Here is a 113,110-nt window from a genome sequence, read left to right as displayed (position 1 = left end):
AGCCTCAAATCATCCTCGATTTGTGCACGATTGCGGTATTTAGTTTTGAGTGCAGTCATTTTTGAGAATCCTGCCTCACACAAATATGTCGACGCAAAAGGAAGGAGAATCTTAAAGGCGACGTCACAGAGTTCAGGATATTCCTGCATCAATGCTGCCCAGAATGACGAAAGAGGGCAGGAGCTAAAGAGTTCCTGCATATCAATTGATACCTCGTTTGCTGTGCACACAAACGGATCTCGAACCCACGCAAAAGAGCGATAATCCTCTTTAAAGTACGTCGCAAATTGTTTTCACCACAAAAGTCTCCAAAAACACCAGTAAAAGTCACTGGATTTGTCGCTTTTGACAAAAAAAAAAAGTGGTCAGGAGGATGATTTGTTTGTGCTATAATCAGTGCTTGAAGTGGGGGAAAAAGGTGGCGGTACTCACTTTGCATTGGCAAATCATTACATTTTTACAGTGAAAAACAAAACTTGGAGATATTGCTGTTACAACAATTTATTGTTGTTAATTTATTAACATAAATGTATTTAAACATGTTTGGGTGTGCGTGGCTGCGTGCGTGCGTGTATTTCACGAAAACTAAAGGAAAACTTTAACTGTAGCCTATATTCTGACTAGTTTATTCGTTTTTTATATATACACACACACACACACACACACATATATATATGTGTAAAACTAAATACGACCTCACGTTTTATACGTTTGCAGCCTCTGCAACTTCCGTGCGTCATAAAAATTAATTCGGATGGTTCGATTTTCTGCAATTTTCGTATCTGTAGCAAATATTTTGAGGGGTGTTTTTGACAATTGAGAGCCACCAAATGACGAATATGAAAAACGAATACGACAGTTTCGGACTCAGTCAGGGTGCAAGGACCTTAAACTTTAGAGGATTGCGCAGCTTCTCGCAGTTAATCATGTTTTAAAAAATGGCTTTCTGAAACACAGATTAAGTACAGATTACTAACACCTGAACTATGGAGTCCTCAACTAAAATACACTCGATTAATTTAATGCCACCTGTGCAAATCAGGATTAGCTGGATTGAGGTTGCCTATAAAACATGGAATGAACCAAGAAAAGGTTAAAATTGTATGCAACTGAGAAGCAAATGGCAATGGAAGTTGAAAAGAGAGTACGATCAAAGAACTTTTCTGAACATGAGAAAAGTCTTTTAAAGCAAATAGTTTCGAGACATCCTGTTATCGAAGATAAACTACACACATCAGCTGTTGAATCAAAGAAAAGGAATGCCTGGACATCTATTTGTAATGAATTTAATGCAAATGAACCCACATCTACAAGAACAATACAACAACTTCAGGTAAGAATCATTAGTTTTATTATGGCTTTTTAAAATCACTGTTGTATTTATAATAGTTATTTAATACAGGTGTTGTGGAAAAATATCAAAATAAACCTCAAAAAAACTGTTGCTGAAGCTCGAAGAGAGAGGTTTAAGACTGGAGGAGGACCTGCAAATAAAGACTGTGATGTGTTGGATGAGTTACTGACAGGAATACTGGAGAATCAGCAACCTTTGGAGAACATACTGTACCAGATGATGACCATCTGGACAGTTCAGATGATGGATCACATGCACCTATATTAAGTATTTGAATTTGATTTTGGCTTTTGTTTCTCTCCTCTCAAACTTCTATTTGCTTCTGTCATATGATGTGAAACATTTTCCCATTTAATCTGTATTTATTTGACTATATATGAACTGTTCATGTTTCAAGGAGAAGGTCAAAACAGAACTGAAGAATTGGAAAGCAGCTTACCCTCCACATCCTCAGAAGCAAGGGTGGCAATGTCTGCCAGTACTGGTAACCAGAAGAAAAGACTCAGTGTTCATGAAAAGTTGGCTAATGATTTTCATGAACATAAATTGAAGTATCTTAAGGAGGAGCATGAAGATGAAGATACTACAAGTAGAACTGGAGATAAAGATGAAGGAGAGAGAAATGCAACAGGCTCAAATGTCACATCAGTACATGAATCTGTGAAATAAATATTGTTTTATTAAGAAAAGATGGATGTTGTGGTGGTTTCAGTAACATACCAGGCCAAAAAGTTGTACACTTTTAAAAAATATTTGGTTTTATTATTACATGTATCAGATCTGAACAGAGGGTTGAAAGTTAAATAATGTAAACAGATCTATTTAAAGTGGCACAATGCAAAAGCATCCCTGTATGCAAGTCCTTCACTGTGGTTTGTTATAAATGGTGGCACATCTGGATTGTCATCCTCTTCTATTGGGGGATCTGGGCATCCATGCTTTTTTAGGTAGTTGTGAAGAACAGCTGTTGCAATGATGACAGTGCAGCATCTACTTGGTTTGAATCTGAGTGTTTTCCTAAGGCACTGAAAACAACTCTTTCAAACACCAAACATGCGCTCGACTAAACCCCTTGTGCGCATATGAGCCTGGTTGTAGCGCAGTTGTTCAGCTGTTGTTGGGTGCAAGTATGGCGTAAACAAGAAATCCTTCTGAGCATACCTACTGTCACCAAGCAAAATTCCATTATGATCTCTTCTTTCAAATTGAGTATACAGAGATGAGTTGAGGAAAATTCGGGAATCATGAGTTGCACCTTTCCACCGTGCAACAATGTTTGAAAACTCTAACTGGGGAGTGCATACACCTTGGACATTTATGGAAAACCAGTTCTTTCGGTTCCTGTATTCCTCAGCATCTGGAGCAGAGGGATGCTTAATGGGAATATGGGTTCCATCTATGCAACCTATGACTCCTGGGAAATTTCCATATTCATAGAATAGTACAGTACCTTGTAGTTAGCCTGGGTTCTAGCATCAGGGAAGTTTATGTAATGTGCTTTTAATTCACAAATGGCCCTGCACACTCTGTGAATGACTTTACATACTGTTGTTTCACTGACACCACATAAATCCCCAGTTTCACGATGAAAGGTGCCACATGCCAAAAACCTTAAAGTTATGAGCTCCTGGAGACAAACTGGAATAGGCTGTCCTCTTTGGGTCACAGATGAAAGCCTGGGTTCTAAGAGTGAAATTATCTCCACTGCATTTACTTTATGCATGCGGAAACGATCTCGAAAACTTATTTCATCAAAACGTTGCAATGGGTCACTTCTGTCTGCAAGGACTTCCCTGGTTGGTGGAAAGCGCTGATCATCATTGACATAGTCCAATTAATCCATGTGTCCTCCAAATGAAATTAATCTGAAGTTAAACCTGCCTCCTGGTAGGTTTAATTTAAGCCTCGATTTAGTCCTGAAGTTGCTCTAGTCTTCCTCCAGGAAATTAGCCTATTAAATTCTGGACTAGACTAAGTCTTAGACTTTTTAAAACCATGACAGAGAAAGCACATTTCTGTTAGTCTGATTTAAATGGCCATTTTAGTCTAGGACTAGGCTTAATCTTGGTCCGGGAAACCACCCCTATGAGCGCAGCACACACAAATAAACTAAATTGACATACTGCAGTTAAATTTCAAAATGTGGTGTTTTTATATTTATAACATTTTAATAGTTCAGCAACATACATCACACGACCTGACGACCAAGAGAGCTGACAATTGACCATCACTTAATTTACCATCACCTCACCTCAAATGTGACACTGATTTCATATAACAGTTCAACAAACAAGTTAATAATATTAAGTCACTTACATTTTTGATGAAATAATGACCGTTTTGGTCTATTTTAGCAGCGAAAATAGATCAGATGAATCCAAACAGATCACAAATTTGCAATTTTTTTTTTCAGTTTTTTTCCCTCCCATCCTGTAGCCTACTTGCGCCCCCCCGCGAGAGTGTCCACGCCCCCCCGGGGGGGCGCGCCCCACCGGTTGAGAACCACTGCCTTATGCAATGCAGTATATACATGGAGGAGCATCCGGAGCAGTTCAGGCACCCGGGTTCGGAGGTACGTTTCACCATCTCCTTGTTAACCGGCCGGGCGCTTGAATGGGCCACGGCTTTGTGGGCTGATGACAGCCCGCTCCTGGAGTCCGGAAGGGAGTTCCATCGGGCTTTAATGGAGGTCTTCGACCATCCAGCGGTTGGCAGAAGACCAGGTTTTCGGCTGTTGGAGTGCCGTCAGGGGAATCGGTCGGCCGCTGACTTTTCCCTGGAGTTCCGGACCATAGCCGCCAATCTGCGATGGCCGGATGACTGTCTTCAGACCATTTTCCTGAAAGCGTTGACTCCAGACTTACAGGACGAGCTGTCTCATAAAGGAGAGGCCCCTTCTTTTGACGACCTTGTCCGACAAGCGGTTCGGAGGCCCCTCTGAGGCCCCTCGGGAAACGCCCCACTTAGCGATCGAGGTGCCGGAACCGATGCAAGTCGGCCGTTCGCCACTTACCTCAGAAGAACGAAGACGACGTCTTCAAGCAGGTCTCTGCCTGTATTGTGGGGGAGCCGGGCATACCATCTCAACCTGTCCCATCCGACCGGACCAGGACAAAGCCCTCCTTCCGGTAGGTGTGTCTTCCTTGCCCCCCGTGTCGGTCTCTCAATTCAGTGTGTCAGTGTTCTTGGAATATGGGGAGAAGCGTCGTTCTGTTAGAGCACTTATCGACAGCGGGGCGGCGGGTAACTTTATCAATGCCAGCCTAGCTGTCCAAATGGGTTTACTCATGCAGACGCTCTCTCACCCTATCTCCATGCAAGGCGTTACCGGAGAACGGATGGTGGGAGGGACTATCCTCTGTCGGGCTGGTCCGTTTAGGATGCAAGTAGGGGTCCTTCATAGAGAGGACATCGAGGTGTTTGTTCTTCCTCAAGCAAAGGACCTGTTGATACTAGGACTCCCATGGCTGCGAAAATATAACCCGCACCTCGAGTGGCGGACTGGGGAGATAGTGGCATGGTCGGACCTGTGCCGTCGTAACTGCATAGCCCTTACATGTAAAGCCACCGGAGTAGAGAGTCCGGAGCCTGAGAACCTAGAAGTAGTACCGATAGAGTATAAGGAGTACACTGACGTATTCAGTAAAGAAAGGGCATTCAGTCTGCCGCCTCACCGGGAGTGCGATTGTGCTATTGAGCTCTTAAACGACGCTACCTTACCTCGCGGCAGGTTGTACCCTGTTTCCCTGCAGGAAGAGGAGTCACTGGAGTCCTACATTCAGGAGGGTTTGAAACAGGGTATTATCCAACCATCCACTTCACCCGTGACGGCCGGGTTTTTCTTCATTAACCCCTTGGGACCGGCGATCCCGCCGGCGGGATCTGACAGAAATTTCGCAAAACCGTTTAAATAACTCCGCGAGTTTTTGTCATATACACATTTTAAAAATACTCTCAGAAACCTTGGACGGTCTACTTTTCAAATATATATAGGTAGAAACTAAATATATTTTTACAGCTTCGTGATACGAATTGAAAGAACAAGAGTGACTGACTTAAGCGTCTGCGTCTCGAAGCGGCTCTGATCGCCCACCCACTTGCAAATCGCGCTATTCGCATGATAATAACATGATAATCCGACAGTTAGTATTGGGTAAAGAAATATGTGAATACGCCCATTGTGACCGAAATAAACAAGAGCACATGTCTTGGTAGTGTTTACACTGATCGGCTACAATATAGCACACGGATACGTCTCTGCCGCTGAAGCTTTGCGCCAGAGTTGCCACTTTCAGCAGCGAAGCTCATAACTGTGTTCATAGCTCAGTGGGCTAAGCCTGTGTGCCTGCAATCACGTGGTCGCCGATTCAAACGCAGCGTATTTAGAACGTGAATAGCGATCTTCCGCTGAGAGCGGTCCTAAACGCTCCCGACGCAAGTAAAACCAAGAAAGGTGACACGATTTGCTTTTTTGCCTATTTAACCTAATTTTAAAAACTTTAATACTTCTGACAATGGAAGTTTTGAAAAGAAGACAGATAACGGATTTAGTCAGTGTTTTTTTCATGATTCTACATAATGATTTCAGCGAGATATAAACTGAAATACACGAGAAAGATACGCGGTCGATGATGCCCTCGTCCCCAGAGCGTCAATAATAGTCACTGCATCATATTTATCGCTTTCTATATTTATATAGTCACAGTTTTTCATTTTTCATTCCATCTATCAATAAACTGTGAAAGGGATTTTATTGTTGCTACTTTTCTTGCGTTTCAAACTGCCTTTCCAAAGTGATGGGTGTGGGGTGCAGTGACATTCCAGACTGATGGGCCATTGACAGTATGCAAACTACTACAGGTGTGAGGACACCTATCTCATCAATATTCATTGTGAAGACCACTGACTTTGAGAAAAAGAGTGTCACTCCAAAGTTCTAACACTTTAGTAATCAAACCATATAAAATTTCTGAATGTCACTTTCACCTATGTGTAGCCAACCCCTGTGTCTATAAGCTTCAGAGCTCAAAAGTCTTACCTAGAAATGTCTATAATGTGATTTTTTACAATTTCTCAGCATGTCTGAAAATAGGTTTTTGAAAAGTATATGTTTAAAGTTGATTTTAACAAAAAATAGAATAATAACATTCTAAGAGGTCTCAGATTATTGGTGCTGAGTTTGTGCTGAATAAAAGCAAATGTATCACTTTGGGATAAATGTTTTTTAGATAGGTGAAATATTTTAAAATGTCAAGGCATGTCAGACTACCTCGAAAGTGGAAAAAAGGCCTCAGGGCCCAGGGGGTTAAGAAGAAGGATGGAGGATTACGTCCGGTGGTGGACTATCGAGCACTGAATGCGATCACCGTTAAAAGAAGGGAACCACTGCCGCTAATCCCTTCCGCCCTAGAACAGCTTCGGGAGGTGGTGATTTTCACTAAGCTGGACCTGCGCAGCGCATACAATCTAGTGAGAATCCGAGCTGGAGACGAATGGAAGACGTCCTTTATCACCAGTAGGGGGCAGTACGAGTATCTAGTTATGCTGTACGGGTTGGCGAATAGCCCTTCCATTTTTCAAGCCTTTATGAATAAAGTGTTTCATGATATGTTAAACAAATTTCTAGTGGTTTACATTGATGACATTCTGATTTACTCGCCGTCGAAACAGGATCACGTACGTCATGTACGGCAGGTATTACAACGGCTTAGGGACCATCATCTCTTTGTCAAAGGGGAAAAATGTGAGTTTCATCAGAGCTCCGTGAAGTTCCTAGGATACGTCATTCAGCCCGGAGCGGTAGCGATGGACGACCAGAAGATCTCGGCCATACAAGAATGGCCACGACCCAAAACCCTTAACCCTATGGAGTGAACCAGGGGCCCCTTGCATGGGGGGGCATTTCTTCCCTCTTTGGAATAATTACCTTATAACTTCAGATATAAAAGTCACAGACACATGCCTGATACCTAAAAGCAAAGTTGACCCCTTTACAATTGATTGTAGGAAGTTCAATAACGAAATGAATAACCTGTGTATAATTTATGGACATGCGAATATAACAAAAACAGCTGGAAAAATACAAAAACCTGTCTTTGTGTCTTGGATTTTTGTAAATATTTCAAAAACTACATGATGGAATAGGTCCAATTTTAAAAATCTGGTTCCCAAACTTGTTTTCTACATGTGTGCCCAATTTCATATCATTTGATGCAGCCCAACAGGTTTTACGGAGGAAAGAGCAAATGGTGCAACTGGGAGCCTTTCCTATCCAAAACCTAACCTAAACTAATCTGAAACTTATCCAAAATGGCAATAGTGTAACTAGCAGTGTTTTTTGGGGTAGCAACTTTCTTTCTAAATGCATTACCACTTATAGGTCATAAGTAACAATTTGTCACACATCATCACCACACATTTGTAGGAAAATCTATATTTTATTCACACGACTTGTGCCAAACTTATCCAAAACCTATCTAAAACCTATCCAAACTGGCCACAGTGTAACTAGCAGTGTTTACATAAGAACATAAGAAATATACAAACGAGAGGAGGCCATTCGGCCCATCGAGCTCGCTTGGGGAGAACTTAACTAATAGCTCAGAGTTGTTAAAATCTTATCTAGCTCTGATTTAAAGGAACCCAAGGATTCAGCTTGCACTACGTTATCAGGAAGACTATTCCATACTCTGACTACACGCTGTGTAAAGAAGTGCTTCCTTAAATCCAGTTTGAAATGTTCTCCCGCTAATTTCCACTTATGGCCACGAGTTCTTGTATTTGAACTAATGCTGAAGTAACTATTCGGTTGAACAGCATCCAAACCTGTTAGAATCTTATAGACCTGGATCATGTCCCCCCTCAGTCTCCTTTGCTTGAGGCTGAACAGATTTAGCTCAAATAACCTTTCCTCGTATGACATTCCTCTAAGACCAGGAATCAATCTTGTGGCCCTACGCTGCACCTTTTCTAAGGCCGCTATGTCCTTTTTAAGATATGGTGACCAAACCTGTACACAATATTCTAGGTGAGGTCTCACCAAGGAATTGTATAATCAACCCCGCTCCGGCAGTAGCCTGCTTTGAGAGGGTTTTTGTGGTTTTTTGGCCTCCCTAGAGCAACTTCGCTTTAGTTTAGCTAAACGTGGTTCAGCAGGAAGTTAATCACGGGTAAGTAATTGTAAATTTGGTTATTTTAAAAGTTAAATTTAAAGGTTGTTATCGCTGACGCTGCCGGATAATTTATAATAAAGTACCGATTTAACGCAAGTGTTAATTTAGTGTTTTAGTGTACTTGGCACTTTGTTTTAACTATACGTTAATTAGATCAACTAAAAGTTTAAATATTCTCTTAATATACTGGGCTGGGAGTAAAGGACGGGGACATAGTGAGTTAGGTAATTATGGGGCCAGCTCAGTGTTGTGTTTGCAAGATGTTTGCCCTTCTGGATGCTTGCGTCCAGTCGGACTTCGTCTGCGAGCGATGTGGGTTAGTTGACTCACTCATGGTCCAGGTTCGTGACCTAGAGGAGCGACTGGCTTTCATCCAGCATAGCAATGACTTAAAGGAGAGAGTTAATACGCCTTCTAGGGAGACTATGTGTACGTCACAAGCGGGGAGGGGGAAGAATGATGAACAGGTAGGTCGAGAGAGCTGGGTGAACGTAGGTCGTAGACGTAGAAAAGGGCGTACACAGTTCACAGAGGCGGCATCACCTGAAGTAACGGATTCTAACCGCTTTCAGGTGCTTCCGGCTTTAGAGCCGGAAGAGACTGGGGAGGCAGGTGAGCCCTTGGGCACCAAGGAGCCACCTAACCCCAGTAGGAGGGAGGTTGTGGTAGTAGGGGATTCAATTATAAGAGGTGTAGATAGTTATGTGTGCACCCGTGATAGAGGGTCCTGTACGGTGTCTTGCCTGCCTGGTGCCCAGGTAGGGGACCTTCCAGATCGAGTGGACAGGCTTTTGGCCCCAGCCGGGGTGGATCCAGTGGTCGTGGTGCATGTTGGCACCAATGACATAGGAAAGGGCAGAAGGGCTGTTCTGCAAGATAAATTTATAGAAGTCGCGGATAAGCTTAGAAGCAGAACATCCACGGTGGTATTCTCTGGAATACTTCCCGTGCCACGTGCAAGTCAGGCAAAATTAGCTGAGATAAGGGGATTAAATGCGTGGCTAAAATGGTGGTGTAGGAAAGAGGGGTTCAGGTTTATGGGGCACTGGAAGACCTTCTGGAACAGGTGGGACCTGTTCAAGCCGGACGGGTTGCATCTGAACCATAGGGGAACCAGTGTATTGGGGAGGCGTATGTGCAGAATAGTTGAGGAATGTTTAAACTAGGGACTGGGGGGGCAGGGAGGTCAGTTAAGAATTTATGTGGGGAGAGACGGAAAGCCCAAATAAATATTAAAAGTAGACACTGTAAAAGGCCTACCATTAGTGGTCTGTATTTGAATGCTAGGAGTATTAGAAACAAAATTAATGACTTAGAGGCTTTAATTTCTTCAGACAATTACGACATTATAGGAATAACTGAAACATGGATGAGTGACAATGATGGTGATGAATATAATATGGATGGTTATACGTTGTTCCGTAGAGACCGGATAGGCAAGAAGGGAGGTGGTGTTGCAGTATACGTAAAAGAAAACTTGCAGGCAAGGGATCTCACTGATAAAAATAAAAATTCAGAAGCTGTATGGATCAAACTCGATGCTAAAGATTCAAATAGCCTTATTGTCGGGGTTTGTTATAGGGCACCTAATGTAGCTGTAGAGGAAAGCAGAATATTATATGATGATATCAGGATTATGAGTAATAAAAATGATGTGGTGGTTATGGGTGATTTTAATTTACCTGGGATACAGTGGGACACAGTCTCTTCTGTAAATGAACTTGAGATGGTGGAATTAGTACAGGATTGTTTTTTTACTCAGTTTGTTAATACTCCTACCAGGGGAGAAGCCCTTCTTGATCTCGTTTTTTGTAATAACCAGGATAGGATTGGAAAATTAGAGGTTTTAGACCCATTGTACGGTAGTGATCATAACATGGTTAAATTCGAGGTTAATTTTAGTGTCCGAAGAGCAAAGTCTAAATTAAAAGTATACAATGTTAGGAAGGCTAACTTTAATGGTATGAGACGGAAATTAGAAACTGTAAACTGGACAGAGTTAAATAGCAAAACAGTTGAAGAGGCATGGGAATTTTTCAAAAGCACATTGTTGCAAGTGCAAGAGGACTTCATACCTGTTTCCAGCAAAACTAAATCTAGGAAACGACAACCAAGGTGGTTTACTAAGGAAATTAAGAATAAAGTCAGGAGGAAAAGGGCTCTGTTCCACAACTGGAAAATAACTAATGATTTCAAAATCAAGCAGGAGTATCTAAGTCTACAGGCAGAGTTAAAAAATGACATTAGGCTATCAAAGAAGGATGTAGAAAGAAAAATTGAACACCCATATTCAAAAAAGGGGATAGAAGTAATCCAGCAAACTATAGGCCAATCAGTTTAACTAGCATTACTGGAAAAATAATGGAAGCTATAATTCAAGTGAAAATGGTAGATTACCTAGATGCAAATAACATTATAAAGGATAGCCAACATGGATTTAGGAGAGGTAGATCCTGCTTAACGAATCTGCTTGAGTTCTTTGAGGAAGCTACAAGTGAAATTGATCACAAAAAGGCCTATGATGTGATTTACTTAGATTTCCAGAAAGCCTTTGATGTTGTCCCCCACAAATGGCTCTTGTTAAAGCTTAAAGCTGCAGGAATTTTAGGAACTGTGGCAGCTTGGATCAAAAACTGGCTAACTGATAGGAAGCAGCGAGTAGTTATTAGAGGCACTATGTCACAGTGGGCCTCCGTTTATAGTGGGGTACCGCAGGGTTCAATTTTAGGACCACTATTGTTCCTAATTTACATTAATGATATTGACACGAATACATACAGTAAACTGGTTAAATTTGCAGACGACACTAAGGTGGGCGGGGTAGCAGATACTAATCTAGCAGCAGAGAGGCTTCAACGGGATCTGGATTTAATTAGCGAATGGGCTGATACCTGGCAGATGAAATTTAACACAGATAAATGTAAGGTAATCCATGCAGGGAGCAGAAATATACAGTACAGATATTTTATGGGTTCCACTGAAATAAAGGTAGCTGATTACGAGAAAGATCTCGGTATGTATGTTGATGCTTCCATGTCCCACTCTCGCCAATGTGGGGAAGCAATAAAAAAGGCAAACAGAATGTTGGGTTATATCTCTAGATGTGTGGAGTTTAAGTCAAGGGAGGTGATGTTACACTTATATAATTCCTTGGTAAGACCCCACCTAGAATACTGTGTGCAGGTTTGGTCACCATACCTCAAGAAGGACATTGCTGCCTTAGAAAAGGTGCAACGAAGAGCTAGGAGAATGATTCCTGGTCTTAGAGGAATGTCTTACGAGGAGAGGTTAACGGAACTGAATCTGTTCAGCCTTGAGCAAAGGAGACTAAGGGGGGATATGATTCAGGTCTATAAGATTCTAACGGGTCTGGATGCTGTTCAGCCAAATGACTATTTCAATATTAGTCTAAATACTAGAACTCGTGGCCATAAGTGGAAATTAGCGGGAGAACATTTTAAAACAAATTTGAGGAAGCACTTCTTTACACAGCGTGTAGTATGGAATAGTCTTCCTGCTATTGTAGTGGAAGCTAAAACCATGGGTTCCTTTAAATCAGAGCTAGATAAGATTTTAACAACTCTGAGCTATTAGCTAAGTTCTCCCCAAACGAGCTTGATGGGCCGAATGGCCTCCTCTCGTTTGTAAATTTCTTATGTTCTTATGTTCTAATAACTTTGCCCAAACAAAGCCCCGCGTAACTTTGCCCAAGTGAAAGCCAAAAGCACTGCATTACTTTGCACACTTCAAAGCTTGACAAAGGCGATGCGGAACTTTTCCCAATGTACCACAATACAAGTGTTACCAAAGCAAATGTTAATTGTAATTTGCTGAATCACAGAATTATAAAAATCTATAGAATAAAAGAGTAAAATGTAAACTGTAAATAAATGTACTTATGTCGAGCGTTCCATCCTCTCCGCGCAAAAAAGCGTCCTCCTCCATCGAATCAATGGATAAAACCGACACTTTCTTCCCCCGAACCACTCTTCAAAATCATCTTCTGTGCTTTCTCAACAGTGAAAGTCATCCGAGCCATTTTTCTTCAGTCAAAAAAGTTGTTGTCCGAAAATAACTGGGTAAACTCACGGAGACTACGTGCGCAATGCGTACTCGAGACACTCCCACAAATACTGCACCTGCAGAGAATAATTTGCGCATTCATGTCCCCAGCGCGAAAAACAATGCCCAATCAGCACATCCCATACCATTTTGCAAACCTTAGACACACCTCTATTGGATGAAGCAAATGACACTGTAATTTGATGTTCATGTAAAAAGTTTATTATGGTGAAACATAACCATGGGCAAAGGTTCAGTGCGTAAAAAATAATGTGCTAGCAGGGAAGCAGAGCATATATCTGAAAAAATACTTGACAATGAAGGATTACAGTGATTGATTTATGTACATAAGAGATCAAGCTTTCAAACGAGGGTAACTTTGTCATTTTATTCATTGGTTTTCTTCTAAAACTCCGAAGATAAAAAACATTGCACGAATGTACAGAATGCCGACTGACATTTTTCCGCGATGAGTGAGCAAGCTATTTGAGAGCATTACAGTCATATTTATGGAAAAATGCGTGTTTTGTCTTAATACTGTGACGGTTTATGAATTATTGGCCGTGAAAGAAATAGTTTGAAGTGCTTAGTTTTCATTTTATTAACACTTATATTTTGCTTCCTGACACTCGACCCGTTTAAAGATGGCTACCATGGTCATTTTATTTTTACTTGTTACAAAAAAACCATGGCACAAAAATTGCGCAACTTTCTACAGATATTATCTGAAAGGTTTTTTGTAGTGTAACAAGCCGTTTTTGGTTGATTTGATACATTTGTTTCTTTTATTGAACGTCATTTTTTTCTGTTATTGAAAGTTCGGACGTATGCGTCCGAACCACTAGGCGGCGACAGTGAAAGAGTTAAAGAGCTGCAGCGCTTTCTTGGTTTTGCAAACTTTTACCGAAGGTTCGTTCGTAACTATAGTACGATCGCGGCTCCTCTCACCTCGCTCACTCGTGGAAAACCTGCTCAGCTTAGCTGGACCGCGGCAGCGGAACTTGCCTTTGTTCGGTTAAAGCAAGTGTTCTGCACAGCCCCGGTGCTGAAGCAACCGCGGCTGGAACTTCCTTTTGAAGTAGAGGTGGATGCTTCCGAGGCTGGTGTGGGAGCCGTCTTGATTCAACGCGATCCTGAGACAGGAAGAAGACATCCTTGTGCATACATGTCTAAGAAGCTGACGTCCGCTGAGCGGAACTATGCTGTGGGTGATCGCGAACTACTCGCCATGAAGTTAGCCTTAGAGGAGTGGCGCCATTGGCTAGAAGGAGCCCGGCACCCCTTCGTCATGTTGACCGACCACCGTAACTTGGAGTATCTGCGATCAGCCAAACGACTCACCTCCCGTCAGGCTCGCTGGGCGCTGTGGTTTGCTCGCTTCTCGTTTCACGTCAATTACTTGCCAGGAAGTAAGAATGTAAAAGCCGACGCCCTGTCCCGACAGTTCGACCCCCCCGACAATACGGAGTACACATACCCGATCCTACCTCCCTCCTGCTTCATATCATCCATCACCTGGGGCTTGGAAGAAACCATCAGGTTAGTAAACGAGAACCGAGCCCCCCCCCGCTGGTTGCCCTCCTGGGTTGCTTTATGTATCACCTTCACATCGCCAGGAGTTGCTTCGTTGGATCCATGCACAACCGGGAACAGGGCACCCCGGGGTGTCCGCCACCCAGCGTCTTGTTGCCCGACGGTATTGGTGGCCCGGTTGGCGTCGACAAATCCAGGCTTTCGTAGAAAGCTGCGCTGACTGTGCTAGATGCAAATCACCTACCTCCAGCCCCCTGGTCTCCTTCAACCCTTACCTGTTCCCTCCCGGCCTTGGTCACATGTCGCTATGGATTTTATCACGGACCTACCCCGGTCCTCTGGTAAGACCACTATACTTACCATCGTAGACCGCTTTTCAAAGATGTGTCGGTTAGTTGCTCTCCCGAAATTACCTTCCGCTATAGAACTAGCCGAGGTCCTAGTTAATGAACTATTTCGTATCACAGGCATCCCTGAGGATCTGGTTTCTGATCGAGGACCGCAGTTCACCTCCCGGGTATTTCAAGCTTTCTGCTCCAAGTTAAAGGTGTCACTCAGTTTAACCACTGCTTATCACCCCCAGGCTAATGGACTAGCCGAGCGCACAAACCAAGAGGTGTCCAAGGCTCTCCGCTTGCTCAGCCGGGTCGACCCAACTAGTTGGGCCTCTCATTTGATTTGGGTGGAATATTCCCTGAATTCTCGAGTGAGTCCCGTTACTAAATTAACTCCTTTCCAATGTGTGTTAGGCTTCCAACCGCCCCTATTCCCCTGGGATTCGCCACCTGGGCCAGTGCCTCTCGTGGACGCCTGGTATCAGGGCAGTCGGCGTGCGTGGCGCCAAGTCCAGAGGACCCTCCACAAGCAGGCTGGTCGACAGAAGAGACAAGCAGACCGTCACCGCCGGCCTGGATTCCCCTACAGAGCGGGGCAACAAGTGTGGTTATCCACCAAGAACCTTCGGATCCCGTGGTGTCGAAAGCTCACGAGCCGGTATATAGGGCCATTCCGGATCCTGAACAGAGTGGGACCGGTCACGGTCAGGTTACAACTGCCACGCATGTACAGGATCTGTCCCACCTTTCACGTCTCCCTCCTGAAACCTGTCAGGTATAGCCCGCTACAGCCGCCCGTCGACGGCGCCAAAGAGAGTTTTTTTTTTTTTATATATTCCCTCCTCCACCCCCCCTCTGCGGGGAACTACTTTATCTGTATCTATTTATTTATTTATTAATTTATTTTATTATTATTATTATTTTAATTATTATTTATTTATTTTTTATTTTATTTTATATTTTTATTTACTTCCTCAAAAGAAGGAGAGGGAGGGGGGGACAAAGGAGAAGGAGGGAAGAGAGAGAGAGGGAGAGAGAGGAATGGAAAGAAAACAGAAAAAAAACAAAAGAAAGAAAAAAAAAAAAACAAGAAAAAAACAAAACAGATAATCTGCTTCCATGTCTGTTGAAAAGAGAAATACAACATACAACATCTGTACTAATCACAACGACCATCAAACGTTAAATGTTGTTGAACAGCACACACACAACCAGTATTACAACACATGCCCAGAAGCAACAGCCGATCAAGACAGTGTGTGTCCGTGAGCATGTGTCCGTGAGCACCTGTGTGTACACCTGTGTGTCAGCGCGCTGGTGTTCCTAAGGTTTCTCCATGTAATTGTCTAGTAGTGTGTGTGGGGAGCCACAGCCCCGCCCACCCAGGACATGAAGTCGACACGGAGGAGACCCGGGCCCCAGACATCTAGAGGCCCCCCAGGGCACGGGAACCCCCGGAGGACCACCGCAGGGACAATTGCAGCCCCCACCGAGAAAAGGGCAGAGGAGCGCTCCGGAGGGGGGCCATCCGGCAGCCACATCACAGGAGCCCCAGGGGGCCGTGGCGACGAGCACGCAGGCCCCGCCGGCGGCCGGCCACACCAGGGCAGACCGGACCACGGGCCCAGAGATCCAAGGGCCCCCCCACCCCCCAGCCATGGCCCCGACAGAGCCGGAAGGGCCAGGCCCCGGCAGGCAACCGCCTAGAGTGAGCCAGCACACACCAGAGCATCCAGCCCCGGACAACGAGAACCACCAACGCATTGGCGGCCGGGGGCCTCATCCACCAGCAGGGAGTGTGGCGGGGGGGAATAGAGCCTGAGATGTTATTTCAGGTGGAGTCTAAGACCCAACCTGACACATACGTATAGACAAACAGGCGTACACATACACAAGCATACGTTCCCACCCTCATGCACACATAAACAAATATTCACCCATTCGCCCAACATGAAGACACAGAAATGAACGCCGTACGCACATTCACACTCCCCATATATACTCTATACTCCGAGATCTAGGCACCACCGCCCCCAGAGGGGCAATCCGCAACTAGACCTCGGAGATGGATCCCTTTTTTCCTCTGGCATGGGGACAAGAAGACCACCCCGGACCCCACAGCAGCCGAGAAGCCCACCAGCCCAGACCCCGACCGGACGGCCAGCTCCTCCCAGCCCCCGGCCCCAGATGGTGAACAGAGAACGGGGGTGTGAAAAGACCCCATGCTTCCCTCCGCCCGCTCATATGTGGTGTTGGTGCGTGTTGTTCTAAAGTGCTTTAAAACAGGGGAAGGGCATGGTGCTAACCACCCTCTGCCAATCAGCAGCTGCTGTCAGCTCGGCCCCTCCCCAGAACCCTCAATGTCTATGTGCAACTTAAAATTGAGAAGTGGGCACTGGCACCAGAGGTAAGGCTGAATGAACAGACCGCCCTCTGGACGCCATTCCTTGTGCCCACCCCCAAGGCCCTAAATATATGTGTCATGAGAGAGTAAGTAATGAGAGTGTCTAAGTTGTGATGTGTGATTGAGACACAGGTGGTCACGGGGGGACAGAGGAGGAATACCTCCCCTGCATCCCAGCGACGCACCTGCACCTCAAAGCCCTACAGTATATGTGTGTTGGGGTGACGGAGCGGGAGGATGGAAGCATTTAGGGATGGGGAGGAAAGGATCGGGGGGGGCAAAGTACCCCCCCTCTGGAGCCACCCCCCCCGTGACCCCCATAAGCACCCCCGTTCCCCGAAAATCACCCAGGGCGGGAGAGAAGAGGCCCATCCAGTCCGGGGGCCCAGAGCAGCGACACCACCGGGCACCACAGAGCCCGGGGCAGCCAACCAGACCCCACCACAGAGGGAAAAACTACACCCACCCCACCATTCAGTCAACTCCCAGACTACATAAGACAACAGACACCCAGGTTGGGTCCATTCTCCTACTCTATTGGATTCCCCCCCACCCCCGCAGAGTGGATACTCCTAAGGCAGGGACCACCTGCGGGCAGATGGTAACAACCTCCCCACCAGCTAAAGAGGCCCCCAGCCCCTCCAATGCGCCGAAGGTCCCCGTGCCGGGGCCGGGCCCCAGTGCACGCGCCAGCCCACACCCCGGCGACCCACCCACCAGGACCCAAGCCCCCCCAGCCCAACCGGAACCCCAGCCCGGAGGCAGAGCGCCCCCAGAACCCCAAGCCCGCCCCGGACCCACCCAGGAGCAGCACGGCCGGCAGGCTGGTACCCTACGTCCGCCGGCACAGGCTACCCCAGCAGCGCTGCATGCAGCCGCCAGAAAGACGCCACCCAAGAGCCACCAAAGCCCCATCCAGGCCAGGACCGCAGTCCCAGCGCCGAACTCCCCCATAACCCCCCCCCCCCCCCCCCCCAGGGAACCCCCAGACACCCCAAGCCCATAGGCCCCCCCCACACCAACAACAAAGACCGAAGCGGGACAAACCTGCGACCCCCCACCGCCACTAGGTGATGGAGCTGATCAAAGGAGCCCAGAGAGATTGGTCTAATGCATGCATGGTCCAGCAAACTCTCTCTATATTGGTTGATATTAAGATTATTTTTATTTTTCCAGTTCATGAGGACAAGTCTTCTTAGCAATGCATAAAGCGGTGAAAGCCATGTGGGTTGTGTTAATCTCGGTAGTGACACCATCTAAGTCACCCAACAAGCAGACTGAAGGAGAGGCTGGAATGGTACATTTCAGACACTTTGATAAGTCCTCACAAATCCTGCGCCAAAACATCTGAACAGGTGGACAGAACCAAAGAGCATGGATGTAATTGTCAGGTGTATCCCCTTGACAGTGTGAGCAGGTGTTAGAAGACGTAAAACCCATCCTGAACATCCGATGCCCTGTATAGTGCACTCTATGCAGGATTTTGTATTGTATTAATTGTAAATTGGGACTTCTAATCAGTTCAAAGGTTTTTAAGCATGTCTTAGACCAGAAATTGTGGTTCCAGCTGATTGATAAATCTGCCTCCCATTTTGCAATAGGAAGAGATATTGAATCATCCATTTTGGAAAGTGTCCTGTATATTTTAGACAGTAATTTGGGGGTTTTGAGATTAAGGAATTCTGCCACCCTTGGTGGTATTTGTAATTTGATTTGATTAGACTTGAATTTCCTTTTTACTATAGATTTAACTTGTTGATATTCTAAAAATCTATTCTTGTTAATCCCATGTCTTTTAACTAATAAGTCAAAGGGGATAAAGTCTATTTCTTCGAATATATGTTCCAAGTATTTAATACCTTTACAACTCCAATCCGGGAAATTTATCGTATTATTGTTTAGTAGTATGTCAGGGTTGTTCCAGATGGGAGTACGTTTGCATGGGATTAATGAAGACTCAGTCATTTTAAGAAACTCCCACCATGCTGTCAGAGAAGAGCTGATACTGATGCTTTTGAAGCATTCATGTCGTTTAATGTTTGAGCTAATGAATGGTAGATCCGAAATGTCTATGTTATTGCATAGAGCCTGTTCTACGTCTAGCCAAGGTTCATCTAAGAGGGTATGTTTTAGCCATCCTGAGATGTTTTGAAGCCTGTTGGCTAAGAAGTAGTGGTGAAAGTTAGGCAGATCTAGTCCTCCTTTGTCCTTGGTCCTTTGCAGCGTTTTTAAGCTAATACGCGGTGGTTTATCTTTCCAAAGGAATTTAGAGATGGCGGAGTCCAGAGATCTAAACCAGTCAGGTGATGGTTTACTTGGAATCATTGCAAATAAATAATTAATTCTTGGTAACACCATCATTTTTATTGATGCAACCCTTTCCATGAGTGATATGGGCAGGGACTTCCATCTAACCAGCTCATCCTCTACCTTCTTTAAAAGTGGGATGTGGTTTAATTTAGTTAAGTCTGCCAGCCTAGGTGAAACATTAATACCTAAATATTTAATATCCCCAGATTGCAGTGGAGTGGAGGAAGAGTTCTGAAAGGAGCAGTTAATTGGAAGAACTGTAGATTTTAACCAGTTTATTGAATAATCTGAGACTCTTGAGAAAGAGTTTATTAATGTAATTACCTCAGAGAGAGTGGTTTGTGAATGCTGGAGAAAAAGTAACACATCATCCGCATAAAGACTGACCTTATGTTCCACATTCTTGCATTTGATGCCTTTAATCACTATAGCCTGTCTAATTGCTGCTGCTAGTGGTTCAATAAAAATTGCAAACAGTGAGGGGGAGAGAGGGCATCTTGCAAACAGTGAGGGGGAGAGAGGGCACCTGAGGGGGAGAGAGGGCCAAAGAGAGTTTGCCGTCCGTGGCTGAGGAGGGACCCTCCTCCCGGATCTGCAGCCTCCAGGATCCGCGGAGACGTCGGGGGCAGCTCCAGTATCTCGTGGACTGGGTCGGTGATGACCCGGAAGATCGGAGTTGGGTGTCAGCCTCCGCAGTCGCGGATCCAGCTCTGAGGGCTGCTTTCCACCAGTCCCATCCCGGTAAACCGGCCCCACGTCCCAGGGGGCGCCCCTGCAAACGTCGTCGGCCTCCGGGAGGCGGCCGTCAGGGGGGGGGTTCTGTCACGCCCACGGGGGCGGGACCCGACGGGTGCAACCCTTCTGCCTCCAATCAACCTTCCTTATAAGCTGAGCGGTCACAGATCGTTCTTTGCGAAGTATTGAGCCGATGAATAGAAGCCGTACTGAGCGTTACTCCTGTCTCTCGTTTACCCGTTTAGCCCCGTCCTGCCTGTTTGCCCTGTGTCCAATCCTTACCTGCTTTCCTTCCTCCTTCAGACCCATTCCCGTCCTTAGCCTCCCTGCCCTGCTGAGCCCGGCGTTCGCTGTCTCCCCATCCGCTTGTGCCCCGGTCTTGTGCCTCTCTGTCAGACGGAATCCCCTGTTAACGAACCCTGCTACCGGACCTCGACCACGACTTCAGCGCGCCCCCTTTGTTCCTCGACATCGGCTGTCCTCGACCAGGATCGGAGCTCTCCCCACGACTGTCCACCTCTGCACCCCCTCGGGGGAGAGAGTGCTCCGGTTCTGGGCAGGGACCTCGCTCACCAGAAAGGGTCCTCCGCTAGTTTCATTAAAGTTTCCATTTCCCTGCACCTCTGGATCTCCGTTTCCCTTCTTACCCGAGCGTGACAATACTGGTAATGCAGTTACTGTACATGTATGAAATATAAACACAAACAAAAAACAAGAAAAATTATATCTAGCCTACAGTAGGGCTTACAGTAAATAAAGTTTCACAACCACAGTAACACTTTCAACTGGTTGCTGTCGTCACACTCCCTCTCCTGGCCACCATCCTCATCCTCCTGGCCATCCATGTGCTGCTCTCTGTTTGGCCATAGATTTTCATCCACATCGCAGCAGATATTTTCCCTTGCGATGCAGCAAGGGAAGAAACGGCGCGAATGTCTCAACCATCCCCTACACTGATCCCCTGTGATGTCCTCGCACGCAGCATCCATTGCATGGAGCAGGGATCTCTGGTCTTGAGCCTGATGTTCATACACTTTCCACCTCCAAGCGGAAAAAAAATCCTCAATGAGATTGAGGAAAGGAGAGTATGGTGGTAGTAGCTCCATGAGCATCCTTGGATGGGTGGTGAACCAGGCCCTGATGAGCGGCCCACGGTGGAAATTTACATTGTCCCACACGATCACATAGTGTGGTAGGTGAGGCCCTTCGAGACCTCTCTCATTTTCTGGGACCAGATGTGTATAAAGACGGTCCAAGAAAATGAGGAGTTTTTGAGTGTTACAGTTTTTCTCAATTGCTTTGGCACATTTTTCGAAACAGTCTTAACATTCTCTAAACTGTGAGTGCAAATGTCACAACTGTTTTCAGGAACTTCAAAACTTTATAGTTTGTCTGCAAAATGTACACTCACCTAAAGGATTATTAGGAACACCTGTTGAATTTCTCATTAATGCAATTATCTAATCAACCAATCACATGGCAGTTGCTTAATTGCATTTAGGGGTGTGGTCCTGGTCAAGACAATCTCCTGAACTCCAAACTGAATGTCAGAATGGGAAAGAAAGGTGATTTAAGCAATTTTGAGCGTGGCATGGTTGTTGGTGCCAGATGGGCCGGTCTGAGTATTTCACAATCTGCTCAGTTACTGGGATTTTCACGCACAACCATTTCTAGGGTTTACAAAGAATGGTGTGCAAAGGGAAAAACATCCAGTATGCGGCAGTCCTGTGGGCGAAAATGCCTTGTTGATGCTAGAGGTCAGAGGAGAATGGGCCGACTGATTCAAGCTGACAGAAGAGCAACTTTGACTGAAATAACTACTCATTACAACCGAGGTATGCAGCAAAGCATTTGTGAAGCCACAACACGCACAACCTTGAGGCGGATGGACAACAACAGCAGAAGACCCCACCGGGTACCACTCATCTCCTCTACAAATAGGAAAAAGAGGCTACAATTTGCACGAGCTCACCAAAATTGGACAGTTGAAGACTGGAAAAATGTTGCCTGGTCTGATGAGTCTCGATTTCTGTTGAGACATTCAAATGGTAGAGTCAGAATTTGGCGTAAACAGAATGAGAACATGGATCCATCATGCCTTGTTACCACTGTGCAGGCTGGTGGTGGTGGTGTAATGGTGTGGGGGATGTTTTCTTGGCACACTTTAGGCCACTTACTGCCAATTGGGCATCGTTTAAATGCCACGGCCTACCTGAGCATTGTTTCTGACCATGTCCATCCCTTTATGACCACCATGTACCCATCCTCTGATGGCTACTTCCAGCAGGATAATGCACCATGTCACAAAGCTCGAATCATTTCAAATTGGTTTCTTGAATATGACAATGAGTTCACTGTACTAAAATGGCCCCCACAGTCACCAGATCTTAACCCAATAGAGCATCTTTGGGATGTGGTGGAATGGGAACTTCGTGCCCTGGATGTGCATCCCACAAATCTCCATCAACTGCAAGATGCTATCCTATCAATATGGGCCAAAATTTCTAAAGAATGCTTTCAGCACCTTGTTGAATCAATGCCACGTAGAATTAAGGCAGTTCTGAAGGCGAAAGGGGGTCAAACACCGTATTAGTATGGTGTTCCTAATAATCCTTTAGGTGAGTGTAGTTACTCACCCAAAACATTTAATTCATGCTTCAAAACCTAGTTATTGTGTCAATAATTTGGCCAAGGCCACCAAAATCTAAAGTATTTTTGTCATTGTGTGAGCCACACTGGTCAAAATGTTTAGTTGTTTTTTCACCACAACAGGCAACCATGAAAATTAAGGGTTTAAACAAAAATCTCATATTTGTTGAGAAAAGTCAATAGTATGTAGAAGAAGAAAAAAAAGTCTATGAACATTTGTATTTGTACAGTGTTTATTTTTGTACTTCATGTGTACAGTATATACACAATACAAGTGTATTACTGTACATGTAAAGTAACTGACAAGAGTAACAAGATTTCACTTTACATTTCATATTTGTGTATTACCACAAATACACAAAAACAACAAACAACATTCATGGGGAAAAAAAAAAAAAATTATTCTTGGTGGACATCTTGTCGCTCACGTTGGTCAGGCCAAAGATTTTCATCAACATCACATCTGATGTTTTCCATTGCCACACACCGCCTTGAATGCCGCACCCATCCCCTGCAATGGTCAGCTGTGATGTCCTCACATGCAGCATTCATGGCATCCAACAAAGACATCTGATTTTGTGGTCTATGATCATACACTTTCCACCTCCATGCTGAAAAAAACTCTTCTATTGGATTTAAGAATGGAGAGTATAGTGGAAGGAATTCCACTGTTATCTTTTCATGTGCAGCAAACCAGTCCCTAACACTGTTGGTTTGGTGGAAGCTGACATTATCCCAGACAACAACAGAATTAGGCAAATGTGGTCTAACTAAACCTCTTTCTTGTTCTGGAATCAGGTCTCTGTGAAGTGCATTTAGGAAGGCCAGGAGAAGTTGGGTATTATAGGGCCCAATGTGTGGAATATGTGTGCTCACACCGTTCTCTGAAATGGCAGCACACATTGTAATATTGGCCCCATGTTGGCCTGGTGTGTCAATTGTGGCTCGGTGTCCAATGAGATTGCGACCACGTCTCCGGCCTTTGAACAGATTAAACCCAGCCTCGTCCACAAAAACAAGAATGTGGGTCGTTTCATGTACTTCTAACTCCATGATTCTCTATGAAGAAACACAGGAAAAAATGTAACAGTAAATGTATTTTCTTATGGGTTTCTGAAACTTACAGTAAAGTAATACAGGCATCTTAGAAATACAGGAAAACTCACTAAGTGCACACCAATGGTTTACCTGGACATACTGGTACCGCAACGCCTTGACTCTTTCACTGTTCCTCTCAAATGGCACCTTATAGAGCTGTTTCATAGTCATCTGATGTCTTTTTAAAACTCTGTCTATGGTGGAAATGCTGACAGAATTTATATTTGCAAAGACCTTATTGTCATTTATGATTGCACTTTGGATCTCTTAGCCTGATGGAATTGTTGGCTATGACCATGTTGCAAATTTCTTGTTCTTGCAGTTGGTTAAATACTGCTGCTCTGCCACCAGCGTGAGGTTGTCGTGCAGTTCTATAGAATAAACAAATAGACTTGCATTTACCTTTACAATATTGTTGTTTATACTGTAAAAATACTTTACATACTGTAAAACAAAGAAATACATATTTACCTGTTTTCCCTACGAAAGGTTTGCACAATTGATGACACTGTGGACCTGTTTACATTAGGCTGTACTCTTCGACCAGCCTCTTCCATTGTAAAACCATGATTTATGACATGATCCACAAGTGTGGCTCTGATTTCATCAGAGACTCTGACTCTTCTATTTCCACCTCTTCCTCGATTATTTCTTCCTCTACCACCACCACGTATTCTTACACGCCTTCCAATTGCTCTTCCACGAGCATGTTGCTGCAGTTCAGGGTTGTGAACGTCCTCCATTCTCAAAAAATTCTACAGCAGTGATTGTGCTGTGGGCAATCTACATATATATACTCCCAAAGTTGATTGGTTAAATGGTTAAATGGTTGATTCATATTAGAGGTAATTTGCAATTAGATTGCGATTGCAATTAGAGGTCATGTGCCAATTTAGCAGACATTACAAACAATGTCAATGTCAGATATATTTTAGAATATACATTCATGTATACTAATTATGATAATTGAATAGATCGTTTTGAATGTGATGGCTTACACAATAAAAAATGTCTGAGAAGTTCTGAAGTGTTTGACAGTGTAAGTGAGAATCGAGTCATCAGTTTTGATCAACAAGCCATATGCAATTATTTGTTGTCCAAACTGCAGACAGTTGTATGTACTCTTTGCACACATGTGCCAAAGCATTTGCAATTTGCTCAAATCAATAAGAAATTCCAATCTGATGTGAAAAAGAAGCGAATTGTTCAGAGATCTGAACTTAATGTTTTGGGAAATAAAAAAATCATTTGAGAACTGAGCCAAAGCAATTGAGAAAAACTGTATATGGACCTAAACTGGGGATGTGTGTGGCCACACCATTCTCAGATATGGCAGCACACATTGTAAAATTGCCCCCTCGCTGACCTGGGACATCCACCGTGGCCCGCTGACCAATGATGTTACGGCCACGTCTGCGGCCCTTGGCCAGGTTGAAACCAGCCTCATCAACAAACACGAGGATGTGAGGTGTTTCATTCCCTTCCAATGCCATTATTCTCTACAATAGAGTAAAAAAATCAAATCAGTCATATAGAGGAGTCATACACAACAGAAATAGAAAATTACATAGGATTGTTCTATATTCTCCTCCACAAGTTCAATATAGCCTGCTACTGGCCACTACTCCAGTGGTTCCAAACCTGGGGTACAGGCCTATGCAGAGGTACTGCAGGGAGTATTTGACACAAAGAGGAGGGAGAAACACTAAGGACAGTTTTCTGTTGCAGTTTTTAGGCAAACATCATATATGATGTTCATGGTATTATGTTCTTGACTAATTTTGACATTTGAACAGACTATTGTGCATATGATGACTTAAACGATGAAATCATGCTGACATGTTTTGGAGAGAACAACCATTAGACTGAAAATCAGCTAATCAGTTTAGATCAGCAAGATCTATTTATTTGGAAAATGTGCCAAATGTGGGCTCATTGTGGTAACTGCAGGCTACTTGTACTTAACCATTTGCAAAGATGCACTGAGACACTTGAGACATGTACTAAGGCATTTGCAATTTGATGAAATCAATGAGAAATGCCATTCTGTTGTGAACAATTGCAAGGTGGTTTGGAGATTTGTCCATGTTATTTTGAGAATGTCATTTCTGTTTCAAGAAATGAGCCAAACCAATGGAGAAAAACTGTAAAATAATGGGAATCTCTGTGAAATAACAGTAATCTTAAGTTTTTATCAATTTACAGACAATTTCTGTTAATTAAAAATACCACTGTTAAAATACAGGAGTAAATAGATAATTTACAGGCTTATAAATGTCTTTTTAAAAAACAGAAATTGTCTGTTAATTTTTGCAATACTTTGGTTGTAAAAACACATCATTTTTTTTACAGTGTAGTCTTGTACAGTAGTCCTATTTGGACAGTACTGTAAAATGGAGAAAAAACATACAGTAAATATACATCTCAGGCTTCGTGATCAGGGAAGAGGCAGACCCCGAAATGCAAGAGAACACTTTAACAGAAATCGAGAAAAGAAAAGTTAAATTATTTGGTTTAAGTGGCATCAGCAATAAACGAAAGTTGACGGAGTGGCACAGCGTGGCGGAGTCAGTTAAAAGTGTTGGTTCCGAAATTCGTACGGTGGCCAAAATTAAAAAGAAGTGGTCGGACATTAAAATCGACGTGAAAAAATGAGCAGCCACTCACCGTAAGAGTCTTAACAGCACAGGCGGAGGTAGCGGAATTCACCCTTTGAGCAACTTTGCTGCCATGATCGGGGACACACTTTTATTGGGTGAACGTTGTCAGCGCGGGTGAGTTTTTCTCGTACCATACTTGTTTGAATTACTTGCATGTTTATGAATAACACGTAGGGCACAGATGCGGTGTTACTTTCGTTCATTCTGTTTGTTTAGTACAATAGTACAAGAGGTTCCCCCAGTGCCGAGGACGAAACAGGTGATGATGGTGCTGCTGTGCTGAGCACATCTTTGGGCACTGGCTGCACACATTCTCGTGCCTCAGAAACCAGGGGGCGACCATCCGGCCGTGTGCTGACTGAAGCTGTACTGCAGTCACAAAAAGAAATTGTGAATGCTGTAAGATGTTTCCAATGAATTAAAACATCTAAATGATACGCTGTGTGATACTTACGTTGTAATGCTGTTCCATTTGGTGGAAAATTTGGTGGCTCAGAGTCAGGTTCATCTTGCCTAAGCTCTTCAGATACCAGCAAGCCACGATTTTGTGCCAGATTATGCAACATGCTACATGCATGCACAATGTGACACACTTTTTGCGGACTGCATGTAGGCTATAGCAGCACCCCACCAGTCTTGTCCAGACAGCGGTAACAGCCTTAAAGCTGCCCTACAGTGCGCTCTACCACCGGGGGGGACACACTGGCATAAAACTAATGTTTTATGTTGAATGTGGGGTGATACAAACGAATAATTATGAAATGTGACACGTCCACCTCAGATTTAATGGCGGCAACGCCCATGCATTAATGAGACGCATGTACGAATCGCTCGTAATTTGTACATTAATAGAGTGAAAGTGTTTTCTATTTACATAAGCATAAGCAAATTCGTTATCTGAAGGTGACTTTATAGCAATGTGTGCGCAGTCGATAGCTTCGATTACATTGGGAAAACCGGACATCGCTGCAAATTGAGCTTTAATATTTGCCTGTTCAACCACAGTGTAAGGAAATTTTATATATCTGGGTGACAAGCGGATTATGCCGTCCCATACAGCTGGCATCAGGATGTCATCAATGTAGACGACCACGAACCAGTTCACCATATTCCGAAACACGGTATACATGAAGGCCTGGAATACAGAAAGGGCTGTTAGCTAACCCATAAGGCATCACCCAGTACTCATACTGGCCTGTATTGGTGATGAAGGAGGTCTTCCACTTGTCACCTTGACTAATTCGCACAAGGTTATAGGCACTACGGAGGTCCAGTTTAGTGAAAACTGTGGCCCTTCTAAGCTGTTCGAGTGCTGATGGGATCAGCAGCAGGGGTCCCCATCTTTTCACGGAGATGGTGTTGAGGACTCGATAGTCAATGCAAGGGAGAAGTCCTCCATCCTTCTTCTTCACGAAGAAGAATCCGGCTAAGACCGGTGATATAGAAGGATGAATGATACCTTGTTGGAGCCCTTTGTGTATATAGGTCTCCATGGTCTCCTCCTCCTGTACAGGCGCCCCTTTGGAAGTGATGCCCCCTCTAGGAGGTCGATGGCACAGTCACACTCTCGATGGGGAGGTAGCTGAAATGACAGGGCCTTACTGAAGACATCGTGAAAATCCGCATACTCGGCCAGAATCTGAGAAAGGTCCTCTGGTTCAGGGCTCTCAACTGAAGAGACACAGCAAGGCAGGGCCATACATTGGAGAAGACAAAGGGGCGACCATGCGGTTACTTGTACTCCAGTCAATTTGGGATACGTCAGCTCATCTTATATCTCCGGGTTCAGAAGGCGTCGGTAGAGAATCCTCAGAACCTCCTCTGGCCAGCGAAGCCCCACTGATATGGTGCGGAACTCCAGCGCAAATTCTGCTTGAGGTCAAATAATTTCTCCGATGGCGGGATGATTGAAGATCCCCTTAAATGCCTGCTGAAACTCGCATACTGAATCTAGGAGTGGACTGTCATCCATCCACAGGGCTGTAGCCCAATCACGTTCGAGTCCTGTGAGGAGCGAGATGACAAAGCGAACTCGGGCAGTCTCATCAGTAAAGCGCTCAGGGTGTTCCTCAATAAACAGCCTGCACTGCATGACGAAAGCCTGGCAATGATCTGGGTTGCCTTCATATTTCTCAGGCATTGCGACAGGCACAGAAGTGGACACCCTTGGTGGGGAAGCAGGTAGGTTAGCCTGGGCAGCCCGTCCCTCCATAAGCTGAGAGACGAGGGTGGTTAGCTGGTCAACCTGCTGCTGCAGCCTCTGGTTCTCTGCGGGGTCCAAATTATACAGGCGAAGTATTCTGTCAGGCTTCGCAATCAGGGAAGAGGCAGACCCCGAAATGCAGGAGAACACTTTAATAAGGGAACCAGGTACACCAAAGTCCTGAGGAAAAATCCAAAAGTGTGGTCGGGTTGGTCGCGGTGGGTCAGGAGCCGGGAAGGTCAATCCTACGTTTAGACACGGGACGAGGAGATGAAGGGATGGGAGGAACAACTAGAGTAGACCAGGAAGGCAGGGCAGGGATGGCAGGCAGGGCAGGGAGGTAGGGCAGGACGAGACAGGCAGGGCAAGTGGGAGAGACAATGGACAAAGAAATGCTCAGTTTGCGTCATTAACATGGCAACAATACTTCGCGATTTCAGGGAATTCCGTATTAAATAGAGCCATTAATTAGGCAGCGATTGCCTGCTGCTGCGCTGCCCCACCCCTGTGGGCATGACCATACTAGTGTACAATACATCAACTATGTAATGAAAATATATAGAAAAGCAAGTTACTGCAAACTCTATACTTTGAAGCTTTACAATATTTTACATTACGCGTCCGTGGCTGAGGAGGGACCCTCCTCCCGGATCTGCAGCCTCCAGGATCCGCGGAGACGTCGGGGGCAGCTCCAGTATCTCGTGGACTGGGTCGGTGACGACCACGAACCAGTTCACCATATTCCGAAACACGGTATACATGAAGGCCTGGAATACAGAAAGGGCTGTTAGCTAACCCATAAGGCATCACCCAGTACTCATACTGGCCTGTATTGGTGATGAAGGAGGTCTTCCACTTGTCACCTTGACTAATTCGCACAAGGTTATAGGCACTACGGAGGTCCAGTTTAGTGAAAACTGTGGCCCTTCTAAGCTGTTCGAGTGCTGATGGGATCAGCAGCAGGGGTCCCCATCTTTTCACGGAGATGGTGTTGAGGACTCGATAGTCAATGCAAGGGAGAAGTCCTCCCAAACCTGTGTCCAATCCTGTCAATTTAGCGAAGTGTGAGTTCGCCAAAGCCACTGTCACCTATTTGGGAAAGATAGTGGGGCAGGGTAAGGTCAGACCCTTACAGGCTAAAGTGTTGGCTGTGCAGCAGTGTCCACCACCGTCAACTAAGAGGGAGCTCATGCGCTTCCTCGGTTTGGTAGGATACTACCGTGGTTTTTGTAGGAATTTTTCGTCTGTCGTAGCCCCCCTGACCAATTTGTTAAAGGGCAGTAGGAAATTCACCTGGGGTTTAGATTGTCAGCAGGCATTTGATAATGTAAAGTCTTTATTGTGCTCTGCACCAGTGCTGGCAGCTCCTCAGCTTGACAAACCGTTCCAGCTACAGGTGGACGCCAGTCAGGTGGGTGCAGGGGCTGTGCTGCTTCAGTTGGATGACCATGGGGTGAGTAAGCCTGTTTGTTATTTTTCTAGGAAATTTAACAAGCATCAATTTAACTACTCCGTCATCGAAAAGGAAGCTTTGGCTTTGGTGTGGGCTTTGGGTTTTTTTCAGGTGTATTTGGGGTCAGGTTACCCCATTGATGTCTACACGGATCATAATCCCTTGACATTTTTGAACTCGCTGACGTGCCCTAATCAAAGGTTGGTCCGTTGGTCCCTTTTTCTGCAGTCATATTGCTTGCGTATCCACCACATTAGGGGATCTGACAATGTAATGGCTGATGCCTTGTCTCGTGCCCCTGTGTGATTGGGTGAGTAGGTGATTTGGGGAAACAGAAGTTCCCCTTTGGGTTTTGTTTTTTTTTATGGAGGGGGGTGTGACGACCCTGGCTTTCTTAGCCTGTGGTCTATGGGTTTTGTTATTGTTTTAGGTGATTGTGGGCGGGGTCTAATCTGATTGACCAGGCGCACCTGGGCCCTGTGCACCTGGGCAATCATTTAAAGACCCTGCAGTTTGTTAACTTTTTCCCCCTTTTCTTTTGTTTTCTGTGTTGCTGCACTTGTTGGAGGCTGGTCTGCACCTTTGGCTGCCGGGAGCTGCTGCCGGCTGCGGTTTCCTGGGTTGAGTCGTGGATGCCATGGCCTGCCATAACTTTTTCTTTTATGTTGTGCTTGTGTTATATTCTACTTTCTTTTGTTATTTCATTAAAACCCTTTTAACTCACAATGTTACTTATGCGTCTGCCCCATTTGATTTGTTGCGGCTTTGAGCCGGTCGTAACATAGTACCCTCCTGTTCTCAATCATACAAATGATTGTATGATTGAGGACACAATAGTTCGCCCAATATTTGGCTGTACCCTTTGACCAGCCTCAGCCATTGTGAGAACATGATTGACAATGTGGTCCACAATGGTGACCCTTATTTCATCAGAAACAACCCTGTGTACTTGGCCCCTCTTCCTCTACCGCTATTTTGTCTCCTTATTCTTCTACAGTACCAAGCATCCTAACTCACCTTCTTCCAGGCTGTTGTGCCTGTTCATTAGCTTGTGGTTGGTCCATTACCATGTAGGAAAATGTTTCAGTAATCTCTGTTATGCTTTGTATACAGTACATGTACTGTATATGCTACAGTAAATTGAAGGTTCATGGAATTCACCTCTGAACAATTGTAGAAAATTGGTTGATCGTTGGTTCAGCTAATGCCTCATGATTATAGGTTAAGTGTCACCTGAGACCAATTACTCAATACTGTTATAAATTTCAGATTTACCAAATACATAATACTAAATAAATATGCTAGACACATTATGACAACTAGTTCATCATTTTTGCACAGAATGACTAAAACAATGATATAATGAGTAGATGTTTTGAGTGGAAGGACTGATTAACAGCGAACGAACATAACGAATTTTGATGACAAAAGCAAATGAGAACGGAAAAAACAGCAGACAATTGTACACAATCAGTTGCATGGATGTACAAAGCATTTGCTATTTGTTCAAAACAATGGGAATTTGCTGTTATGATGTGCACAACTAATAATCAGATATGGAGTTTGAACAAGTAGTTTTGAGAATTTCAATTCTGATCTGAGAAATTCACCAAAGCGATTGAGAAAAATTGTAAAACAAAGCACTTTCATGTATTTTCCAGATCTCAAGACACAGTACAATAGCAAACAAAAAAGTCACACAGCACTCTGTAACACAAAAATATCAAAATGGCAATACAAGAACAACAAAATCATGTACTGTGGAAACCAAAAACACAACAATGCCATATAACGCAATTTATGGATTATATTTAAATATAATTTTGAAAGCTAGGTTGACTGTTTTGCATGGGGTGGCTAACATGATGATCACAATTTTAGGTGTTAAATTATTACAATGGGAAAAGACATAACCTGTTTTGACCAACAAGACTAAAGCATCTGAAAAGTACGCGAAATGATGATAGTTGTACAAAACCATTCGAATTTACGTACTAAAACATTTGGAAATTTGTGCGAAGCAATGAAAAATTATGATCTGCTGTATGAAAGTGACAGTATGGTGTGGAAATTACACTTGTTGCAAATGTTAATTGTCATTTGAGAAATGCTCCAAAGCAATCAAGAATAACTTTCAGAATGTATGGGCCCCAGTATGCTCGCTGATTTCTGCTGGGCCCTTAAAGGGGAATGTTCCTGAAACCAAGTACAGCAGAAAATCATACACTTCTGTCTTTAAGATGACTCACTTCCACATCTACTGTAGATACTAGTGGCCAAAATTATAGAAACATTTCCAATTTTTAGAGAACTTTATTCAATTGTCGCTCCAGTTACGTATTTAATTGTCCAATGTATGATGTTTGTTAGTTTCCTTGATGATTTTTGACCACTACTATTCGTATAGTGTAAGGTTTAATTGTGTGTTACTCAAAATCCGTGCGTGATAGGTAAATTCTGATTTGAGATTTGGAGTTTTGAACTCAGCACAAACAATACTGTAGGATTCAATTATTTTGAATTATATAACAAAAAAAAGTTGATCAGTATATTTAAAGAAAGATTATAGATTCAGTTCATGGGAGGGATTTTTCAAGGGGACCTACCTCCAACCAGAAATAAAGCATAGTAATTTTAGTTAAATGTTATTTCTATTTCCAAAGCAAATCAGAACACAGTTAGCACGTTTAAAATGTCTTTTTTAATGACAGAAACAAAAACTAAATTTAACAGAACTTGAAAGCTTAACCGTTAATATGCTAGTAACCAACATACAGATGTTTTCCTGACATGTTTAGCATACATTAAGCTCCCTAATAAAACTAAATTAATGAGAAAATTTTCTGTATTGTGATATCAATTTCTGAGAGCATACTGAGTGAAGATTATTTGACAAAGTCTACAAAAAAACAAGCAAGCAAACAAAAAAGGCAGCTGAATCTCCCAAGAGGTAGAAAAAACACAAGTTCAGGTACAAAATCCTAAGAAAAAAATCTTCAATATTTATTTATGATTCATAAAATAAAAGAGAAAACCTTACACTGAGTTGCAAACCAGAAGATGATAAAACAATGAGACTAACAAAAATACAGAACAGTCAACTCAATCACACATAAAAAGGCCGCCATAAAAGCAGTCTTTGGCTCCGGAGAGGCTGACAGGAACTCACCTGGTGCTGGCACAGTCTGTGTATGTGTGGTGCCAGCGTGTAGCATGTGTGCACTGATGCACACATTTCAGCTTGTGCCACAGGCCTATACTCTAGTACGTGTACTTTGCTCATTCTGCCAACAGCCCAAGTAGAACAGAGCAGTGCCCCCTATGGAAATCAGTAAGCTCAGTGACTGTCCTTGAATTTGTTATCTTTATTTCTATCTTTGTCTTGTGGAATTAAACCATTTGGGAATCTGTGTGGACTTGAGCAGAGGCTATGTTTCGATGGATATTCCTTCATCATCGGAGCAAATGCTACGCTAAGACTTTAGTAAAGTTATAAGATCATCAGCATAGTGCTCTGAGTAGTGGGAGAGAGTTGGCACAAATCAGCACTTTCACCAGATCAGGCTTCAACTCCTCCCTCCTTTCATTAAAAGTCTGTAGCAGAGTCATCTCTGTATTACATAGAGTAAAGGCAGAAGGCATCACCTAATATCCATATGATTAGTAAATCATTCTGACAGTGGCAGGCCTAGCCCAAGTTTTCCATGTTACTCTGCTGCAGAGTTTCAGACAATGTGTGGGATGATGCTATTGAGCTTTTGTTGCTGATTTGGAGGCAGTTCCTCTTAATCCATTTCCAGGGCAATGAGGTTGTTGCATGGGCGGTGAGGCGTGCGTGAAGTATTCCGGCACCAGCAGTGGGCACACATAAGGCCTAGCAGAAGGGAGAAAAGGCCGACCGCTAGGGTGGCCCCAAGCCCATAGAGCAGGGGCAACTTCATGGAGTCCCACACTGAAATCACGGACACACAGGCAATTAGCTTAACAGAGGCCAGCCTCATGCATCCCAAGCACATGCACACACCCACATTTCAGGCTAACTTACTTAGAAATTGCAGAGACTGCTATTGAGGCATGGACACATAGGAAAAAACTAAGTACTGTACATTCGACCCTTCTGCTTTGCGATGTTCCCCATCATGGTTTTGACATATTGTGGGGTCACCACAGGATATTAAATGGGCATTTTTGGGAATTTCTTGAATTTTTGTGAAAGCCACAGACAACACACGAAGGCCAACTGATGGCACACAAAACATTTAGCAAATCATAAATCATACAATCTATGTTCAAAGCTAGTCTGGAGGAGGACAAACGTATTTGCGGCAGCTTCTGGTGTGATATCTCGCAGTGATCTACGTATCTTGTGTTTCTTGTATAATTTTGTGTCTTTTTAGTGCCCTAATCTGCACAAAAATCCAAAACGCTTTTCTGTGCCCTACTCGCATGCTCATTTGACTCACCAAGGGGACCAAAAAAATTTTTATAAGGTTTTTCCAGATTGTGGGGGGCCTGTGCCGCTAACCCCCTCAATATGCAAGGGTCGACTGTATTACTACACAGTAACAGAGTACAAGTACACACTGCCTATTGCAAACACATTTGCAAATGCAGGCACGGTTATACTTACAAGCAAAACGGACAATGAGGAAGATCCTAGTGGAGGTGAGCTCACTGCCCCTGGTCCAGGTGCCGGCAGGTGATCGCAGCCAGGGTGTGGCTCTGCAGTGGTATTCACCAGCGTCCAAGTCCTGTGTTTGGTGGACACTAAGCCTGAATGTCTGGGCATCTGCCCGCTCCAGGCTGCAGTCACTGCTGCTGTTCCTGGGGCTCTTCCTCACCACACCCCAGCGGTCCATGCTGGCCAGCAGGGTAGCACCAGTTGAAGCATGGTGGGAGCTCAAATACCACTGCACCTCGTATGACACGTCACCTGAGGGAGGTACAGACAAGCCGTGAGACTGCGTCCAAGGAGACAGGAACCTCGTTATACTGAGTTGCTGACCAGAAGATGATAAAAATGTCAAACAAATGATCTTGGATCTGCAATATGCAACCAACAAAAATCTCAAGTGATACTCTAGTTTTCTATTGAATATTATTTAACTCAGCGAATAGAAGTAGCTGTAATTTGCCATACTTATTCCTCTCCCTGGAAGAGGTCTCTTGCATTGGGTAATGTCTGTTCAAATTCTTTTTTTAAAGGTGTATGAAAGCTCAAAATAATTATACTGCAAACAACCCCAAAGGACACCAACAGGGGGCACTCACTTGGAAACAACCCTTTGTCCCACTGTACCACACCTTCACTATGGGCCAGCTCTCATATCGTACTATTATTTGTCAATGACTTTCTGTGGAGGTTAAGATAAGATGTAGTGGAGAGAATGAAATGGCAAACAAGCTGAAGAGGATTCTTCATGGGGGAGGGGGGGTGCTTCTACTCTCAGCAGTGCAACTGCCTTCACAAGAAATGCAGGGTTAGCCTTCATTGTAATAAATAGTGAGCTCTATAAAGAACAGGCAGGTGCTTACATAATTAAAAGCACATAGCACAGAGGTTTGTCTTCCAACACGGCAGTGGGACAATCAGATAAGAGACAGGCGTCAAGCCTGAAAACCATATTATGTCTTAGGGAAAGTGCTCACCTTGGGCCACACCACAGAAAAGCATAAAAACCCAAAGATCCAATACAGCCATTCAATGCAGCAATCCACACCGATTATGACCATTGAGCCTTAATCATTAATAAGCATTAAAATGGCTTACACTTTACATTAACATTCCCTTTAGTCAAAAGCTATGAAAGCGAGAACATACCCATTTTAAAATAATTTTAAGCATGAAGTTACACAATCATACTTCAGAGAGCTCAGGTACCTACCCAGTGGGCATTTTCCTGTACATTTCCTGTTGCATTGTCAAAGTGAGTCCTTTTCTCTAAGGATATGGTCAGACTGTGATATTTATAGATTTGTGTCAATGGCTAGGGAAGTAGGCCACATTTGTATGAGCAGACAGCACCACAGGCTAAGAGTGACAGTGTGCTCACTCAGTAGAAAGAAAGGCAGGATCGTCAAGTGCCATCCACTGAGACTTATTGTCAAACTCTTCATTCTTTCACTAAAATATTTAGTAGTCTGTAAAAGGTAAAAAAAAAAAAAAAAACATAAACTCAGATTAATTTAACATTAAAGGTTTCATTTTACACTGTGGCTGTTCATTCTGCTTATCTAGCACTGTCCAACCCAAGAGATGGCGTTTGGCCAGTCACTGCCGTAGCCATGGAGACCGTATTTGGTTTCTGCAAGTACCCGAGGCCTGACAATGTGACCCCCATGACAACAAGCTGCTCCGAGTTCTTCTGGGACTGATAATAAACCATCGCTATCTATGAGAACATGGCTGGTGCCACAGAGCCTCCTGTACCAGGAACTGGCTGTCAGCACACAGGCATAGATTCGCAAACTAAAAAACAGCAGCATAAAATCACAGTCCCAAGCCAGAACCTCCACGGACCAAAGCCTCACTGAGAGATACATCACAGGCCATCCGGAGATTTCTGCTGCTGAAACATCTGAATATTTATCCTTGCTGAAAAGACCCATTAGTCTGACATCATTGCACCCACAGACAAACTTAAACTATAAACTGTGATTATCCTAGAGGCCATAAAAAGGGCTTGTTTGGATGTTGAACTATGATACGTAAAACTATTTTCCAAATGTAGATAAATGTGAGATAAAGCTTGTTTTTAAATACATAAATAAATAAGACAAATGAATATCAGATGTAATCATCATGTAAAACAATATTAAAATCATATGCTTGCAAGTCAACATATTTTTTTTTAAATAAGTATAATCTTCTGTTCAGGGTAAAATACACAAACACCCACTGACATCCACAATCTCTTCCCAGTCTTGCTTAACATTCTGTGCAGAGATGGCAGGTAGGTCACAAATGGCAAGCATGTGTGGACAGGTTTCAAATGACAGGTGCAGAAACCCCCCACCCCCACAATGATCCCTGAATCACTGGCAACATTCTCAAACAAACACACCTCCATTTCCTCGCATATTCCCAGAATGTGTCCTGACACAGAACAATGGTCAAATGAAAGTAAAGATCACTGACTCTTATCAGGGCATTGTTCAAACTTGAAGTTGGAAGTGAAATACTGCTATACTTTTGTGTAAGAACCCTATTTATAGTTTTCCTCAAAGCAATAAAGAAATGTTTGTCTTGAAGCATTCTCATAGTCACCTGCCAGCTTCTCTCATAAAAAGTTAAGGTTCACACAGGCCTACACCTGGCTTTCTGTGAGAAAGTCCCGCCCACTTGATTCACAGCCAGTAGAGACCTGAGTCATCTGGCTGCTAGAAATAATGTAATGCTCTTCTCACTTCTTCCAGACAATAAAAAAATGGTGACAAGCTTCATCTGACCACAAGACTGCAGTTCACCTCTACCATTAAGAATTACTGTTGATATATTATTTCTTTAGGAACATAACCAGCTGTGTTACATGACGATTTCTGGATTATGAGTAATAAAAATGATGTGGTGATTATGGGTGATTTTAATTTACCTAGGATACAGGGGCACATAGTCTCTGGCTCTTCTGTAAATGAACTTGAGATGGTGGAATTAGTACAGGATTGTTTTTTTACTCAGTTTATTAATACCCCTTCCATAGGAGAAGCCCTTCTTGATCTTATTTTCTCTAATAACCAGGATAGAATTGGAAAATTAGAAGTATTAGAACTACTGGACGTTACTGATTATAACATGGTTAAATTTGAGGTTAATTTTAGTGTCCGAAGAGCAAAGTCCAAAACAAAAATATACAATGCTGGGAAGGCTAATGGTTTGAGACCGAAACTAGAAACTGTAAGTTCAATGGAGTTAAATAGCAAAACTGTTGAAGAGGCATGGGAAATTTTTAAAAGCACATTGTTGCAATGTCAAGGATCCGGGCAGCTAAGGTGCGGGAACGTGGCATGACCAGGGCATAAAAAATGTGAATGACCCACTGGCGGATCCAAGAAAACAAACAGGGTTTATTTAACTGAACTAAAAACACAAGAAAGAACTAACAAAACAAAGGACCATGTGGGGTCAAAAACTAAAGGGGATAAACAAAAACTACAAATCACAAATAACAAAAACTACAAATCACAAATAACAAAAACTGGGCAGGTAAGCAGAATACAGATCAACCTCACAAAATTTAAGACAATCAATCACCATAACAATCAACAAACCACTAGGGAACAGAACAGTGGCCTGTACTACGAAGGGGGTTTAACCAAATCAGACTTAACCCCGAGGTAATTTGCGAACGCGAGGTTAACAAAATCATGTTGACTCCATCGGGGCTAATCAGTACTACGACGCCAGTTAAGAAGTTGATTTGTTAAATCGGTGTTAACTGCATTGGAGTTTGTGCGCGTTCACATATACTGTATGGAGCACGTTCGGCAACGCAAGGCACCGTTTGACTCATAGCGTGATCTCCATATGTTTCACGGAGGAAGACTGCATGCTAATTATGCAGCGTTATGAGGAGTTTAAATCAACCCTTTAAAGAAAGTCCAATACCACTGCAGGTAACAAAAGCAGGCAGGCTTGTTGGCAACGTATTGACGACAAAGAAAATGCATACGTACATTTTCACGGTCATAAAGCGTGGTCTAAAATATCCCGAGTATTAGACAATGTAGTGTTTTCTGAAAAGAATTGAAATACTGTTAATAAATACAGAGGCTAACAGATGCGACACAATTCAGAAGTCACCTATTATATGCTGCTAAGTAATATAATGCTCCCTGAAGTTCCATTACTATATGTTACTCATAATGAAACCTAATGTTAACAATAACTGATCCGATTTCAAATGCAATAGTAGTGGAAAGCGTTCGTCGCAGCAAGTCAAGATGAAATATAGAAACATCATGTCAAGTGGTAGGGCTATGTATTTATATTTCTACTCATTATGAAAGATTTGTTGTGTCTAGCCTCCACTAATAGCGTGTTTCTATGTTTTACAGCTAATAATAAAAGGTGTCTGTTAATATGACACTTAATAGAAGGTGAGCCACTGTTTAACAAACAATTAAATGATTTACAACAGGACAAAACGAAAAAAAGAAGCATATGTGTAGTGAGAAAACGACTTGGAACCTGTCACCACGGTTAAGTTAGCCTCATATTCGATATTCAGTTTTCTGGCTTTAATATCTTTACGGAATTAAGTAAGGTGGCCGTTTTTAATGACAGAATTGTGATGTCCAGTACACAGACATCGATGCACACCGATTATTTTTCCGCTTCAAAACATTTTGTGATTTGTGCCAAATCATGTTAATCGCTAATATAATATAGGTCCTTTCAGTTGTAATGATATATGGTGGTTTAGTATTTTGGGCTCATGGCGACTGTTGCACACCCCTTTGTTTCCCAGATTGCTTTACATGCAAATTTTAATTAATTTTTGTATCCGTATACTGTGCAGTCGACAATACATGAATGGGTTAATATCTTTAAAACTAGACAAGACAGGCACATCTAGTGAAGTGTGCTTTGATCAGTGGACAACAGGGAACAATGCACACCCCTTGGGTTTTCAGAATAACTTTCTCTGTAACAGTTATTAATGAATACATTGAATGCATATTATATGCCATTGCTCCATTTCATACATATTAACAGAGAGAGCCCCTCACGATTCACGCGCCAATGTCGTACGGATCATCCAGGTATGCCGGCATTGTTTTCGGAGAAATTGTAGTGGGAGGGGCGGTGCTCATATAGGGCTGGCTTACGCAGAAACCTCGACTTAAACAAGAACAAAAACTGCTCGGAGCAGTTTTGAGACTTAGGGTAAATTGCCATAGCAACATGTCTCGACTAAAACCTACCCACCTTTCGTAGTACGGGTTAATCGCGAAGTTACACCACACGTCATCAAGTTACTCGCAAAGTTACCCTGATAAGCCAGTTACCCCGCTTCGTAGTACAGGCCACAGAAGCAGGGACTTAAATACAGAAGCCAAAACTGGGTAACAAGACGAACACAGAACAGGTGAGACTAATTAACAGAGACCAGGAAAACAGGGCACAGGTGAAACTAATAAAATCAAAGGAGGAATACAAGGAAACTAAGAACTAACCAAGGAAACAGGGAAACATAAACCAACACTAGGGAATTACAAACAGGTAAAGACACAAGCAGGGGCACAAGGAACAAAACCAAAACCAACTACAAAATCAGACACAAGAACTAGAGAAACTCAAATGAAACACTAGGGAGCAAAATATAAAAACAGAAGAGGTGGGATTCGAACACAGGACAAGGATCACAAGCAACCACATGCTCAACACATTGAGCGATGTGGCCAGACAGGAAACAGGGGAGAACAAAGACTAACATGAAGAACGGGATGACCAGCAACGCCTGCTGGCCAAACAGGGAAGGGAAACAGAGTGGGACAAGAGGGGCTGACCCTGACATGCAAGTACAAGAGGACTTCATACCTGTTTTCAGCAAAACTAAATCAAGGAAACTACAACCAAGGTGGTTTACTAAGGAAATTAAGAATAAAGTCAGGAGAAAAAGGGCTCTGTTCCACAAATGGAAAATAACTAATGATTTCAAAATAAAGCAGGAGTATCTAAGTCTACAGGTTGAGTTAAAAAATAACATTAGACTCGCTAAGAGAAATGTAGAGAGGAAGATTGCATTGGAGGCTAAGGATGACATTAAAAGTTTCTTCTAATACTTTAACTCCAAAATAGCTCTAAAAGATGAAATAACTAATTTGCAGGATAGTAAGGGCCTTATAATTGAAAATAAAATTGATATGGTAAATTAGTTTGATGATTATTTTACATGGGTGTTCACAGTAGAGAACACGAGTAACCTACCACCAATAAGTACAAATACAGCGTCGTCTATGACCAATAGATGTATAACTGAGGCTGATGTGGTACAAAGTCTAGCTAAGATCAAAATAAATAAATTGCAGGGCCCAGATGGCATCTTATCTATAGTTTAAAAAGAGATAATAATTTATATTATTAGCCAACCATTAACTTTACTATTTCAGAAATCCTTATCTGCTGGTGTAGTACCTTCTGATTGGAAGCATGCTAATACTGTATAACAGCCATATTCAAAAAATGGGATAGAAGTAATCCAGCAAAATATAGCTATAATCCAAGTGAAAATGGTAGATTACCTGGATTCAAATAACATTCTGAGGGATAGCCAACATGGATATAGGAGAGGTAGGTCCTGTTTGACTACATAAGAACATAAGAAGAACATAAGAAATTTACACACGAGAGGAGGCCATTCGGCCCATCAAGCTCGTTTGGGGAGAACTTAACTAATAGCTCAGAGTTGTTAAAATCTTATCTAGCTCTGATTTAAAGGAACCCAAGGTTTTACAGTAGCTTGCGCTACACTAGCAGGAAGACTATTCCATACTCTAACTACATGCTGTGTAAAGTAGTGCTTCCTCAAATTCGTTTTAAAATGTTCTCCCGCTAATTTCCACTTATGGCCACAAGTTCTAGTATTTCATATCTGTACTCCGAGTTAACGACCCAGGTAACTTCCTCCATTAGGAGGAAGCCACCTAGCCACCTAGAACTAGTTCTAGGTCCCTCTGTTGTCCAGTATACATGTCTGCTGCAATCTCCATTGTAAGGTTAAACAGTCCCTATGAGGTAGGAGGATCTTCCTGTGCCTAAATCCCACCTTCACCTCCTCCTTGTTAGGCAAAGGGTGGAATTTGGCTTAGCTGAAGTGCCTCTGTGCCACTCCCATGTCCACTTTAGTCATACCACGTAGGGCAGATTTCACCATTGTGAGTGGTAAGGCCCCCACCACCCAGTCTTGCTCTGTCAGATCTTGCACTGTGAATGGTGGCATTTGTGTCAGCTCATTCACCCAAGTTCTTTGGTAATCTGCTGGTTAGCTGTGTGCTGGAAGGGTACATGCTGTGTAAAGTAGTGGTTCCTCAAATTCGTTTTAAAATGTTCTCCTGCTAATTTCCACTTATGGCCACGAGTTCTAGTATTTAAACTAATATTGAAATAGCCATTTGGCTGAACAGCATGACATTCCTCTAAGACCAGGAATCATTCTCGTAGCCCTGTGTATGCAAGCCATAGTGGAGGAGAACAGGGGGTTAGGTTCAGGAGATTGTCCCTTCCTCACCTTGTGCCTGAGATATAAGATGTTACAAGACCGCATACTTGCTGATGAGATGAGATATTATTTGGGTAGGGGGCCACTTCATAGAATATATATAGGAAAAGAGACACCTGCCTGCATTTGGAGCTGCTCCCAGCAATCCCAGGATGCACTCCATCTTGGTTGTTTCCCCAGGATAGACGTTGGCTGTATCCGTGTGAATGGAAACATTGAAGGAGGGACCTAGTGATGAAAACCCAAAGAGAATGAAAGGTGCTTTGATCGACTGTAGTGTTAGCTGTAAAAGTAATTGTCTTCTAAAGACAGGTTCAGCCCTTAATGGTCACATTACTATAAGTGGCATTGATATGAGAATTGCATTCTACAGCTGTCACTGTACTATACTTAGGTTTGTGATCATTAAGCCTAATAATTTACCCTTCCAGCACACAGCTAACCAGCAGATTACCAAAGAACTTGTGTGAATGAGCTGACACAAATGCCACCATTCACAGTGCAAGATCTGACAGAGCAAGACTGGGTGGTGGGGGCCTTACCACTCACAATGGTGAAATCTGCCCTACGTGGTATGACTAAAGTGGACATGGGAGTGGCACAGAGGCACTTCAGCTAAGCCAAATTCCACCCTTTGCCTAACAAGGAGGAGGTGAAGGTGGGATTTAGGCACAGGAAGATCCTCCTACCTCATAGGGACTGTTTAACCTTACAATGGAGATTGCAGCAGACATGTATACTGAACAACAGAGGGACCTAGAACTAGTTCTAGGTGGCTAGGTGGCTTCCTCCTACTGGAGGAAGTTACCTGGGTCGTTAACTCGGAGTACAGATATGAACAGTAACAGATAAACGACAAACCTGGAGTGGCACCAGGTAAGTAATCCAGGAAGTCTGCCCTTCCAATAACAGGAGTGAAATTAAAGGCACATGAATGCAGACTTCAATTGAGACAGAGTCACCTGTGTCGGTGAAGGAAATCTGGACTCTGTTGGACGCTGCATTAACAGCCTTGCTCCAGGCCTTCCCCACATCACGAGTCCAAGCTGTCACATCACAGAAGTAGAATCCACGGTCGGACACCATAGCACCATATAATCTGAACCGAAACTCCTTGGGTCCAATCTTCTCCATAACCACACTGTCCAGACGATCGGGCTCACTCCACTCCTCTAGTTTCATGACCAAGTCTGGGCTCAGGGAAGCAATCTTCCGGGGCTGGCTTCTGATGGACTCCTCCATCCTGATCAGAACAGAGTACCCTGGGTCCAGCAAATGCTGTGAAATCACCTGACAGCTCATCTCAAACGTGGCCCCAGCTCTGGAGGCCTCTTTCAAACGACGGGCCACAACATAGAGCCTCGGGCCTGCAAAGAACCGAAAACAGCATTACTGTAGGGGAGTTCACAAACAGACATGAAGGCAGGACAAGATAAAACAGACACATAGGCACGGATAAGAAGGACAGGCAGCCAGAGACGCCAAACCTCCCTAGCCTGAAATAAATCTGGTGGCCAGAACCAGAAGCAATTTGGGATCAGTTAGAAGGAATTTGGTCAATGTTAGATCTGGGTGCAGAGCTCATTTCAAAATGCTACGGTAGGTACAGTCATGTTAAAGCTATCATGTTGAGATTCATTTATCTGAGCTGTAAACAGTAACTGGATTAGTAGCATAACACAGCATTAATGTCTCAGAAACCAGGAACTTGAAAGCTGGCTGAGCCACTACTAAGTGACCGATTAGATATTAACTGAAAGGTTCCAGGATTGTTCCAATGACACAACACACAATCTTAGGAGTGTCCAACAAAGAGCTTCAGACTACCATACATAACACTCTGACAGAAGGACGAGGGTCCAAGATCCGAAGAAAAAGAAGCTTTATAAGCTCATCCCCTCATTGCTATAAAATCCAGAAGGGAGAATGCCAGGAGAGGGTCAAAATAACTATGCAAAGTTTTTCAGAGCATAACAATTATCATTTATCATTATGATTTTGAGAAATCTGGCTTTTCTGTTGCTCATGGTTATTGTTAAAATAACGACCAACATTTGTATAATTAATGTCTTCTTAGCTTTTCTTTAATCAGATTTGGATTACAATTTAAAGTAGTGTTTAAATTGAGAAAAGTTGTAACATATAAACTTATATTCATTGTCAAAATGTGTAGTTCAGAAATATACGCAATTATCTCAAATGGAAAAGAGCAGCTGTAATATATTTAAGGAACATCTGATAGACAAACCAACTGAAACGAGTAAATGTTGTTCAGCTAGTAGTAAGGCCTGAGACTAAGCAGAATCTTGAGAAGGCAGAAGCACAAAGAGAGACACTTACTTTTGCTTTCCCATTTGATGCTTAACTTCTCAGAGCGGACCTCCTGGTTTTTGGCCCATCCCCCATTCCGAACACGGGTCCAGACTGAGACTGCACAGTGGTATGTTCCTTGGTCTGAGTCTTGCATCTGCTGGAAGTGCAGCCTGAAATTGCGTGGTTTGACTTTTGATAGAACTATATGCCCTTGCTCCAACAGGGGGCGGTAGTCATCCCACAGCACCAGGTCGCCTTGCTCGTCTATGGCAGCGATGGGCTGAGGTGCTATGCCTGTGTCAGCACCAGAATGGTGGTACCAAGTGACACCCAGCTGAGCATCAGCTGGAGGAGGTTCACCATTCATCTGGCACACCAGCACCATGGGCTGACCCAGGATCTGCGGTGTCATGGGACTGCTCAAGGTCACATTGAAATTTGCTTCTGTCAGTAAAAGAAAGCCGAAATAAATGGACACAACAGTCAGAGTATAAACACCACAACAGTTAAAACAAGACTGTCAGTACATACACACACCAACATGAACTCTGCATTCATACACGGTGTCAGGTCATCAAGAGTAATTCAAAGAAAAGCCAAAGAACACCCAAAGCAGTGCAGATGGATGTTGCTATGGTGAGCAATGGTGAGTCCTCACTCTTAGTTATCAGTCCAAGGTAGACTCTGTTGTCAACTACAGTGCCTTGCAAAAGTATTCACCCTCCTTGGCATTTTTCCATGTTCTGTTGCCTCACAACCTGGAATTAAAATGTTTCTTAATCTTAAAAAGTTGGTGAAGTGAAATGAGAAAAAGAATATATAAAAAAGAATTAAAAAAAAATGTAAAACTGATAATTGGCATGTGCATATTGTCATAACCTGCGCATACAATTCATTTGTGTGCCACGCCCCCTGATCAACCACATGTGCTCCCCTGATTGTGCCCAGCTGTTTCCCATCAGTCTATGTTCTGTGTATTTAGTCCATGTCTGAGTCCGTTTTCCCCAGATCCGTCATTAATGTTACTTTGTTGCTGCCCCGTACTTCCCTGGTTTCCCCGTAAATTACCCGCTTCCTGCCTGCTCGCCGGACAGTGGTCATAACAGAATGACTGAGCCGTCCGTCCTCCCGGAGACGGTCCAACCTCCGCTGACAGCCAATACCCGGAGAAAAAAAGAAGAAGCGAAAAGAGAAGAAACCAGCGGAAGAACCAACGATCTTCCTGGGGTCCGTCTCTCTTTCTCCAGCTTCTCTCCCTGCCGGTCCCCTGCTGGTCCCGAGGCGCCTGCTGCGGCCCTGCCTCCTTCTGCGCTCAAGCTCCCTGCTGCGGCTGCTGCTCCGCCCGAGGTCCCGGCTCAGCCTGCTGCTGCACCCGGGCCTTCTGCTACAGCCCCACCTCTTCCTGCTGCTGGTGCTTCCGAGGACCCGCCTCTGCCTGCTGCTGGCGTGCCCGAGGCTCCACCGGCACCTGAGGCCCCGGCGCCGCCTGGAGCTCTGGCTCCAGCTCCACCCGAGGTCTCGGCTCTGCCTCCTTTGATGGAGGGAGAAGAGGACCTAGAATGGGACCCCTTGGGGATCTCCTTGATGGCCCCAAGGGGCCCCTCCAGGGAACTGACTCCTTTGCCCTCGCCCCGGCGCGGTTGATCCCAGCCAGAACCCTGCCTATCGGTGTCCCAGAAAGGGAGAGAACATAGGCGCAGGGGTCGGGTCCCGCCCACCCTGCCCCCCGGCTCGCCTGTGGTCCCCAGGACTCCAGCTCGGCTGTCTCGCGGGTCCCCCGCTGTTGCCTTGTTGGCCACCTGCGGTCCCATCTCCGACACCTCGTCAGCCACCTGTGGGTTCCCCCACTCTGCCTCGTCGTTCGCCTGCGGGTCCCTCCGCTGCAGCTCAGCGGTGGACAGCGCCTCCGCCTGCTATGGCTGTGCCGTCGCCTGCTGCGGCTTCCCCTCCCTCCTTGCCTTCGCCGTGGTCCCCTTCTGCTCCCTCCTCGGCCCCTTCATGGTCTGCTCTGGCTCCTGCCTCGCAGCTGCCTGGAGTCCCTCTGGCTTCAGCCTTTTGGTTGCCTGCGGCCCCTCCGGCTGCCGCCCATCGCCCGCTGTGGCTCCCTCGGGCTCCCCTTTGTCCCCCGGCCTTTCCTGTCTGGCCTTCCTTGTCTGTTCCTCATCCCTTTGTCCCTCCAGTCTCCGTTCCTCGTCCCCCTGTGGTTCCCCCCTGGTGTCTCCCTTTCTGGTTTGTCTGTCTGCGTTTCCCGTCTTGTGTCAGGTGTTATCTTACTTCCTGTCCCTGTGCCTGTTCAAGGTGTCTGTTCTGTTCCTGGTCTCCCGTTGATGTTCTTGCTCTTGTTTTCCAGGTCCCGTGTCCCCAGTCTCGTCTCATCCGTCGGGGCAAAGGGACAAAGTTATTGAGAATTACAAGTCAGGGTTGGGTTATAAAACAATATCCAAATCTTTGATGATTCCCCGGAGCACCATTAAATCCATCATCTTCAATTGGAAAGAAAATGGTACCACAACAAACCTGCCAAGAGAGGGCTGCCTACCAAAACTCACAGACTGGGCAAGGAGGGCATTAATCAGAGAGGCAGCACAGAGACCAAAGGTAACCCTGAAGGAGTTGCAGAGATCCACAGCAGAGACTGAAGTATCTGTACATAGGACCACAATAAGCCGTACACTCCACAGAGATGGGCTTTATGGAAGAGGGGCTAGAAAAAAGCCGTTAAAAATAAGAAGGCACGTTTTGAGTTTGCCAAAAGGCATGTGGGCGACTCCCCAAATGTATGGAGGAAGGTGCTCTAGTCAGATGAGACTAAAATTGAACTTTTCGGCCACCAAGAACACCACCGCCACAGTGAAACATGGTGGTGGGAGCATCATGCTGTAGGGATGTTTTCCAGCAGCAGGGACTGGGAAACTGGTCCAAGTCGAGGGAAATATGGATGGTGCTAAATACAGGGATATTCTTGAGCAAAACCTGTGTCAGTCTGCCTGTGATTTGAGACTGGGACGAAGGTTATCCTTCCAGCAGGACAATTACCCGAAGCATACTGCTAAAGCAACACTTGAGTGGTTTAAGGCAAAATTTTTCAATGTGTTGGAATGGCCTAGTCAAAGTCCAGTCCTGAATCTAATTGAGAATTCTGTGGTCAGGCTTGAAGATTACTGTTCACAAGCGAAATCCATCCAACATGAAGGAGCTAGAGCAGTTTTGCCTTGAGGAATGGGCAAAAATCCCAGTGGCAAGATGTGGCAAGCTCATAGAGACTTATCCAAAGCAACATGCAGCTGTAATTGCCGCAAAAGGTGGCTCTACAAAGTACTGACTTTAGAAGGGGTGAACAGTTATGCACGCTGAAGTTTTCTGTTATTTTGTCCTATTTTTTGTTTGCTTCACAATAAAAAAAGAAATACATCTTCAAAGTTGTAGACATGTTCTGTAAATGAAATGGTGCAAACTCTCAAACAATCAATTTTAATTCCAGGTTGTGAGGCAACAAAACATGAAAAATGCCAAGGGGAGTGAATACTTTTGCAAGGCACTGTAGAAATGCCTCAGGTAGACTGCTTTGAGAAGTTAACATGTCAAGGTGTGTCCACTCCTCAGAATCCCCAGCTTCTCCATAGTGACTCAGACATTTAATTAAAGTGTGAACTCTTTGGGTACCTAGCCCCTGACCACTGAGGATTTTGAGATGTTACTGTGCAGGAAGTTGTAGAGACCAAACCCTCCACTTATTTCACCATATTTGCAGGGCAAACATTCCACTGTAGAGCACACTGGGAATGCTAACCATTCACCATCTGACCAAGTCAAAAACGCTGTGTACAGTAGACATTTAAAATAAGAATTGAGAAATGGGACTTTCAGCCTTATAGAGAGCATCTAATAATTAGTATGAAAGTGAGTATCTCTGCAATACTGCAATACTTAAGGAAAAAAGAAAGTCTTATCAATGGCTTTTTGCTAGGTGTCATAGAAACAGGAATTGCACTTGCACAGAACATTTATTTGTGTAGAAAAAAGCTGAAGGAGTGGTCTGACACATGGAACATTAGAGTCTTTTACCCCTCCTATTGTGATATAATAAAATGCTCTATACTCTATACTAGAGCCCAGCGGCCAGTATTAACCTAGCATAATTAAAATTTCAGTGTTGTTATTTGTTGGTGAGTATCTCAATCAAACTGCCGAAGCCCGTCTCCCCCCTACATTCAACTTTTACCGTTGCCCCCCTCCACCCACTGCCCAGGGGTTAATGTGCCCTTGGGTATGAGCAGATAACATAATAATAAGCAAGAAGCTCTCTCCAGTAGTCTTTGCTTAGACACAGTCATGAATTTACATCTCCAGCAACATGGCAAAGCACCCACCCCAAATTCATGTATCATGTATGTAATGTATGTCTATAATTTATGTACGTAGGTATAATTTACGTATAATGCACGTGATGTATATCCAATCTATGTACATTCTCCCCTCCACCTCCCATCCCCCAATGTCTTGCATGTTTTGGTAAAGCCACAACTCTCTTTTCATTTACAAATATTCCTACACATCATGTTAAGGACAATCAAATTGAACTGAATAGAACTAAAGAGCTACTTCCAAGGAAGTGCAGGTAAAACGCATAACCTTTTCCATTTGCTTTACTAGCTAAATGGCAATAGTCACTAATAAGAGGAGATCATGAGACAGAAGGTCATCATCTAAAACAACTGAAGATAAAAATGAAACTGATCACAGATGAAATATACTTGATCAGTGTCATTATATAAAAACACAGTTCTTGTAGAGAATTTTACAGTCTACATCACATGTTGGTGTGATGCACTCTTTCAGAGTCTCATTTTCAGCTGTTTTCATTTGAAGATGCTTTTCTGAAACATGCAGCTTGTTCTGAGATCTTTCCAGGCCATCTGAAAGCTAAGCTATGTGGAATAGTAACTCTTGATTACGATCTTCACTCACCCATTGTGGTGACCCAAATGTGAACTGGGTAACTTGTTTTCTCTGCTGCTTGAACCCAGCGCCCACCACTCTGTCTGAGCCAAGCCTGGACCCTGCAGGAGTAAAACCCTGAGTCGGACTGGTCCACATGGCGCAGCAGCAGCTGGAACTCATCGAATCCTGTCCGGCTGATCTCCCCAGGGCCCGATCCATTTGCCAACACTCCGTCCTGATTCATATGGGCCAGAATCCTAGACGTATTAGACCCATCTTTGTCAGGTCCAACCAGCCATGTGACCTCCAAACCAATATTCACTTGATTGTTTAGTGCGACAGAGCAGGTCAAGTGAAGAGTATCATGCAAGTTCAGGGTGGCGTTCTTCTCCAAGAAGACTTTCAAAGACTCAGCTGAAACACCAGGGAAAACATCAAGGTAAGTAATTTAAGTGAAGAAAATTGTATTGATGGAATATCATGTTTGTTCTAAATAATCTTTGTCTGTGTTACAGGTATTCGGCAAATTCTGTTAACTGAGTTTTCAGGACAGATTCACTGTTAAGGACCTAAAATGGCACCAAGTACAAAATGACCAGTGATTCAGTGAGGTCACACTCCAGCACCCATCCCCTGTGGCTGCTGCCCATCAGCCACATTCCACCACTTTTAATTAAGAGCTGTGAGCTAACTGACAACAAAGACAGGGTAATGTGATCACCCCAGGCAACAGTGGCTGTGTATGAAGTGGAGGAGGTGGCTGAACACCCACCAGCACAGACACTCCAAAATTCATACTGTTATGCCCGCAAACTTAGTCTGCAACTCTTCCTGCCACTGCAAGCTGAGAAAACACTGAAAATATACAGAGTTCTAGCACATTTTAAGTGAATAAGCATGTATTATACATTTTATTAAGGGGGACTCAGGGGTGGTCACTGCCTAACCCTACCTCTTAGTTGACTCCTTTCCTGCTTGAGGTTCTATATTGTGTAATGACTAATGAGCTTCGGTTTTTAGCTGAGGCTGTGTGTGCGGCCTTGGAGGATTCCTTCTGAGGGTTACCCCACTCATCCGCATGTGTGCTTCCAGTTGACTCCACTTACAGACACGCAATAGCCAAGGCTGGCGGACAGGACTCGGCACTTTATTTCAGTTAAATGCACACAACACACAAACATGCTACCTCTCTTCTTCCTCCCCCCCCCCGCTGGTCTCCCACGCTCGCTCTCAACGCACCACCTCCACCTCCGTCCGGCTGTGTCCGCACATGCATACTCCTCCCACATCACGTGGTTAGCCCTTACATTTACCTCATCATGTATTTAGATTTCCAAAAGGCTTTTGATGTTGTTCCCACAAGAGGCTCTCACTTAAACTCAAAGCGACAGGTATTTTAGGAACTGTAGCGACTTGGATTGATAACTGGTTAACGGATAGGAAGCAGCGAGTAGTTATAAGAGGCTCGATGTCACAGTGGGCCTGCGTTCATAGTGGGGTACCGCAGGGTTCAATTTTAGGACCACTTTTGTTCCTTATTTACATAAATGATATAGACACCAATATATACAGTAAACTGGTGAAATTTGCAGATGACACCAAGGTGGGTGGTGTAGCAGATACTGAACTAGCGGCTCAGCAGCTACAGCGGGATCTTAATTTAATTAGTGACTGGGCTGACACCTGGCAGATGAAATTTAACATAGACAAATGTAAGGTACTCCATGTAGGGAGCAGAAATATAAAGTACAGGTATTTTATGGGACCTACTGAAATAAAGGTAGCTGATTATGAGAAAGACCTTGGTGTGTATGTTGATGCTTCCATGTCTCATTCTTGCCAGTGCAGGGAAGCAATAAAAAAGGCCAATAGGATGTTGGGGTATATCTCCAGGTGTGTGGAGTTTAAGTCAAGGGAGGTAATGCTAAGATTATACAATTCCTTGGTGAGACCTCACCTAGAATATTGTGTACAGGTTTGGTCACCATATCTTAAAAAGGACATAGCGGCCTTAGAAAAGGTGCAGCGTAGGGCCACAAGAATGATTCCTGGTCTTAGAGGAATGTCATACGAGGAAAGGTTATTTGAGCTAAATCTGTTCAGCCTCAAGCAAAGGAGACTGAGGGGGGACATGATCCAGGTCTATAAGATTCTAACAGGTTTGGATGCTGTTCAACCAAATAGTTACTTCAGCATTAGTTCAAATACAAGAACTCGTGGCCATAGGTGGAAATTAGCGGGAGAACATTTCAAACTGGATTTAAGGAAGCACTTCTTTACACAGCGTGTAGTCAGAGTATGGAATAGTCTTCCTGATAACGTAGTGCAAGCTGAATCCTTGGGTTCCTTTAAATCAGAGCTAGATAAGATTTTAACAACTCTGAGCTATTAGTTAAGTTCTCCCCAAGCGAGCTCGATGGGCCGAATGGCCTCCTCTCGTTTGTATATTTCTTATGTTCTTATGTTCATTAGAATTGGCAGTTTGACCTTTCCTTTCCTGTACAGTGCAATGATCCCAAACAAAGCAATAAGCTGCACAATAATCCTGGCAGCCTGCTGCTTAAATCCAATGAGTACCAACTATGCAGGGCACTGCATAACAAACTTTACAAATCTATTTTAAAGATGCAAATAAATTTAAGAAGATGTCAACAAATCTAGTACTTTGCTCCCTGCTATGATGGACGCACCAATAGGCATGACCTTCAGTAGGCCAAGCTCTGCACTCTTCTCCAGGATGGGCTGCCAAAGTGCTCCCCCCTCAGGGACCCACTCCCTCGCTGTGCAAGTGTACTGCCCCTCGTCGCTGGGTCGTGTCTCAGTCAGCACCAGGCTGAAGATGTTGCCCTTCATTGACTGTGGAAGAAGCCCCATGTCCGCATGGCGCTGGATGTAGCTGGAACCCACCCTGTGATCCCCATCAGGTCCAAGGGTCACAATGTCTTCTGGGGGGGCTGTGCCCCTCCTGACAGACCAGGTCACAGAAAGATAAGTGTTCTGCTTCAAGTCCCTTGTGGCAATGCAGTGAATATCCAGTGGATTTCCCTCTGGAATCTCAGTTGGAGGAGCCATGGACAGCACCTGGAGGCTGTCCTTAATCACTGCAAGAGGGAGCAGGTAAATTTAGCCTCAAGTGAAATCTCACACTGAAAGTAACCAAAGTTAGTTTACTGTAATTCCCCGATCAGTGTAGCGCAATGTTCAGTGTAGTCAGCATGGAATGATGTGGTCAATATGTAACAGTGCGGTTAACACGGAACAGTGGTTAGTGTGGAGTGATTATTACTGTGTGTTTCTATGTATAGTACAGTGGTCAGTACAAGTGTGGTCTATATGGAACAGAGGACAGTGTGGAATAATGATTGTGGTGGTCTATATGGTACAGTGGTCAGTATAGTGCGGTCTATATAGAACAGGGGTCAGAGTGGAGGAGTGCTTAGTGTGGTCTATATGGTACAGAAGTCAGTGTGGTCATTACAGAACAGCATGGTCTATATGGAATAGAGCACAGTATGGGATATTGATCATTGTGGTTTATATGGTACAGTGGTCAGTGTGGTCAGTACAGAACAGTGTGGTCTATATGGAACAGCAGTCAGCATGAACTGTGGAGTAACGATTAGTGTGGTCTTCATAGTACAGAATGGTTGGTGTGGTCAGTACAGAACAGTGCGGTCTATATGGAGCAGCAGTCAGTGTGGAGTAACAATTAGTGTGGTCTATGCTAAAGAATGATCAATGTGGTCAGTACAGAACAATGCGGTCTATATGGGACAGCGGTCAGCATGAACTGTGGAGTAACAATTAGTGTGGTCTTTATAGTACACAATGGTCAGTGTGGTCAGTACAGAACAGTGCGGTCTATATGGAACAGTGGTCAGTGTGGAGTAACAATTAGTGTGGTCTATGTTAAAGAATTGTCAATGGGGTCAGAACAGAACAGTGCTATCTACTTGCAACAGTGGTTAGTGCAAAGCAGTTATTAGTTTGGTCTGTCTGGGACAGCAGTCAGTGTTAGCTGGTAGTTGGATTTCACTGGGTCTTGTTACTTTACACTCACCATCCAGCGGCACGCTGGCCTGGTAGTTGCCGCTAACAGACATGTCGGTGCTTGGAGTGCTGCAGGTGTAAATTCCGCTATCTGAGACCCTGAGCACCCTGATCCTCAATTCCGCTGCACTGTCAGCCAGCCTCAGCAAGGAGATATCGCCATCAGCCACACGCTTGGCAAAGCGGGCATCTGTGTAACTGGACTCCATGAAGGAGATGAGCTGGAAGGACTTGCCCTCTTGGAACACCTGCCATTCAAACACCTGCTCCAAGGGGCCCTCATACTCAGACACATTGCAGCGCAGTGACAGTGGCTGGCCTTCCACTCGGACCAGGGGCTCCTCGGGGACGGACACCACCCTCGCCTCACCACCTGCTGCAAACCACAGAGGCCAACCACAGGTGAAACTACACATTTACACAGCTAGACAAATGTATCTTACCATGTGTGACATCCACCAAAAATAAAACCTTGGTGGAATTCACCTAAAACAGAGTGCTTAGTGATCTAGCATGACTCCCTTTTCACTTTTTTAAGCTATCATCTACAGTACATTTGTGTTGGAGTTCAAGTGAGGCAGCTTGATAACTTATTCAGAGGTAAATCACTAATTCCCTGCTGTAATCTCTACTCCCAGCATTCCTGCTGTCCTCTCCACTGTGATCACCACTGTGTAATGGGGGTCTTGTGTATTTTTTCCCCCAAAGCCATAATTTAATCTCTATTGAAACCCATTACTCTTTTAAACTTCTTGATTATGGAAATGATGGAATTAGGAGCATGTTTTAATTGTAATAGCAAAGGCAAGTGCAACAACTTTATAATACAAAATGAAGACCCATGTGACACACATAGGTCTTTTTTCTAACATGGGGGTTTTAATAAAAAACACCACTAATAAGGGAGAAAGCTTTCCCATCTAGGGGGACATCATATCAGGGGCTGATTTGCCATTTCTTTCCTTCTTCCACCATCATTCTGCTGAGTTCAGTTCTGATATCAGTGTAACCTGATTTGGACTTTGTAAATTCATATTATCGTCAGCTGTATTAATCTGTGAACTCTCAGGTATGAAAGAGCTGGTCTTGCAGGTTTGTCCTGTGCTAAATTTCCAATGGCAGGCGCTCAATGTTCAACAAAATGTGAAAGTGAAAGAATTGCTGGGTTATTAGGAGAGGGCTTGTTTGAAAAGATACGTTGTGGAGAAAATCTCCAGCATCTGTAATCAGGTGGAGATCCACAGCTAAAAGATACCACCTTTGAAACTTCCATCCTGTTTTAGAGAGATCAAACTCTATGGCTAATCCGAATTGTGTAAGGCAACAGAACAGAGCCAAAAATGTGAAGATGTAGACAGCCTCTATTTTTTTTTTTTTACTCCCTCCACCACCCCCCCTCTGTGGAGGACAACTTTATTTGTATTTATTTATTTATTTTTGTTTTATTTATTTACTTATTTATTATTTATTTATTAATTATTATTTTTAAATTATTATTATTTTTTATTTTTATTTTTTTTTACTTCCTCAAGAGAAGGCGAGGGAGAGAGAAGGGGGGAAACAAAGGAGAAGAAGGGGGAAAGAGAGAGAGGAGAGAAAAGAAAAAAACTAAACAGATAATCTGCTTCCATGTCTGCTGAAAAGAGAAAGACAACATACAACATCTGTACTAATCACAACGACCACCAAACGTTAAATGTTGTTGAACAGCACACACAAACAGCATTACAACACATGCCCAGAAGCAACAGCCGATCAAGACAGTGTGTGTCCGTGAGCACGTGTCCGTGAGCACCTGTGTGCACACCTGTGTGTGTCAGCGCGCTGGTGTTCCTAAGGTTTCTCCATGTAAATGTCTAGTAGTGTGTGTGGGGAGCCACAGCCCCGCCCACCCAGCACATAAAGTCGACACGGAGGAGACCCGGGCCCTAGACATCCAGAGGCCCCACAGGGCACGAGAACCCCAGGAGGACCACCGCAGGGACAATTGCAGCCCCCACCCAGAAAAGGGCAGAGGAGTGCTCCGGAGGGGGGCCATCCGGCAGCCACATCGCAGGAGCCCCAGGGGGCCGTGGCGGCGAGCACGCAGGCCCCGCCGGCGGCCGGCCACACCAGGGCAGACCGGGCCCCAGGCCCAGAGATCCAAGGGCCCCCCCACCCCCTAGCCGGGGCCCCGACAGAGCCGGAAGGGCCAGACCCCGGCAGGCAACCGCCGAGAGTGAGCCAGCACACACCAGAGCATCCAGCCCCGGACATCGAGAACGCCCAACGCATCGGCAGCCGGGGGCCTCATCCACCGGCAGGGAGTGTGGGGGGGGGGGCAACAGAGCCTGAGATGTTATTCCAGGTGGAGTGTAAGACCCAACCTGACACATGCGTATAGAGAAACAGACGTACACATACACAAGCATACGTTCCCACCCTCATGCGCACATAAACAAATATTCACCCATGCGCCCAACATGGAGACACACAGAAATGAACGCCGTACACACATTCACACTCCCCATATATACTCTATCCTCCGAGATCCAGGCACCACCACCCCCAGAGGGGCAATCCGCCACCAGATCTCGGAGATGGACCCCTCTTTTTTTTTTTTCCTCTGGCGTGGGGAGAAGAAGACCACCCCGGACCCCGCAGCAGCCGAGAAGCCCACCAGACCCAGACCCCGATCGGACGGCCAGCTCTTCTCAGCCCCCGGCTCCAGATGGCGAACAGAGAACGGGGGTGTGAAAAGACCCCATGCCTCCCTCCGCCCGCTTTAAAACAGGGGAAGGGCATGCGCTAACCACCCTCTGTCAATCAACAGCTGGTGTCAGCTCGGCCCCTCCCCAGAACCCTCAATGTCTATGTGCAACTTAAAATTGAGAAGTGGGCACTGGCACCAGAGGGAAGGCTGAGTGAACAGACCGCCCTCCGGACGCCATTTTGTGTGCAGGACTGGGGGGGGGGGCAAGTACCCCCCCTCTGGAGCCAGCTCCCCCGCTGACCCCCATAAGCACCCCCATTCCCCGGAATCCACCCAGGGCGGGGGGTCCAGGCCCATCCAGACCGGGGCCCAGAGCAGCGACACCACCGGGCACCACAGAGCCCGGGGCAGCCAACCAGACTCCACCTCAGAGGAAAAACTACACCCACCTCACCATTCAGGCAACTCCCAGACTACATAAGACAATAGACACCCAGGTTGAGTCCATTCTCCTCCTCTATTAGACCCCCCGCCGAGTGGATACCCCTAAGGCAGGGACCACCTGCGGACAGATGGAAACAACCTCCCCGCCAGCTAAAGAGGCCCCCAGCCCCACCGACGCGCCGAAGGCCCGCGCGCCGGGGCCGGGCCCCAGTGCATGCGCCAACCCACATCCCGGCGACACACCCACCAGGACCAAAGCCCCCCCAGCCCAGCCGGAACCCCAGCCCGGAGGCAGAGTGCCCCCAGAACCCCAATCCTGCCCCGGACCCACCCAGGAGCAGCACAGCCGCCAGGCCGGTACCCTACGTCCGCCGGTACAGGCTACCCCAGCAGCGCTGCATGCAGCCGCCAGAAAGACGCCACCCAAGAGCCACCAAAGCCCCATCTAGGCCAGGACCACAGCCCCAACGCCAAACCCCCCCAGAAACCCGCCCCCAGACTCCCCAAGCCCATATGCCCCCCCCCCCACACCAACAACAAAGACCAAAGCGGGACAAACCTGCGACCCCCCACCCCCACTAGGTGATGGAGCTGATCAGAGGAGCCCAGAGAGTCTGATCTAATATGGCGGCAGAAGCTGTATCAAGACTAATATGGTCCAGCAAACTGTCTCTATATTGGTTGATATTAAGATTATTTTTATTGTTCCAGTTCATGAGGACAGTCTTCTTAGCAATGCATAAAGCGGTGAAAGCCATGTGGGTTGTGTTAATCTCTGTAGTGACACCATCTAGGTCGCCCAACAAGCAGACTGAAGGAGAGGCTGGAATGGTACATTTCAGACACTTTGATAAGTCCTCACAAATCCTGCGCCAAAACATCTGAACAGGTGGACAGTAGGGATGGCACGGTTCATGAAAAAAAACCGAACCGTTCGGTTCGCTTGTCTCGGTTCGGAGCATGCATGCGTCGCACGGTTCGACGGTTCATGACATGCGCAATGTAGCCTCGTGCCCCGTATGTGTTTCCCTTTCGCGCGAAATAATAGGCTATACTGTATGCACAGAGCGGTGTGACGTAGTTCCGGTAAAAGTTCAGCCAGCTAAGTAATTTCCGGTAGCCTTTCGTTTGCTGCGTTGAGCTCGTGTTTTCGGCATGACCACCCTGTCTCTGAAGAAAACGTTTAAATTTCATCTGAACGCTGTTGTGCGCCTTTGTTGTGTGACTTAATTTAATGTGCGGTTAGGCACTTTGTTAAAGAAAATTAAGTTATCTGTAACAAAGCACTCCAGTGAGTGTCATGCCTCGATCGTCCGCTCTTTCCGTGTGCCACGCCCCCTCGTTAACCCTGTGTGGATTCCCCGTGTTTACCAGCTGTTCCTGATTGTTGTCAAATTTGTCATTACTCCATTGTATTTAGTCCGCGTTTCCGTTTCTTTCTCCAGTCCGGTCATTATATTGTAATTCTGCTTTACCGCTCGTCTGTGTTCCTTTTGCTCATTAAACCCCACATTCCCCCGATCCTAGGTCTCCTCGCCTCTGCTTCCCCGGTCAGCGTTGTAACAGTGAGCCTGCTTCCATGCTGCAATGTGAACATTTGCCATGTTCCTAAAAATTCTGTTTATTGCACAGTGTCTGACCACACAGACCTACAGGCTATTGCCAGATGATCATACTAGACATATCAACTGGACATATTTTGCACTATTACAGATTGATGTCTTGTACATACACAGAAAATGATTTTATCGATTACTCAAGAATATTCAATACAATTAATACCATTTTTTTTTCACGTTATATATACATATATAACGAACTGAATCAGGCTTAATCAAGATAGGTGATCTATCATTTTAACGATCCCCAATTAAATTAACCCCGTGGACCGGACAAATACAAAACGAATGATTAAACATTATATGCGTCTCTTTTTGTATGTTTTCTAAATAAGACCGCGTGCCCATACCCAACTGTAATAGCGATTAAAGCGATCTATTCTTTTAGCATTTATGTTAAGGCAAGACTTTTATTTTATTACTGTTCTGGGATTAATAATGTTTAATAATTTTAATAATGTGCTTTAAGTCAAGTCAAATTCAGTTTATGCATGATTACATGATATAACTTTTTTAATACTGTATCCTAAATTGTGGATAATTAAGCTATATATCATATGCTGAAGTACATTTCTGGAGTGTTAAAGATTAAAAGAAAAAACAACAAGAACCATACAGAACCGAAAACCGTGACCCTAAAACCGTGATACAAACTGAACCGTGGGTTTTGTGAACCGTGCCACCCCTAGTGGACAGTGTTAAGCCGCGCCATCCAGCAAGCAGACAGGATGCGGGGAATGACAAGGCAGGTAGCCGTAAGTCCAAGAAACGGGTTTATTCAGAGTGGACAGGACAACACGGAGACTAACGCTAATGACGGATCTAGGGATACTGACACAGACACGGACTAAATACACAAGACAAGCAGGAAAGAATGGGTAACAGGTGATAACAATCGGTAATCACACGAGGTAACGAGGTGGGCGTGGCACACATCGGGATCGAACGGAGCGGATCGTGACAGAACCCCCCCCCAAAGGCGCACACTCCGGGCGCGCCTCAGGGGAGGCGGCGGACGAGACAAGACCGGGGAAACAGGACCAGGAAAACAAGAGCAAAAACATCAACGAGGGACGGGAACAGGACAGAGACACAGAACAAGAACAAGGACCAACAGAAGGAACCTCGGGCGCCTCTGCAGGCACCTCGGGGGTCAGGCAGGACAGGCGGTGCCGCTGGCAAAGCAGCAGCAGCTGCAGCAGGCGGTGCCGCGGGCAGAGCGGCAGCAGCAGCAGCAGGCGGTGCCGCGGGCAGAGCGGCGGCAGTAGCAGCCGGTGCTGCTGGCAAGTCCGGAGCAGGCAGGTCCGAAATGGGCGCCAGGAGTGGCACCGGGTATGCAGGCGTTGCCTCTTTAAGGGCCTTGGGGATCCGGGGAATTGCATCCCAGACAGCCCTGGCCCCTTTAAGGGCTAGCCGCGTTCCCCGGAAGGGGGAAGCTGCCTGCGAAGGTACCTTCGAGGTGGCGGTGATGTCCGATGTAATCAGGGACTCTCCCTGACTACTGGCCGCAGAGAAAGCTAGGGGGAGAGAGGCGGCTCCCAGGAAGACGGTTGGCTCCTCCGCTGGTCTCCTCTCCCTTCGCTTCTTCTTCTTCCTCCGGCTGGCTGTTGTCGGCGGGGACTGGGTTGTGTCGGAGATGACAGACGCCGCGACCAGCTGGGTCCTCACCTCCGTTACCCTCTCCATCAGCCGCCGAAGATTTTCGCGTACCTCCCGCAAAGGGTACACGTCTCTGGGCGGGTTTACCTCACTCAGGAGGTTCCCACTCCGGCTGGCTAAATCCCGGGCTACAGGGTCCTCCTGGACCTCTGGTTGATTTAGCCAGTATAGCACCTCCTGCAGCAGACCGAGGCGTTGGTCCTCGATCTGCCGTGGTGCGTTTTCGATGAGATCCGTCATTCTGTTAAGCCGCGCCGTCCAGCAAGCAGGCAGGACGCGGGGAATGACAAGGCAGGTAGCCGTAAGTTCAAGAAACGGGTTTATTCAGGGTGGACAGGACAACACGGAGACTAACGCTAATGACGGATCTAGGGATACTGACACAGACACGGACTAAATACACAAGACAAGCAGGAAAGAACGGGTAAAAGGTGATAACAATCGGTAATCACACGAGGTAACGAGGTGGGCGTGGCACACATCGGGATCGAACGGAGCTGATCGTGACAGACAGAACCAAAGAGCATGGATGTAATTGTCAGGTGTATCCCCTTGACAGTGTGAGCAGGTGTTAGAAGACGTAAAACCCATCCTGAACATCCGATGCCCTGTATAGTGCACTCTATGCAGGATTTTGTATTGTATTAATTGTAAACTGGAACTTCTGATCAGTTCAAAGGTTTTTAAACATGTCTTAGACCAGAAATTGTGGTCCCAGCTGATTGATAGATCTGCCTCCCATTTTGCAATAGGAAGGGATATTGATCCATCCATTTTGGAAAGTGTCCTGTATATTTTAGACAGTAATTTGGGGGTTTTGAGATTAAGGAATTCTGCCACACTTGGTGGTATTTGTAGTTTGATTTGATTAGACTTGAATTTTCTTTTTACTATAGATTTAACTTGTTGACAAAGTCGGCTTTTCCTACTGAGGCAGCTCAGGTCCTTTAATGTTTGTAGGAAAATGCTGACTATGTTCTATCACTCTGTGGTAGAGAGTGTCGTGTTCTTTGCAGCTGTGTGCTGGAGCAGTGGGTTGAAGACAGCTGATGCCAACAGGCTGAACAAGCTACCTGTAGTTAAAAAGGCTGGTTCTGTCCTGGGTGTCAGACTGGAGAACTTGGTAGAGGTGTCTGAGAGGAGAATGCTGAAAAAGCTTCTTTGTATTATGGACAACCCCTCTCACCCCATGCACGCCTCCATGATGGACCATAGAAGCACACGCAGCAAAAGACTGATTGCCTCTAAATGCAGAACTGACCGCCACAGGAAATCCTTCGTACCGGTGGCAATAAGACTGTACAACTCCTCCTCACTCTGTAGGTGATTTCCCAAGGACTAATAACAAGCTCAATGTTTGTTTTTCTTCTCACCATCATATGCTATCATATGCATCATATTCTGCACAATATTAGGACACTTTAAAATCACCACAGATAAGCTATTTATTTTTCTCAGGATACATACATCGTTACTACTTCGAGCCACTTGATATTATTTTTGCACTATCCTATTGTATATTATTGTAAACTAACATTCTTATTGTATATATTGTATTTCTTATTTCTTAGATATATATATTCCTATTTCTTATATTGTATGTATATCTGTCTCTCTTACTGCACTGAGCATGTGTATGACAAAAGAATTTCCCTCGGGATAAATAAAGTTCTTCTTATCTTATCTTATCTTAAATCTCTATTACAATCTGGATTAAGTCCTTGAAGAAGGAATTTTTATGGTATTAAATGGCACAAATGTGCCAAACATAGCACACACTTAACTTGATGGACGAAAGCGGTACTGTAGCCAGGTATTTAATCAACTCAAAAAACACACTTTTTGCATGGAAGGTTTTCATAATTATGGTCCTTTCTGGCTATTTTAATAGTTTTAATAGTCTTTCAGCTTAATAACCCCTCTACCCAAGTTCTGATAACATAGATGATTTGTAATGAAAATGACTTATTCAATGCTGTAGGGTAGAAGCTGGTACATTCACAATGTGACTGACTTGAGTACAAATTATACACACAATGATTCAGAAGTGTAAGAACATTCATTCCTAAAATTAGCTTCATATATCCACAAACCCTGCAAAGAAACTTTTATACCTTGTTTAGAGAATGCACCTTGATGGCACATGGTCATGAGTGTATCTTTAATTTCTTATGTCGAGGCAGAACACAACGTGATATGCGTTATTCTACTGGCTATACCAAATAAAACCTAATTGTTGGAAAAATCGAGGTTATTTTACAAATATTTGGTGTATATGTAAAATATACACTGGCTATAGCAATGGAAACCAAAAACGCAAGGAAAATAGTGGCGTTAATGCTGTTGTCCTAACTTCAAGAGATGGATCAATGTACGAAACGTATTCATTAAATTAATATTATACACATACAATTATATTATACATATAATATAATATAATGTAATATAATATAATAAAGTATTATCAATAAACCTGCAAGACCAGCAAGATAAATTACCAACATTCCCACACCCGCGCATAAATTCAAAAGCTTTTAAATCAGCTGCTTTGCTGGAGACCCACGACACTTGAACCTTATAGACATAAATTATAATTATTAAGCCATTATAAAAGGCTCTTCTATGCTATGCTTATAAACGAATTTACTGGATAATAAGACGGTCAGTGTATTTTACTAACTTTGGTTTTGGTTGTACTACGTTTAGTTAAAAATGTATTTAGAACAATTTGAAATGTGTTCTATATTGCGCGTGAGCAAGGCAAGATGCATAACCGAAAAGGTCCCTGCTGAACAAAAACGATTGCATTTTTTTCTTGTACAAAATTAGACAACAAATGTATGGATGTTACGGGATTTAAAACGATTATCAGTAACTCACCGAACATTAAAAACAACAAACATGTCACGAGGTGAATTTTCATCTTGGTTTCTTTTTTTCCACTTCGGAACTTGTCGCCAATTTTCGGATGTAAACGCCACGGCGGCATTTAAAAAATACCGTTCTTCTTAAGAAATACGATAGCTGAAAGCGCTTGAATTTTGTACTACATGCGCACGTTGCAAGAGTTCACATTAACGCAAACGTCATTCTGCATGCAGAAACGTATTGTGGGCTGGGAGCACAGCGCGGAAGTGCCGCATGTGTGGAGAGGGGACAGCGATCAACTGCCACAGGTATGCGGGGGAGCAGTACCGTCAACAACTGGCTGTCGTTAAGCCTTTACATGTTTAATATTAGGGGAGTAAGCAAAAACGCAAACACTACTAAGGCAGGATGAGTAAACGTTAATATATTCGTTTAATCTATTTCGCGTAAATCAGGGTATCCATACACGATTTTTCTTTTTTATTGAACAGCTTAGTGTGCGACTTTGTTGCATGTCATTTATATATCTAGGCCGAGATACGAAGCGCACTAATTGTAATATAAAGCGAAACATATTTAAAAGTACGATCGAAGTCCATTTAACAAAGATGGAGGGATATTCATAACCTCAAATAAACACAAGAATTTTCAGTGTCTATGTAAAGCAATTCATTTTTTTTTTTTAGTCTTGTGCCAGCGGAGGAGTCGCAAGTCCCCATCATCTGTGTCATTCTCAGTATAGGGTGCTATAATTTAATTTTCATTCAGATATTGCAAAACACTATATTATAAGGTTTATTCTGAAAGGGTAAACAGTTAATATATCTATACAATGACATTTGTTTTAAAATTCATTTTATACTGTAGGCCTACATTTTATACCATTTTCTTTGATGGGTTGTATAGGATCCCAAATGTCGCCTGGTTATTTTTGATATGCATTTTAAGTGATTACATAACAAACATGTAAAATGATCTATGCATTTCTTTAACTTATGAAGGTATTGAGGTATTACATAATGCACGTCTTTTGATACGTTCATTGCATTTTTCTTTACAATATTAAACATTTCAAATGTGTCCTTGGAATTGCTGTCCACCTTCTTTTATTGGGGTAGGGCCCAGTATTAACTTATGATATCATGGCCTTCTGCACCCAGTTCTTTTTACTTTAGAAGCCAATCTAACATTTATGCAGGGCTTATAGCTATTTAAAACTAAGAACAGGTATCAGGAATATGTGACCAATTTATAAACAATGCACACAATGTGAGAGAACACAAATTGTCACAGGGCATCCTGTCTAGGCTGGATGGATTCTTTCACAAAAATCATTTACATCTTGTCAATGTAGATACACAACTGCATGAGAAAATCCAGAAATAGTTAAACTCAAAAGTTTGACTCACGAAATCTACATTTTCCATGGATATTTCTTGCTGCTTCTGACTGACTCTAACAACAATTTGTCTTTCTACACAGCAAGATAGGAGTCCTTACATGACAATTCACAATTCACAGAGATTTGAAGTTCACTTTTGATGAGTTCAGTGCTGCATCTGTTTCTTGAGTCTGCCAATTTAATGGTCATCAGAGAAAAAATTCTCGCCACAAATGCATTTGAGCCTGGCACGCCGAGAATAAATGATACAATTTCTGAAAAACTGCCATCCTCTTCCCTCAAATGGATTTTGTGGCATCCTGTCTGGCATTGTCTTCTTCCTCCCGACTGACACAGAACTCTTTATATAGTTGGTACATATTGATAGTTTCTGTCATTTGGAGAGCTGTGACTACTTGCTCAAGATCACTGTAGGAAAGCTCCTCAAACAGGCCAATGTGTCTCAGCATCATCATCACATTCTCTTGTGAGAAATCAACCATTTGCCAATATATCCTACTACAGCATCCTAGAACTGCACAAAGTCTTTATTCACCGAAGACCTTTGAGATGGCAGTTGTTTGTCCATCAATTGTCTTGTTTGGTATCCAAAAAACTCTGTTGTTTCTACTGCAGCATTTTGAATGTAAATCTGGAGACTTCCCCATACATGTCAAGAATACAAAGTGTTATCTCTTCCAGTTTTTTCATGACATTGTCAGAAACACATCCCAAGTTTGGAAAAAACACCATTAAATTTCAACTGTGCATGTTTTCTCTTCATCCTCAAAAATCTTCCTCAGTGCCCAGGACAGGCCTCTTTAACTGACCGAAAATATAATGTAAGTGGCCAGCTCTGTAATAAATGATCAACAGCTGGAAGAAGTGAAAGACATCTTGTGCAAACATGTTGAAGTATTTCTCATCATTCAGTGTCAACAAACTGAAAATTTTTTTTGCAAATTCATAATGTTGATACTTACTATTCGTGCTGGCCAACAACCAGTAAACTGAGTGGTGTTTTCCAAAATTAATGTTAGAATTATCTGCTGAATATGACATGATATTCTCAATATCTAATTGGTACTTTTCAAGACAGCTCATAATTTTTCTGTTCCGTTTATTTGATACATCTGTGGCAAATGAGAAATAAACAGACTCACCTTTGGAGGCACACAGATGATCCAGTATATCATTTACAGTATTTGGTCCCAAGACATTCATAACAATCTCAGCTTTCGTTCTTCCCATGTGCATTTTCTTAACAGTATTTGAATCTTGAAATAGAGCACTATTAAGTTTGACAAGACAGTTAGTGATATAACTAAGTTCAAGTTTAATTGTATGATATACGCATGAGGCCTCACAAGTGGCAATTTTGTCAATTTCCTTTGTAGAAGTCATGAAGAATGTGCTGATGTTGCTGCCACCTTTGGCTAGTACTGCTTTCTTATGTGTCTCTGTGGAAGCATGCTCAGTCAGGTCATTTTCTCTCCCCCATGTCTAATAAGAAAACTTTGGCAGGTATTACCCAAGACATTTTGTTTTCCCACTGCTCATTATAGCTACACAGTCTTTCCTTTTTAGCTGGCCCTTCATCCTTCTTGATTTATTATTCTTAACTTAAAAGCACATGCACATTTGTGCGTGAACGTACACAGCTACTCCCTAAACACATATGCGTAGCAAATCTGACCCAAGATTAGCACACAGATATTTTTTTTATGTTGTCATGAGTTCTTTGGCAATGCATCCAGTTAGACCAGGGGTGGCCAATCTTATGCAGCAAAGGGCCGGTGTGTATGCAGATTTTCACTGTAGCTCCATAATTACATTACTAATTAGAGGACTGATTGGCTGAGGAGTCCTCACACCTGGGTTTGAACAGTTGACCCAAAGGTTACCCCAAAAACCTGCATACACACCAGCCCTTTGCGGATAAGAATGGCCACCGCTGAGCTAGACAGATGTGTACTACCCTCTAGTGGTGTATTCTGCCAGACTGACCTTTGGCATCAGTCATATTACAACCAGTGTTTCAAAGTCCTCTTATTATAATCAGCTTTGGTTTTTATTCTGAAGTCGCTTAAAATTTCATTGAGTTGTGGTTTTCCTCATATTATGTCTACAGTTGGCTGTGGTTAAGCTTAACATGTCCACCCTACACTGTGTGCACAATTATTAGGCAAGTGAGTATTTTGGCCATATCATCATTTTTATGCATATTTTCCAACTTCAAGCTGTATAAACTTGAGTGCTTATTGGATTTAAGCATATCAGGTGATGTGTATTTGCGTAATGAGCTACCTTCACTGCAACCTCTCCTCGGGGCGATTTGGAGAGGTTGGCAGATGGCATGAAGAGGCTGCTCCAGTTTAGGAGGGAGCCCGCGGCTAATGGCACTGCCACCTCTTCCCAGCAACTGTCGGCTGCATTACTGCCTGCAGCACGCCCCTCTACGGGAACTTACCTGGCTCTTAAAGGGGCCAGGTCAATAGGGGATGCCATTCCCCGGATCCCCAAGATCCTTAAAGGGGCAACACCTGCTGCAGAGATACCAGATGTTCCTGTCCAGCCTGTCTTGCCAGCACCACCTGTCCCGCCAGACTCGCCGACGCCACCTGTCCTGCCCGTCCCACCTGACTCGAATGGCACCACCTGTCCTGCCCGTCCCGCCTGACTCGCCGGCGCCACCTGTCTTGCCTGTACTGCCTGTTCCGGTGGCCGCTGCACAGCCCGGTGAGGCTCTGGCGCCCCCTGCTGGCCACGAGTTGGCCCTGCCTGATGCCGCCGCTACACCCGTGGCCCTGCCGCCTACCTCGCCCGTCTCGTCAGCACCCCCTGCTGGCCCGAGAGTTGGCAGTGCCTGCTGCAGTGCCCCCTGTTGGCCGAGAGTCGGCGGTGCCTGCTGCAGCGCCCTGGCCTGAGGCCTCCGCCTGCAACTACGCCCGAGGTCCCAGCGCCGCCTCCGCCTGCAGCTACGGCCGAGGTCGGGTCTCCACCCGAGGCTCCTGAGGTCCCTGCTCCGCTCGTCTTTGTTCTGCCCTTACAGGTGTCGCCTGCTGCAGCACTCACTGGCCTAGCCCCTCCTGCTGCTCCACCTGAGGACTCTGGTGAGGCCCCTGCTATCCTAGAGTTGGCAGCTCCTGTGGCGCCCCCTGCTGGCCTAGAGTTGGCGGCTCCTGCGGCGCCCTCTGCTAGCCTAGAGTCGACGGCTCCTGCGGCGCCCCCTGCTGGCCTAGAATCGGTGGCTACGCCTGAGTTCCCTGCTCCAGCTCCACCCACACCCAAGGTCGCGGCGCCACCTGCAGCTCTGCCCGTGCCCAATGCTCTGCCTGTGGCTCTGCCCGCTGCTACACCCGACGTGCTGGTGTCGCCTCCGCCCGCTGCTTCGCCCGAGGCGCCAGCTACAGCCCCGCCTCCTCCAACAGCTGAGGTCCAATCGTTTTCAGCCGGCTGAAGCTCCGCCTGCAACTCCGCCCGTCCTGCCTGTCTCACCAGCTCCGCCTGACCTGCCTGTCTCACCAGCTCTAGTCCCGCCTGTTCTACCTGTCCTGCCTGTCTGTACCGTTGCCCAGGTCATGCTGGAAGGGCCTGGCCGGCCAGTCCCGTTCGCTGCGCCCTCGGAGGCCCCTGCCATGCTGCTGCCCATTCTGGCTGCGCACGCACACGACGCCTACCAGCCTGCTGCCGCCGCGCACGACGCCAGCCAGCCTGCTGAAACCGCGCACAACGGCCACCAGCCTGCTGCCGCTGCGCCCAAGGTAGCTGCGCCTCCTCCGCCTGCCGCCACGCCTGAGGTAGCTGCGCCACCTCCGCCTGCCACCATGCCCGAGAAGGCCACGCCTCCTGCTTCGCCCGAGGCCCTGGCAGCTCCGCCTGTCCTGCCCATCCCAGCGGTTGACACTACGGCCCCTGGGGCCGAAGTTCCGACGCCGTCTCCGCCTGCAGATACGCCCGAGGCTCCTAGGCCTCCGCCGCTTCCCAAGGTCCCGGTTGCACCACCGCCCGTCTCTGCTCTGCCCGTTTCTGCTCCGCCCAAGGCTCCTGGGCCTCCACCTCCTGCTCCAAGGGCTCTGCCCGCTGCTGGGCCTGAGGCCCCAACTCCGCCTACGCTGGAGATCCCTGTCCCCAAGGAGGTCCCGGACTGTGTTGCCATCACTCCTCCTCCCTTGGCGCACCTACGGGCCCACCTCCGAGGGCTGGTCAACTGTCCTCGGTCCCGCCTCCTCCACTTTGTCCTGCAGGCCTGCCAAAGGCGCCTCCTCTGCCCTCCTCTTCGGCCGCTCTGGCTTCAGCTGCTCGGTCACCCATGGCCCCTCTGGCTTCCACCTTTCACCCGCTGGGGATTCCTCGGGCCCCCCTTGTTCCTTCACCCTTCGCCTTTCTGCCTCCTGTTTTTGTCTCTCCTGTTTCTGCTCCTCGTCCCTCTGTGTCTCCTCCATTCCCTCCTGGTCCCTTTGTCCCTCCCATCTCTGCTCCTCTTCCCTCTGTGCCTCCCGTGTTCACCCCTTGTCCTTCTGTTCCTCAGTTCTCTGTTCCCCCTATGTCTCCTTTTCTGGTTTGTCTGTCTGCGTTTCCCGTTCTTTGTCAGGTCCTGTCTTACTTCTTGTCCCTGTGCCTGTTCTGTGTGTCGATTCTGTTCCCGGTCTCTCGTTGATGTTTTTGCTCTTGTTTTTCAGGTCCTGTGTTCCCGGTTTCGTCTCCTTCGTCACCTCTCCTGAGGCGTGCCCGGAGTGCGATTGTAATCTCCTGTTACCTGTTATGTTCAGCCTGTCCTGTGTATTTAGTCCGTGTCTGAGTTAGTTTCCCCAGATCCGTCATTGATGTTGTCTGCCGTATTGTTAGTTTCCCTGCAAATAAACCCCATTTCTACCCGTAATCACGGCTCGACTCGCCTGCTTCCCATACCTGCACGCGACATAACAGCAGCAGTCTTGAAATTGCTAAGATATTGGGGCGTGACCACAGAACCATCAAACGTTTTGTTGCAAGTAGCAGACAGGGTCGCAAGAAATGTATTGAGAAAAAAAGACAAATTAACTGTCAAAGATTTGAGAAGAGTCAAATGTGAAACGTCAAGACTGGGCCAAGAAATATCTGAAGACAGATTTTTCAAAGGTTTTATGGACTGATGAGATGAAAGTGACTCTTGATGGACCAGATGGATGGGCCCGTGGCTGGATCAGTAACAGACACAGAGCTCCACTTCGACTCAGACACCAGCAAGGTGGAGGTGGGGTACTGGTTTGGGCTGGTATTATTAAAGATTAGCTAGTTGGACCTTTTCGGGTTGAAGATGGCCTCAAAATCAACTCCAAAACCTACTGCCAGTTTTTAGAAGACACTTTCTTCAAGCAGTGGTACAGGAAAAAGTCTTCATCTTTCAAGAAGACCATGATTTTTATGCAGGACAATGCTCCATCGCATGCATCGAAGTACTCCACTGCATGGCTAGCCAGTAAAGGCCTTAAGGATGAAAAAATAATGACATGGCCCCCTTCCCCACCTGACCTAAACCCTATTGAGAACCTGTTGTACAGTGTTCATTTTAGGACATCCTCAGGTCTTATGAAAAAATCCGTCAGATAATGGCATCAGACGTCAGACTTAAGGCAAAACGGCATCAGAAAAAACTTATAAATTTCTTTTTCGGCCTCAAAGCCTGATGAAACATTATTAAGCTATGACAGCGGATAGAGGGAAGATAGTTGACGTCATCAGTGTGCGACCACAACAATCCAGGGCATGCGTCCGGGCACTGTTGTAAGTTTTTGCTGTTCTTTTTCTTTCTCATTGTTACTTCTGCCACTGTTGAGTTTTGGTTAGATTTTTCAATACACGTATGATAAATAGTAAGAAAAGGCATTATAGACCTTTTGAATATGCTATGAATGAAGGAGTTTTTTGAATCATAATACTTTTATAACTTTATTGACAAGTAGTTCTAAAATTATAGTCTGATCAATTCTAAATGATATATTATAGAGAAGCCTGACAGTTCTGGACTGCTATAAACTGCTGCATAATACATTTAATATAAAAATGTAGAATTATTATTGTTTGCTACTATTTTGCTTCGAATTCTTTTTTTCGAGACATTTGTTCAAGATATCATCTGGCAAGGAAAGCGAAAGGAGTATCCAACTATGACAGTTTGACACTGGCTTTGTTTGAAGCTGTTATCACAGTGTAAAATCTAGTAGTCTGATAGCAGAGGTGGAAAGAGTGCTGACAAATCCTACTGTCACTACCTGTATATAATCTTATTATATGATGTAAAGTTACTAGTCCACCAAATTATTGAGAAGAAAAGTAGCCTTTTGAAAAAATGTCGAAGTAAAATACATTTTGTCTTACTTATGTGGTAATTATTTTTAATTTTGAATTTGGGGTGTAATTACATTTAAATCCCTTAACATGTTTGGCTGATAGAGGTGGTAATAGAAAGGTGGTTGTCACACTTAACACTTTTGTAGATGCAATGATAATGTTGTTATTCAACCAGGGATTTAAACTATACTGTAGAAAATGAGGTAAGTGTCACGCTCCTCGGGGAGGCGAGCAGGGAAGCAGACGAAAGCAGCCGGACTGACGGGCAAACGGGGTTTATTTAAGGCAGACTGACGGACGAAGCACAGCACATGACAATACAATGACAGATCTGGGGTACACTGACTTAGACACGGACTAAATACAAGACACAGGCTAAGGGTAACGAATCACAGGTAAGAAACAATCAGGGAATCACACGAGGTAACGAGATGGGCGTGGCACACATCGGGAGCGGACGGAGCGGGGCGTGACATAACCCCCCCTCAAAGGCGCGCACACTGGGCGCGCCCGAGAGGAGGCGACGGACGGAACGAAACCGGGGAACAGGACCTGAAAGACAAAAAGCAAAACATCAACGGGGAACCGGAAACAAGACAGAGACACAGAACAGGAACAAGGACGAAAAGAAAGACAGGACCTGACAAAGGACGGGGAACGCGGACAGACAAACCAAGAAGGGAGACCCAAAAGGGGAGAAAGGCGGAACAAAAGGGCCAGGAGTGAACGGAGGAGGAACAAAGGCGGGAGGAACAGACGGGAACGGAGGAGGAACAAGGGGAGCACAAAGGAACCCAGGCGGGCGACAGGCAGCGGCCGGAGGGGCCGCAGGAGAGAGGGAGAAGGGAGCAGGAGGGGACCACCCAGGGGCCAAGGGAACGGGACGAGGGAGTGACGGAGGGGACACGGAGGGAGCAGGAGGGAACACCGGTGCAGGCAGGCAGAAGGGGGAAGCCGCGGCAGGCGGAGGCGCAGCCGGAGCCGGCGAAGGCGCCGTCCGACGCCCAGCCGGAGCAGGGGGGCCCGGAGGCAACCGACATGGAGCCGGAGGAGGGACCGAGGACCGGCACCGAGGATCCAGGGGGGGACCCGGCGGCGACCGCCGACCCCGAGCCGGAGGACCCACAGGCAGCCACCGAGCCACAGCCAGGGGCCGAACGGGCGAGCCAGGGGGCAGGGCGGGCGGGACCCGGGCCCTACGCCTATGTCCCCGTCCCTTGCTGGAGACGGAGAGGCGGGGTCCTGGGGGGCGTCGGCCTTGCCGGGGTAACGGCGAGGGAGTCAGGGCCTCAGGCAGGGCCGCGGGCAGGACGGGAGAGGCGGCCTCAGGCAGGGCCGCGGGCAGGACGGGAGAGGCGGCCACAGGCAGGGCCGCGGGCAGGACGGGTGAGGCGGCCACAGGCAGGGCCGCGGGCAGGACGGGAGAGGCGGCCACAGGCAGGGCCGCGGGCAGGACGGGAGAGGCGGCCACAGGCAGGGCCGCGGGCAGGACTAGAGGGGCGGCCTCAGGCAGGGCCGCGGGCATGTATCCAGCAGGGGGCGCCTCGGTGGGCGTGGGTGCAGGCGGAGGCGGCACCGGGACCTCAGATGCAGCTGCAGGCACCACCCGCACGTGGCCAACAGGGGGCGCCGCAGCAGGCACCACCAGCACGTGGCCAACAGGGGGCGCAACCGTGGTGTGCACCTCAGGCAGAGCGGAGGCAGCTGCAGGCGTGCGACCAGCAGGGGCCGCTTGGGCAGGCGCCTCGGGTGTCCGGTCAGCAGGGGGCGCCTTGGCGGGCGCCGCCAGCACGCGACCAGGAGGGAGCGCCACAGCGGGCGCCGCCATCACACGGCCAGCAGGGGGCGCCTCGGCGGGCGCCGCAGGCACTTGGCCAGCAGGGGGCGCCCCGGCAGGCACATCAGTCGTGCGGCCAGCAGGGGGCGCAACCGCGGCCACCTCGGGCAGTTCAGGCGCCGGCAGGACAGGCAAGACGGGCAGGTCAAGAGCCGGCAGGACAGGCAAGACGGGCAGGTCAAGAGCCGGCAGGACAGGCAAGACGGGCAGTTCAGGTGCCGGCAGGACAGGCAGTTCAGGTGCCGGCAGGACAGGCAGTTCAGGTGCCGGCAGGACGGGCGCCGCCATCACGCGGCCAGCAGGGGGCGCCGTCGCGGGCGCCGGCATCACGCGGCCAGCAGGGGGCGCCGTCGCGGGCGCCGCCATCACGCGGCCAGCAGGGGGCGTCGCGGCGGGCGCCACCATCACGCGGCCAGCAGGGGGCGCCGTCGCGGGCGCCACCATCACGCGGCCAGCAGGGGGCGCCGTCGCGGGCACCGCAGCCAGAATGGTGGCAGCCGCAGGGACTGCAGGCAGAGCAGGCAGGACAGGCGGGTCAGGTGGGACAGGCAGGACAGGGTCCGCCGGCAAAGCGGCGGAAGCTGCAGCAGGCGGCGCCGCGGGCAGAACGGCGGCAGCTGCAGCAGGCAGGACAAGCGGGTCAGGCAGGACAGGCGGTGCCGCGGGCAGAGCGGCGGCATCAGCAGCAGGCGGTGCCGCGGGCAGAGCGGCGGCATCAGCAGCAGGCGGTGCCGCGGGCAGAGCGGCGGCGGCAGCAGCAGGCGGTGCCGCGGGCAGAGCGGCGGCGGCAGCAGCTGAGGGCCCAGGCCGGGAGGAGAGAGCAGGCTCCCAGGAAGAGTACTCCTGCTTCTTCCTGCTGCTCTCGACCGCACTCCTCCCTTCGCTCGGTGAGCCGGCGCATCAGGCGGCGGAGGCATTTCCGTGCCCTCTGCAGCGGGTACTGCTGTCCGGGCGGGCGATCCACTGCCAGGAGATCCGCGCCCCGCTGGGCCAGCTGCAGGGCCACAGGGTCCTCCTGGACCTCGGGCTGGGACCGCCAGTACACAAAGTCTTGCAGGAGACCGAGCCGGTGATGCTCGGTCTCCCGCGTTGTGTCGTTTGAGAGATCTGTCATTCTGTCACACTCGGAGACGGAGGCGAGCAGGGAAGCAGACGAAAGCAGCCGGACTGACGGGCAAACGGGGTTTATTTAAGGCAGACTGACGGACGAAGCACAGCACATGACAATACAATGACAGATCTGGGGTACACTGACTTAGACACGGACTAAATACAAGACACAGGCTAAGGGTAACGAATCACAGGTAAGAAACAATCAGGGAATCACACGAGGTAACGAGATGGGCGTGGCACACATCGGGAGCGGACGGAGCGGGGCGTGACAGTAAGAGTGCACCTTTTTGTAATTACCTATTTGTTTCCATTGCAGAGGACAGTGAAGAAACCCTGTCTGACGAGTGTCCGGAGGAATTACCTGTAAGAATGTATGATACAGGCGTATGTGTCTTTATGTGTATGTAATTGTCACGCCCGACTCGTCCGATCCCCGCGTGTATGCCACGCCCCCCTCGTTACCTCGTGTTACTTCCCGATTGTGATCACCTGATGCCTGTTATTTCGGCTTGTTTCATGTATATGAGTCCATGTCTTCCTTAGTTGGGTGTCCGTCATTGATGTTCTGTGCTTTGCTCTCTGCCCTGTTTCCCCGAATAAACCCTCGTGTACTCGTATGCACGGCTCTATCGCCTGCTTGACCGCCCGCAGTCGTGACAGAATGACGGACCCGCAAGAAGACACACTGCAGCGGACCAAGAACCAGCGTCTCGGTCTGCTGCAAGAGGTGGTGTACTGGCTGTCCCAACCCGAGGTCCAGGAGGACCCCATAGCCTGGGACTTGGCCAGCCGGAGCGGGGACCTCCTGAGTGAGCACCCCCACCCAGAAACGCGTACCCCCTGCAGGAAGTACACAAGAATCTTAGGCTGCTAATACAGCGGATTATGGACCGGAGAGCCCAGTCAGTCGTGCTGTGCTGCGCTGGGGCTGCTGTACCGCCTCTTCTCCCTACAGAGACAGCTCAGCTTCCTTCCACCGCCACAAGCCGGAGGAAGAAGAAAAAGAGAGAGCAGAGACAGAAGGAGGACCTGACAATCCTCCTGGGAGCTACCTCTCTCTCCCCAGCTTCTTTCCCTGCCAGTCATCGGGGGGAGGCTCTGATCGCCCTGGACATCACCCCCTTCGCAGGCAGCTTCCCCCTTCCGGGGAACGCGTCTAGCCCTTAATAGGAGAAAAAAAAGCACACAAAAAAAAACAGTAAATACTTGACTTACTACACATGGCTTCAGCCATCACTTGTGGGACAGGTAAAAGTGTGGGCGTGTTGTTTCGAACTGCACATAAGTGGCAAAACAGCATTACATGAACTACACTGTATGTCATCCATAACTCATGTAGAAATGTAGTATTAATTTATTCTTACTCTTGATTTAAGACAGTTCAACTGACTGTAACACACATTTGTTGTTTATACTTTAAGGTAGTTAGAAATTATTGCAGCTGTAGCACTTTTCCAATACAAATTAAATCAATTACCAGAAATAAAGGTGGTGGTGCTGCTGGTCCCTGACTGTGGGTCTAAGGAGGTGCTACCCCCAGGGATGCCCTCCACAATTGTTCTGTTACTATTGAAACCAAGGGCTAGCTCTTCTGCTGTGGTATAGGGAGAGGGTGCCGGACCACCACCTGTTTTTTTCTGTTCCGCCTTTTTCTTGGTTGCTGTTGTAAACCATGAAACACATTGATTTGCCAGTATCTTAAAAGAAAATGAAGATAACTCTGTTAAAGATTACCATTTTAGTTTTCCTGGAATCTGTGCTGCAGGCTATTTGCAGAAATATCAAATACTTTTTAGTTGATCTAGTTGTATATGCAACATTTGTCCTTATGATAATTCATATGGTTTAATAATTATGTAATGTGTTCTTCCCAGAGCGAGCTGAGACACTGGTCGCCTGAACAGGGAATTCGAGCAATGCTAAAACGTTTTTGAGATGTCAGAGGAGTGCAGCCTTGCTACAGGTTGGTTTCTATGCTATGTTGTTTATATTCTCATTATATAGTATCATTTTACTTTAGAGTTTTATTTGTAACCAGTTGTTAATATAGAGATGATGTTGCTGAAATAATGAGGGAGCTGGATGCAAGTGGTCTTCAGAGAAGATCTCCTGGTAAGAAGAAAATCCAGCGTAGGAATTACATCAGCCATGGCCCCAATGACACCTGGCACATTGATGGTACCCATTTAATCTTTTTAATTTAAGTGATTAATTCCTTAGATTGTAACTGTAGTAATACTCATTGCAAATACATATTTATTGTTCCATATAGGTAGTGACAAACTGAAGTTCTTTGGTATGTGGATACATCTAGGTATTGATGGGTAAGTATATTGTATTTGTTAGGCAAAGCGGACAGGAACGAGGCGAACCCCCAGTATGCGGTGAAAAGAGACTTTATTGAAGACCGGTGCATCAGAAGCCGAAGGGGTTGTCAGGCAGAGTAGTCGGGTCACAAGCCAGGGGTCGGATGCCGGGGGAGTCAGTCCTACGAGCAGAGACGAGACGGGGTGACGACGGGATGGCAGGCACAAGGAGGTCAGGTTCGGAGTACGGGGCGTAGGCAGGCAGGATGGACGAGACGGGCAGGACGGACGAGACGGGCAGGAAGGACGAGACAAGCACAGGACAAAAGAATGCTTGGTAAAGTGCATGGGCATGACAACAATACTTCGCAAAGTAGTATGGGAGGTCACTGCTTTAAGTAGAGAACTCGTTAGTAGATCATGGGTTGCAGCTGTTCTGCCCCGCCCCTCTGAGCCTGACAGGGCCCCCCCCCAAACGGCCACCTCCCGGAGGCCGAGAGTGATGGCGTGGGCGACCCCTGGGACGGGGTGCCGGCTTGGAGGGGTGGTCGCGATGAAAGGCGGACACCAGGTCAGGGTCCAGGATATCCCTTGCCGGCACCCACGAACGCTCCTCAGGGCCAAAGCTGTCCCAGTCCACGAGGTACTGTAGAGTCCCGGCCCGTCGCCGGGAGTCCAGGAGCGCTCGAACCTGGTAGACGTGGGACCCGTCTTGCAAGATACGAGGCGGCGGAATCAGGAGAGGGATGCGCGGCACTGTACCTGACCGGCTTCAAGAGGGAGACGTGGAAGGTAGGATGAATACGATAAACACGGGGAAGGTCTAAACGAAAGGTGTCGGGACCTACTTGGTGGATGATCTTAAAAGGACCGATGAACCTGGCAGACAACTTACGGCATGCGGGAAGCTTAAGATTTCGGGTCAAGAGCCAGACCCACTGTCCCGGTCGGTATGCTGGGGCAGGGCGTCGATGTCTATTCGCTTGGGTTTGTTGTCGAGCTGCTTGGGCGGAGAGAGCTGAATGTGACTTTTGCCAAACCTCTCTAGCAGTCCGATACCAGGTCTCCACTTGAGGGACGTCACTGGTCTCCGCATCCCATGGGAAAAGTCCGGGTTGGAAACCTAAAACACACTGAAAGGGTGACATGCGAGTGACAGGGTTTATGCGGGTATTTATACCGTATTCTGCCCAGACGAGGTGACTGGCCCAGTCAGAGAGTTTGTCCTTGCAGAGCAGGTGTAGTGCTTTCGAGACTTCCTGGTTGGTTCGTTCGGCGAGTCCGTTCGATTGAGGGTGATATGCAGAGGTGGGACTGAGAGAAACGTTGAGCTTGGCACAGAAAGCTTTATACACGTGTGAGGTGAACTGTGGACCTCGGTCTGACACTAGGTCTTCTGGTATACCATAATATCGGAATATCCACTGAATCAAGACGTCGGCTAATTCCGTAGCACTAGGAAGCTTAGGCAGAGCAATTAGGCGACACATTTTCGAGAACCGGTCCACAACAGTGAGTACGACGGTGTTACCTCGGGAGAGGGGTAAGTCAGTGATGAAGTCCATGCCCAAATGAGACCAGGGACGAGATGGGATTGGAAGGGGGTGCAGCAGTCCTGCTGGTGATTGGTGGGATGACTTGAGTTGGGCACACTCAGGACAGGAGGCGACGTACTGCTCTACCTCCGATCTCCAGCCCGGCCACCAATACCGTCGCGAGACTAAATGTTGGGTCGCGGAGCCCCTCGGATGTCCCGTACCCCGTGACGTATGTACCCATTGAATAACAGCAGATCGGAAGTTGTCGGGGACGTACAACTTACCAATGGGGCATCCAGTAGTCATTGGCGGCGCGAATGGTTTCCTCTAGTGACCAAGTGATTGTAGCAGCAAAGCAGGTTGGTGCCAATATGGTTTCGGAATGATCAATTGCCTCGGGGGGATCATAAAGTCGAGACAGGGCATCAGCCTTGATATTTTTCTTCCCAGGCAGGTATGTTGCCTTAAACTGAAACCGAGCAAAAAACATAGCCCAACGCGCTTGGCGTGCAGATAACCTTTTGGCATTTTGTAGGTATTCTAGGTTGCGGTGGTCCGTGAAGACTTGGAATGGATAGCGACTCCCCTCAAGCCAGTGTCTCCATTTCTCCAGGGCTGTTTTGATGGCTAAGAGCTCCCTGTCCCCGACATCATAATTCCTTTCCGCAGGGGTAAGTTTCTTGGAGAAGTAGGCGCACGGATGTCGGCGACCCGTTGTCTTATCTCGTTGAATGAGGATTGCCCCAACGCCGGCTTCGGAGGCATCTACTTCTAACTCGAAGGGGCGTTCCAGGTCTGGTAGGTGTAGGACGGGTGCCGTGCAGAAGGCTTGTTTCAGGCGGAGAAAAGCTGTCTCTGCTTCGGGCGTCCATTTCAAGGGTGAGCTGGCTCCCTGCGTTAGGGAGGTCAGGGGAGCCGCCACCTGACTGAAGTTCCGAATGAAATGGCGATAAAAGTTTGCGAACCCCAGGAAACGTTGTAGTTCCTTTAAAGAGTGAGGTTGGCGCCACTGGCGAATGGCCTTCACCTTTTTTCGTCCATAGCCACCTTGCCGGGTTGGATGATGTAGGCAAGAAATTGGACTTGCGTCTTGTGAAATTCGCATTTCTCCCCCTTTGCGTATAACTGTTGTTCTCGTAGTCGTTGGAGTACTTGGCGGACATGCCCCACGTGTTGAGAAAAGGAAGGGGAGTAAATCAAAATATCATCAATATAGACAATTACGAATCGGTGCACCAGGTCCCGAAACACCGTGTTCATGAAGGCCTGGAAAATAGAAGGGCTGTTAGCCAAACCGTATGGCATAACCCGGTATTTGTATTGACCGGTGTTAGTGATAAACGAGGTCTTCCATTCGTCCCCTCTTCGAATCCGAATCAGGTTATAGGCGCTACGGAGGTCCAATTTGGTAAAAAAGCAGGCCTCTCGCAGTTGTTCTAAGGCAGGGGGGATCAAGGGCAAAGGCTCTCGTCTTTTCGCGGTGATGGCATTGAGGGAGCGGTAATCAATACACGGACGGAGTCCTCCATCCCTTTTCTTTACAAAGAAAAACCCGGGGGTTATCGGTGACGTAGACGGGCGGATGATACCTTGAGCGAGACCCTCTCGTACGTAAGTTTCCATGGACTCCTCCTCACTGGTGGACAGAGGGTATGGCCGTCCCTTAGGGAGTTGCGCCCCCTCCAGGAGCTCGATGGCGCAGTCGCACTCCCGATGCGGCGGCAGCTGAAAGGATCTATCCTTGCTAAAAACATCCCGGAAATCAGCATATTCAGGGGGAAGAACAGAGAGATCCTCTGGGCTGGGGCTCTCCACTTGGGAGGCTGCGCAGAGGACGGACATGCAAAATTGGGAGCACCGGGGTGACCAGGCGGTAAGCTCACCCGAGGACCAATCGATGTGGGGGTTGTGAGTTCATAACCATGGATATCCTAGAATTATCGGATCCTTAGAGGCAGGAAGTACCAGGAGTTCGATCGTCTCAGTGTGTAGTGCCCCTACCCGGAGCGTGACAGGTCCCGCTTTATGGGTGACGTAACCGCCCGGTAGAGGTTTACCACTGACTCCCAGAACAGAAATAGGTGGGGACAGCGTTTGCAGAGGCATCTGCAATTCGGAAGTGAGGGTGACGTCTATAACATTACTAGCAGCCCTGGAGTCGATTAAAGCGTGTACATGCCGCACTCTCCCCTCCACATCTAGAACCACGGGCACCGTGCACAGTTTTTGCAATACCCCAAAAAGCCCCGAGGAGCCTACCTGCACAGGTGGTTGGGAGGGGCGGCTCGGACAGGAGCGAAGGAGGTGTCCGGGGTTTCCGCAGTAGAGGCAAAGACCATGAGTCCTACGGCGGTGACGTTCCTCCAGCGAAAGCGGCATACGTCCTAACTGCATGGGTTCGGCTGGATCTTCCGATGTCGTCGGTTTGACGGGGGGAACAGCTGGCCGGGTTCGCCTACGACGTCGTTCGCGGTGGGTGTTATCCAGGGTGACTGATAGACCAATATAGTCTTCAAAGCAGAGCCCTGCACCGCGTGCCGTCAGTTCGTCCTGGATCTCAGGGTTAAGTGCGCGACGGTACATAATCCGGAGACAGTCCTCGGGCCACTCGGGAGGTTTCTTCCACAAATCGATCTGGGTGCTCTTCTACGTACAGCCCACACTGCATCAAGAAGGCTTGACACTGGTCAGGATTTCAGGATTTCCGTCGTATTTGTCGGGCATAGCAACGGGCACTGGGACGGCTGGTCGGGGCGGTGAACCCGGCAGATCGGTTCGTGTAGCTTGTCCCTCCATCAGCGGATCACGAGCGCTGTCAGGTGGTCCACCTGTTGTTGCAGTCTCTGGTTCTCCGCGGGGTCCATATGGTAGAGGCGAAGTATTCTGTTAGGCAAAGCGGACAGGAACGAGGCGAACCCCGGTATGCGGTGAAAAGAGACTTTATTGAAGACCGGTGTGTCAGAAGCCGAAGGGGTTGTCAGGCAGAGTAGTCGGGTCGCAAGCCAGGGGTCGGATGCCGGGGGAGTCAGTCCTACGAGCAGAGACGAGACGGGGTGACGACGGGACGGCAGGCACAAGGAGGTCAGGTTCGGAGTACGGGGCATAGGCAGGCAGGATGGACGAGACGGGCAGGACGGACGAGACGGGCAGGAAGGACGAGACAAGCACAGGACAAAAGAATGCTTGGTAAAGTGCATGGGCATGACAACAATACTTCGCAAAGTAGTATGGGAGGTCACTGCTTTAAGTAGAGAACTCGTTAGTAGATCATGGGTTGCAGCTGTTCTGCCCCGCCCCTCTGGGCGTGACAGTATTACTGTATATATTTCACAGTTTCAAGATGTTAATTCATTAATGTAATGTTACTTGATGATAAACTTTTACTTAAGCTTAGGCCATGATGGAGTCTAGCATCCTTGAACTTGACAACCCGGTACACATGTAAGTCAGTGTTCTTTAATATGAAAATTGATTAGTAAAAGTTGAAGCACCAAACTAAATGTTCAGACTATTCTCCATAGCAATTGCTTGCAGTACACACACTTTCCACTGCTTCAAGAAGATTTGAAAACTGAGCAAATACTGTGGAACACCTATGACATCCGCAAACAGCGCAATGCCCCAGGTCCATTTGGGAAACCAGACCTTCTGTACACCTCACCACCTCCTGGTATGTCATTTGCAACACAGGTTGATTACCTTATTTTGCCTACTTATAATGGAATATGAGAAAATGTCATTTTCCACTAACATTACAACACCATTGCTTTAAATTGGCACCTTACAGGAAATGGTAATATTTTTCTAAATATCAGTTTTTTTATTCAAATTTTGACAAGCCTATGGTTAAGTTCATGCTGCTAAATCTGTAAACCACCTTAAAACATAACTACATTTTTAGAATTGTACCTTAAAACACTATAGGTCATTAGATATTGCTTTATATTCATGTTCTGGAACATTTTTGTGATTATTGGATTCCTTTTATCATTCTGTGGGTAAAATGTTCTTTTTTTGTCTCTCCCAACTGCAGGATACACTGATTTGCTGCACCCAGTCGACACAGACCTCTTAGACTATGCTGAAGAACTCATCAGCGAGAAAGAAGAACCATCACTGGTGGCAAACCAGGAGTTCAGAGACATGTGCCAAGCCATTTTAGAAAAGTCATTTTCCATGCACAAGAGATGGTTGTCTTGCTGCATGCCTTATGTTGATCCAAGAAGTCACCTCTGCCATGAACATAAATACAATTTCGACACCCTCTACATTTGCAAATAACATATACAAATTTCTGATAAGGGAAAGGATGGAGGATTGTCAACACAGCACTATCTAATTATTACAGAAATGTTTCCCTCAAAAACTGACTTGCTGCACATGTGTAGTGGTTCAGAGTGACGATCTGCCTCTGGGACACTGAGCGCTGTGGAAATAGGACTATAGGTGAGGACTTTGTCTTTTACCCTGGACTGTAACCTTGATTTATTTACCTGCTGTAACTGACTTCTGCCTGTGCCCTTACTCTGCTTTCTGTTAGCTTTGCCTAGTTTGGATGTTCAACAAGTCTACATTGTCTCTGCCTGGTGTTTAACAAAACAGTTTGTATCAGAGAGTAACATTATCACACATAACTACACAAAACTATAACTATACAGATTTCAGTAAGGGAAAGGATAGAGGGTTGTCAATAAATGGTTCTAGTGACAAATAAAAAATATGAAAGCAACTCATATAAATGTTTGCCAAGATTTTTATTTCACTATTTTCAGTTTTCAGAGATTTTAAAAACTCTTTTTTTTCATGTCATAACTTACATATTTTTACTGCCTGACTTAAAAGTGAATGTAGATGAGAAAAAACAACCAAAATTTTCTAAGGTTCAAAGGCTATTCAAAATGTTTCAGGTTTGATAACCTATAACATAAGTGCTTAGTGCACAATGCCTTTTAATCTAAAGCAGAAACATTTAACATTAACACTGGAGTAACATATTCTTGAAAAGCAAATAGTTGAGAAATTACCACTTATAGCCATATCGGCTAGCAAGATCAAGTTCTGACTTAAGGAACTTAACCTCAGATGCAGTAGGCCTTGACGAGGGGTCATAGTTCACCAAGCCACCAAGAAAACTATGCCTGTCACTGAGATGTGCAAGTGCATGTGGTGGTGCTTTGGTAGCCATTAGTGTAGCCAGCTCTCGTTGTTTCTTGATCACCCATGGGACTGCCAGGGACCACATATCTGTCTGGACAGATGCCTCCTCAAACATTAAAATGCATTCTGGAGCCATGTAAAGATATGTGCCACCAGTTGGCCCTACAGCCTGGGTAGTGAACCTACTGCCTTGACGAAGCATCACAGTGTCTCTAATGTTTGCCAGTCCCCAGTCTGTCAGGACTGCCTCCTTGGATGGGTGGTGAACCTGTAAGGTATTAAAATGGAAAGCTCTCTAGCTTGTCCAAAATCTCAGATTATATCATTGGTCAAAACTCTCTACTTGCAAAAGACAAAGCACATAATTCATAAAAATATTATACTTAATAGAGCCTTTAGCACCCATACTTGCCAATGGTTGCAGGAATTATCCTAAGAGGGTGCATCCCATACAGCTCACAGGGATCCAGCCCACAAATGAACAGCATACTTTACTACAAGTGCTTGTATGTAGTCTTACCTCACAATTCATTCATTAATTACAGTTACAAAGTAACAGTATTTGTACAGATTGTCATGCAGATTGTATGACATTTTCAGCCATTTTGAATATTATGATTTATGCAATCATCAAATGACTAGATGTTTTTTTTAGGGTGAATCTTTTATACAACCAGTGTTAAACTTTTTAATCAACATGTATTAACCTACTGATAATTTACAAAAGAGCAAACAATTGCCATGAGTCTGACAATGTTGGGGTGAGACAGTCTCCTAATAAAAAAGCAAACAAAGAGCACAGTGTACTGTCAAATTATTTTACAACTTTAATAAATAGTAAAAATTATTTTTGCACAATGAAATAACAAAACAGCAATGTAAATGTCACTAAGTTCTTACAGGGACACATTTATCTCATGATGGATGTCATGGTCCTCCGTTCCTTCTAGGCCACACACAATTCTCTTAACTGCTGCAGGAGTTCCATGGAAATAATGTTCCTTCTCCAAGTAGGTTTTCTTCATTGTATGTAATTAAAGCCTTGTCCACATATGGAACACGTGGAGGATACACTTGGGGAGAGAAACACAAATTATCAGCTGTTGTTAAATGTTTCAATAATTCTTGTCATCAAAGACCAGTCATATCTTAACCATGAAAAACCATCTCCAGGAGCATGACTCCCCACTTCTAAAGTATGAAGACCTTTATTGTTTCTTTGATTATTTTATTTATTTTATTATTATCATTATTTACTTATACATATATTTTTTTTTAATATTATTTGATATTTTCTAATGGGAGATTCACAAGAAAAATTGCTTACATGATGGTACACTGGGAGGTGTACTGGATGATTCAGGGAAAACGATCAAATCTCTAGTGTTTGCAGGAACTTCAGATAGCTCTTCACCTCTTTCCACAGATCTCTTTGCACCTATAGCTATGCACCCTACTGCTATTTACCCAATTCTCTTCTTCCAACATAGTGTTCTTTTCCATGGATGTGTAATGTTGGACACAGTCCTGTATTCTTTGTGGAAGTCCTCCTTACTCCACCTAGATCCATCAGAATGACAAAGGGTAAAATCACTCCCCTCAACATCCTCTGGCCAGAAACGTTTTTTGCCTATGGTCACCAATTCCTCATAGGTTTCGTGGCCTTGCAGAATGATGCGAGGTGGAGTTTCTTCCAGTATTATTTTCTGGTACCGTCAAGCCTTTTTTAGAGTTCTTGGCTTCCATTCCATAGGAGCCAGTCTTATCTAGTATCAGTCTTACCTTTGATATTCTAAACACACACACATTAACGTTCGTGAAATCTGTTTATTATAGCATGGCAGCTCGACTTTTCTGAAAAAGCATTTGCAACTGTAAACACGAAGATTGCCACTCTTACTCAAGTGGTAATCTGTACAGTCAATTAGATAGGGATGCTTAATTATCAAATTTAAATTAGCCCAGAATATCTTGTTAGCGTTATGAGGCAGTTTACGTCAATAGCACAAATGCGCCAACATTAGGCAGAATAAACAGTCGTTACCGTTTTCGAAGTCTTTTTTAAGATCCTAATAGGCCTTTACTTTGTCCATAACCTGACAAATATACGAATCGTCAATTAAACTTAACATCATTGCCACTACTTAAGCTATAGCTAGCAAGGATTCGGTCCACAAAATAATACAGGGTTCTTGCAGTTTACAGTAAGTTAAATTTAAGACCTTTTTAAGACCATTTAAGACCAACACGATGCATTACTTGAAACATTCGAATGATACCAGAAATTTTCATATTTTATGTCACTCATATCCTTAGCCCAACATCCACATATCATATGTGTTTACAAAGTGCGTTTTAATAAGTTCACATGTGTTTAAAGCATGTGGGAGTGGTATTTTAAGGCTTAAACTATAAAAAAGTTTATGTATATGTATATCGCGGATTTTCACCTATCGCTGATGGGTCTGGAACGTAACTTCCGCGATAGGCGGGGGATCCAGACCCATCAGCGATAGATGAAAATCCGCGATATAGAAAGACCATATACATAAACTAGAATTGCAATTCTGTTATTAATAATCGTATATATCAGAACTGTAATACGTAATACACCTTACATATGCCATGAGGTACCAAACTGTGTTTAATAAAAGCTGGATGGAAAAAAGTAAAGCATTGGACACGACATCAGGGGGGTATTCTCCGTACTTCGCTTAAATCATCCAAGATCAGAAGCTTCATCTTGGATCAATTAATGCCGGTGAAAATCATCCAGTTAATTCGGTTCCTGAAATGCACTTCACGAGTAGATTAGCTTAGCTGGATCCAATCATCCGAGATGATTGCGCTACTCGAAAAGCCTATATACTGTACATCGAGTCTAGAAAACATGATCGGCAAGTCTCTTATTGGCTCCTGCAACATGGCGAAAGAAAGGGCACAATTCTTCTCCCAAAGCGAGCAGGACCTTATACTGGAGTGATATGAGGAGTTCAAAAACTTAATTAGCACCAAAGGAAACACTGCAAAAGCGGCACAAACCAGAAAAGACGGCTGGCAAAAAGTGGCCGACAAATTAACCCTCAATGGGTCCTTGTCAGAAAGTTACGTTCCAGGTCCTTGGGGTTCAAGTTGCACCCCTATCCATTGGCATATATAATTCAATGGTACCAAGCTCAAATTCAATTAACTAAAGTTAAGATACATTTATTAGTTAACTGCATGATGCTTGCACAGCTTATGCAGTAAGATAGTGCAGTTAAAGGGGTTGCGGCGTTGGGGGGGGGGGGGGGGCAGCAGAGGGGACTGGTCATATAATGCACATTCCGACTGTATCCTCTTGCAGAATGTGTCGAAGAGCTTCAGCTGTGGAATACCTAGCCATGGTGTTATATCTTTTCTAACAGTTGAAATGTAAACAAAACAAAATGGCTGACTTTTTTTAATATCCGAAAATGTTCTAGAATATAATAACATAAAAAATTATAGTAGCAATTATCACTAATTAACTGAATTTGTCGATCATATCAATGTCATAAATTAACCCTAAAAAGGGTTATGTAATAGCAACTGGACTTTGTTTTTCATAGAAGACGTTTTGCACTCCATCCAGAGTGCTTTCTCAATTCTGACTGACTGGCATAGCAGGTTGATGAACCCTGTGGAATCCTCAAGTTGTTAGCACTAGATGGTCACCTGTGGGTTGTTGTTGTTCCTCCTGGCTTTCATGTGTTTCACTGATACCACCTGAGGCCGAGCGTGAACGACTTTGGAAGCGTCTTGGCAAAGTTGAAAGAACTGCATTGTAGGTGGACCGGGAGGACAACTGCTTCAAATGAACGACCGTCGTTGAACAGAGGAGGTGGCCTAAGACGTCTATCACCTACCTACAATGCAGTTCTTTCAACTTTGCCCAGACGCTTCCACAGTCGTTCACGCTCAGCCTTCTTTCGCCAACTGGTCCAATGTCTTACGTGAATCATCATTTAATCGTTATAATTCCAGATCAAGCATATAAGCACGATCAGGACAGGGGAACAAGTTAAAGTGAAGTACAAAAATATACTTCAAACTGGTAAATATGACATCTCATAAAGTGTGTGTGTGTGCATAATGATATACACACACTCTAATAATTAGATAGCATCACACCAGTCTTATCCTCCCTTCATTGGTTACCAGTTAAGTCTCGGATTGACTATAAAATACTGCTGTTAACCTATAAAGCACTGAATGGCCTTGCACCAGACTACCTTAATAATCTGCTGACCACATACAATCCCCCACGCTTGCTTCGATCTCAAGGTGCGGGATATCTGTTAGTACCTAGGGTAGAAAGATCTACGGCAGGCTGCAGAGCTTTCTCCTATAGAGCTCCTCAGCTGTGGAACGGTCTTCCACCGGATGTCCGGGTTTCAGGCTCACTTTCAATATTCAAGTCTAGACTAAAAACACACCTTTTTAGTTTAGCTTATAGGGACACTAGTTCTAGCTCTAGCTAGCTTCTCACTCCCAGTTAAACCTATAGTGTGAGGTGTAGAGCTGGGTGGGGATCGGTGCCATTGGCTTTGGATAAACTGAATTGACAGTGCTGTCACTCTAGCTTCACAATTGCTTGTGGGATTGGAGTGCTGACATTTCAGGGACTCCCCATGCCTGCATTCCCACCTGCCTCTCCCTCCTACTTATGCTGCCATAGCCATATCTGCCGGAGCATTGCACTTCATATTGCACTCATCTAACTTTTAGCACTGCCTATAGTCTCCCTTACTTTGACTAATTGCATTTATTTCCACCACCTTCTCCTGGGTGGTGCTACCTGGAGCCTTCAATCTATCAAGATGTCCAGCACACCCTGCAACATGTGACGTCGCCACTGCCAATGACGACCGTGCATCCAGCTCGCCGTTCTGCCAGTGTCATCTTCCTTGTATGACCCGCTCCCTGCCTTCTGGCTGCCTGGCGATTGGAGGAAGTGTTGGCACCGGCTTGTCATCTCCCCCCTACTCTGCGTTTGTGTTTCAGACTACACTGTATTTGACTCTCCCTGCCGGCCCCTGGAGGATGGGCTCCCCCTTTGAGTCTGGTCCCTCCCAAGGTTTCTTCCTTCTAGGGAGTTTTTCCTTGCCACTGTCGCCTATGGCTTACTCACTGGGGGCTTTGGGTGGGGATGCTGTAAAGCGCTTTGGGACAATGTAATGTTGTGATAATGCGCTATACAAAAATAAATTTGTTGTTGTTGTTGTTGTATCCATCTATGTATATTAACGTGTTTAAAAAAAAATAAAAATAAAAAATCCTGTCAAAGCGGACAAAAAAAAAAACGGGTGGAGGTCCGCTCGGTCCAGACCTGAACCCCGCTGAAGAGCTGAGAAGGGTCCAGCTGCAGACGCCTCTAGAGTGGAGCTCCACCGGAAATACGTCACCTCCACAGGAAATACGTGTTTTAAGGGGCGTAAAGTGGAGCTCCACAGGAAACACGTGACCAAACTGTGTGTTACAGCGGAATTTCAGTTGTAAAATTCTCAAAAAGTATGTTTTTGTTCATTTATACGCTAGAGAAATTATATATATACACACATATAGTTATAAGAAACACCTTAGTGGTGCAGCTTGGACACATCCTCAGTGATGAACCCAGGGTCACAGGGTGTTTCGGGTCTTAGATCATCAGACACCCTCACCTGAGCGACCCAGCCGGGGATGATCAGACCCCGACTTGTGTCCAAGCAGCGCACCAAGCCATACGTTGCCCCTTTTGATCCACAGCCACCTAGAGGCTTTCTCCGCTGCCTCACAGATGTTTCTGGTGGCTTTCCTTTCTTGAGCACCTCTGATTCCAAGCAACCTGAGTGATCGGTGCAGGCTCTGTCCTGGGAATCCTCTGCAGCCAACCTCGATTGGCTCGCAGCGGGCCCTCCACCCCTTCCGCCTGCAGTCCTCCACCAGTTCCAGATACTTCGCCTTTTTCCGCTCAAAAGCTTCCTCAATCCTGTCTTCCCAGGGGACTGTGAGTTCCAGTAGCACCACTTGCTTTGTACTCTCTGATGTTAGGACCATGTCTGGCCTGAGTGTTGTGCTGATGATGTGGTCTGGAAACTTCAGTTGCCTCCCCAGGTCCACCTTCAGCTGCCAGTCACCTGCTGAGGATAGCAGACCAGCTGGGGCCTTTGACTGTGACTGAAGCTTCTCCCCGGCCCTGACGAAAACAATGTTTGGCCTTGCTATGGGCTGGCGCTTGCTTTGCTGGATTCCGGCACAGACGGTGTCAGCTACTGCCTTCAGCACCTGGTCATGGCGCCATCGGTACCTCCCCTCTCCCAGTGCTTTCGGGCAGCAGCTCAAGATGTGCTCCAGCGACCCTCTTGCAGGGCACAGAGGACAAGATGGTACTTCTGCTAGCCCCCAGCAATGCAGATTGTCTGTCCCTCCCCTGCGCCTTGTCATAGCGCGGCGTTTTATGGCAGCCGAGTCCTGCTCGCCCAACCGCCACAGACCCTACTAGCACACCATGCCGCAACCTTGCCTCTGCCAGCTGGACTGCCTCCTGCGCCCTCCACTTCCTTCCAGTCCTGACCTCTATGCCTGCCGAGGAGACCCTGGTGTCGGATGAGTCTCTGTACAGTAACACCTCCCTGGCTCTTGTTACTTTGAATTCCTCTGTGAGGCCTGAGAATGGGAGCTGGAGCTTGTTGGTGTGCCCATACAGGGCAATGCAGCTCAGGCTCTTCGGCAGACCCAGCCACCTGCGCAGGAACTGGCTGATTTTCCTCTCCAGGGTCTCCACCGTTGTTATTGGGACCTGGTACATCAACAGTGGCCACAAAAGCCTTGGCAGAATGCCATGCTGATATATCCAGGCTTTAAATTTCCCGGGGAGGCCTGCCCTGTCCACTGCTGCAAGCCAGGTTTCCAGCTCTGCGTGCATGGCCTGGATTGCTACTGTGTCTCTCAAAGTTACGTCAAAGAGCTTCCCCAAGCTCTTCACCGGCTTCTCCGTCAATGATGTCAATGATGAATTTCAGTTGTAAAATTCTCAAAAAGTATGTTTTTGTTCATTTATACGCTAGAGAAATTATATATATACACATATATATATATATATATATATATATATATATATATATATATCTGGTCTGATTTAGTTTGTGGAATATATATATTGGTCATAAGATGAGCAGTTATAAACATGCTAGGGTGACCAGATAATCCATGTCAGGGAGGACACTTTGAGCTACTTCAGGTTTTACAAACTACTTTCAAATTGAAAGGCTCCTGTGCTCGGCTAATTAGTTCAGCTCTTCTTGTGCTTTGACTGGTTTATTTCCTTGACTTAAAGACTCATCCAGCTGTTTCACATTAACATTAGTGACACATGCATGATTATAGGAGACTGACCAATCAGCACACAGCAAGAACTCAGTGCTCAAGTGAAATCCAGGTCCGTTTAATTGAAATGGTAATTTACAATTCCTGTCCTAGCTCAGAGTGTCCTCCCTGACATGGATTATCTGGTCACCCTAAAACATGCCATACATACGCAATTGCTATTATGTTACTTTCCATACACATTACTAATATATATATTGGTCTTGCCTTAACTGTTATAAACATATACTATATACGATTGCTGGAACAACGCAAATGCGTACGTATTTTATGTGCATTTGTGCTGATATGACAAGAAATTATTGTGCATTTTAACCTGTATATATGCTAATTCATACTTCATTTGCGGTATATAGGTTGAAATGCACGGTATTTTCTTGTCATATCAGCGCAAATGCACATAAAATACGTACGCATTTACACTGTCACAGCAATCAATTGCCGCACGTATCGCTTTTAAAGGTGAATGTGTACTTGTGTACCAGGTATATGCAGCCCTGTATGTGTTGTATAAATGATGATCAACATGTAACAATTATATTCAATCAACTGCTAAATTTATTTAGACAGCAACAACAAACAGAATGAAATTTTTAAAAAAATCAATCAACACACTCATGTGCCAGTAATTTAATTTTTCTCATAACAGACAGCATTAACCGGGAGGCCCCGCTGGTCAACACAGGCGTGTAAAAATAATTCCATGTCACGTGTTTCCTGTGGAGCTCCACTTTACGCCCCTTAAAATCACGTATTTCCTGTGGAGGTGACGTATTTCCGGTGGAGCTCCACTCTACAGGCGTCTGCAGCTGGACGCTCTTGGAAGAGCTGGCTCTCCAGCAGAATGCCCATCGCCCTGTGTCTCAGGGCATTGAAGGGGAAGCTCCTCGTCGGAGCCAGTGGCAGGATGCAGCAGCGGTCACTTCATTTCAGGTACAGGATGACCATTGCATATATTTGTGGTCTGTGGGTGCCATAGGTGCAGTCACAGAGGACCTGTGGTACAATTTCCATACAGTATGTGTTTTTTTTTTTTTCCCCCTGGGTGGTTTATTTTCTATTAACAATATATATATTAATTTTCAGTGTTTCAATATGATATATATTTTTTTTTCTTTGCTGGGTCAGTTGCAGGGAATGTCATAACCCTTGAACCTGTGTCTGACCAATGAGACATTGGCCCATGTGATGTAGTTGATGAAGACAGTGTCTGACCATTCATCAGGGGAAGAGGTAAATGTTTCGAATAATGTTTGAACAAACTCCACTCTGAGCAATCAGTTCCAATGATGATATAACTTCTGTACAGGAGCCCAGTGCCAGCACACATGTCCCTTCTGGAACACGATTCACATCAAGAAGAGGAGATGGTGAGGTCAGTTGAGTACTTTGTAGAGTGGAAAGAAGAATCAAAATGATATACTGCATGTACAGTGCAGAGAGAATCCTAAGGCATTTGTCCTTGGATTTTCATCTGCAGAAAAATGTACGTGTTTTGTACAAGAGTATCTTCAACAGAAAATCACATACAGGAAACTGAAAATGAGGAAAATTCAGCAGGACATTGAATTTAATGAACTCAGGAAGACCAAAATTAAGTTGCAGATAGAAATACTTAGAAAACAAATGGTAACAAATCCGCCGCTCTCTGTCAGTCATATATTATGCGCATACAACTTATGAATACTTGGTTCTGTACTCATTACAGGCTAAAAAGTGACTTCACAATAAAGGTAACATTTATGTTGTCATTCCTGGAAATACACAATTCGGTCTCTGGCTGCTGTGCCGCTGGGTTGGTCAAGGTGCACTGGCTCAAGGTCATCATCAGGCTGCACCACCACCTCAGGGACCCTCTCTTTTCTGATGGTGGCTATGTTGTGTAGGATGGAGCATGCAACAATTATGTCACATGCTCTGTCAGGTGCAACCCTCAGCTTTTTCAGACATTGAAATCTCTCCTTAGTTACTGTAATGTTGCGCTGCTTTATTTGTTTAATCATCTAGTCTGTGAAGAACGCATTGAAGTAAGAATTGCATTGTACTCTGTACATGACAATAAAAACTTTGAATCCTTAAAGTAAATGTATTTGATCTTTTTCCTGGCAGCTATCTTTTTACACAGGGCCAGTATACACAATAGTTTATTTTCCCTGCTAACAGTTTGTATCAGGAGCTGGTTGTATTAAAAAAGTTATGTGCATGCAGGTGATATTTGTATAGATTTTTCTACACCCTTCTGGCAGTGCTGTCACTGCAGTCAGGTCTCGCACGCTACAAGCAGAAGTTGTCCGACTTGGCTGCAGTCAGTTTATACTCCACCCCTGCAGCCGCTGGCAGATCTCGCTCCACGCCACGTCAGCTGCAGACAGACCTAAGCCCACTTTTCCTGAATGCCTGTCACTCACGACAGTTCATTTGTCGTGAGTGACAGGCAATCAGGAACAGGGTAGGGCCACACTTCTTGTTCCTGATTGGACATTAGCCATGTACTCCAAGGGTACTGTCCAATTACAAACAAGAAGTGTGGTCCTACCCTTTCCGTTTTTTGAAATGTCCATGTGTTTTTTGAAATGTGTTTTCTGTAATGTCGTTGTGTTTTCTGAAATGTTGTTGTGTTTTGACCTTCAGGGCCACTGTACAAAACTGAACCAGGTGATGATGCAGGAGGAGTGAGACATGAAACAATTAACCAATCAGGGAGGGTGCAGGACAATGAGCAATCAGGTAGAACACACAAGGACTGGCACAAGAAAACAGGCAACAGGTGACATTAATAATTAAATTAAGGAACTATGAGACCAACAGGGAAACTAAGAAAAAGAAGAATATATCAAAGACAAGTAATACATAATCACAAACACAGGCACCAAGCAAAACCCAAAACAAAAACGCAAACCACAAAACTCATGAAGTAGAAAAACTAATACGAAGGACACACTAGGGAACAAAATCTACTAAAGACAAAAACAGAGGTGTCTGGATTTGAACATATAACTGTAGGGGTTCACATGTACACACTCAGCCCATAGATCTATGCAGCAGTCCTGGAAGCTAGGGAAACACAATAAGAACTTGGACAACGGGGAGGACAGGATGGCCGGTGACATCTGCCGACCAAACGGGGAGGAGACACGAAAGGCACAGATGAGTGCAGACTGACAGTAACATAATGAGAAAACCTAATGTTAATTATTTCTCCTATGCCAACAACATCAAATATACATTTCAGTTATGACTAATAACACTACATCTATTGTCACTTTAGACATGGATTATTGAAAACTTTTTATCACTAAATGCACAGAAAAGCAAGGTTCTCCTGTTTGGAGGCAAGTCCACAGAATGCAATAATCCCATACTCCACTCAGAAGGGGCTGAACTTTTCCCTCAGCGATTCAGCCCATAACCTAGTTGTCATTTTAGATAGAAGCCTGTCATTCAAATCACATGTGGATGCAGTATTGAAGGTACTCCTACAGTTATGGGATATTGCCAAACTACGACGATTCCTTTCTATTCAAGCCCCTGAGAAATTGATATATACCTTTGTATACAGTAGGTTAGACTACTGTAATGCTCTGTTTTCTGGGACCACACCGCACATTAAACACCTTGCAGTGTATTCAAAATGCACCAGCTCAAATTATCACCAGGAGCTGGAAGTTTGAACACATAACCCCTGCTCTTTGTTCCTGTAACTAGCTTCCTCTTAGGTCCAGGGGGGTATTCAAGAAAGCTTGGTTAACTTACCATTTGGTAAATCATAACCTCTGGGTTGATATACCCCAAACCCGCATACCATGAGTATGTCGGTTCCAAAACACCTGAGAAGAGTAAGTTCAATCAACCTCCTATTGGTTACCCAGAGTTAATGCGCGTGCACCGTGCATACATACATGTAAAGACGTTTTCAATTGATCGCCGATTTCACGAGTCAAAATGGAAAATCAAAGTGAAAAAAAGAGAGCGGCATACTTCACAGAGGCGGAGTTGGAAGTTTTAATGCACGCATATGAAGAATTCAAGCCAATAATAATGAAAAAAAGCAATACGGCTGCATCGGCTAAAGAGAGAGAGTTGGCTTGGCAAAAAATAACAGACAGAGTAAATGCGTGTGTATTAAATTGCAAATTTGACATCGCCTCCCCTTTTATTATAATGCAAAATAATTAAACACCGCTTCCGCATCCTTTTGACTGTTAAATCACTATGAAAGCATTTACTTGTCCTGCCATTCATTTCTTTAGGTTAAAATAACAATGTATATCGACTAGAAATATATGGTTTCTTATTTAATAAGGTGTAATCCTTCTGGAGCCAGAAGAACTTTGAGCCAAGTCAAAATGAAACACAAAAACATTCTGCAAAAAGGTAATATTTGATTACACGATCACTGAACTATTTATTAAACACGATTTAGCATATTCTTTCTGTCATGTAGCTAATAGAAAAAAGGCTGAAGCCCGTCTAACTGGCGGGGGCCCACCACCACCTCCCCTCACCCCATCTGAGGGCAACCAGTGGTAACCAGCATTGTACTGTCCTGTAATGATTACCTATAGTTAGTGGAAAAAAGTAATGAGTTTGATGATTTTAACAAGGCAAAAAATTAAGGATACAAAATCAAGTTACCTGCACATTGATACTATGAATAGATTTCCTATTAACATAGTCTCCCTCATTTATTGAAGGAGCTTTAATAGGAATGTAGGTGTCATCAATGCACCCAATTATGAATGAATGAATGCCTTTTATTGTCACTATACATGTATTACATGTATTCCAAATTACATTTGGAAACCCTGAAACAGAAAGTCATATATGGAAGTATCAAGTGTGTGTGTGTGCAGGATGAATACATGTATAGATAGGCTATAAATAGTATGACTACATATTAAATATGCATCATAGATTTTACTACAAAGGACAAACCTACCACTCTGTGGAATTCCTCTTTAATAACACGCAGAGCTTTATGGACAGGGAACTGTACAAACGTGTGTAAGAAGCGTTAAGTACCAGACATACTGTGCGAACGGCTCTACACACAGTTGCCTTTCCCACATGCTCTGCGTCGCCCATATTGTACAAAAAATGCCCTGACGCAAAAAACCGAAGTGCTATGTACAGAATGTCTTCTGTGCTAAGCGCAGACCCGCGGTTTGGGTTTGTGACATTTGCAATATGCGGTTTCAAGAGATGTTAAGTAAATTAACGATTCTTTTGAAAACCGATAACGCTTTTTCAAATAATCATTAGGAAATGAAAAGATATCAATACGCGGTCTTATAACTCTCTCCCGGCGAAAAAAACCTTGTATAATTTGTGCCTCCATGTCCACAGGATCGTCATCAAAAGGGCACGCCATGCTCAGTAACCTTCTGCAACAAACTGACCCTGGAACATAACCTGCTCAGTAGCAGGTTATCTTCAGAGAGTAAGCTGCTATGGTTACGTACATACCCAGAAAGTTAACCTCCGTTTTTGGAACCGAAAGATGAGGTTATCCACTAACTTACCCTTAAACTTACCCGGGTATGTCACATAACCTGCTTTCTGGAATACCCCCCAGGACTGACTTCAAAGTTCTCCTACTTACATATAAGGCCCTTAAATATCTAGCTCCTGCATACCTAACATAACTACTTTGAGTTTACAAACCACATCATCCACTCAAATCACAGAACAAAGGTTTACTTTTCATTCCTCATGTAAATAAAGTGACAGATGGCGGTAAAGCATTCTGGTACCGGGCCTCTATATTGTGAAATGGTAGGCCAGCCTATGTTCCAGATGCTGAAATTCTCTCAGTCTTTAAGTCTCAACTGAAGACCTGTTACTTCAGTTTAGCCTATCCACAACTTAACTCATTACACATGTAACTGTGGCTGCTGGTGCTGCCATACATGCCATTTTTATCTAGTTAATAAATCACTCAATCAGACTTAATTTTATATAGCACTTTTCATACAAACCCAATGTAACACAAAGTGCTTTACATATTAAAAACAATACCCCCCTCCCCAACACACACCCCTACCTCCACCCTCACCTCAACTATATTACAATAAAAGACACAAGGAGCCAAAAAAAAAAACGGGAACTGAGTAGATGCTATCATAGATCTCATAAATTTACACGAGGAAACACCACAGGTATCAGGGGTGAAGTATTAAAAAGGAAAATAAATAGAGATAAAATGCTAAGGATAAAATAAATAAACAATTCTGGAATGATTAAAATCAGAAATAAAAAGTAAGGTATTAAAAGGAAAATGATTGAAAGCATAATGTAAAATAAATTATGCATGTCCATTAATGTGTCTATGCATGTTTTGACCACCCATGCTCTCTATTTTACTTCCCACATGTCCAGACAATGTCTGGGGTGGGCACCATCTGAGCTGGAGCCCTGGTTCAGTCCCATACAAACTGTAACGTTGTGGGTGCAGACTTCAATCTGCCACCCTACACAGGCCGGTGTGGACTACTGACTTATTGATGGATTTTGACCTTGATCACAGTTTACATCTTGCTTTTAGCAAGAAAGCACACTCCTTCTTTTTCAATAATGCTATGATGCATTTGATTATCTCAGCGAAGTCGTAAATTACGAGGCACCTGACGTCACATCCAACCAATCTCCCTTTCAAGCTACACATCTCGGAACAAACATGGCTGCCTCCAAGAAAACACTGTTGTTCTGTGTTGTTGCTTTATAATATTTTAGCAGATTTGGAGCGAGATTATTTTCTTTTCAAGAAACAAACAAAGAGGGAACAAACAAAACAAAAAACACTAACAAGTTTGGTAAAAATCTGATATTACATGCTAGGATTATGCATTGTGTTTACGCTCATGATATAGTATTTTCTAAGTTGATCACATGCAATAACATTTATAACTATTAATACATTTAACAAAATAAACATTTAAAAATATTTATAAAATAGAATGACTGTTGATTGTGTAAGCCGCCATGTTGAAATTATGAGACAGGGAAATCTCGTACAACAAAATTCTCTCAAACATAGGAAAGGGGGCGTGTTTCCTACAGGAAGTGACGTTTTCATGATGTTTTCCTCTGACTTACGACTTAGAGAGAGATAATCAAACACAGGAAAAGCATGCCTGGGGGGTTGGGCAGCCAGTTGACCTTGGACTCCCAGAGGGTTTTTGTCTCTCCACATGGGAGCTTTTGATTCCTCTACTCCATTGTGATCCGGCTTTCTTTTTTAATTTCTTTGACTTTCCATTACCCTAATTTTTGTTTTATTCTGTCTTAATGTTGTTGTAATGTATCACAACATACCCATGTGAAGCACTTTAGGGTGACTGTTGTGAAAACCTGAATTTATTAATAAAATGCTTTTTAACTAAAAGGAGAAAAGAGTTTTTTAAGGTGCCCCAGTCCCACAGTCATTTCTAGCATATTATTTCCAGTACCTGGAGGAAGTGCCAAGAAGGAGACTAGTAGGCTGGATTATACATAAATGACTAATAATATTAGAAAAAACAACACAGTAAAACAAGAGATGTGACAATGTAGCCACAGCTGTCCAATGTCCTCAGTGGCTCATACAAACACGATGTTTAATTTTAATTTTTTTTTTTTTGCATGCAGCACCTCAGCAAATTCAGCACTGCACTGCTCAGGAAGTCTCCAGCTTTCTCAGAGAATGCCAAAGCCTTATCATCTATCGTTAACCACACCATGCGGAACTGGTTTCTTACTCCTTCCTTTGACTCAAGTGTCACACAGAAATCAACAAAACAAGCTCCTAGAATGCCTACAGTCGGCCAAGATTCTTCAACAAAAAAAGATTGATGATTACTTTTTACGTTATTGCTGCTACAGGTAGGCAAATATATTGGTTGTGCATTTAATCCATGGAGTCCATATGTATTTGAACTTAACAGCAAAGAGTAAAATGCAAAAAAATCCTGTATACTTATGTTTTTTTTCTACACGGCACATGCCCCTTTGAGTTCCACAAGTTACTGAGCCATCCATGACTTACACATATAATAAGTAAATAATGATATTTTGATAAAAAAGCAATAGAAAAAAACAGACCAAAAGATACAAAAGAACAAATAGAAAAAAATAAGAAAATTATTGCACACAATTACACATATTGCACAGACAGATGGCCCAAAAACGGATATAGATATTGCACCTAGTGATATAAATATACAAGTTACATATATATGCAGTGGATACTGCACAGACAATCATGTACACTATATTGCCAAAAGTACACACATGAAATTTAATGACATCCCTTCTTTAATTTAGAATTGGCCCACCCTTTGCAGCTATAGCAGCTTCAACTCTTCTGGAAGGCTGTCCACAAGGTTTAGGAGTGTGTTTATGGGAATTTTTAACCATTCTTCCAGGAGAGCATTGGTGAGGTCAGGCACTGATGTTGGATGAGAAAGCCTGGCTCCCAGTCTCCACTCTAATTCATCCCAAAGGTGTTCTATTGGGTTGAGGTCAGGACTCTGTGCAGGCCAGTCAAGTTCCTACACACCAGACTCGTTCACCCATATCCTTATAGGCCTTGCTTTGTGCACTGATGTTGGAACAGGAAGGGGCCATCCCTGAACTATTCCCACAAAGTTGAAAATGTGAAATTGCCCAAAATAGCTTTGAATGCTGTACAATTAAGAGTCCATTTCACTGAAACTATGGTGGCAGGTCCAACCCCTGAAAAACAACCCCATACCATAATCCCCCCTCCACCGAACTTTACACTTGGCACAATGCCATCAGGCAAGTACCACTTTCCTGTCAACCATCAAACCCAAACTTATCCATCCGATTGCCAGACAGAGAAGCGTGATTCATCACTCCAGAGAACACATCTCCACTGCTCTAGAGACCAATGGCAGCGTGCTTTACACCACTACATCTGATGCTTTGTATTGCACTTGGTGATGTAAGCTTGGATGCTGCTGCTCAGCTATGGAAACCCATTCTCTATGCACTCTTATTGAGCTAATCTGAAGGCTAGACAAAATTTGGAGGTCTGTAGCTATTGACTCTGCAGACAGTGTTGGTTTTCCACCGACATAAAAACTAGTACCACGACTGAATGACAACGCAAAGCGGGGTATTTTGTACTTAATTCGAAAGATGGCTGTAGTTGGACCTGACGATGTGTGATATTAATACCAACATCGCATGTTATGCACATGCAATTCTGTCATTGCTAGTCAACTAGATTAAGATCAGGCTTTTTCTTACCTACAATTTGGTAAGGTATATATTATAGTGCAGGGAATTTAAATCTCACAAAAAATTTTTTACTGTGTAATAGGAAAAAAAACGTAGTACATTTTGATATTTTAATTATTGTTCCTTTTCAAGATTATGTAGTATTGTGGTAGAAAAATTATAAATCAACCTCTCTGCTGACACAGAGAGTCACTTAGAATAAAAGTCTGGACCTCTTAGTTTGGTGAGTAAAGAAAATCTCTTTTATTCCAGCGATTTCAGCAAAGCACTGAAGTCACCAGCAGTGTTGCCGTTGCTGGTCACATTGATGAGGCTGAGGTTCATAGAGCCAAGCAGGAATGGGAGGATCATCCAGTTGTGGGGCAGGGGGAGCCCGCAGGAACATAACAGATTTTGCCTGTGAAGACAGAATACTAGAACAACACCTAAACAGCAACATGATTAGTAGCAACACTACAAGCAAAAGCAATATACTAAAAACTAATTGTTTGAACACCCCGGATAAACACGAAATCAGTGAGGAGAACCAGCTGTACTCAAACAGGCCATGCTCCTTATGTATCGCAGACATCTGTTTGTGCACCACTTCCTCCAGATTTTGCACAGCCTGAGAGGAATCAGAGGGCGTTTTTCCACCGCACCAGGTACCGTACTTTCGGTACTTCCATAAAGTGCCGAAAGTTTGGTACTTCTTTCATGTCGGTTTTCCATTGGCGTAAAAAATGGTACCGGCGCCAAATGACATCATCAGTGACTGCCCCTGACTGACAGCCCAAATTAAAACTAACAGTTGAGGCTGGAAAATGCGGTTTATTGTTATGTCAGCTTCTATCACAGTATAAGATTCAGTAAAATCCAAATCATGCTACCATCAATTACGTTTAAGTAGGTACACTTACTTTGGCTAAGCCGATCAAAGCAGTAAGAATTAGCTTACTGCTAATTCAGTCTTTTGAAAGCAAACAAGTTATTTAATTATGTTTTTTGATTTTCAAGCGGCATTGTTCAGTGTTTCGCGTGTGCCCCATTTCTTCCAAGCGGCTTGGTATTACGGTGTTCCCGGCAATTCAGTTTCCATAACATAGCTATGGTGTCCTGTCTACAGGACTTACGAGTGTGAGAGCAAAGCAACAAGTCATCCACATACTATACAAGTGTTCATTCCCCCAGGCGCAGTAAACCCCTCTAAATTTTTTGCCAGCTCCTGTCCATACACGCTAGGTGACTCTGTGTAGCTCTGGAGCATCACTGTCCAGGTCCACCTCTTCCCTTGAAAGGTGAAGGCGAACCAGTACTGGGAATCTGGATATACTGGGATAGAAAAGAGCCAAGTCAATGACAGAGAACCATTTAGCCTCCGCTGGTATGGAAGCCAGAATCGTGATTGGATTGGGTACAATAGGAGCTCTGGGATGTATGGCTGCATTTACACCCCTCAAATCTTGTTAAAACCTCCAAGTACCATTTGCCTTTTTCACAGGTAAGATAGGAGAATTAACTGGAGAATAGGCTATTTCCTTAATAGCCCCCCTTTTCACCAGATCAGCATGTACTTCTCTCACTCACGTCTTCTCTAGATAAGGGATACTGGGTCTTGTGAAGCCGAAAGTCAGACTTGGGGTGGACCACCAAAGGCTCAGCTGACACCAGTCGGCCAAAATCATTTTTCCTTTTTGCCCACAAGCAATCTGGTACTTCCCCTAACCAGTCTGGCAGAGGATCAACACCTTTCTCCTTATCTTCTTCTGCATCCCCCCTTCTCTGTACCTACACCACTCACTCACTTTCTCAGACTCTGCGACCCAGGGTCCTAAATCCTTCCATTCTAATGACCCCTTTTTCCCATATGATACATGGGGGACCGAACCTCTCACATACCACTGCTCCTGGCCAGCTGACAAACGGACAGATGCAGCAGACTTGTCTTCTGCCACATAAAGGTAATCAAGCACAACAGTCTCTCTCAGTTTTCCTGCATCCTCAAAATCCTCCTTGTCCAGAAAACTGAGCAGTGCAATGCAATCTGCCAGGCTGTTCTTGTCCTTCAGGGATACAGTCTCTCAGGATTGTGTCATCCACTAGCCACCAAGTGGCAAAGTTATCTTTCTCCAATAAGCAAAACAGTCACAAAGCCCCTGAGGTCACTGTGAAACCGTCTTCCCCCATCTCCATATACTCGGTGTGGCGAAAGTCTTCCTGTTTCACAGAATGCTGTGGCATCAGTCCCACGGCCCCACCTTCTTCAGCATCAGGGGCAGAACGCTCAGCTCTCCCCAAAGGAGGAAGGACATAGGCAGGAGGACGAGGTGCAGGTGATGGTGGTGGAGGAGGGGACACTTCAGGCAGGACCGGACGCAGGAGATCTGAATTAAGCTTTTTCCTCTCCTCAGCACCAGCTTCAGGCAGAGAAACAGCAGCAGTCAGATCGGCCCCCCTTGGGTGGACTTTACCTCTCCGCTGCTCCACTCTAGCTTTCCTATCTCTCTTCAAGGCCACAGACTACCACTGATAGTAATATTCTGGCCTGCACATTCCCTTACCACAATAACCATCTCCCCTGCTTTCCAGCATTGTTTCACAACATTCTAGCTCCAGTATGTTTTCCTTTGGCCATCTACCCCCAGTCTGACGATTCCAATTTCTACAAGCCTTCTTTAGTCTCAGGCCAGTAACCCGTTCCATTATCTGCCTTGGGGATGGTTTTCCCATTTCCCCTTTATTACACTTCCTCATTAACTCTCATAACGCACTCCCTATATTTACCCTTTAACAAATGGCGTTGAACACAAGACCTATGAAATATCTGTTCTGACCCAGATATCCTACAAACTCCCCTTCTCAAGGTAGCTGCCATCTGTACAAAGCATGCAGCTGCTGGGTGGTCACTAAACCAAAGAAGACACCTTGTTACTGGGTGACGAAAGAATCATAAAAGACCTCAGTGTTATTCCAAACATTTAGTGTCCTAAAGGCAAATTAACAAGCTTATCCCAGTATATCTCAGATCCAACACATACTTCCCCAGACACTTTTTGCTATATTAGTCCTCAAGGTTATTCCACTATTCCATTTAATGTTAGCACCTGCATGCGACAGAGTGGAGCAAAATCAACTCCATGTATTGTTTATCCCACTGAGGATACTGCACCTGGGAGACCACATACACATTCTCCAAAACACACACACCCTATCAACATACACTTTTATACTCCCGTGGGACCGAGAGTGGGCCAAACCCCGAACAGTGCCTCAGCCTAGTTCCAGGGGTCCCCTAGTGCCAGGGGTCTACAACAGTGCCTGTCTTAGGTTGTTCCTCTCCTCACACAGGAATCTTACCCGTCATTGGCCTGTTACGCAGTGCTGTGCTACCGCAAGCAATGTATTCACTGTCCAGCCTTCACCATACAATGCCACACCACGTAGAGCACACACCACCCTGCCCTCTGCCCCTAATGCACCAAGCCTTATCACCGTCGTGTCTGGACCCCCTGCGGGTGACGGCTTCCCTGCCACCTGACGGCTTGCCTGCCGCCTTGTGCCCCGTCACACAATATACAGTACAGTGGCGCCACCAAAATCACGGACTTTCCCAAGGTCTCGTGCATCCACCTTTCCACGTAATAGGTCACTCAGGTCTCCACTCGGACAGCACCTTTTCCCTATCGCAGGTAGATGAGCACTCTCCCACCGGCCTTCCTAACCGTGGTCAGCGCTTCCCCGTGCTTGGATTCCCACAGTCACGGCGGACTGTCACATAACACACTCAAACACTACCAAAACATAACCTTCAGCTACAAGCAAAGCAGCAGCAAGAATGAATAAACAGAGAAGCCGTTGCCTCACCATAACAGGTCCGGCCAAATCAGTCTCAGGAATGTTCAAGTCTAGGACAGCGTGATCTCCATTGTTCCGAAACGAGGGACTGGGCCAATCCATAATCTCAGCTGGATCTGGTCCCATCAGGGTCTACGCCTTACCTACTTCTATCGCAGGACCCCATCGTCTGGAACGAACAAAGAACTCAGCTGCCCCAAACTGGGCGCCAAACTGTGGTAGAAAAATTATAAATCAAGGACTTAGAATAAAAGAATAAAAGTCTGGCTCCCATCACACTCTGGCACTCGGTACCAAGTCACACCCAGCACACAGAGCAACCAGTAGATAAACCATAACTCCCAGGACTTCTAAGTCCTGATTGGTCACAAACATCAACAAACTAAGCTGAAACGTATAACAAACACAATTCTCCCGCTCCATTGGTTCACCTTGGTAGCAAGGTAAAGTTCGCCCATTTTACACAATTTACTGGAGTCGGCCTCGGCTTCTAGACTCTCCTTGAGATATGTATATAGATATTAATTATATGACATTGAATCACTTAATGTTTGGGTGTTCCACTGACTAATGATTAACACATTGACGTATTGTCCCTGAATCACTGAAAATACATGGTTAACATATAAGAACATAAGAAATTTACAAACGAGAGGAGGCCATTCGGCCCATCAAGCTCATTTGGGGAGAACTTAACTAATAGCTCAGAGTTGTTAAAATCTTATCTACAACAACAACAACAACAAATTTATTTTTGTATAGCGCATTATCACAACATTACATTGTCCCAAAGCGCTTTACAGCATCCCCACCCAAAGCCCCCAGTGAGTAAGCCAAAAGGCGACAGTGGCAAGGAAAAACTCCCTAGAAGGAAGAAACCTTGGGAGGGACCAGACTCAAAGGGGGAGCCCATCCTCCAGGGGCCGGCAGGGAGAGTCAAATACAGTTTAGTCTGAAACACAAATGGGGAGCAGGGGGGACTGTTACTGATTTAAAGGAACCCATGGTTTTAGCTTCCACTACACTAGCAGGAAGACTATTCCATACTCTAACTACACGCTGTGTAAAGAAGTGCTTCCTCAAATTTGTTTTAAAATGTTCTCCCGCTAATTTCCACTTATGGCCACGAGTTCTAGTATTTAGACTAATATTGAAATAGTAATTTGGCTGAACAGCATCCAGACCTGTTAGAATCTTATAGACCTGAACCCCCCTTAGTCTCCATTGCTCAAGGCTAAACAGATTCAGTTCCGCTAACCTCTCCTCATAAGACATTCCTCTAAGACCAGGAATCATTCTCGTAGCTCTTTGTTGCACCTTTTCTAAAGCAGCAATGTCCTTCTTGAGGTATGGTGACCAAACCTGCACACAGTATTCTAGGTGGGGTCTTACCAAGGAATTATATAAGTATAACATCACCTCCCTTGACTTAAATTCCACACACCTAGAGATATAACCCAACATTCTATTGGCCTGTTTTATTGCTTCCCCACACTGGCGAGAGTGGGACATGGAAGCATCAACATACATACCTAGATCTTTCTCGTAATCAGCTACCTTTATTTCAGTGGAACCCATAAAATATCCGTACTTTATATTTCTGCTCCCTGCATGGATTACCTTACATTTATCTGTGTTAAATTTCATCTGCCAAGTATCAGCCCATTCGCTAATTAAATCCAGATCCCTTTGAAGCCTCTCTGCTGCTAGATCAGTATCTGCTACACCGCCCACCTTGGTGTCGTCTGCAAATTTAACCAATTTACTGTATGTATTTGTGTCAATATCATTAATGTAAATTAGGAACAATAGTGGTCCTAAAATTGAACCCTGCAGTACCCCACTATGAACGGAGGCCCACTGTGACATTGTGCCTCTAATAACTACTCGCTGCTTCCTGTCAGTTAGCCAGTTTTTGATCCAAACTGCCACAGTTCCTAAAATCCCTGCAGCTTTAAGCTTTAGCAAGAGCCGTTTGTGGGGGACAACATCAAAGGCCTTCTGGAAATCTAAGTAAATCACATCATAGGCCTTTTTGTGATCAATTTCACTTGTAGCTTCCCTCAAGTAGATTCGTTAAGCAGGATCTACCTCTCCTAAATCCATGTTGGCTATCCTTTATAATGTTATTTGCATCTAGGTAATCTACCATTTTCACTTGAATTATAGCTTCCATTATTTTTCCAGTAATGCTAGTTAAACTGATTGGCCTATAGTTTGCTGGATTACTTCTATCCCCTTTTTTGAATATGGGTGTTATATTAGCATGCTTCCAATCTGATGGTACCACACCCGCAGATAACGATTTCTGGAATATTAAACTTAAAGGTTGGCTAATAATATCCCTCATCTCTTTTAAAACTATAGGTAAGATGCCATCAGGCCCCTGCGATTTATTTATTTTGAGTTTAGCTAGGCTTAGTATCACATCAACCTCAGTTATACATATATTGGTCATAGACGATGCTGTATTCGTATTAATTGGTGGTAAGTTACTTGTGTTCTCCATTGTGAACACCCTTGAAAAATAATCATTAAATTCATTTACTATATCAATTTCATTATCAATTATAAGTCCCTTACTATCCTGCAAATTAGTGATTTCAGCTTTTAGTGCTCTCTTGGAGTTAAAATATTGGAAGAAACCTTTACTGTCATGCTTAGCCTCCAATGCAATTTTTCTTTCTACATCCCTCTTGGATAGCCTAATGTCATTTTTTAACTCTGCCTGTAGACTTAGATACTCCTGCTTAATTTTGAAATCATTAGTTATTTTCCAATTGTGGAACAGAGCCCTTTTCCTCCTGACTTTATTCTTAATTTCCTTAGTAAACCACCTTGGTTGTCGTTTCCTAGATTTAATTTTGCTGGAAACAGGTATGAAGTCCTCTTGCACTTGCAACAATGTGCTTTTGAAAAATTCCCATGCCTCTTCAACTGTTTTGCTATTTAACTCTGTCCAGTTTACAGTTTCTAATTTACGTCTCATACCATTAAAGTTAGCCTTCCTAACATTGTATACTTTTAATTTCGACTTTGCTCTTCGGACACTAAAATTAACCTCGAATTTAACCATGTTATGATCACTAACGTACAATGGGTCTAAAACCTCTGATTTTCCAATCCTATCCTGGTTATTACAAAAAACGAGATCAAGAAGGGCTTCTCCCCTGGTAGGAGTATTAACAAACTGAGTAAAAAAACAATCCTGTACTAATTCCACCATCTCAAGTTCATTTACAGAAGAGCCAGAGACTGTGTCCCACTGTATCCCAGGTAAATTAAAATCACCCATAACCACCACATCATTTTTATTACTCATAATCCTGATATCATCATATAACATTCTGCTTTCCTCAACAGCTACATTAGGTGCTCTATAACAAACCCCGACAATTAGGCCATTTGAATCTTTAGCATCAAGTTTTATCCATACAGCTTCTGAATTTTTATTTTTATCAGTGAGATCCCTTGCCTGCAAGTTTTCTTTTACGTATACTGCAACACCACCTCCCTTCTTGCCTATCCGGTCTCTACGGAACAACGCATAACCATCCATATTATATTCATCACCATCATTGTCACTCATCCATGTTTCAGTTATTCCTATAATGTCGTAATTGTCTGAAGAAATTAAAGCCTCTAAGTCATTAATTTTGCTTCTAATACTCCTAGCATTCAAATACAGACCACTAATGGTAGGCCTTTTACAGTGTCTACTTTTAATATTTATTTGGGCTTTCTGTCTCTCCCCACATAAATTCTTAACTGACCTCCCTGCCCCCCCAGTCCCTAGTTTAAACATTCCTCAACTATTCTGCACATACGCCTCCCCAATACACTGGTTCCCCTATGGTTCAGATGCAACCCGTCCGGCTTGAACAGGTCCCACCTGTTCCAGAAGGTCTTCCAGTGCCCCATAAACCTGAACCCCTCTTTCCTACACCACCATTTTAGCCACGCATTTAATCCCCTTATCTCAGCTAACTTTGCCTGACTTGCACGTGGCACGGGAAGTATTCCAGAGAATACCCCCATGGATGTTCTGCTTCTAAGCTTATCCGCAACTTCTATAAATTTATCTTGCAGAACAGCCCTCCTGCCCTTTCCTATGTCATTGGTGCCAACATGCACCACGACCACTGGATCCACCCCGGCTGGGGCCAAAAGCCTGTCCACTCGATCTGGAAGGTCCCCTACCTGGGCACCAGGCAGGCAAGACACCGTACGGGACCCTCTATCACGGGTGCACACATAACTATCTACACCTCTTATAATTGAATCCCCTACTACCACAACCTCCCTCCTACTGGGGTTAGGTGGCTCCTTGGTGCCCAAGGGCCCACCTGCCTCCCCAGTCTCTTCCGGCTCTAAAGCTGGAAGCACCTGAAAGCGGTTAGACACCGTTACTTCAGGTGATGCCGCCTCTGTGAATTGTGTACGCCCTTTTCTACGTCTACGACCTACGTTCACCCAGCTCTCTCGACCTACCTGTTCATCATTCTCCCCCCTCCCCGCTTGTGACGTACACACAGTCTCCCTTGAAGGCGTATTAACTCTGTCCTTTAACTCATTGTTATGTTGGATGAGAGCCAGTCGCTCCTCTAGGTCACGAACCTGGACCATGAGTGAGTCAACTAACCTACATCGCTCGCAGATGAAGTCCGACTGGACGCAAGCATCCAGAAGGGCAAACATCTTGCAAACACAACACTGAGCTGGCCCCATAATTACCTAACTCACTATGTCCCCGTCCTTTACTCCCAGCCCAGTATATTAATATAGAGTATTTAAACTTTTAGTTGATCTAATTAACGTATAGTTAAAACAAAGTGCTGAGTACACTAAAACACTAAATTAACACTTGCGTTAAATCGGTACTTTATTATAAATTATCCGGCAGCGTCAGCGATAACAACCTTTAAATTACACTTTTAAAATAACCAAATTAACAGTTACTTACCCGAGATTAACTTCCTGCTGAACCACGTTTAGCTAAACTAAAGCGAAGTTGCTCTAGGGAGGCCAAAAAACCACAAAAACCCCTCTCAAAGCAGGCTACTGCCGGAGCGGGAAAAAAAGTGGAAAATGTCCTCCCGGCCCCGACCGGCGACCGAGCAAAGCTCCGGAGCAACTGTCCTTTTAGAGTTAATGTTACCGATGTTCAATAATATTACCCGCGGGTGTTTGATGCGAAGGACGCAGACAGAAACGCCGCTCGCGCCCGCAGTTGTCGGTAACACTCACGCTGTCAATTAACAAGGACAGACAAGTACACACGTAAAAATAAAAGTTAAAAATGAAACAACAACCACCCACGTAACCGTGCTGGCATATGATTAGTATGATTAACATTAGTATGATTAACATGATTACTTATGCGATCAATTGTGTAACTGTTGTGTTGCGTGCTCCAACGAGCAGGAAAGCAGGCTAGAGGAGCTGGTGATATGAGCAAACGGGGTTTATTCACGGGACTGGAGACAAAACCGGGCAAGATGAGCACTAGACATTACGAACGTCAATGACCGATCTGGGAAACAGTGGGAGACGCGGACTAATATGGACAGGATACGGTGAACAGAACAGGCAACAGGTGAATACAATCAGGAATAAACACTGGGTAACGAGATGGGCGTGGCACACACAAGGATCGGACGGAGCAGGATGTGACAGAACCCCCCCCCCAAAGGCGCGCACTCTGGGCGCGCCCGAGGGAAGGCGACAGATGAGAAGAAGGAACAGGACCTGGAAGACAAAAGGCAAGACGTTAACGGGGAACCGGAAACAAAACGGAAACACAGAACAGTAACAGGGACCAGAAAAAGGACAAGACCCGACAAAGAACAGGAAACGCCGACAGGCAGACGGAGAAAGGAGACACTGAGGGAACACCAACAGGCGACACGAAGGGGCCAGAAGGGAACAGAGGAGGAACAGAGGGACGAGGATCAGAAACAGGCGGGTCGAAAGGAGGAGGAGCAGACAGGGGAGACCAGACAGGAACGGACGGGGGAAAAAAGGGAGCCCGAAGGAGCCCAGGCGGGCGACGGGCAGCGGCCGGAGGGGCCGCAGGTGAGAGGGAGGAGGGAGCAGGAGGGGACCACACAGGGGCCAAGGGAACGGGACAAGGGAGCGACAGAGGAGACACGGAGGGAGCAGGAGGGAACACCGGCGCAGGGTGGCAGGAGGGGGAAGCCGGAGCCGCGGCCAGGACAGAAGAGCCGGACTGGACAGAAGAGCCGGGCTGGACGGGCAGAGCAGCGGCCTCAGGTAGGGCCGCGGCCTCAAGCAGGGCCGCGGGTGCCGCAGTCACGCGGCCAGCAGGGGGCGCCTCGGCAGGTGCCGCAGTCACGCGGCCAGCAGGGGGCGCCTCGGCGCGCACCTCGGGCATGCGGCCAGCAGGGGGCGCCTCTGCAAGCGGCGGAAGCAGCAGCAGGCGGTGCCGCGGGCAGAGCGGCGGAAGCAGCAGCAGGCAGTGCCGCAGGCAGAGCGGCGGAAGCGGCGGACGGTCGGGCACTTCACCCAGTGTGTCCAAGCCAGGCGCTTCCCAGCGAGGTTGGGTCCCTTTAAGGGATCGTGGGACCCGCGGTATAGCGTACAAAACTGCCCTGAACCCCACATATTCCAGGCGGCCGCCCTGAAATATGGAGGCTGATGGTAGCAGGAGCTGAGCGGCTGTGGTGATCTCCGGAGCCGGCTGGATCAGGAGGGGATCCTCCAGACCGTCAGCAGAGATAGAGGTTGGGGATAGAAAGCAAGCCCCTAGGAAGACCGTCGGAGCAGCTTCCTCACCTTTTCCCCTTCGCCTTTTCTTCTTTCGCCGGCCGGGACAGGTAGGTGGAGGCGGGGTTGCCTCTGTCCAGGCGAGCGGCTGGAGCCGCTTCTCTGTCACCGTGCCGACGAGCTGCTGAAGGCTGGAGCGCACTTCCGCCAGTGCGTGCGCTTCGTTGAGCGGGGTAACCTCTTGTAGGAGGGTTGGCCCGGTCAGCCAAGCAGGGATCCATTTGGACCTCCGGGTTGATCCCGCCAGTACTGCACCTCGTGTAGCAGGACAAGCCACGGATCTTCATCCTGCTGCGGTGAGTTGTTCGAGAGATCGGTCATTCTGTTGTGTTGCGTGCTCCAACGAGCAGGAAAGCAGGCGAGAGGAGCTGGTGATTCGAGCAAACAGGGTTTATTCATGGGACTGGAGACAAAACCGGGCAAGACGAGCACTAGATATTACGAACGTCAATGACCGATCTGGGAAACAGTGGGAGACTTGGACTAATATGGACAGGATACGGTGAACAGAACAGGCAACAGGTGAATACAATCGGGAATAAACACTGGGTAACGAGGTGGACGTGGCACACACAAGGATCGGACGGAGCAGGACGTGCCAGTAACATATTATATATTGTCTACTGCAACTATTTTATTAAGCTATAACTCTTTGTGCACCAGTTGGGGCGGCTTCGAGTCTCTTCCTGCAAGTGGTTTCTCCCCCCCTTTGCTTCACTATCTGCCTCTTGAAGGTCCGAGCTTCTGCGGAGCCAACTGCAGGCAGCTATCACAAAGTGAGGTCACACAGTATTCAAAACAATCTCTTGTTGCCTAAGGCCTAAAACATAACAGACCCAATATGCCTCCCCTCCCGGGCCTACTAATGTCCAATTTTACTTCCACAGTATATGTATAAAAATCAGTTTAAAGTTTACCTCCGCTGCTTTTGCATGAGTGCTGCATGTGTTCTCTGAAACAACCAATCATTTTCATCCTTGCTGTTTAAACCAAACTTATTAAATTTATGTTGAACTCCTTTTTTTATTTCAGAATATTTATTACAACAAAGTTACATTTTGTCACGCCCAGCTCTGTCTGATCCTAATATGTGCCACGCCCACCTCGTTACCTCCTGTTTTTGCCTGATTGTCATCACCTGTTGCCTATTCCTTTTGCCTTGTCTTGTTTATTTAGTCCGAGTCTCAGTCAGTCTTCCCCAGATTAGTCATTGTAGTGTCCGTAGATGTCCCTACCTGTCTGTCTTTTGACCATTAAAACCCCTGATTACCCGTCAGTTCGGCTCGCTCTCCTGCCTTCTTGCCGCATCGTGACACATTTCAATATCTAAAAATTTTCCAATACCATGCTGTCATAGTATATTACACAAAATTCTTTATTTCTTGTTATAATATCTTGATCTTGTATCTGTCCTTCCAACCAGATTAAATTAAAGCTTTTGTTACAGTGTCAGGATCCGTGCAGGCGAGCGAGCGGGGAAGCAGGCGAGTCGAGCCGGTAATACTGACAAACGAGGTTTATTAAACAGACAGGAAGCACACCAGGTAAAATGACCACTGAACATTACAATGACTGATCTGGGAAACAGAGGAAGACGCGGACATACGGGCCAGAAATAACAGGACACAGGTGATCACAATCGGGAATTAACACTGTGGTAGAAAAATTATAAATCAAGGACTTAGAATAAAAGTCTGGACCTCTTAGTTTGGTGAGTAAGGAAAATCTCTTCTATTCCAGCAAGTTCAGCAAAGCGCTCCCATCACACTCTGGCGCTTGGTACCAAGTCACCCCCGGCACACAGAGCAACCAGTAGATAAAACATAACTACCAGGCCTTCTAAGTCCTGATTGGTCATGAAACATCAACAAACTAAGCTGAAACATATAACAAACACAATTATCCCGCTCCATTGGTTCACTTTGGTAGCAAGGTAAAGTCCACCCATTGTACGCAACTTACTGGAGACAGCCTCGGCTTCTAGACTCTACTTGAGATATGTATATAGATATTAATTATATGACATTGAATCAGTGTTAATGTTTGATTAATGATGAACACATTGACGTATTGTCTCTGAATCACTGAAAATACATGGTTAACATATGATTAGTATGATTAACATAAGTATGATTAACATGATACGATCAATTGCATATAACATATTATATATTGACTACTACTACTCTATTAAGCTATAACTCTTTGTGCACCAGTTGGGGCGGCTTCGAGTCTCTTCCTGCAAGTGGTGTCTCCCCCCCTTTGCTCCACTGTCTGCCCCTCCAAGGTCCGAGCTTCTGCGGAGCCAACTGCAGGCAGCTATCACAAAGCGAGGTCACACAGTATTCAAAACAATCTCTTCTGGCCTAAGGCCTAAGACATAACACACCCAATATGCCTCCCCTCCCGGGCCTACTAATGTCCAATTTTACTTCCACAACACGAGGTAACGAGGGGGGTGTGGCACACACGAGGATCGTACGAGCCAGACGTGACATACAGTACTTCATTTGTCCACACATTCCTTATTTCATTTTTTAAACTTTGCTTATTGGGTTTTGCCAACATATACAATTGTGTCCAAACAATTATAAATACTTATACAGTATACATTTGTCTAATAAATAAAATAAAAACACAAAAAAAGTACTCATTAAATATTTTGCATACCCAAACATCTTAAACAACTTCCAGGTGAGATGAGGGAGGATGGTTTCCAGATGCAGAGCCAGTAATTTGGATAACAATTTGAAGTCAACATTCAACAGACTAACTGGACGATAGGAAGAACAGGCCGGTCTTTAAGAAGAGAGAAATGGAGGCTTGATTAAGATTTGTGGGAGGTGATCAGGCTTAACTGATTCATTGAACATATCCAGCAGCAAAGGAGCCAGCTTGTGCCAAAACTTTTTTAAAAATTCAGAGGGATAACCATCTGGTCCTGGGCATTTACCATTTCACAAAGACAATGCAGCTGCATTAAGTTCAGCAATAGTGACTGGCTTCTCTAGATCTTCTGCAGCCGACTAATCCACCAGGGCAATGTCCAGATTAACAAAAAAAATTTCAAAATCAGGAGTGGAGCACTGATCAGATCAATAAAGAGACGTGTAAAATTACTTAAATACATTGTTAGTTTCCAGGGGTTCAGTAGTAGTACCTGAATTTGTTTGAATTTGTGGGATATAATGAGATGCTGATGTCTGACGCAACTGGTGTGGTAATAACTTGCTGGTCTTATCTCCATATTCATAAAACTGAGACCTCGACTGGAGCAAAAGTTCGATAGTGCGGTCTGTCGTAAGAGTATCAAATTCTGCCTGTAGACAAAGACGCTCTTTGTATATCTCTATGGTTTGGGAGGTAGCATACAAGTTATCAAGTTGAGAAATGCGTTGTGCCAACCTATTCAGTTTTT

The 113,110-nt window shown here is 45.3% G+C and overlaps 2 protein-coding genes and 1 long non-coding RNA gene across 12 annotated transcripts; 2 read left to right on the top strand and 1 right to left on the bottom strand.

Moving 5' to 3' along the window:
* Positions 1 to 22,784: 22,784 nt before the first annotated feature.
* On the bottom strand, positions 22,785 to 63,062 carry ptgfrnb (prostaglandin F2 receptor inhibitor b). 7 transcript variants are annotated; one of them, XR_011982882.1, is made up of 12 exons: positions 62,788 to 63,062; positions 53,504 to 53,869; positions 52,134 to 52,544; positions 49,471 to 49,857; positions 44,530 to 44,946; positions 43,152 to 43,556; positions 42,310 to 42,417; positions 34,599 to 34,901; positions 26,320 to 28,806; positions 24,124 to 25,151; positions 23,743 to 24,023; positions 22,785 to 23,613 (listed from the first exon to the last, which is right to left on the bottom strand). XR_011982882.1 is itself a non-coding variant. In XM_072700234.1 (9 exons), exons 1-9 carry the CDS (start codon positions 62,894 to 62,896, stop codon positions 33,754 to 33,756), a joined length of 2,673 nt encoding a protein of 890 aa, XP_072556335.1. In that variant the 5' UTR covers positions 62,897 to 63,062; the 3' UTR covers positions 32,651 to 33,753. The 7 variants fall into 7 exon arrangements, 4 of the variants coding, with proteins under 4 accessions (XP_072556335.1, XP_072556336.1, XP_072556337.1 ...); XR_011982883.1 differs by having other exon boundaries at positions 23,743 to 25,151; positions 26,320 to 26,681; positions 26,767 to 28,806; XR_011982881.1 differs by having other exon boundaries at positions 23,743 to 25,151.
* On the top strand, positions 62,595 to 66,674 carry LOC140578624 (uncharacterized). The gene is made up of 3 exons (XR_011982885.1): positions 62,595 to 62,818; positions 63,009 to 63,083; positions 63,462 to 66,674. It is a non-coding gene; the product is annotated as an uncharacterized lncRNA (long non-coding RNA).
* A 418-nt stretch (positions 66,675 to 67,092) lies between these two features.
* LOC111841642 (uncharacterized) lies at positions 67,093 to 83,386 on the top strand. 4 transcript variants are annotated; one of them, XM_072700239.1, is made up of 6 exons: positions 67,093 to 69,922; positions 75,314 to 75,402; positions 75,490 to 75,617; positions 75,712 to 80,724; positions 80,805 to 80,953; positions 81,317 to 83,374. In XM_072700239.1, the coding sequence occupies exon 1, from the start codon at positions 67,483 to 67,485 to the stop codon at positions 68,878 to 68,880; it is 1,398 nt and encodes a 465-aa protein (XP_072556340.1). In that variant the 5' UTR covers positions 67,093 to 67,482; the 3' UTR covers positions 68,881 to 69,922; positions 75,314 to 75,402; positions 75,490 to 75,617; positions 75,712 to 80,724; positions 80,805 to 80,953; positions 81,317 to 83,374. The 4 variants fall into 4 exon arrangements, with proteins under 4 accessions (XP_072556340.1, XP_072556339.1, XP_072556338.1 ...); XM_072700238.1 differs by having other exon boundaries at positions 75,514 to 75,617; positions 75,712 to 80,953; positions 81,317 to 83,373; XM_072700237.1 differs by having other exon boundaries at positions 75,712 to 80,953; positions 81,317 to 83,373.
* The last annotated feature ends 29,724 nt before the right edge of the window (positions 83,387 to 113,110 follow it).

This window comes from Paramormyrops kingsleyae, chromosome 16, assembly GCF_048594095.1.
Source record: "Paramormyrops kingsleyae isolate MSU_618 chromosome 16, PKINGS_0.4, whole genome shotgun sequence".
Classification (NCBI taxonomy): Eukaryota; Metazoa; Chordata; class Actinopteri; order Osteoglossiformes; family Mormyridae; genus Paramormyrops; species Paramormyrops kingsleyae.
Note: the sequence above shows the minus strand (reverse complement) of the source record. Positions and strands in the feature narration are given on the sequence as shown.

Coding starts and splice junctions, on each gene's coding strand:
- LOC111841642 (XM_072700240.1), top strand. CDS start 67,483: ATGCTCTGCCTGTGGCTCTGCCCGCTGCTACACCCGACGTGCTGGTGT.
- ptgfrnb (XM_072700234.1), bottom strand. CDS start 62,896: ATGCCGCCGTGGCGTTTACATCCGAAAATTGGCGACAAGTTCCGAAGT. Junction 49,858..52,133: donor ACTGAAGGTCATGCCTATTG/GTGCGTCCATCA, acceptor CTGGTGTTTCAG/CTGAGTCTTTGAAAGTCTTC. Junction 34,902..42,309: donor GGGAGCAGCTCCAAATGCAG/GCAGGTGTCTCT, acceptor TACCTCCCTCAG/GTGACGTGTCATACGAGGTG.